At 38.1% G+C, this 137067-nt stretch overlaps 2 protein-coding genes and 1 long non-coding RNA gene across 5 annotated transcripts; 2 read left to right on the forward strand and 1 right to left on the reverse strand.

Annotated features, from left to right (window-relative positions):
* Positions 1 to 16785: 16785 nt before the first annotated feature.
* LOC105356431 (uncharacterized) lies at positions 16786 to 17145 on the forward strand. Its single transcript, XR_910585.4, has 2 exons — positions 16786 to 16922; positions 17003 to 17145. It is a non-coding gene; the product is annotated as an uncharacterized LOC105356431 (long non-coding RNA).
* A 1270-nt stretch (positions 17146 to 18415) lies between these two features.
* Positions 18416 to 21863, forward strand: txnb (thioredoxin b). Its single transcript, XM_004079841.4, has 5 exons — positions 18416 to 18641; positions 19840 to 19944; positions 20615 to 20680; positions 20883 to 20948; positions 21500 to 21863. Exons 1-5 carry the CDS (start codon positions 18618 to 18620, stop codon positions 21560 to 21562), a joined length of 324 nt encoding a protein of 107 aa, XP_004079889.1. The 5' UTR covers positions 18416 to 18617; the 3' UTR covers positions 21563 to 21863.
* A 9-nt stretch (positions 21864 to 21872) lies between these two features.
* svep1 (sushi, von Willebrand factor type A, EGF and pentraxin domain containing 1) lies at positions 21873 to 112409 on the reverse strand. Of its 3 annotated transcripts, XM_023948970.2 has the most exons (49): positions 111702 to 112409; positions 84300 to 84555; positions 80614 to 80790; positions 65889 to 66047; positions 65276 to 65455; positions 62909 to 63088; positions 60208 to 60402; positions 56908 to 57026; positions 56658 to 56787; positions 55632 to 55739; positions 52147 to 52278; positions 51797 to 51988; positions 51533 to 51654; positions 51346 to 51451; positions 51026 to 51241; positions 49586 to 49819; positions 49236 to 49397; positions 48956 to 49117; positions 48065 to 48226; positions 47421 to 47509; positions 45352 to 45448; positions 45089 to 45202; positions 44795 to 44908; positions 44510 to 44711; positions 44201 to 44358; positions 43752 to 43950; positions 43497 to 43672; positions 43210 to 43334; positions 42824 to 42953; positions 41893 to 42063; positions 41282 to 41455; positions 41061 to 41180; positions 40769 to 40945; positions 38919 to 39003; positions 38623 to 38814; positions 38251 to 38418; positions 37089 to 37761; positions 34286 to 36990; positions 33316 to 33550; positions 33044 to 33199; positions 32288 to 32351; positions 31737 to 31919; positions 31480 to 31656; positions 30223 to 30408; positions 27333 to 27503; positions 25399 to 25494; positions 24880 to 24975; positions 22912 to 23005; positions 21873 to 22184 (listed from the first exon to the last, which is right to left on the reverse strand). In XM_023948970.2, the coding sequence occupies exons 1-49, from the start codon at positions 112230 to 112232 to the stop codon at positions 22154 to 22156; spliced, it is 10881 nt and encodes a 3626-aa protein (XP_023804738.1). In that variant the 5' UTR covers positions 112233 to 112409; the 3' UTR covers positions 21873 to 22153. The 3 variants fall into 3 exon arrangements, with proteins under 3 accessions (XP_023804738.1, XP_023804739.1, XP_023804740.1); XM_023948971.2 differs by lacking the exon at positions 27333 to 27503; XM_023948972.2 differs by lacking the exon at positions 60208 to 60402 and having other exon boundaries at positions 111702 to 112369.
* Positions 112410 to 137067: the final 24658 nt, after the last annotated feature.

Raw genomic sequence — 137067 nt, forward strand, 5'->3', positions numbered from 1 at the left:
TTCATTCATATGCTGCATTGTTGTGAGTCTCTGCCACAACTCAGGCATCAATCTTATGTTTCTGATGTGAACTGAGGAGAATGGTTAAAATGTGCGCTCACACGATACGGCGGGATATTAACAATAGGGACAATTATAAAGATGTTGTAAATTATTAATTGCTTTGTGTTGTTTTGTTTTATTTTACAGTTCCTTTCTACTCAGTATTTAACAGCCTTTTTTCCCCACATACGTTTGTTTGGCACTGATGTTCTGACCTCACTACTTCTGACTTCTAAAAGTTTTGTGAATCAATTATTGTGTCTTAATGTGACCTTTTACACAGAAAAGAAAAATGGGGTCCCATTTTTAAGTTACATGGTCAAATATTAGCAGATTTTTGTTTTTTGTTTAGCCTTTTTTAGGAGAAAAAACAAGTTTCATTTTTCAAATGCATATTTTCACATTTTATTTCATGTATTTATAAATAATAAGTTAATATAATAGTTTTTTTTAGCAAAAATTATATTTATTTATCAATAAATATTTAGTTTTGTAAAAAATAAACATTTAGTTTGCAAATTATCTATTTAGATCTGACCTATATATATATTTCTTTCCAAACAGATATTAAGATTAGAGTTAAATATTTTGCTCTAACTAAATTGAGTTAAAAAGCCAAATATTTAACTTTAACATAAATATTTAGTTTGCTAACTAAATATTTACTTATTAAATGTAACATTCATATATACGTGGATTAAAAGGTAAAAATGTACATTTGACAAACGTAACCTGATTTTTTTTACTCTTGTAACAGGCTAAATACACAAATATATTGCTGTTAATATTTGACTGTATAGCTTTACAATTGGCACCCCATAGGTCCACTTGCTTCCTCTATCAAGCCCTTTGTCAGAAACTTTGGGGTGACTCTCGACCCGGTTTTAACCTTTGACTCTCATGTCGGGTCACTTGTTCGTTCTTGTTTTTATCATCTTAAAAACATTGCAAAACTGAATCCTAATGTGTCGCGTTCTGAGATGGAGATGCTCATCCACGCTTTTATATCTTCTCGTCTTGATTACTGCAACTCCATCTTCACATGTGTAAGCAAAAAATCTTTAGAACGGCTCCAGGTTGTCCAGAACGCTGCTGCAAGGCTTTTAGCTAATTCATCCAAGTTTTCACACGTCACCCCATTGTTAATCCAGCTGCACTGGCTCCCCATCCGTTCTATTGTAAAATCCTGGTTTTAATGTACAGATCTCTTAAAAACCAAGCACCAGTCTATATAAAAGACCCTTTGCACAGCTGTACACTCCCAGCAGGTCCCTGAGATCATGTGACCAGGGTCCGCTGGTTGTTAAGAGAACCTGGTTGAAGACTAAAGGTGACAGAGCCTTTGCAGTCGTGGCTCCATCGCTCTGGAACTCCCTTCCACTCAGCTCAGATCTGCAGACTCAGTGTTTACTTTTCTCAAAGTTGTGTTATGATCTTGTGTTAGGATTATAGTTTTTTTTTATTTTGATTTGAATTGGTTTATTTCAAGCAATGAAATAGGAATGACACACAAAAACAATACAATCATCAGTTATACATTCATACAACAACTAATCAAATTTAGGATTATTAGACATATTAATAAAAATTGCTTGAAAGGGAGTGGAATGAATCGAATTTATATAATCCCACCCGTGTTCTACCATAACCATTTTATTACATGATTTATCATTATCCGGTTCCTAGCTGTTATCAGACAGAATTAAGAATCCTGAAATATCAATAAAGCACATGACAAAGATGAATTACTTAAATGATTTTGTAAAAAAGAATAACTTTTTAGAAATCAACATGGCAAATGAAGATCATTTATCCAAAATATATGCAGATTATGTTACTTATAAAAGTCATTGATATGATTAAAAAATAACACTATATATTATTGTTAAACAAACAACAGAGGGCACCCAGCAGCAAAGAAAATAGTAGATGTAGCTACAGACCATGCCAGAAGTGGAAGTTGGTCTAATCCAAAATGAAAGTCATTCTTTTTTGAGGTGCAGGAAAAAGTGTTAATACAACGGTACACTATTTAGCGGCAGAGGAGATGGTGTAGAGGTGGCGGTCCAAGAGTAGGACGTAAGGTGTGTTCCCATTATTTTTTCCGAACAGTTTTAAATGTTTTTTAGAGCAGAAAAGAAGGAAAAACAGCTGTGAAGTTTTTCTTAAAAGATTTTGGTCCCCTTTGTGCTACTTAATGGCAAAAGCAGCACACAAAAGATCAAATACTGGCAGTGATCTGGGATGCTAATCAGCTAGCATTGACTATGACGGAATGGCGGTCGATAACCTCCAGGTAGAGGATGAAGAGGAATTCCCATCACTCCCGGTCACTCCTTCCAAGCCTCAGATAGCTAAAAAACAGTTTCTTTCTAACTTCTGGCGCCAAAATTCCTTAATTGTCCGATGACTAGTCTACAATGCTTGTTGATATGATTAACACACGTTGCACTGGAGAAAAAGGTGCAAGATGTTTAAAAATAAATTGTGGATATCAATGGGCTGCATGGAGAGAAGTGTCCTCATTAATGAAAAAAACATCGCCATGTGTCTGAGCCATGTGAGGGAGATTGAATGCTACAGTTGGAGATGGAGCTTGAAGCTTAACGGAGTCCCTAAATCAGATAGAAAATATTGCTGAATGGAAAAAAATTGTGTTACCACACCGTGTTGGACAGAAACACAGTGGTTATTCCAGGCCCAGAGCAATAATTATTCGTTTAACAGCAAGAAAAAGTAAAAAAATAACCCTTAAGCTGGAGGAGATCTTTAAAATAGGATGGGGTCATACCATTTAGAGCCTTATAGGTTAGAAAGGGGATTTTGAACTTGATTCTTGATTCAACTGGGAGCCAGTGAAGCAAACACAGGAGTGATGTGTTCTCTTCTGCCAGGTCCAGCTAACAATCTTGCTGCAGCATTTTGAATAAACTGAAGAATAAAAAATAAAAAAAACCTTTTAGGGCACGCTGCTATCAAAGAGTTACAGTAATCCAGCCAATTTGTAACAAATGAATGGATGAGTTTTTCGCGCATCACTCTTAGATAATATATTTCTGATCTTAGCTATATTGCGTAGCTGAAAAAAGTGCAGTTTTACAAGCCTGTGATATTTGAGCCTTAAATGATAAATCCTGGTAAAATAAAACCCCTAAGTTTCTAACTGTGGAATTGGAGGCTATTTTTACGCCATCCAGGGAGACTATCTGATCAGACAGAGCATTTCTCAGAATTTTAGGACCTGATATAATGGCCTACGTTTTTTTCTGGGTTTAGGAGGAGGTAATTAATTGACATCCAGGTCTTGATGTCTCTGATGCAGGGATTTAGTATCTCTATATGGTGATTCTGGTCAGGTTTAAGGGATAAATAAAACTGTGTATCATCCACATAACAGCGAAAATTATTGCTGTGTTTCTTGATTATGTTTCCTAAGGGCAGCATGTAAAGCACAAACAGGATTGGTCCTAGAAATGAGACCTGTGAGACATTTAGTTGCTAACTAAATGAAAGGTCTCTCCATTTACAGTACATTAACAAACTGGTACCTATTAGATTCATCATTTAGTTCCCTCTGTTTGGTGGAGTGCGATTCATGTACTGTCCTTCTTTTCCCACTCCCCTCCGGGTAAGTGGGAGTGGGAGTGCTACTAGATTCTCTGGCTCGTCTCTACTACTGCTCCTACACCTGGCTGTGGATCCTGCCTCTGGCTCGTCTCTGCTCTGTACCTGGCCGTGTACCTCGTCTCTACTACTGCTCCTATACCTGGCTATGGATCCTGTCTCCGGCTCGACTCGCGCTCCTGACTGTATGCACTGAGGTCTAACAGGACCAGAATAGACAGTTGTCCCTTTTCTGAGGCCAATAACAAGTCATTAGAGACTCTAACCAGTGCAGTTTCAGTACTATGGTGTTGTCTGAACCCACAGTGGCTATTTTCCTGTAGGTGGCGGTAAAGCTGCTTAACTGTAACTCTTTATAAGATTTTTGAAATAAAAGGGAGATTTGATATTGGTTTATACATTACAGTGGCCGAGAGGCGCAAGATATGTTTACATTTAAGATACAACATCAAATCCCAGTACAAATGAACAAATACTGAGACTCAACAGCAAATCACGGAAAAAATTACAGTCAAGAAACACAACTTTAAATAACAAAACACAACAGCAAATCTATGTGCAAATTCCCAAATACCGAATCACAAAAAGCAATCCCACTACAAATGACCAAATCCAGAAACACAACGAAAGCGGAGACATGGCATCTATCAAAAAAGGCCATAGTATAAAACTAATTGTGTAGGATTTTTTAAAGTTACTGTTTTCTTTATGTGGACATTATATATACCCTAACCGTATTTTCACGACCATAGGGCGTACTGAGTTATAGGGCGCAGTTTCAGTTATGGGTGGTTTTTACTCTGATTAGTTTGAATAATATTCCTTTGTCTTGAGCTTAACTCAAATATTTAAATCCGTCTAGAAGCCCTAACATCCATCCTGCAGTAACAGACTGCAAGTTTTTGGTTTGCTAACATCAAATCTCATATTTTCAACTCTTACTTTTAAAAACGTTTTTTGTCTTTCAGGTGGATGAGGTTTTTGGGGAAACTAACGATTTAAGGACAGTGCTTTGGAAGACAATTGAAGAATTAATATAAATAGAAGTCAGACTGACCAGAGAAGAAACCTTATATTATATGTACGGTAACCTATGTTACCTCTGTATGGATTTAACAAATGAATCAAACCCCAATCTGCCTGGATGCAAAAGTCTTTTTTTAACCGAAGCAATTCCAATAACACTTAGTGCTTTAATAGAAGAATAGTCTACAAACAAACACTAAAATGGTCACATCAATAGTTTCTTTTCCACATCATACAAGTATATATTGGCCCCTCCCTCCTTGTTGCTGATTAGCTCTGCCCCCCCTTTCTTCAGACATTATACATTAGGGTCCCTTGGTGGTGATGGTGGGACTCTTGGACGTCACTGCCAACAAGTGAGACGTGTCTGCACAGTGATCTACAAACCAACTGTAATTTCATCTTTTATACAAATACTTCCCAAATCAAGACTCCATTACTCCATACCAGTGGAGGAGAGGCTTGAGTCTTCGTGTGAAGAACAAGAATTGAAAGAGGTTAACAAAAACACAATCAACTCAGGTAATTACTTAAACTTAGCTAACTTTACAGACCAAACAATAGAACAAAACTGACCTCATTAGAAAACACATATAGGAAACATGCATGGGGGGAGGGGGGTGACAAAGATGAAATGGAATGTAAAGATAAAGGAAGGTTGTTGCAGTCAGAAATAGCTTTAGCACAAAAAGCCATTTTCCCGGATTGTTTTTTATGTCTCAGAATAAAGAAGAATACCTGTTTCTAATGGTGTAAGTTATGATGTGAACTAAAAGGCACTTAATACTGTTTCAAATAAATAAATTATTGTATTGTCAGCATAAAGATGGAAAAAGTTGACCAGGAGTTTAGAAGATCATTGGTCAAAATGAAGAAACCTTGAAAAGGCATAGTTATGCCATGCCTAGACATAAACAACTAACTTATGGTGCAACAAACATCAACAAATTCACACTTTAACTCCCAAAATTCATTCTACTATTTCCAGGAAATTTTTTTACAAAATAGTTAGTAGCTGCCAAACTGACGTAAACTAGCTGGGAGACAATGAACACATTTCCACAATGTTCTCCAGTAGCTGATTTTTAAATAAAATTTTGCATTTCTTTATTTTTCCCAAAGTGCTCAGTTGTTTACAGTAAGTTCCTGTAAATCACAGGATTTTTCCTTTTTTGCTATCCCCATTGTGTGTAATTAACAGTATGGCACCATACAATATGCAAAAAGAACACATTACAATACTGTTAATATTGTTGAAATTTCACTGTAATTTTACATCAAGGATTTACATTGTAAACCTTAATTTTTCTTGACGCAACAGGATCCCTAAAGTCAACAGACTGCATTGTGTGCATTAATACCCCATACTGTTGAGACTGGGTCAAAAGAATTTAGACTATCGCTGCCATCTTGAAAAATGGCATTGAAATGTCATTTCCTTGTGGTAAACGTGCTTTCTTTTAAGAGAGGGGATCCCTACAATCTTGGCAAATTTAATGCTCGCGACATAAAATGCACAATTTGTCTGAAAGACAAACCTAACCGTCTCCACTTGTATTTGCATGATGGCATCCACAACAAAGTCAACTTCCCAAAACCGCCTCCAGCATGTGCAGTACTGTGGGTTCCCCTGAGGAGCTGTGTACAGTTAAAAATAAGCCGTCACATACTGTGTACCATAAAATGTATCTTCGGAAGCTGCTCTGCCTGTTCCAATACAGGAAAGGTGAGCTTTTTGGTGCTCAAATGTTCACTTCTTACAAGAGAGTGTCAGTACTTTTCCTCTGGACATCCATGAACTTTGTTATTGTAGAGGAGCAGAGCTGCAGGTTGCTGAAGAATGTGAAATACTTATTCAACAGAATCTTCCTTCTGCAGCTGGCTTTTGTGATAACTGAGAGAAAATGTGGGTATTTCTGCTATGAAGATTGTAGCCAGGGTTAACTTTGGTCAAACATGTTGGGGAAAAAAGTGAGTAAAAAGTTCAACAATTCCAGTGCAAAGTTTAGTTCTGTAATTCAACTTGGATCAAAACAGATAAAGAGAGACGAGGAAAATAAAGAGCTGCCACTTGTACAAATAATTTCTTTATTGCCAAGCTGACCCAAAACGTTTTTTTTTCTAATCGTTGTTTGGAAATCGTTTACTAAAATCCTTTTTTTTATGATAATCTGTGGCAACAACTTTATATCAAAGTGGGCAGGCAGAAAAAAAAGTGGCACAGCTGATGCCATCCAGGAGGTACAGAGATACCTGGCAGAGCGCAATGTTGCCAAGTCCCAGGTTCCCATGAAATACTGGTAGAAACAAAAGACCGTCTACCCAACCTTCCAATAGAATTTATTTGTACTCCAATTTATTTGTACTGTGCAGTGTGAAAGGGTGTTTTTGTCATCTGAAAGTAACGTAATAGACTGTTGGCTTTTGGGTCAACTGAGAGAAAATATTGGTATTTCTGCTATGAAGATTGCACCCAGGGTTAACTTTGATCAAACATATTAGGAAAAGAAGTGAGTTGAAAAGTACAACAATTTCATTAATGCAAACTTTTACTTTTTTTCCCCTTATTTCTTTGGAGCTTTTAGGAATGAATTGCTTCCTCATGTTCCACTTCAACAAGTGGGGATTAGAAGGTGAGTGACATGTTAAAGTGTTTTCCTACTGGACGTCAACCAGACCTGTAGTGCTCTGCTTGCTCTTGCAGTTGAGAAAAACTTTATTTTTTACAATAATTGCAAGTAACCTTCATTTGATTCTAGAAAAAACACATTGGATCCTTAAAAATGTTCCAGTTCTGCAAAGTTTAGTTCTGTAATTCAGTTTAGATCAAAGCAGATAAAGAGTAAGGGCGGAAGAGATGCCACTTGTTTGAACAATTTCTTTATTTCCTAAACTCACACAGTGTTGGTCTTTTTTTTTTTTTTTTTTTTGCAGAAACTACACCCCCCAAAATATGCATGAGGATGCTGTCTGTCTACCTTCACTGGATCATGTATTCTTTATGGACATTTGATGTTTTGTTTTTTCAGTAATGTCTATGTGACGCCAGATGTTCTTTGTATTCAAGGCAGACCCACATAGGATGTCCACTTGACTGCACACAATTGAACAAACTAGTGGGGGATCAGCTGAAGCTTTTCAACTGTTCACCTCTTCACTGGATTGGCTTGGAGAAAAAGAGAAGCAGAGATAGAATAACGTTGTTCTCTTTTTTTATATAGGTGTTGTATTGTATTGTCTGTTCATACCATGGTCATTCTGTCATGACGGCGATGACGAGGCAGACCCAGATGCTGGAACCCGGAAGTAAACTCAGGCTAGGAGATCAATCGAAAAGGTTTAATGGATTTACAATCCCAGAGTTCAGGAGAATAGCGTGAACCAGAGGTGAGTATGTGGCGTGGAAACCAGAGCGTCGTGAGACGTCGTGAACGTCTTGGAGAAGGACTTCGTGGCCTGAGCGGAGGAGACGAGGAGAGAACAGGATATCAGCTGCACCCGTGGTGAAGAGGACCGGAGAATGTATAACGGACTGGCGTCGAATGCTGGGATGGATCTCCTTATTAAGGACAGCAGGTGATGAGATGATGTGAGGCAGCTGGTTCCAATGAGCAGAGTTGGGAGGGGGGAGGTAACCAACCGAGGCACCGTGACACTTCTATATTTATTATGGGATGCATTTTTAATTCCACCTCCTCAATGCTGAGGAATTATAGGGCCAGGCATCATAATGAAGTCCCAGATACTTTCACAAAACAGGGAAACAACCAAAAATTGTTCTTACATTTTTTTCTACTTCAGTCTCATCTATTCTGTGTGAGTGGGTGTTTTTAACAGATTGAAACTATTAATCAAAAAAACACGATAGACTGAATATCAAAATGTTGGATAAACTTATCTTTTTGAGTAGAAAAATTGAAAAAATAAAATCCAAGTCTACAAGCATCCCCATTAACACCACATTTAATTAGATTTTCACATTATTTATTGTTAACGAATCGCAAAAGATCCAAAAATCTTTTGTCAGATTTGTTCGGTTGACAGATGCACATCTAAGCGTCAATTGGAAACTGGTCCTGTATTGGTCATGTGACTTTCTCAAATTGATTCATGCACAGACATGGGGTTTTGCTTCATGAGCTTGATGTATGTGCCAACGTTTTGATATTGCAAGACACATCCCCACAGGTGTGCAAGCGTGCTTGCATATAGAGACTGCTGATGGACTGAGACATAAAGGGGAAAGAAAATTCAGGCAGGTGTTCAGACCTGTCCTGCAACCTGCCACGCTGCTTTGTCACAAGCCCTGACAAGCTGATAATATCGGCCAGCATTAACTGCCACCTGGATCACATGCTCCTGAAGACTCATTTGGAAGGCATTCCGTCTCATCGTAACACAACTTTCTGTTGTTGCTTGTGGGCAGTACAACGTTTTTTGGGTGTGGAGTGTGTGGGAAGTTTGTGGACAGGTAAGACCTGGTGCATTCCACAAAGTGTAACTTTCGTTTGTGTATCTTTACAAACACATACTCATACGCTCAATGGCCACTTTATTAGGTACACCTGTCCAACTGCTCATTAACACAAATATTTATTCAGCCTTCATATGGCAGCAACTCAGTACATTTAGGCATGTAGAAATGGTCAAAATGATCTGCTGTAGTTCAAACCGAGCATCAGAATGGGGGAAAAAGGGGATTTAAGGATTTAATATCCTGTGAGTGGTGGTTCTATGAGCAGAAATGTCTTGTTGATGCCAGAGGTCAAAGGAGAATGGCCAGACTGCTCCAGCTGATAGAAAGGCAACAGTAAATCAAAGAACCACTGGTTACAACCAAGGTCTGTAGAAGAGCATTTCTGAACACACAACACGTCCAGCCTTGAAGCAGATGGGCTATAGCAACAGAAGACCACACCAGGTGTCACTCCTTTCAGCTAAGAACGGGAAACTGGGGCTACAATTCACACAGACTCACCAAAATTGGGCTAAAAAGATAAAAACTAATTTAACATGCATCTCAACATAAATATAAAATGACAGTGGTCTTAAATAAAACAAAACCACATACAATACCAAGAAAAAGCAGAAAGTTAGTTTATACTTCTGTTGCTTTGTCTTCTCAGCTGATGGTTTGGACCACTGGATGGTGAGCAGTCAACATGCCCCAGCAGATTCTCCTCTAGTATGTCTCTAGTATGCCTTGTTTGCATCCAAAATCAAGTATTTAGTGATGATGCACGCCCCTGCGTATGCTAGAGAAGATTTTGGCATTTGAGCGCACGTTGACTTTCAATAGATGCCAACCTGCACTGGCAGAGTCGGTTAGCTTGATATTTCCAACAAATTGTGCATTTTATGGTAAAAGCAGCAACTTTGCTTTTAATCTAAGGATGCTAAGGATGTCAGTATTTCAGCCGTTCAGATTGCAGTCATGACTTGATTTCGTTATGGAAATAACTGCTGCCCTCAAATTCCAGTTCTTCAAAGACTGTAAGTGACAGAGAGTGTAGTGTCTTCCTGTTGGAACATGTAATTATACCTCTAGTGCTCTGCTTGTTTATTCAGTTTCTTTTTTTGTACACTAGTAGAAACAAACTGTCATTAGATTCTAGAAAAAACAAACTGGATCCGTTAAAACTTTTCCAATTCTGCACAGTTTAGTCCTGTAATTAAACTTGGATCAAAACAGATAAAGAGAGACGGGGAATTTTTTTTTTAGTACAAATGGCGTTGTTGACACATTGCAATTCTTAAACCGCAAATCTAGAAGCTAATCTTTTTTTTCCCCTGTCCAAAATTTACCAAGTTCATTCCAGATATTAATCCAATTTGTGATCAATGTAAACAATCAATGGCCACTACCTCACTTATGTTTGGTCCTGTGTAAAATTAAGTTGCTTCAATATTTAGAGTATTTTCAGATGTTTTACAAAGGCCTATAAAACCTTCTGTAATCTCTGCAATATTTGGTGTAATCCAGGATCTTAATCTCAAGCACAAAGCACAATTATCTTTGGGACTTTGATTGCTAGGACACTTATTCTTCTTAAATGGAAGGATCAATTTCCCCCAACTTTAAAGATGTTGATAAATGATCTCTTACATTATTTGGTTTTGGAGAAAATTCACTTCTCTGCTAGAGGTTATACACAAGATTTTTATACCACTTGGAATTCTTAAATTATATGAAGAACTTAGATGACACTGCTGTTAGAATATTTAATGATTAACTCTTTATTTTGGAAATGTGCAATTGAGATGATTATTTTCTTTTAAAAATGTATATTTTACAAAATATTTGCAGTTTGAAAGAGTGGTGCAGTAAGGAGAGGGAGGGTGTGTGGGGATATGTAATCAGTTTTGTATACTTTTTTAAACTTGAATCCTTGTACCCTCTGTTTAAATTTGAAATACCAATAAAAAGACTTGGTGTAGAAAAGATAAACATAGCGATGAAGTTTGACCCATGGATTGGTTGCTTTTTGGCTCCAAACTTTCAAATTGCTAAGTTTTTTTAACTGCAAAAAACAACTAACTAGATGTTTACAAGAGTTAGGGCAGCACGATATGAGGAAAACTCGCGATATGCGATATTGGTAATTAATATTGCGATAACGATATAAATTGCGGTATATAAACAAATAGCAAAAAAAACAAAAACATCATTTCCATTTCACTGCAACAGTTTAAAAATTATACTCCAAATGACCCTTGTCGACGTAGGAGGCAAACATCAAACATAAAAGGGCTCATCTGATTGATCAAAAACGTAAACGGCTCCTTCTAATTGGTTAAATGCATAAAGGGATTTATTTCATTTGTTCAATATTTCAAGCTGCCATGAGTTTGTTTTAGCACATTTAAGGTAATCATTTATTGCGATTTTTGCCGTCTTTTGCGGTATGCATATTGCACAGCTTGATTTCGCGATAACGATAAATTTGCGGTATTTTGTGCAGGCCTAACAAGAGTCATCAAAACTGATACAGACTTTTTTGCAAGCAACTTCAATAAGCAGAAATGGTTTGCTTGACGTCTGGCCCCTTGAAAGTGGCACCATTGTATGACATCACAAAAAGTAACCACAACTAAAGTTAACCCGTCATAGGGAGTGCTCTTTAGAGCCATTTGAATTTTTTGTGCCAAAACTTAGACCTGCTGTTTAAATAAAATGTCGGCCCCATTAGTTGTCACACACCTGACCAGTCTGAACAAACCCAACAAAAGTCTATTAACTGGACTTTGTTGTATCTATACCTCTAGTACCATTTCATATGCACATAATTTGGCTCCTTTAAGGACACTGTAATCTAAACTTTCCTGCAAAGAAAGGATGAACAACGTCTTGGGCCTTTCCCACCAATTTGCAGTGGAGCAGAACAGGTCACATGTCTGTTGGCCAGTCAAGTGTGCCAGCAATTTGTTTGAATGCATTGAAAGATTAGTCAACTTCAGACTTTCTAAATACTTGTACTAGAGCGATACTTTTACTAACGTCCAAATCCTACTTTGGAAAAACAACACCTGTTTTTTTTTAGATGCTGAGGGTTGACTATACCTGGAAGAAAGTTTCATGGCTTCAAGTTCAATCTGTCGAAGCCTAATTTATTTTTTGCCTTCTTTCGGGATCTAAAATTTCTTCACCTGGAATCATACTCTGAGTTCATACTCTGCTTTCCTCACCTTCTCCTTCTCTTCTGCTTTCAACTGGAGTCAAGTAGCCCTACCTTAAGTCTGGCACCTGTACCAGAAACCTGAGGAGAAGAAGCATCATAGTGGGACAAAGTAACCTGCAGCGCATGAACACCCTATGGTGGATGAACAGCAGTGGCATATGGTCCCTCTTATCTGAAAGAGAAAGTCCAGGACAAGTAGCCTCCCCCTCAACTGCATGATCAGCATGCATAGGGAAACAGCAGAAGGTGATCTAAATGTGCCTTTATTATTGTTATGATTATTACTAAGTGCCTGGTCGCTCATAATTTTTTTAATCTGTGCGGCCAGTGCTTTATTCTTGGCCTCACGGACCCATAGTTAGGGTTATGATCAGGCTAATAAGTGATAACAGCATTTAGCTTTGGATGCACTTAAAATCCATGCGTTTAATGCCGCAATGTGCATCTCGGCTGCATGTAAATATGTGGGAATAAGATCAGCCTTTATTTTGTCTGGACACGACTGGTAACACAAATTCATTCTGACTTCTGCCTTCCCCGACCCTTGCCTGGATTTTGATCAACCTGTCTCTCCTCTGATGATCTCATGTCATGTCTAATAAAAACAAGCATTTTACTATGGCTATTTGTAAATTCACTGTGTCCCGAAGACGAAAATTTTGATTGTTAATTTAAAAAATACATTTAAACACTTTTTGGCTAAAATTGTTCAAACGCAATGCATTTTGGTCTACATTCGTCAGTCTAGTGACCATCGATGCACCATTTACTGTATACTATATAAATGAACAAATACCATTTGATATCACCTTTGATGTCACCTATGGCTTCTGGTTCCAACCAACCAAAGTCAATTCAATCGCCATTTTTCCATAATATGTCCATCTCCATGTTGGAACTAGTTGTCCTCAGCCATGATTGGTCCGTCCACATTTCTATGGCAACCACTCTCTCCAATCAGGAGTGAGAGTGTTAGAAGGCCACACCTCTTCAACTGAAAGGCGGTTCAAGAGAATCTGTCAATTAAGGCCGCCCACTTTTATTGAAGCATCTGATCAGTCAGTTTATTACTTGTGCAACAGCAAAAACATCATGAAACAAAAAATAGGATTAGTAAGAACATGTTAATAAAAAATTCCAAGGGAAAATTGTGTCCCATTTAGTAAACAAACAGAAATTAAATAATTGATTTCAGAAATGGAGACATCTGAGAAATTTGATTCCCCAGCCAGAAAATGGGAATACCTTAAGTACAGAATTCATAAACTCTTGATCTCATTTAGTAAAAAGTTAAAATCAAATCTGTAAAAAAATGAGCTGGACACATTAAAACAGCTGAATAATTACTCTGGTAAACCTAACCTGTCTGAGAGTGATAGCCAATAGATATTGAACATACAATCAAAATTAGATGAGCTTTATACTGAGAGAGACCGAGGAGCATATATCAGATCCAGAGGGAGATGGATAGAAGAGGTGGGGGGAAAAATTAAGCATATCTTTGCAGCCTGGAAAAGAGACGACAAAAAAGGAACAGCCTAAAGTCTCTTCTTGTTAATGATATAGAAATTACAGACAAAAAAGCCATGTCCTCAGAAATGTTTAGATTTTATAGCCAACTCTAAAGCTCTAAAGTGTCACGAACAGACGGTGACAATCTTATAAAATAGATTGCACAACACATCCTTAAAATAGACGACAATTTTAAACAAACAAGCAATAAGAAACTTTTAATCTCTGAGCTTGATGCTACGATTAGTCGAATCTCTCTTAATAAATCTCCTGATGGGCTCACATGGGACTTCTCTTGACAGTTTTGGGAGGATATCAGAAATTTACTGTATCAAATTCTCCTGGAAGTTTTTGAGACCTGCACAGCGCACACTCCCAACAACAATGAAACATCGGATTATAGTTTCCATCCCAAAACCTAACAAAGATCCTAGACTTATAGAAAACAGAAGACCCATCATCACCTTAAGAAATTCAGACTACAAATTATTAACATACATCTTTCCCTCTCGCCTCCAGATGGAACTCTCAGGACTTATTGCTGAATCACAATCTGGCTTTTTAAAGAGCCATTCAACTCATAATAATAAAAGACTGGTTATGGACATTATTGAATACTGACATCTTATAGAAGACAATGGTTTTATTTTATTTTTGGATTTTTACAAGGCCTTTGACTAGGTGGAACATCCGTTCATAAAGGCAGTACTGGAGAATTTTGGTTTTGGCACTAAATTTAATAACCTTGTCTATGGTACATATCAGAATATCAATAGTTGTGTTATCCTTCCTAATGGCACCACCCCAAGTTTCAAAGTTGATGTAGGAATCCCTCAAGTTTGTCCCATCTCCCCATATCTGTTCTTATTAGCTACTGAGATGTTGGCCATTTATATTGATGTAATTGTAATGAGATAAAAAAGTCAAATGTCTTGGGCACAGAGATCATTATTAGCCAGCTAGCAGATGACACAACACTGTTTTTCAAAGAGGAGCATCAAATTACAGCAGCTATTGAAAAAATAAAACACTTTTCCAAAGCATCAGGGTTAAACTTAAACTTAAAGAACTGTGAACTACAGTATTGGCTATTCATGACACACCTGTAAAAGAAATCAATCATATGTCCATTAAATCAGAAATTAAATACCTGTGCATCTACATCAACAAAGACCAAAAAATAAGCTAATCAAGCAATGTGGGGGAAAAACTTGATGAATGTAAGATGAGGTTGAATATGTGGCTCCAAAGAGACCTATCGATGCAGGGCCGGATCTATCTGACAAAGATGGAGTGTTTGTCAAGATGTATTCACCCATCTTACTCTAATGCCATCCCAAACAAAATGATAAAATCCATCTGCCAAATGACTTTAAACTTTATTTGGAGAAACAAGCATCATCACATGAAAAATAACTATATGGTCAAAGAATTTAAAGATGGTGGTCTCAAAGTTATGAATTTTGACTGCCGTAACGGAATCCTATAGATAAAATCGTGGATCAAACACAACCAATCCTTCTGGTTTTTTGTCCCAAATTATTTATTTAACAAATCAGGCAGCTTAAAGTGTGTGCTTATTAGTGATTTTGATGTTAATAAGCTCCCTATAGCATTATCAGAATTCCATGAACAAATTCTGCTATACTGGAAAATATTGTATGTGCATCACCAAACTTAAGTACTATTTGGAACAATGAATACATGCTCCATAGAAACAAGTCCTTGTTTTGTGCTGAATGGTTTGGGCAAAGTGTTTGGTCGGTGACTGATCTGATATACACGAAGGGCAATTTTTTAGATTATGAGCAATTGTGTTTAAGACATAACTTCAATCCTCCTATCTCAGGATTCTTAAAAGTACGTAATGCTCTTTCTCGAGAATTAGTATTTCTAACAAGGAACACAATGACACATGTAATGATAAAACCACAATTAGCCACATTATCAACTGAAGCATGCCCTCTTATGGAAAAAAATGTAATAACTCTTTTATCAGAAATTGGTTAATTGAAAGATTATTTCCTGGACGATAGAACAAAAATAATATATTACAGAAATGTGAACAAAATGTTGTTTCTAAATTCAGAACCAAATTCATGAAACTTCCTATTCTCCCAAAAGTTAAAGAAACACACTTCAAAATTATGAATAATATTCATCCCTCCAAAGAATTACTTAGATTACGTTTCAACATTGATGACAACAGCTGTTCCTTCTGCCAAACTGCTGTTGAAGACACCGACCACATATTTTTCCTGTGTAGCATTGTACACATTTTTTGGTTAGATGTTTACAAATAGTTGAAAAATAAATTCCCATTCATTGTGAACCTTTTTTTAAAAAGAAGTCATAATTTTCGGCATATCACTACACAAAAATGTATTTATTTATGTATCAATACCATTTTATGAATAGTCAAGTTTTTTATACACAAAAACAATTACAGAAATGTCACCCCAACATTACCTTCTTTAATGCAGAAGTCAATTTATACTTAAAACCCCTAAGATTAATCAATTTACCAAAAGCATAACAGTTTATGATATTCTGAGCGATACTATCTGAGACGGTTTATTTAGTCATTGTTGTACCAACCAGCATTTGGTGTCACTATTAAACTCTGAAATTGTTGTTTTCTTGTGTCTTGTGTATTTGCACGTATATGTATGCATATTGATAAGTACTCTATTTTATTTTGTTTGTGCTTCCTTTTCAATTGCTATATTCTTTCTACTAGTATCCACCATATTTTGGGATGTTTTTGGTTTGTGTTCGATAAAGTTCTTTAAAAAAAAAAAAAAAAACTCTGATTCAGCATTTTATGTACTCTTCCTGTTTCAGAAATGTTATAAACTGTGTACTTATTTTGCAATAACCTTCGATCCCACTAGAGAGCCCTATTGCATTGCAGATGAGCCAGAGACTGTACTTCTTCTGACTATTGTATTTGTGTTTTGTTAGGGCTGTACCAACTGAAGATGGTGGACACACAAGCATCCTGAAAGCCTCAAGAGGCTGATGGCGTGGTTCAAACAGGTAATGTGGAGCATCAATCAGGAATGAAAAGATTTCTGTGTCACTGCTATTAATTGTATACACACATGACGCCTCTGCAGGGAAAACTGCAATGTCGGGAGCACGTCACCAAAGGCTTTGAAAACATGCCAGCTGCTTTTAAGGGGATGCTGAAAGGAGACAACACTGGCAAAGCCGTTGTTGCTGTCTGATGGATGACCAATAAAGGTCTTTACACAATTAATGAAGGAGGATTTTACATATACTGCACTGAAAAATAACTACAAGATATGTATTGTCTTTTCAGTGTTTAGTGAATTAATTTTATTTTTAAAATACATATGTGTGAGATATGTCTGTATTTCTCAATAGAATGTAGTTTTATTTAAATTGTTTAGTATTTTTCTCTTTTTTTCCCGGACAAACGTAAATAAAAAGATTGTTTTCTTACAGCTGTGACACGGCTTCTACCTGAACGGGGAAAAAAATCCAAAAGTGACATTTGCTTGTTTTACAGCGACATAGATAAAACTGTAACCAGATATTGTTGTTTATTCTATAATAAAGGTTGTTTTTGGTCTTTATTGATGTATGCTGGTATTGCATGCATTGCCTAACTGATTTGAACTTGCATCATATTTTAAAGAATGGAATTATGCAAAGATACTTTTAAAAAATGTTTTAAGGTCTAAATTAGGCAATTCTTAGGCTTCAAATGAAGTTTCCTTATTTTTACGATAGAACCTGTTGGAACATTCACATATGTAGTCTAAATACTCAAATTCTTTATTCAAATATGTAAATGGAAAAACAAGTCTTTGTGTACCATCTTTTAGAATTAATCTTCTGATTAAATCACTTCCCTAAACTTATTCCAACCATGATCAAACTGCAATAATTTGTCTAAATATTGCAATTTTTTGTTATAGTATGGACTTTTCTGTTTATTGTTTACCCCTTACTTTAGTTGTAAAAGAATAAACAAATAAAGTCTTTTTAAGCTATTACGTAATAAGACTAGTGCAGGGGTGTGGCCTCATGGGCGTTGACCAGAGTTTGTACAAGGAAATATGGTCTGCAGTGACCATGTTTACGGTAGTACAGAAATTTGCCAAGTCATTGTGATTCGACTGTCTGATCAAGCGTTGACGGAATTAAAAACAAAAAAAGTATTTCAACTTACTATCGATATAATTCTCTAAAAGGACGCGTTATTGTTAGTAGATTAGTTTTGCAAGTTATTTTAAGCCGCAACGAAACAACAACGAAGCACTAACGGGCCTCAGATATATATAGCCTGACATCACCGATTCTGTAGTTTTTATTCTCAGTAAAGAGCTAAAATATTTGCAAGAATCCAGGAAAGGAAACCATTCTGTTTATAACTTTCAAAATAAAAGTATTTTTCGTGAAGCTTTACCAGTAATAACACAACTGCTGATACAACATGAAATCAAGTACGGTTACAACACATTTCATGCACAATCATAGTGGCAATGACGTATACACACGGCGTTCTTTTAATATAAATGATTCGCTTAAACATAAAAGACTGGCTTTTATTTTGTTAGTCAACCCATCAGCTCTTCCGCTGCGACGTGTTAGTCTGACGCCGTTATAAATAGGGCAGGTCATCCTCTTTGACTGAAAGTGTGGTCTTTGCGAAGCCGCTGTCTTTTAGATTCAGCGAGAGTTTGCCTTTTCAAAACAGCAAACATGGTCCGTGAAGTGGCTGATCTTGTAAGTAGTTCTATAAATACAATTAATCATGTCTTTATTTATTTCGCTGTACTACTACATACATTCAGGACAGCACAGTTGACGTTAGGTAGCCGCGCGGTTATTTTCTCAGCAAGCTTCTATCTACTTACCTTTTTTGCAAGAAAAAAAAACCCTGTTAAAGCATTTATTCGCTTAGAGTTAGCATGTTTATTGTCGTTGATGGAATAAATTACTCCGACAGAATAACTCTGGAGGCTGTATTGCTAATGTTTAGTTGTTTTTTCTTTTTTTCCATTTTCTACCCATGATGCACGAGGGCGGACTTTGCTATCTTGTTGCCGCGCGAACACGTTGCCAGGGTTACAAGTTTTCGGAAAGGTTTTACCGTTAACTAGATAAAAAATCTTTTAGTAATACACCAAAAAAACGTTCCTATCATGGCTCAGATGAGCAGAAAGCTACAATAAAGTACTAGTTTGAGTAAAAGTCAACTCCTATTTGCGACACTTGGACCATTCCGCTAGGCCTCGGGCCGCCTCTGTCCGTGTGTACACATGCCTGGATGTCAAAACTGCTGAAATCATTCAGACTTCTGGGTGTCACTGGTTGCGTCCGAATTCCTTCACTAATCACTACAAAGTGCACTGTGCGTTCGCCATTTTGTAGTGCTGTCCGATTCTACAATTCCAAAATCGAGTGCCCTGCAAATTTCCCAGAAATCTCCGCAAAAAAACAGTGTGCATCAATGCTCACTAGATCTGTGAATATAGATCACAATGCATGGCATCAAATCTATTTTTGCTTAAAAATGTATTTAAATGTACTTTCTGAACAACCTGTCAAGTGTTTTTATCTTCAGAAGACTGATAAATGATCCTCGCAAAATGCTCCTATCAATTAGATTTTAACTTCGTGAAATCGATGACGTCATATCCGCCGTAAATTAAAAAAAAAAGTAGTGGGCATGGTGTCCAAATTGCTTTTAAGTCGGTGCACTCTATAGTTTTTTTTAGAAGTTGGGGGTTAGGGTGGGAATTCAGATACAGCGACTGCTTTTGATCTGGGGCTGTTCTGCTAATCATTAGCCAAACCTTTGATAACCACTTATCGTTACACTATGGGAAAGCCTGCTGACAAAATGAAGTAATTTATTTAAACGAATTCTTTACCTTTATGCTTATTTAAAATAAATGATGGAAACATGCTTTTTTTGTAGGCAGAATTCAAGAAAATTCTGGAAGACGCTGGAGACAAGCTGGTGGTTGTGGACTTTACTGCATCATGGTGTGGGCCCTGCAAACAGATTGCCCCCTTGTACAAGGTAGATAACTGGAGCTTAAAGACTTGATCCGATGAAAATGTTTTTAACATGTTTTTGTGCCCATTTTCTGATAAAGGAGAACATGTATAAAGAAATTTAAGCTTAAAAATGCATTTCTGAGTACTTCTTTTTCTTATTGTGAATCAGTCACAGGCAAGAAAGGACAGTTTTGACAGAGCTTGTAGTTGTAATGTAGAAGCTACAATCTGCAGGCCACAAGCTCCCTGCTCCACTCCATACTGATGCCTCTACTTGCAGACAAATGGATCCATGTACGTCTTTGTTTTCCTCGTCTGAGCTGTCATCCGGCTCAAAACTGTATGCCTGATAGCTCCGATATTGCTCACCATTTTTGTTTCACCTGTAGTGTTAGGTTGGGGGTTTGATGGGCTTTAAGCTAGTCGGAGAGCTCGGAAGTTACAACCCCTCTCTGTCAACCGTCCCAACCAGCGAATAGAAACAGGGGGACCAATTGAAAACGGTGTTTAAATGTAGATGCATTGTTACTATGGCAACCCTATAAGGTTTACCTCCCCACTTCAAGGAGAGGAAGTGCTTGTTCACAGGAAATGGTCCAACACACACCCAGTATGATTTTTCAGTAAAAGTGCTCTGTTTCTGTAGAGTTGAGTCTAATGTACTGTTGTTGTATGTACTTGTTGTCTTGCAGCAAATGTCGGAAAGCGATGACAACAAGAATGTGGTTTTCCTGAAGGTGGATGTGGACGAGGCTGATGTGAGTGTGCACGTTCTCCTCCTTGGCCAGTACAAACTAGCTTTGTTTTAATGGGCAAAACCAGCTTTTGTTTTTAGTCTCTCTACTTTATGAAAGCGTTAGGTTGCAATTGGGGGCCAGCAACAATAATTACTTAATAATTGTATTTTTATTTTTTTTAATTTTGATTCATAAAAAAAAACTGTTGCTTTTTCTCTTTCAGGATATCAGCAGTTTCTGTGAAATTAAATGCATGCCTACATTCCACTTCTACAAGGGGGGCAAAAAGGTAAGTAACTGAGTGCAGTAGTTGAAAAGTTTATAACTTTTTACAGAGGTTCTGATGACTTCCTTTAAAAAAAGAGACCCTGTGTCACATGGGATCATTAAGAGAGTCTTACTGTATTTTTCAAACCATAAGGTTATCTTAAAATCCTTGTATTTGTAAAATACTATTTATAAATTGAGTGTACTTACTGCCCTCAAATTGATTTCCTTTGGTACATGGGGCCCAAAAATCTGCCAAAATGTTTTAGTTTGACTTGTGATGCGTCCCGTCTGTCAAATGTTGTGGAATGAGTTGAATGAAGTTTAAGTTTACTTTGTCTTTTTTGCTATTTAAAAGGAAAACCTCTTTGTCTTTCTTTAACCAGAGAGCCATGTGTGCCCTGGTTTAAGTGATCCCTGTTTAAGCCCTGTGTAAGCTTGACTTAAACAATTAAACCAGCCTGGAAGCCCTAATGTCCATCCTGCAGTAGCAGAAACGGCTAGTTTTTGTTTGCAAATATTAGATCTCACCTTTTCAACTTCTGTCATTTTTTTATGTTTTTATTTTTCCAGGTGGATGAGTTCTCTGGTGCCAACGTTGCAACCCTGGAGGAAAAGCTGAAAGCACTGAGATAGGAGTAGAAGTCAGACTGACCAGAGCAGAAAATAAAACGCATAACTGATAAAGTCTTCACCTCATAACACACCCAAAGAAAGAATTGCAGCTAAGCGTCATGTTTAACTGCTATCAAGTTTTGTTTTTTTCCCCAATGTTGGCACTAACTTGTCATCTATCCTGAGTTGAACAGTTTGTGTACTGCATTTACTTCAGTCCAGGTTTTATTTTTTTATTTTTTTTTTCTACTCTAACCATTTATGAAGTTTGAGTAATCCATGTTACCTCTGTATGGATTTAATAAATGAATCAAACCCTAAACTGCCCGACTACAAAGAGCTTCTAATAGCATTTAATGCTTTAATAGAAATGTGACAATAGTTTACACATAAACACTGGAACGGTCACATCAATCTTTTTTTACACATCATACAAGTATATATAGCAGCGCATGTTTAATACTGTTAAGTCTTTATATGAAAAAATACAGCTTTAAATTTACAAACTGGTTCTTTTTTTGACTTTGAAGAGAAATGAAAAGTTGGCAAGAGTCCAGAAACTATACAGGAAATCCCTTCATTAGATGATTCACATGGAGGTGACTGGAACCTTTAGAAATGGTAGTAAACAGATTTCCTCTTCCTGCAGGGAAGAAGAAAAAAAAAGGTTTTAGCACAAATAGCTTAACATCTGCGTTCAAGCAGAATTTGAAAAAGTTTGAATAAAAAGTGATTTTTTTTTTTCCTATGGAATAAATGCAAATATTATTTTACTTAATTGTGAATCTTAAGGTGCCACTGAAGGTATTAAAGCACGTTTTTAAAAAAATACTTTCAATGTTTGAACTTTTAAGTACAAAAACGAACTCAGAAAAGGGGTTTTTACATGAAAAGCCCTCAGGACCCTTTAGGTCCTCTGGCACGGGCCTCTAGATTCCCAGAGTTGGAACCAAAACATACGGCGAGTTAGTTTTTATGGACCTCGCCTGTGGAACAGCTTCCCAGAGAACCTCAGGATCACAAATGTGCCTTATAAAGGAAGGTTCAAGACCTAGCTTTTTATTCTGGCTTTTAGTTGAAATGTAGGGAAACACTTATTAAATATTTATATTGTTTTATTCATCCATACTTTTCTACTAATTTTGATATTTTTTGTGTGATGGTCGTTGTTTTGCATTTTAAATTGAAATTTACAATGTAAAGGACTTCATTTTATACTTGTGTAAAAAGTGCTTTACAAATGAAGTTAGACTTGATTTGATCCTGAGGAGCTAACAAGAGCTCTGATGCCTGCAGCTGAGTTATAGACAACATGATTCAGAGAGTTGGAAGACTTCCTGTTTCCTGGTGTTTAGGTGTGTCTTGAGCACCTGGAGCAGTCATGCCCAATCCAGCCTGGACTGCAGCTGCACCTGTTGGGCCGGACACACCTGCCTCCATTCAGACACGGTGATGAACACACAGCTGTGAACACAAAGACGACAACCCTGCAGTACTGATGAACTGATGGCGTCATCATGACAAACTGCAGACAACACATTTAACCCTTGTGCTATCTTAGATGACCCCACCATTACACTGACGTGTTCTCCCTACCATGACAAAGGTGAAAAGATTTCATGTAATCCAATAACAGTGGAGATCACAAATCATTGAAGAAAAAAGGTTCAGCGCACTGTCTAGTGGGTCTAGATGACCCAACTCCCAATGTCAAAGTGCCTAGGATAGCACAAGGGTTAATAGTAAGGAATAATCTGGGCACAGCAATAGGTGCTGTCGTAATAAAAAAAATCATCATGCTCCAAAATGGCGTTTCATGGCTCCCATTCATTGAGCGAGCCTAAAGACAACTGAGCGAGTGTATTCAAGAACTGAGTGAGCAAACCTCACATTTGCACAAGCGCCATGCTAACTGAGCGACACCACATTTTACAGCACGGTTGCAATAGTGTAAGCGCTATATAAGTATACGCCATTTACCATTTTTGTTTACCATTTAACTTAGCCTTTTTTCATATTTTCTATGTAACATACTTTCACGACCATAAGGCGCACTTAAAAGTCGTACATCTTCTCCAAAATGCAGGATGCGCCCTATGGCGTGGCCCTAATGTGTTGTGTGACTTCGGTAAAGACGACGTAGAAGAGGACAGCATGCACGGTAAGGAGGGAAGTGAGGAAATGAAAGGAGACCCCCCCCCCCCCCTCCAAAGAGGAAAAACGTGCAGGTATGTGCGTAATGTAGAACAAGATTCTCTTTAATCCTGTGCTGTTGTATCGTAAGGAGAGGAGTGTGTTATTGGAAATGATATGGCTTTAATTGTGTGTTTGACTGTGTTTCTAGGCAGGTTAGTTCGCGGTGTGGTTCTTTGACTATCAGAGTCAAAGTTTCTGGTCTTTGTGTCAAACTTTTTTTGCCACCCCTACTTTAGAGGCTTTAATAGCAGAAAAACGCCGGATGGAACGTGGATTAAAAGGTTTTTTTTAGCTGTAAGTTTTTCTCATGTGAAAATCACTGAATTCGTGTATTTGTTAATGTTTTAATCCTTGTTCCATCCACCATTTTTTTCTTTTAAAGCCTCTAAAAAAATTAAAGTCCCGCTCCGATGCCTCGCCGGATTTGGCATGCACATTTTGACCAATCAGATCAACCAGAAAGGTTACCGCCCCCAAGTGACAAAAACATCCACTTAACACTGCGCGCAAACCAAGCGAGCGCGCAAGATCGCCACTCAGTTAAGATTGCAACCGTGCAGCTGAAGTGGGGAACATTAAAAACTATCTCAGATGAAAATCCAGTTTTTGGTGTTTTTAATATGTTTTTGTCACATGTTTCTCATGATGGAGGAAAAGTAAGCTCAATTTGAATTTTAGAGTATTTCTTCAAATTGTTGTGAATCTGGAGCAGATAAATAATGCAGTTTGAAAAAATTGTAGTTGTGATGTAGAAGCTACATTGGCGGGACACAATTTTGATGCTCCGCTCCAATATGGTGCATTCACTTGTAGACGTCTAGATTCACGTATGTCGTTTTCCTTGTCTGAGCTGTGAGAGGGACTATAAGCTAATGGCAGAGAGTGTAAACAGATGGATGATGGGAAGTGGGGGCAGGCTTATATTGCACAGTCCCGGCCACAACTCAGAGATGAATTTCTAATGACCCACTGCGGCTCTGCAGAAACTATATCCTAGAAAATGACACAAGTTTTAAAAAAACAGCATAATCATGATTAAAAGACCACTGGTAAGCGCTACTACAATAGATCAAAAGATTAGATTAGAGTTGAACTTTAAAAACAACAATCTTGTGTACACAAAAACTGTCACAGAAACTTACCTGTTTGACAGCGTGTGCCCGTCCACCCAGCTGGACACTCACACTTGTATGGAGCCACACAGCGGCCTCCGTTCAGGCAAGGCAAGATGCAGATAGCTGTTAGAGAACAGACAGGAGGTGTTTAACCAAAACTTCTATAGATTAACACCTTTCTAGCCAATACATCTGAAAGTCAGTATAGTCAAGACCACATTCCAGGAGAAAATACAGCAAATTTTGAGCCATTATCAAAACACAATGCATCATATAGTCTTAAAACACTCTGACTTGCTGTTTTAGGTTTAGAACTAAACTCAACCCATAAAAAGGTCCAAAGAGACAGAATTTATATGAATCTGGATTTCTCCAATAAACCCACTATTCAGCATTTGAAACAAATGCTCTTACTTCTATGTCATAGTTTATAAAACATCAATTATGCATGCACAGCATACAGCAGCAGTTTTTGTTCATTCGCTCTGTCTCTGGCCGGCATCTGCACCATCCACTCAATCTGCTGCGTCTTTGAGAAACACTTACGCTCCTCACATAGCCGACCCATCCAGCCCTCTTGGCAGGCGCAGGCGTTGGGTCGCTGGCAGACCCCTCCGTTCTGACATGGCATCCAGCACACGGCTGTGGGAGGGGGAAATAAAACGGCAGGGATGGGGTTATACTCTACTGACTCTACATTCAGTATTTACAGAAAGATGGCTGAAATTGGTTACATCTGGACTCTCAACCAAACAAAAGCAGAACAAACATGCAGCATCATTTTCTTCAGTTAATAACAGAGCTTTAAAGAGAAAGAACACTCCCCACCAAATGTTAAGCAGACTCACTTTGACCCAGCCTTATTCTGACATGAATAATTCACAACTGGGTGTTTGGATTTCCCTTTTCTTTGTGACAGACTAATGCATCCTTTTCATAACCACAAAGCAGTTTCTGTGCTTTGCGGTCCAGGACTGTCCAATAAAAAAAGATAATGATCATTAAACACACATTAAACATCTCTAATTTAGTGTCTTTTTTTAGATCAAGGAGATACATTTTTGCTAAAAAGACGTTTTAATATATTATTGTTTAAATGAAATCTACAAATGCTTTTTATTGGCTTTGTCTGAATTCTGTCCCTACTCCCTAACTACTAAAAAAACTATAAAGTGTGGGACTATCTAGTGTCCTGGATTTCATATGCAATTAGGACACCTTGGTCACTACTTTTTTTAGTGGCAAATATTATGTCACAGATTTCCTAAAGTAAAAATCTAATATATATGACCATTTTAAGAAGACAATATGAATCCACTGAGTTCCAATGATGGAAACTAACTATAAAAAATAATTTAAATACATTTTTTCACATGAAATATCATTCAAACACAATGCATCTTGGTCTATAATCACCAATCTAGTGAGAATTAATGAACAGTGTTTTTTTTACCGAGACTTCTGGAAAATTTCTATTGGACTCGATTTCGAAATTATAGATTCAGAAACCCCCAAAACACTATAAAGTGCACTAAGTAGTAGTAAGGGAATCTGGAGAAAACCAATGAGAAATTTCCAACATGAATGGCCATGGTGTAGAGGTAGAGCGGTCGACCTCTGATAGGAAAATCGCAGGTTTGGCTCTGTGTGTTAAAGTGTCCCTGGGTAAGACACTGAACCCCACATTACTCCTGATGGTTACAGGTAAGAGCCAGTTTTAGGCAGCAGAGTTTGGAGTGAATGTTTCTGCGCATGGATGAATTGAACTGTGAATGTAAAACGCTTTGGGTCTTAGAGACCCACCCCGATGAAAATAGTGTATATCACATGTTCTTGTGGCATTTTATGATAATGGAGAACATTAAAAAATAAATTAGGGGCTGTAAGCTAGTGGTACAGAGAGTAAAAAAATGGTTGATGGGAAATGGAGGCAGGCTTACTCGAGGCCAACGGGAGACTTGATTACATACAGGTGAATTCTATTTAGAGTTTGCTGCACTGAAAGTAAAGGGGCTGAAAAATTTTGCACGCCAATATTTCAGGTTTTTATTTGTTAAACAAGTTTCAAATATCCAATATATTTTCGTTCCACTTTATGATTGTGTCCCACTTGTTGTTGATTCTTCACAAAGAATTAATATTGTATATATTTATGTTGGAAGCCTGAAAGGTGGCAAAAGATTGAAAAGTTCAATGGGGCAGAATACTTTCGCAAGGCACCGCATGTCATAGAAAAAGACAGGTTTTTAGAATTGGGCTTAACACAGCATAGTCATCATTAAAAGACCAATGGCCACGCTTTTACAATAGATCAAAAGATGATCAGAGTGGGACTTTAAAGCAGGGCAGAAATTAAGCGCTAGATATAGGAAAAAGGAGTTGAGAGTTAAAAGGCTGCATGCCGTTGTTGATGCAGAGACGGTCAGCAAAAGCAGGAAGAGTCCACAGACAGGCAGGAGTCTCTTCTCTGTTCTGTCTACCTCTGCACGTGGGGGGCGGCGTCCAGGTGCCGTTTTCCTGACACCTGCTCCTTCCAACACCCTCCATGGTGTAGCCGGCATAACACGAATACACCGCCACATCCCCGAACTGGAACACAGCCCCTCGCACAACCCCATTGGCCACATGGAGAGGGGGGCCGCAGGGCACCCCTATATGCAACAGCCCAGATGGAACGACCCAAAAGTTACTCACCGAGTCATATTTTGTCCTTATTGAAATTAACCTGTGAAATATCTAGAAAGTCTGACGCCATGATTTAAATACATGCAATTCAAGTTAAGTATTTATGGATTTTGTTTTAAGAGATGTTTCTTTATTTTGTCAAACTCTTTCAATTTTTCTGTGCTTTTGGGAGTCATTAGTTATTCTTTAATTTTTTTTATCAATTCAGCTATTGCTATTGCTAACTATTGCTCAAGACTCAATCTGATTAAAAATCAGTTATACAGTGATGAAAAAAACATTCTTTTAATGAAAGGGTATTTTTCTTTATATAGCATTTTCCTAGAGAACTGTGATTTTTCATTCAACATATCCATGTCAAAGATTGATATGAAGCTGCAGGAAACTTATTAACATGCATGTAACATCATGTAAATCTAGGCAGTGAGTCGTGGTGTTTCATGTTTAGCGCTGCTGCACCTGAAACAGATAAAAGTGTATTAAACAAAGGTTGCCATAGAAGCTGCAGAGATGCCCAGTATTAGCACATCATGCAGGAGACACACACTGTGTTTGATGTAGCTTCATTTGTCGGGATTAAAGACTGCAGACAGTCGAGAGAAGAAAAAAAAACAGTGATTGAGCAAACAGGCAGATTAAGAGGCAGACCGAGAGCTGTGCAAGAGTGTGAAGCAACCGGCCATGAGAGGAAAGAGCTCGCATAGGTTATTCTATTTTCACAACCTTTGAAAGGAGAAGAGTTAACCAACAGGTGAAAGGTTACGACAGAAATGACGTAAACAGTTGCCTTTAAGAACTTGGTTCTTACAAGCAATTAAAAAAAACACATATGGATGAGTATTACTGCCAAACTACCAAATTAATTTATTCCCATGCTTATGATTTGATTTAATATCAATTTATTTTTAACATTTTCATTTAGTCCATATGAACCCAGACCGATTTTCTTTGCACTGATGTCACCATGGGATTGTACAGGTTCAACCAGTTTTGTTTGGTTATAAAAAACTCTGTTTTATATAAGAAGCAAACAAAAGTGGCAAATTTCTTATTAAAAATCCTGAATTTTTATAATAATAGCTAACTAACAGTGTTTTTTTGACTGAAAAAGTAAAATATATGACTTCAAGGGAAAAAAATCATATTTAATGAATCCATATTCCATTTTCTAAGTAAGATTTGATTTGATATCAAGGAATTCTTTATTGTAAACCCAAAACCAACATTAGAACAAACTTGCATAAATCAAATCATGTTTACAAGGAATAAAAATTGATTTTTGGTTGAGCCAAATGTACAGAAAAGAATAAATTCTACTGAATTTCTACACTAAACTATTTTTACATAACGAAGTATCCTAATTTGACATACTATTTTTGTTTCCTTTTGGCTTTTCCCTTCAGGAGTCACCTTGAGAATTACCTTCCTCCATCTAACCCTGTCTTCTGCATCCTCTTTTCTAACCCCAGCTACCTTCATGTCTTTGTTCACTGCATCAATCTTTGGTCTTCCTCTAGACATCTTGCCTGGCAGCTCTAGACTCAGCATCCTTCTACCAATATATCCACTGTCTTTCCTCTGGAACCATCAGTCAGGCCTCTCTGACTTCATCTCCAAAACCTAATATTTGCTGTCCCTCTGATGCACTCATTTGTGATCCAGTCACTCCCAAATAGAACCTCAGTATCTTCATCCTCTGCTACCTCCAGCTCTGCTTCATGTCTTTTCATCAGTACCACTTTCTAGGCCGAACAACACGGTTTGTCTCACCACAATTTTCTACACCTTTCCTTTTATTTGAGCTGAAACTCTTTTATCCACTCATTCCAACCTGCCTACACTTGCTTCTTCCCTTCTTTACCACACTCTCCATTACTCTTGACACATAGTATGTCTACCTTTCTCCTCTGCGTCATGTCAACTAACTTTACCTTTTCCTGTCCCTACTGTCAGTCCAAAACTCATGACTATCTTCCTCTCCTCCTTTTCCGACCAACAGTAGTCCAATTTCCAATGGCACCCTGTCGGTGAACACCACCGACGGCGGTCGGCGGACGCTTTAACTGATCCAGTGTGGATATCATAGGTCTGATTCGCATATTTGGCTTGGCAAAGATTTTATGGCGGTTGTCCGTCCTGACACAACCCTCTGTATTTATCCAGGCTTGGGACCGGCACGATGAGACCCTGGCTCGAGCCCCCTCATGGCTACGTTCATTTGGCATACTTAAAATTTAAAATTTACAGTAGAATCTTTTTTTTAAAACACTTCTATTTGACTTGAAAGATTGTTTTGTTAAGATAAATATAACTATTTAAAATTTGCAGTTTATTTACATTTTCCGTTTGTACAAGACAACAAAGATAAAATATATATATAAATAACAACACAGCAGTTATCCCTTTATAGGATCCCAATGAATCGAAAAGTTAAAAATATTTTTTAACATATTTATTATAGCATCCTATTTTTTTCCAGTTCTAATTTTAAGTCCTGTGGGTTAGGGGTTTAAACAGTTACTGTCCATAACTGTTCTCTTCGGTTGTTAGCTTTATTTGTCAAAATTTTCTCATTGCATTTTTTATTCAACTTTTACTTAAAACTCTAATTCAAATGCTAAACATTTCAATTTTACTGAAAACACTAGATACATGAGTTGATTAAAAAAACAAACTTGGACTCACTTTCACACACTGAACTCACAGAGGTCCAGGTCTGGTCTGGCCTGCAAGTGATGGAGCCACTGCCTTTCACTTTCTGACCTTTGGGGCAGGAAACAGGAACAGACTGTCCAACATAAAACTCCTGATGTGATCCAACGCTCCTGCTGCTGTTTCCCCTCCAGCCCGGAGGAGGTGGACATGACTTTGCTGTGAGAAAAAAGCCCCAGAATTTATTTATTCTATACAACACAGCGGCACAGCTGAAACATTATCCCTTGTGCTATCCTATGGCATCAAGATGACCATTGACGTGTTCTCCCTACCATGATGGTGGTGGATAAAGGTGGAGAGGATTTCATGTAAACCATGGAAACCAGTGAAGATCACAAATCATTAAAGAAAAAAGTTCAGCGTACTGTCTAGTGGGGTCCAGATGACCCAACTCCCAATCTCAAAGTGCCTACGATAGCACAAGGGTTAAATATGGGGAGGCTTTAAAAGGGTGCTGTTGCTTTGGTTATTCTTGCACTGTTTAAAGATGCTTGTGTTGATGATTTCTAAATCTTTGTCAATAATTTTCATATTGACTCAGAAAGTGGGGCATGTGTATGTGGGTGCCCTTGTCAACACATAGCATCATTTTAAAAATTAAAATAGTCGAATTAAAATGTATACAACCCATTACAATAACATGAAAAGGATATTTGGTTCCCCCCAAGCTTCACCTTCAAACAGAAGACACAACTCTTGATCTGTGCATTAATTCATGTATGAGGCTGAGAATATTATTTCTTCTTTACAGCATTTTTGTAAAAACAATTACAATTTTTATTGATCTTTCCAGATTCTTTTGTTATTAAACACAGAACAACTTTTTTTTAACAGTTAGAAACTTGAGGTTTGGATTTATGTGTTGATGTATTTCTATATAAAATATCAAATCATTTTTCAAATCATTTGTTCTAGAATTGAATAGAAAATTATCCAGTAGAATGAGTTCCACCTTTTTCCTGTATTGTATTTTGATAATTTTTTACATAATACTCATTCTTTATTTACTCATACTATAATCTTAGGATGAGAGAAGATCTTAGCACACAATAAAGCATAACCACTCATAAAAATATATCAAATGGATGTGTTTTCCTGCTTGTTGTAGATATGTGATGGAAATCTAAAGAATTTGCAAGACAACTGTTGCCTTTGTCTTGCCAGCTTTAAAGACAAGCAAATGAGACAGAACGAAGTAAAAAAAAGTGAGATCCAAAAATATCTCACGTTGGCATGTAGGAAAAGCAGAACTCCACGTGTTGCCTCCTAAACACACCACGAGATGGTCTCCCACCAGGGAGAAACCTTTATCACACTGGAACTCCAGAGCCCGTTCACTGTTCAGGATGTGATCCTGCACTCGACCATGCACCAGCTGTACGGGACCGTCACAGCCTCTGGCCACTAAAAACAATAGATTTTATTAGAAGGACAAACAGTGGAGAGGTAGAACCATGACGACATTCTCAGTCCTGCCTCTGTACCTTCACATGTAGGTGCCGGTAGGCTCCAGGTGCCATCAGCCAGACAGGTGAGGGTTTCTGGCCCCACAAGCTGCATTCCAGCATTACACAGGTAGCTAACATTAAGCAAGTGACTCTCTGCTGTTATCCTGAATTGGGCATGGCTGACAGTAGGAGGCGGCCCGCAGGCATACTCTGAAGAGGCTTCAGACACATAAACATGGCAAAAAATTTTCATGTAAACAGTCGCTGCTACAAGGAATCTCAACATTCTGGAAACTGTTCTTCATAACTACTTTTTTTTCTAAATAGAACAAAAAAAAAGTAACAATACAGAGCTGAGACCTTGACTGAGGGCCACACCTGTCTACTACATTCAAAACAAAAGAAATTCCTGACTTGAAGCTGCAGCTACATGTTAGCTGTGGAGCATGAAAGTCGGAGCTATATTGATTTAAAGTCACAGATTGCTGAATCCCTTATAACACCTTATCATTTTCCTATCTTCTGTGAGGGCTTTTTATTTATCCTTTTATCAGTTTGGAAAGAAACTTCCTTGTACAGAAACTTACCAACACACACAGGCTGTGTGCCGTTCCATTTTCTGTCTGCTTGACATGTCTGGACAGCCTCTCCCTGAAAAGAAACGCAGACCAGGGTGCAAAGAGAACATCTGATGAGCTAAGCATTGTAACACACCCACATACTTTATTGATCTGCACTGCAGCATGAAACAGGAAGCTATAAAGTGAATAATATTGATTAAGCTATGATGTTATTTTAAGTAGTTTTTCTTCCAGCAAAGCATTCTTAGTGTTGCTAAGGTCCACAGTTCACACCTTGATCTTTCTTTGTTCTCAAAGCACTGAAAGGGTTCATTGTAGTGAATATTCCAACAGTGCAAGCTTTGTGGGGATCAGCACATCAGGAACAGAGTGACTCAGCACTTCCCGTCATGCTAGTACTTCATATGCTATTGTTGCTGAGGTGGAATCACATGACTTTCTGTAACCGGATCACAACTATTTGCCAAGTGAGTTAGTGAATTGTTAGAAGTCAGGATAGGATCTTTGTAAAAAACCTTTTTAAACCGTAATAAGTACAAAATGTAATCTTGATAAATGTTCTTTTAAAAAAAGGCTTGTATTCTTTATGAATATATATATATATATATATATATATATATATATATATATATATATATATATATATATATATATATATATATATATATATATATATATATTTTTTTTTTATTTATATTTTATTTATTTTAGCTAACTTTATTCTTTGTGCCCAGTTCCAAAATATTCAACCTAGAAACGTACCTTCATGTCAAACCCAGGTAAGCAGGAGTACAGAACCAGGTCTCCATAGTTGTAGCTGTCGCCCTTAATGACACCGTGAAGTAGAGGAGGAGGTTTCTCACACACAACCATCTTGCAGAAAACTGTTGAGATGCTTGGAGCCCAGATTCCGCCCACCTAATTAAATGTGAATAATATCAAGATATTTAGCTGTTTTTCATTTGACTGAAGTGACATACTCAGGTATACAGGTACCCATTAGAGAAGTGAAAAGACAGATATTTGTTTCCTACCTGACACTCTGCCAGAGCTGAACCCTGCAAGTAAAATCCAGGTGGGCAAGAGAAAGTGATGGTGTCTCCGACTGGAGTGAGCTTCCTCCCACTGACTACCAGATGGGGATCAGAAAGGTTGCTGGGTAGCAAACATGGGGTAGGGTGGCACTTGATGTTGCGCTTGGACCAGGTGCCATCACTCTGGCAGGAGAGAGAAGCTGCCAGTGTGGCTAGTTCGTAACCATCATCACACCTGAAAAACAGGAGAGACTTAAGGCATCCTCAGGTTGACATACCAAAAATTCAAACTGAGTCAGAAAAGTACACATTTATTAAATGTTAACAGAAATACCGTATTTCTCAGAGAATAAGTCTCTTTTTTTTGCTAAGTTTGGCAGGGGTGCGACTTAAATGTGAATTTAAGAATGAATAAATAGCAACAACCACTAGAGGGCAGTGTATGTAAGTGTGTCATTATTTGCTGCCGACACCAATGCAAAAGAAGTGCTGTTTCGTCTTACACCAGTCTTGGCAGAACTGTTCCAAAGCGACACAGAGGATGAAGAATTCAACAGATTAAGTGACTTAAAGTGATATAAAGAGTTTGGTCAACTTGTTAGCATGTTCTTTATGCTATGCTTATCTGAAAAGTTGTTCATGTTCCACTAATACACTCCAATGTATCCTGAAGGTAAACAAGCCTCATTGCATTATGGTAGTGAACTGTGCAGATATTCAGTCTATTATTGTTATCTATTTCGTTATTATAATTTGCCTTTCAAGATAAAACCTCTGTTCATGTTCCCGTACTTTGGTTTCTAAATTTCTCCCAAAAGGGCAACTTACACCATAGTGCGACCTATATATGATTTTTTTTCTTTTTTGTTATGCCTTTTTTGGCTGCTGCGACTTATACTCCAGTGCAACTTATAGTCCAAAAAATACAGTACTTTCATTGATCTTTTTGACATACAAACATAAAATTTACCTGTAAGTGATCTTGTTTGGAAAGGTGAAATTGTCCTCCAACACTTGGGCATGGAGAATTGCTGGTGGCTTTCCACAGTTCACTGCCTCACAGCGGATTCTGGGTTCCCCCCACTGGCCATCCCTTCCACAGGAGACAAAGAGGGGCCCTTTTCGCTGGTACCCAGGCCGACACTTATATATGGCAGTGTCTAACAAGGTGACAGTGTCACCTTGCAAAACAGCATTAGGAACCACAGGTGGTGGGGAGCTGCACCTCCCACGACTGCACATTGGCACCCCAGGGCTCCAAACCCCTCCTTTTTCACATGTTGCTTGAGAAGGACCCAGCAGTTTGTAGCCCTTGTCGCACTGAAACTGCAGACGATCCCCACAGGCATGGCCACTGCTGAGAACTTTGCCAAATTTTACTCCAGGTAGAGCACAGACACAGGGCTGGCACTCCGGCACTGAACCCAACCAAAGGCCTTCATAGGAACATCGCAAGACCGGGTCTCCAACTATCTCATATCCATCGAAGCAGACGTACTCCACCACATCGTTGTAGTTAAAGCTGGAGCCGTTCAGGAAACCATGACTGATGTCCTCAGGGGGGTCGCAGCTAATTATGTCACACCGTGGCACTGGTTTGTCCCAAAGTCCATCTGATTTACAAACAAGTGTCGGATCCCCACTGAGCTTATATCCCCGATCACATTCATACTTCACCTTGCTGTTGTAGCCAAACTCTGAGCCCATGTAATGCCCATGAGGTATTGGGGAAGGTTTGCTGCAGCGGGCTGGTATGCAGGTAGGAGACTCGTGGCTCCAGGTACCATCAGCTTGGCAAACGTGTACAGACATCCCTTTTAAAACAAAACCAGGTGGACAGCTCAGTTCAATCCTGCTGTTATATGTGTATTCTTTGCCTTCAACTGTAACATCACTGGGGACAATTGGAGGACCGCATAAGACCGGCTCACAGAGTGGTTTCTGTCCATTCCACTTTCCATCAGCCAGGCACGCTATAGTGTCACTGCCTCTAAGGACAAACCCTGGATCACACTCAAAATGCATAACTTCAAGATAAACAAAATCAACCCCATGAGTTGTCCCATTATCAATAGGCCCTGGATTGTCACAGGAAATGGGGTGACATGTTGGGGCATCGCTTGTCCAAAGATGGCCTGATATGCACTGCCTCACAGACTCCCCCTTCAGCTCATATCCTCTCTCACAAGAGTATGTGACGATGCTGCCAACCGAGGCATCCGTCACATTCACCCAGCCATGTTCTGGATTAGGTGGTGTTTCACACTCAGCTGGGATACACGACGGGGCTGTCCCGTTCCAACCCCCATTCTCCTGACACATCAGCCTTGTGTGAAAGGTGATTTCGTAGCCCTTGTGACAACGGTACTCAATCAGTGTCCCATGAAGGAAGTTCAAATCTAGTGGGGCAGCTGTTAAAGCGTCAATGGAGGTAGAGTCTGTTACCCTGACATAGTCTCCAAAGTCAATGTGAGGAGGCAGACCACAATCTGAGGGCACACATACAGGGACCGAACTGGACCAGCCAACTTCCTCACAGGTTAGATGGTCTTGACCTACAAGCTGGAAGCCTGGAAAGCAGCTGTAAAAAATAGTTACACCAAAACTGTGATCTTGGCCTTCAACAAAACCATTTTCAATTGCCTTAGGTGGGGTGCAAGAAATTTGAACACAATTGGGTGGTTCTAAGTCCCAATTCCCATTGGCTAAGCACTTCACCATTTCAGGGCCTTCGAGGCGAAAGCCACGGTGACAGGAGTAGGTGGCACTATGACCAAACTGAAGTTTTCTGTAAGCCACTTTCCCATTGGCCACCTGCTTCGGGATGGGGCATTCAATCGGACGGCAAGATGGCACCCCTCCAATCCAGATACCCCTTTCTCCACAGAGGACTGTGGAATTTCCCACTAAATTATATCCACTCTTACAGGTATAAAGTGCTTTGCTGAGGTACATCAGACCCTGGACATCAACAATTCCATTGGAAATCTCCACAGGCTGAGGACATTCAACTGGGATGCATTCTGGGTAAGGAGTACTCCACTGCCCACTAACCAGACAGGATACAAAGTCTTCTTTTTTAAAACTAAAGCCATCCATACATGTGTATGTCACCACAGAGCTAAAGGAGAATGGGGGAGAAGACGAAGGAGCACCAAATGATATTTCGGGTGGGGGTCCGCAAAACACTTGCTTACATACAGGAAAAGTATCATTCCACTCCTGAGATGGGGTACAGCGGATAATCTGAGCCCCCTCCAGAACATAGCCAATCTCACAAGATAACTCCACTATTCCAGATTCATAATCAAGTCTTTTCAGGACCATATGGTTCTCCTCAAGCAAAGGCTCTGGGCACTTGACTGGAGAGCAGCGTGGGGGCTTCATTTTATCCCATGTTCCGTTCTTGTCACAGGTCCAGATGGCATCTCCTGATAGCTCATAGCCTTCATTGCAGACATATTGTACTTTGTGACCCACTTGAAAATCAGAGCCCTTGTAGACTCCATGAGGGATGATGGGGGGAGGTTTGCAGGTCAAGAGAACGCAGGTTGGGGTTTCCTGACTGGACCACTTTCGGTTGGCTTGACAAACTCGTTCTGGTCGACCATCCAGCCTGTAGCCTTCTCTGCAGGCATAAGTCACCTTGCTTTTGAAAGTGAGTCCACTTCTGGTCTAGAAAATGATTAAAAATATGTGCATTTAATATGATTTAATATAAATTAAATTATAAATTATAATATTATAGTGTACATTTTCTTTCAACTGCTGACCTTGATGTATCCATTCCGGAGCAATGGAGGACTAGAACAGGTCACTGGCATACAGACTGGCAGAGCTCCTCCCCACTCTCCATTAGCTTGGCAGGTCCTTCGCTTCTCCCCTCGGATCATGAAGCCAGGGTCACAGCTGTACGCCACCACAGCCCCAAAACTGTAGTTGGTTTCTGCTACGTAGCCGTGCTCAATACTTTCAGGCTTGGAGCACCTCACTGGAATACAACTAATTTCAAATGGTGATGGCTCCCATATTCCTCCCATCAGGCATCTGAGCGAGGCTGTTGTGTTGGGCATGAACCCCTCCTCACATTTGTAGATTACTTCAGTGTTGGTAGGATATTTAGGTTTACTGACAGCATCCAAAATTGCATGAGGCAGATCGAGTGGGCGGGGGCAGAAATTTGCAATGCAACGAGGGACCTCCAAGCCATCAGGAGGAGCCCACACACCCTGAGCATTACACACCATTTTGGAGTTGTTGCTGGCAGTGTACCCGTCAATACAGTAATAGTTGGCAGTGTCTCCATATAACTGGTGGCTCTCATAGGGCTCGGCATGGTCAATGGCAGGAGGTGGGCCACAGGAGCGAGGGACACACTGAGCGGAACTTTCACTCCACTGGCCAGTTAAAAGACACTCTCTGCTCTCTGGGCCAATCAGAGTGTAGCTGCATGTAACGAGAACCAAATGCAGAAAAGTATGTTAATTACTGCGAGCAGATGTAATATTTAAAATCCATACAAGCCACATATTTAGAGAAGGCAGAATTGTACAGTTTGCCTAATGACCATCAGAATCAATGCATACATTTTTTAGTATTTTTTTTGTTTTTTAAATCAAAGATACATAAAAACTGAATTACCCATTTAACGCAAGAGACTTTGCTGGCAACGTCTAAATTACACACTCTTCATTCACACAATCAAGGCGAAATAGCTTCAGTCATGGAGAAAAGCTGTGTTTCATATCGACTATGCAACACATTACTAACGTAATATCAGAAACATATCAGCACAAAGCTGCTTCTCTCAGCTTCAAAATTAGCTGGAATTAAGTTACTGGTCGAAGAGTTACGATAGTCGATAAAATGTCAACACTTGAGCTAAAGCTCCTCTGGTGTAAAGAGGTAAAGAAAGTTAAATGAACATTCTTTTACCCTTCTTTGCAGACGTAGTGCACCTTGTTTCCCATTTCAAAGTTCTCTCCAACAGTTATGGCATCTTTAAGGGCTGGTGGTTGGCTGCATTTGATGCTCACACACCGAGGAACAGGCCGGCTCCATTCCCCATTCTCTTCACAAACTACTTTCATTGAGCCCTGTGGTCTTTGCAACAACACAATTCTTTAGTGACAACTGTCATTACAACAATTGCATCAACACAGAAAAAAGGAAAAAGCCAAATTTTACAACACTTAAAAAATAACTTTTGTTGCAGAGCAAAAAAAAAATCTTGCAAATAGTGAATCTATCTAATTCACAGTATGGAAAAATTGGCATAATTCCTTCAAAACAGATGATGGTTTATACCTGTATCCATTAGAACAATTATATGTGACAACAGACAGGAAGGTGTTGGTGGTAAAGATGGCGTCTGCATGTTCCACAGCAGGCGGTCTCCCACAGGTAACAGGATAACATACAGGTGGTTTTCCACTCCATCTCAGGCTAACAAGACAGTGAAACCCGTAGGGAATCTGAGGCAGGAAGCCTTTCTTGCATCTAAGGGTCCAAAAAAATTATGAACAGCTATCTTACACGTGTACACTCATTATTTAAACTTTTACTGTATTTTGTTACATCCATTTGATCACAGTGAGGGATACCTGAAAGTCACCTTGCTTCCATAGGTGAAGTTGCTTCCCTCCATGATGGAGTTCTCTGGAACATCCGGTGTTGGGCAGGAGAGCGCTGAGGTTCAACAAAAACAAGATGAAACACATTTCTTTGATGTCACTTAACACTTTACTTCGATGCACAAATGAAAAGCCTGCAGAGCCAAATATCTCTAGAGGAAACCTTTTTATTTAAGTATAAGTTTCTTCAGAGTGCCAGGAGTTCATTAGAAATTTGCCTCTGAGTTGTGGGCAGGACTGTTGGTGTGGAGAAACCCCGCCCCTCCTTTCCGTAACCCATAATTGAGAGTTTTCAGTCTACACGCCTTCCCGCAAGTTTACAGCCCCTCACAACCCCAATAAGTTGAATAAAGAAATACTCAGAAATACAAATTTAAGCTTAATATTTTGTGTATTTGTCCTGCATTAGGAACAAATTAAAACCAAAAAAAAACAGGATTTTCATCAGAGTAATTTTCATCAATCCTGTTTTTGAAAGAAATCACTTGTAAGTTCCAAAATATATTGTGTATTTCACTAAGAGTTTTTTCATTAGCTATAAATCATCCCATTTTCCATGGCAAGTTAAATGAAACACACAGCTAAAGTGGACACTTGCTGAGTCAGTCAGCTGCACTTCCTCTGTGAGGAAGAATGTGGCTTCAAGCCTAGATCGAGGCTCCACAGTCAGACATTTTAACTCACTGCAGAGAAGAAAACAAAAAGACTAACAGCTCATGTTTCATGCCTGTTACAGAACTAGTTTGGAGATACATCGAAGTAATGAAAACTAGATCTGTTGTAATTGTGAAGAAAAAGTCTTTACGTTTAATGATTCAAATTTGAGCAACATTTCTGGGTGTCACGAACGAAACCTAAATAATTGACAAACTCTGATGTCAAAGACTTAAAACGTTATGTTGAAATGCATCCTCTATTCTGTGGCCTTGGGTGAAACCAAAAATGTGAAGGGCTAGGCATTCTTGAATATTTTTGCAAAGCAGGAAAAAAAGAAAGCAAGAAATTTAAACATGTAAAATGATAACCTTCCAGACTTCGTAGTAAAGAGAATAAGTATTGTCCTCCACATCTTTTGTTTTTAACAATTGGCAGTTAATTGAGAGGTTTTAAGAAGAAACAAAACTGTATATGAGAATTTTTGATTAATGTAGTGGTAGTTTTGCAGTTACTAGATGTGCTCACTAAGAACAGAAGGATGCAGTCAAAAAATTATGGATAAGCAACAACTCTTTTTTTCAAGGGGATTTTTTGTTTTTGTTCCCTCGCTTTATCACAGTTCACCTCCAGCGATCTTGCAACGTTTTTTAGAGTGTAGTTCCTGCTTTTTTCTTTTCTTCTTTTTTTTTTAAACAGCACATCATGTTCTGTATTCTGATTGGCTGTAGAACATCCTCTGTGCTGTATCTCCTGTACAGAATGAGTTTATTTTGACAAATGTATATCAATCTTTGATTATTTGCAGATCTTTGTTTTCATTTTATAATACTGCACTTATTTTCTGTGAAGGTTTAAACTTTGAAGGTTTAAACATAAAACTGTGAAAATGTTCATGCTTGTCTAAAGGGTAGAAGGTGTGTAGTGAGGGGGTTTACAGCTCTAAAACATCTATAATAACTTGAACAAATAAAGATGACTACTCATCGCAGGTTATTTAGTAACTCCCGCTATAAACGAGGGACTACTGTGTAACCTAACAACTGAAAATATTTCATGAGGGAAAAAAACACACAAAGTTTAACTGACACACTGATCTGGAAAACATATTTTGAAGATTTAGAGTGCTTGTAGTGAATGCCAGGTTGGAAGACTTGAAGATTTACCTCTGCAATACGGAACTGGGTCGTCCCAAACTCCTGACTCCAGGCAACGAAGTTTTGATGAACCATAGAGCTTATAACCTTCATCACAGCTAAACACAACCTGACTGCCCATCAGAAAGTTGCTACCAACTCTGTGACCAAATTCTGGAGACCCAGGGTTCTGGCATTTCACTGGTTCTAAAGACAGAACCACAAAGAAGAAAGACCTTAAATGTAATTACAATCCACAAAAGAAATATTTTGCAGATTAAAGCAAGTTTAGCTCAAAGAATTCTCCGTGTGGACTTTATACCTGTGCAGTTTTTACCATCTCCTGTATACGGGTGAATGCAGGTGCAGATGTAGGAGCCGTCGGTGTTCTTGCAGCTGGCGTGTGTATCGCAGTCGGAACCCAGAGCACACTCATCCACATCTGAACACAAATACAATGCTGATTTCTGGGAATTTTCAAGCCTTACAGCCAAAATATTATTGTCATATGAGATGCGCCATGTTTTCTTGAAATTTATCTACCCAGACAGGCGGGTGGATGTCCTCCCCATTTGCCGTTGTTACTGCAATACACCCTGGCATCTCCTAGCAGGTAGAAGCCAGCATTACACTGATAAACCACAGAGCTGCCTGCATGGAAGTCTGCGCCCTGAAACAAGCCGTTCTCCAGGGGATGAGGACGTCCGCAGGACACTCCTGTAACATCAACAGGAGGTGAGTAATACATTATCGCTTTTACTATGGGCATTTAAAAGGAAAAAACATTTAAAAATATATATTTTATGAAATTACACATATGCACCTAAATTAAAATGGATCTTATAAATATAAATGTTTAGTCTATTCTGCTGCAGATGTTAATAAAGGGCTGCCGATGTCTTGATGATCAAACCTCAACATAAATTGGTTTAGGGTTAGGTAGGTATGTTTTGTGCTGAACCTATGTAGGTAATATATGGAGAATTTGGAAAGCCTTTTAAAGGACGTTTTTCCGTGTCCATTTATGACATGAAGGTTTACTTTAGATTCTCTGGAGGGTTCTAAAACAAATGAGTGGAAAATTATTTGCATAAAGGTTGCTGCTTTATAGCCTCAAGTCTTTTGTAATGCAAATATTTGTGTCTGGGCCTTACGTTCACAGCTGGGCAGAGGATGATTCCACTCCCCCTTGTTTTGACATTGCAACACTGGCTCCCCCACCAGGTAAAAACCGGGATCACAGGAAAGGTGGACCTGTGCGCCTGGGCTTACCTCCACTGTGGAGGCATGCAAGTGAGGCACAGCGTTCTCAAGCTTAGGGCAGTCTGAGGAAAAAAAGATAACGAGCTGCAGTGACATATCCACAATAAAGCATTTCAAAATAAAAAATTCTAGTAGTACTTAAAGACCCACTCCAATATAAATCATGTTTTGGGTGTTTTTAACATGCCTTTGTGGCATTTTTCTGATGGAGGACATATATTACTAAAATTAGGCTTAAATTGCATTTTTGAGTATTTTTTTGATCAAATCGTCGTGAATCAGGAGCAGACCAAAAAAAAGGACATTTGAAAAAAATATGCAGGACGGGCCACAAGCTTCCTGCTTTGCTCCTTTCTGATGCATTCACCAGTAGACAACTACATCCATGTATGTCTTTGTTTTACTCATCTGAGCTGGTATCTGGCTCAAAACTGTGCGGCTGGATATCTCCAAAATTGCAAGCTAATTTTTTGCACCGGTAATATTAGCTTGGGGGTGTGGGGGACTGTAAGGTAGTGGAAAATCATATAAACGAATAGCTCCCAGTTATGGGTGACGGGAAGGGGGTCAGAGTTACTGTGTGCTAACGGTCCCGTCCACAACTCAGAGGTGAATTTCTAATTAACTTCTGCCTCTTGGCAGAAAGTATGTCCGAGAAAACAACGCAGGCTTTTCGATTTTGGCTAAAAACGGCATCATCATAATTGACAGTCCATTAGGGAACATTTTAAAATAGAACAAAATATGATGGGAGTGGGACTTTAATAGGTTGAGCTTATTTGTTAAATAGTCAAATCAAGTGTCATATACATATTGTCTTACCAGCACAGAAAATACTGTTCAGGTTTACTTTGACTCGACCCACTATGCCATTTAGAAAGTCAGGCCAGGCGAGGACGTTTCCTCTGTGAGTCACATGAAAGGCTGGACAGCTGCTAGCCAGGACCTTAATCTACATTAGGACCAGAAACAGTTGGACTCATTTGGGTTAATACAGAGGACAAAATTATATATTCACATTAACACTTGTAGAAATAGCAGTGAAAAAAGTTCACAGCTTTTCATTATATCTAAAATTTAAAAGTACTCCCAAGTCAAAGAGATAGGTTACTTTATTGACAAAATGCTTCTTTAATTTTGAGCCATTGAAAGTTCCCCAAATCCGCAACACAAAACGTGATCCTTAAAATAAATCTTTTCCTGTTTACCTGCTGCGGTGTGAGGACCCGGTCCCATATATTCAGTTGGCTGATGGAACCGACAAAAGATTCAACAGGGTTGAAGCCCTCGCCCTTCTGATCCTGGTCCTGACCTAAAACTAAAGCTCCTCCACCTGCAGTACATGTAGCATTGAGGTAAGCTACCTCTCAGGAAGACAACACAACTCAGTTTCTGTAAACCCAAAAGAGAACTTTTCCAATCACTTTTAATTATCAGTTTTATAGGAAGTAAGTTTTCTTTATAAATTGAGACGAGGCTGAGGATAGCACTACACCTGGGATAGTGGTACCAACTGACAGGCCTTTCCCTCCGTCTGACGGTTTGCCATTAATGTAGATCCTCCAGTCTCCATCCCAGCTTCTCCACGATACACCAATGTGGTACCACTGACCCGTGTTCACTGCAGGGCAGTCAGTGATCCGTTGCTTACCGTTCACATACAAAACCCACCTGTAGGTAGGAAAGACAAAGAGAAAATAATTTGGTAGAAATTAAACAGGGATTGGAGGTTTATTGTTATGTCACTGACCCATTGTAGTCTATGAGAAGGAAGGCGTTGTCGCTGCCCTCCACAGCATAGGAGACAGGTGTGCCGTAGTTATTGGTGTCCGAAGACCTCATCCAGAAGGTGCAGGTAATTTCTGTGAGTGCCGGCATCATTCCGTCCATTATCACATAACCGTGGATACCAGATACTTCAAAGTCCAGGTTAAAAGCAGATGACATCTCTAAGAAAAAAATTCAGGAGAATTATTTGACAAAACTGCTAATCCCAGTAAAAGTCGGTTAGTTTGTAATCTCTTTATTTTTTCAGATTTACTATCCCCCCCAAAAAAACTGTTTACTGTTTATTTGTTTTTATTGTAATTTTTTACAGCCACAAATGCATTTGACTGATACAAAAGCCTTCCCTTAATCATCTGTTGTATTTCTCTAAAGTTTCTATGGTGACATGTTTTTTATTCTTTACAGTAGTACCTGTCTCACACCTGGTTCCGTTGAACCCAGGGAGGCAACGGCAGGTGTAGGACCCGAGACCATCCAAGCAGCTGGCGCCGTTCACACAGGGATTTGGATCACACTCGTCTACGTCCACTTCACACAGCCAACCTCTGTAGCCCTCCACACACTGACATCTGTGCAGAAGAAGATCAGAAGGATGTTTGGAATAGATTTTGTCCGGTGCAATCTAAACACATGAACAAGTAAACTGCACCTGCATGGCAAAATTACTGCTCAGAGACAACAGTACAAACTAATTTATGTTTGAGATTGTGCAAGTTTTACCTGAAACTGTTAACAGCATCCAGGCATGAGCCTCCATTTAGACAGGGAGAGCTGTAACATTCATTAATGTTGATCTCACAGCGATCCCCTGAAAATCCAACAGAGCAGCTGCAGCTGAAGCCACCCGTCAAGTCTTCACACACTCCTCCATTCAAGCAGGGGTTGGACAGACACTCGTTGATTTCCAGTTCACATCGAGGCCCTGCAGAAACATGACAGTGAGGTCACAGATATTTGTTTATTTGTTAAAATATTTGCTCTAGTTTCTGGTAAGTTGGGTTTAACCTGTAAAGCCGTCAGAACAACTGCAGGTGAATTTGTTGACTTCATCCATGCATACGCCCTCATTCAAACATGGGGAGGAGATGCATTCATTTACCTCAGCCTCACACAAAGAACCTGAATCAAGCAGACAGAAAAAATAGCATTACCATAGGCTGGTATTATCAATAACTGTGTATCCATTTCGTTTTGTTTTTTACAAAACTGACAACATTTTTTAATGGAAATGGGCAAATTTGAAATCACACAAAACTTGAAAAAACGTCTTAAATGTTTAATTCTTTATGGTTCTCTTACCTAAGAATCCAGGTTTGCACTCACATCTGAATTCTTCTATGCCGTCTTTGCACAGACCCCCATTCTGACACGGAGCAGAGTCACACTCATTTATGTCAATCTCACACTTTGCACCTGAGTAAAAAAGAACCCCAATACAACTCAAAGTCACGCCATCAAAAGGAAAAGGCACAAAAAAACTAAATCGTATTTTTTCCTGACAGCTGTACATGAAAAGCAAACGTTTCTTCTCTGTAACTGTTAATAACTGAACTGGGTTTTACCTGTGAACCCGGGCATGCAGCTACAGACATATCCTGCTCCAACCTCTTCACATGTTCCTTTATTCTGACACGGATTCAGGAAACACTCATGGAAAACCTTTAGGGATAGCAAATAAAAAAATACTATCACATTTAAATAAAGACAAATGTTTATGTGCCCTTTGAAAAATGTATTAAATTAAAAAAAATGTGATTATACACTTTAAACTTTGAAGTTGTTAAAGTCCCACTCCGATCACCTTTTGATCTTTTTTCAAAGTGTTCCCAGTGGTCTTTTAATTATGATTATGCCGTTGTTAGCCAAAATAAAAAACAGTGTCGTTTTCTAGGATCTATTTTTCTGCAGAGCAGCAGGAGCTCATAAAAATTCACCTCTGAGTTGTGGGCGGGACCATTGGTAAGAAGCAAACCCCGCCCGCATTCCCATCATCGATAGCAATATTGAAGCTATCCAGCCAGTGGCGGTTCTACACCAACTTACTCCCTGGGCGAGTTACTATGGTACCCCCCCCCACACACACATAATTTGACAACATCCTTTTGTGTTCCCTATCTTTCTTTAGCCATTTTACACAAAAAATGCATGAATTTTATAAACTCGTATTACAGCGGTGTCAAACTCAGTTGCATAGGTGGCATAAATCTTGCAGGTCGAACAAGATAAAACTTTTAAACCTTTAAAACGTAACTTTTTTAACATAAAAATGAACAAAAACAGACAAAAATATTAATCCAGGATAAATCAACTTAAACTGAAAATAACGTAAAATATTTTTTAATATTTCTTTTTAAATGCCTGTTATTGTGAATATATTTTTTAGGCCTTATTAAACATAAAAAAAAATTAATCATACAACTCATCAGTTGGATTACTCCAAAAATATTTGGCATTTTCCTAATTTTGTGCAACACCAACAGTAAAAATCCTCCAAAATACCTCAAAACATTCATAAACAAATGATCTATTGTTTGTTTATGATCTCAAAAAGCACAGCTGTTCTATTGCCTGTATTACCTGCTGTCAAATATGTTACTAACACCAACTAAACAACAGGCATAGGTAAAAACTACATTTTATATGGAAAGATATGTGATAAAAATGTCTACAATAATTGATAAAGAATGGATTTATTAGCATGAGCTAAGTAATCTAAAGGCACGCAATAATCCAGGTATTGTGTAATTGAGGCTGCGCTTTGTGGTCACCTCCCTGCCTGCTCCCTCCCCCCTCCCCTCTTCCATCACACACATTTGTGGCACCTTCCCAAAGACAGGAGCGCTTGCTGCTGCAGGGGGTGCCAATTCGCAGGTTTCAGGCCGTTATAAACTCTGTGATATAACAGATCATAAAAAAAACGATAGCACTGAGCCGCCGCCTCTTTTAAATATGCGCCCTGGGCAATTGCCTGTATGGCCTGTGCCTAAAACCGCTACTGTATCCAGCCGTAGAGTTTTGAGTCAAATACCAGCTCAGACGAGGAAAAACAAAGACGTACATAGATCTTTTATCCACAAGTGGATGGATCAAAATGGAGCAGAGCAGCTTGCCTAGTAACTTCTACATCACAGACATCTACTTGCCTCTTTCAATGGTATTTTTGTCTGCTCCTGATTCACAACTATTTGAAGAAAAAATACTTAGAAATGTAATTTTAAGCTCAATTTTCCCTATGTTTGTCCTTAAATGCAACAAGAAGATGTTAAAAAACCAAAAACAAAATTTAATTGGGGTAGGTCTTTAAGGTATATCAACAAAAATTGTTCTTATTTACTTTATTTTGTATTTTAAAGCAAAATATAGTAAAATCAAAGTATTTTGTGTTTTGTCTGTTCAGAGATTATCTGATCATCTTTGCTTTTAATGTCCCAACTTGTACAGGTTAACATAAGTTAATATTCAATGGAGTTAAAGAGAAAACTTCAAATCTTCCCATCTGTACCTTTTTCCAATAAACTAGAGTTAATGCAAATGTCAGAATGACTGCAATGTTTCCGTCCATTTCAATATGTCAATTTTTCAATTCTGAGGAAATACATGTAATTTAAGTTTTGAAGTTACAAAGGCTTACCTGACTGCTGGCTTGGTAGTCCTCACTGACCTCCACCTCTGGAGCAGATGTTACACTTTCCTCCTTTGGAAGAAAGCTGGAGCCAAAACCTGAAAGTGACACCCAGAGAAAATACAGACTATGTAAGCAGAGACAGTTTGGAAATAAACAAGGATCACTGCCTTTTTCTGTCAGACTGGCAGACAAATGAAATCCAGCTGTAGGAAAGCCTGCGTTTCTTATATAAAACTGGGCATGAGTTCTTGCCTTGGCTCAAATCTACACTGCAGGCGCACTGGACTTTTTATTCCTATTTTATTTCAGTGCCATAAAAAACAATATTACTTCCATGTCACCCCCAAGTCAGAAGTACTGCTTCCAATTGTAGTGAGATCTTAAAATGTAGACGAGGGAATTAACAAGTGGGATGACATTTTTTACACAGACAGTGCATGGATTGTCACAAAGCATAACTGTGCTTGCTGCTTTTGAATGCATGTTAATGAATTAGAGACATTTCCCTTCATTCACCAACCAATTTAGCTCAGGCCTGAAAAAAAAATTGAATTTTACTTTTAGATCATCATAAAACTCTAATGCTAAAAAAGTATTTAACTAAAACTTCCTTATAGAGTTGTAAAGTTTCTTGTGTGATAAACACCTACTTGAGCAGAGCTGTATAGTTGTTGCCCCGGTCACAGTCGTGGTTCCATAAAACGGACATGCGAGGCAGTAAGATCGTCCATGATCGGGTTGGTAGTAATCTCTGGGACACGGGTAACAAGGGACCAAACCGGTGCGGGAAAAATGACCTGCTGTGCAGGGAACTGCACAGGACAGACCAAAGGAAAAGAAAAGAGCAAAGCAACAGATGAAGGGATTTTAATGGAAAATAATAATAAGCAAGCATTTAAGATGGATTTACTTTGCTAGTTATTAAAAAGTTACATTGCAAGGCTTTCTGCAAAGTTTTTTTTAAAATATTTTGCAGTTCAGAGTTAAGAATGTAAAAAACTAAAAAAAAGAACAAAATGCAAAAGCCAAACCTGCCTAATACACAGAAAAGTAGAAGGGAATGTACAACATTTTGAACCAGCAAAGTAAACGTTTCCATATAGTTTAGTTACCAACTACTTAACTCACTGTTTTTCTTTCACAAAAATATATTCCTTCTATGCCAAAGTTGTTTTCATTTAACTACAAAACATGATCAGGAGAAGGACTTGTTTCATGCTGAGAAAAGCAAAAAAGAAACATTCCAGGTGTCGGAAGATCAATAAACTAGGGCAGAGATTTGTATTACCTGGATTAAGGGCCAAATTGTTTTAATCTGATATCATGCCTGTTATGAGTCTTTTTGTATGTGTGGATAGTGAAGGAATGGGCACCAGGTTTAACTCTCACACATGAATCAAATTTGTGTAAGAATTTGAAAACAACAAAACTATTGCTGGAGTGACAACCAACTCCCTCAAAGTTTAGTGAAGTATTTCATCTGTATTCTAGTTCAATGTGATCAGTTTTCCTCTTTTACTCTGATGTTAATGTTGTTTCACCTCCACACTCCTTCTGGTCCACGGCTCCTCTGGTGACTGTGGAGGTCTCATCAGGGCAAACCAGACACTCTCTGGCCCCAAAAGAAGGCTGGAAGTGACCCACAGGGCACGATTCACAAATCTCCAACCCGTTCAGAGAATGACTACCAGGTTTACACTGTCCTGCAAACACCCAGCAATGGCAGAAGCATTACACAGCAAAGTAAACATTTACAAAACACAGTCCTAGAGTGACATGTTTATTATGAAGAAGCAGAGACAGAAGGGTGTATGTGCACACCTTTACACTCATTGATGCTGCGGGAGTGCAGGTAGGCTGTGGAGGTTCCCTCTGGGCAGGACTTACACTCCAGCTGACCTTCCTGGTCTTGGTAGGAACCCAGCCAACAGCTCTCACACTCATTATGTTCCAGGGAATAATATGTTCCCACTGGACACAGCACTGCAAGGTCACATGACAAAGTGTTCTTATAGAAAAGGAATTAAACCTTTAAAAAAATCTAAATGAATACATAAAATAGATTCGTTTTTTGCTCTAGGAATCAAAAGGAAAAAATGTCATTACATTCATGTAAAGAGTGAATTATGTGTTTTTATGCGTAATTTCTACTTCAACCTCCTAAAACGTACCACACATTCTGCCTTTGAGCACCGAGCCTGGTCTGCAGTACAGAGAGGCCTTCCTGCTCTCCAGAGATCGTGGATCAGCAACGATCATCTCTGAGGAAACGTGGAAACTGGACAGCGGCTGCTTGGCCAGCGTTCTTTTCAGACGATTGGTCAGCTGCTCTAGGGTTCTCAAAAGCCTCTTCTGGTTGAGCACTTCTATTGAGTCGTTCCTCGACATAGGCAGAGGGATGCTTGCTGGAAGAACCGCAAAAGTTTAAAAGACGGAAGAACATCAGAACATAAAATAGTTGCAAAAAGTGAAAAAACAACACTTAGAATTTTTGGGAAACATACAGGTAAATATAAACTATATTACAACAATTAATTATTAAGCTATACAAATAATTGAATGAAACAAATCCATCTCCACAGGTGTTCAAAAACCAGCTCCTAAACATGCAGATTTTTTTTTAATAACATCAGTAAATTAAAGACTGCTCAGGAGGTCAGTGAGTTTCAGTGTGGAGCTGTGACAGGATGACGATCCTCTGCAACAAGTTTAGATGTAAAGATCTCACACTGCTAAACGTTAGAGAGTCACCTTTTAGGGATATTATGGCAAAGTAGAAATGCTTTGAAACAGTCACAACTCAGACACAGAGTGGCCATTCAAATAAACTGACATATTAGTCACCAGTCACTACTATCAATCACTACTGACCTTTCAAACTTTATGTGGCCTCAGATTAGGACCGGTTCAACTGAGTGTAGACAGCTTTGTGGAATGGGTTTTCATGGAAGAGAAGAACTGGTCTACTTTTAAAGTTCAGGGGAAAACTGACCCGGTCTTTTGTGCAACATCAGTTTCTGACCTCCCAAATGTGCTTCCGAAAGAATAATCAAACATTCCCATAAAATGCTTTTAAAACAGTTGAAGCTGTTATAGCTACAAAAGATTACCGGACTTTAAATGAAACCCTATGGACTTTTAATGAGTTTAAATGAGTGTATAAGTAGACGAGTGTATGCTTTTGAAAAATTAGTGCATTGAAGCACTAATATACCATTACAGCTGTGTTTTCAGTAAAAAAATCCATCTACCCATCTATCCATCTTCTAAACCCTTTTAATCTCTTTTGGGGTCACGGGGTTACTGGAGTCTATCCCAGGTACTGTTGGGGGAAGGTGGGGCTCACTGTGGGCGGGTCGCCAGCATGTTGCAGAGCTACACTCTCACACACACATCCACACCTAGGGACTATTTAGAGTCATCAATGAACCAATGAAGCATGTTTTGGGACACAAAAATGTCTCAGCTGGGATTTGAACCACGACCTTCTCACTGTGAGGCGAGCTCTTTGGTAAAATGTTGATCTTTTTATGTTAAGACTTAAATAAAATGAACTTATCTGACACCATCATGCACCCTCATCGCTTTTTAAAAATTCAGTTTCTTTCTACCTGTGATATTAAAATAGATCTGGATCTTCTGGTCTCTGGTGGGGCCTTTGATTTTTCGGTGCCTCTTAGCTCGCCTCTTGGTGCGATGCCGAGCTGGTACGCTGCTTCCTTGCTGTTGATTGGGAAGCTGCCGGGAGCCCGTGGCATATCCTGACTCAAAGTAGGCGTAGTCCTGCGCACCTTGAGAATCCCAGTTGTTGCTCCAACCGCCTGGAGCTGAAGAGTGTTGGGCAAATACAGGTGACAATAATAAACAAAAGATGATTACTTTTTATTTAATATTGTAGTGAAAGATAGTTTTCAGCATGAACAAATCCTACTAATAGAGAATCCGTTGTCATAGTCATAGTTGTACTCCAGACAGTGACCCTGAGACATCACCTCGAGTTTACAGGTGACGTCATCGCTGCTACAAATATTTGGGAGCTGCAGGGGAAGAACAGAGGAGGAAATGGTTGAGCTTTTCTCCTGATGAACAAGAAATTTGTTAAAAGACAGATGGCCCACCATGCCTCCCAGTTTGGCGTTGAAATCTCCAGCAAATGATTTGAGCATGTCGGTATCCTCACATCGAGATGCTTTAAACAGCATCTCAAAGGGCTTAAATCCATTATTAGCAACACGATTAACTAAGAAAAAAAACAGAGGAATTCACCATTTAGTACTTTAACATAAATTAAGTTTATGCAGTCTTAAACTAATAAAAAACATGCCAAAGAACACAAAAACAGGTTTTTATTTCTAGAATGGGGTAATAGGTGTTGTACTGACCTGAGCAGTCAGGTCTGTCAGGAGAGTAGGGTGGATCCCAGACACCATTGAAGCGGCAGAAGTAGCTGTGCACGGCATTCTGGGTAAAACTGTAGCCCTCTTTACAGTGAAGGGTGCAGTTAACTCCCTCCTCTTCCTCAGAACAGATGAATTCTCCATTCACAGGGACGTATGGTTGGTCACAAGTTGTCCCTGTGCAACAAACAAGAAAGCATTTTAAAAGTAACATTTATTATACCTGTCTCATGACAACACAATAAAGGGATGTCATTACACAACCAGACAGTATCCACTCTGATATTTACCTGTAAAAAAATCAAATCACCATTTAGTCAATTTGTATCAGTTACCTTGCACTGTAACTGTGAGGTTGCATGTGCGGCTGTTCCCTGCAGCATCTGTTGCAGTGTACTGGACCAGAGTCTCTCCCACTGGGAATAGTGATCCTGGAGTGTGGGTGCTGGTTACTGTGAGCCGGCCTCCTTCAGGGAGAACAAGAAAAACGTTTTTTTCTTTCATTTATCAACATCAGATATAAATGTCAAATAAACATTTAGTGGGAAAAAATGTCAACAAAAAATGAAACTAAATTATGTGATAATCAAGAGCTAAATACATGTTTATTTGTTCCACTGACAATCCCTAAATTAATACATGAAAATAAAAAACTTCTTAAATCTTCAAAATTAAAAGTAACACAATGATATTCCTGTAGAAGGCACTTTTGACCTTACTTTGCCACAAAACTAATTCCCTTATGTGAAAAGTATTTTTGAAAAAACAAAACAAAGTAACATTTAACTCAACACTGTTAAAAAAAATGTTAAATTGATTAAAACAGAAAAGGAGCAGGCGCCAGTGAAGAAAAGAGTGTGTTTGGTAGTGTGACAGATTCTCTGGGTTTTGCCTTGACGTCAACTTTTATATAGAATTCAAAAGAAATTAAAGTGTGAATTGAATTTTGATGTCAAACTCCAATCTACATCCTAAATTACCAGGAGTAATTTTTCCCCAAAAGACCTGACACACGTCTGGCCGCGATGTGGTCCAGTTTTTAAATTTAGTCTAAGAGTTAGTGATTGTATGTGTGACCCTAACAAGTCTCGACTAAATTTAGAGCTGGCATCAGGGTGTGGACCTGGAAAAACAAAACACTGACGCTGAAGCTTTGCTGGCCTGACGTCATGTGGGCCTGAAGTGGCCACGGCAGCCTGTTATTACAGTGCATGGGTTTGTGTGAGCGTGGGTATACTGCCTTTGATGGCGGGGCTGCTCGAAAAGCAGGTGAGAAACAAAGTTTGGGGCCCATGCCTGACTGTTTAATTTCATACAGTTAGGTAGCACTGTTAGTGTTATTTTAATTATTTAAAGTAGATGATGAATTTTCATCTAACTGTTTCTCCTAAAATAATGCAGTACAGATGTGTGGAGAACATTTCTAAAACCACTTTTACTGCTGTATTTCCACAACAAAGAAAGAAGTATTTGATTTATTGCAGCTCTACAAAAATGATCTTTTACCTTCAAGATCCAGATGCGTATAATCTGTTTAGATTTATGAATTGTGGGGAAAAAAAAGTAGCCTATTCTTTTAGTCTGTATTATTGTAAAAACAACTTTAGCTTAAGCTTAATACATCTCTAACTGTATCACAGATGTTTTGGCTTCAAAGAGACATTTCCTCTAATAAACACAACCATTGCAGAAAAACCCAAAGTAAATCTTTTTAATCATGAAACCAGAGACCTTTATTCAATGCTATGGGATCATAAAAGTAAAAACAATTTTAAAAAAAGTGCATCATGATTTGGCAGCAACAGGAAAGGTAACAGGTAAAAAGGTCCATAGCACCGTAAACAGGATCCAAACAGATTTAGTGTGCAGATTCTTTGTTTCTACAATTGTGCAAGTTAAAAACTGCACATTTCAGTGCAAATCATCCAAACAATGGATTGTTTCTAATGTCCCCATATTTTATTAGGAAAAAAGGAGACATTGAGTTTGCTTGATGTTTTAGGTATCAAACCTTATCTGGTTCACTCATAAGAATACTTAAAGAACCACTCCAATAAAAATTGTGTTTTGGTGTGTTTAACATGTTCTTGTGACCTTTTTCTGAGGATGGAAGACATACAAGACAATAAGGGCCAAAATTCTTAGCAATTATTTATTCAAATCAATGTGAATCAGATTGCTGTTTGCAAAAGATCATATTTGTGATGTAGAAAATATACGGACATGCCACAAGCTTCCTGCTCTGTTCCATTCTGATGCATCCACTTGCAGACAAATAGATCCATGTAAATCAGGGGTGTCCAATTCCAGGCCTCAATGGCTGGTGTCCTATATGTTTTCCAATCAACCTGGCGTTGAAGCTCCTTATTGGCTAAACACACCTGATGCAGGTAATCAGCAGCAGATGAGGCATGGTTTCTGGAAAACCAGCGGGTTGCCGGCCCTTGAGGCCTGGACTTGGATACCCCTGATGTACGTTTTTGTTTTCCTCGCCTGCACTGGCATCTGGCTCAAAACTGGACAGTTGGATGGCTCCAATATTGCTCGCCATTTTTGTTTAACTGCTAGGGGCTGTAGGCTAGTGGGAGAAATTGTAAAATATAGAACTCTCAGCAAAGGAGAGGGGAAGGGTGTTGCCTCTGTTATTGGGAATTTTATTAATTGGAACTCCAATTTATGTAAAAACAAATAAATAGATACATAAAACTCTGAACTTTAATCTATCTTCTATGAAAGTTTAATTTTTAGAACGAAATTATGGAAATTAATACACTTTCCCATGATTTTTAATTTTTTGGAGAGGGTCTGTTTATTTATGTAAATGGTAAATGGCTAACTTATATAGCGCCTTTCTTCCTACAAGGACAAAGCGCTTTACAGTCACAGACCCATTCACCCAGTCACACACACATTCACACACTGGTGGCGGCTCCGCTGCCAAACACAGGCGCCTGCCTACCACCAGAGGCAAGGTGGGGTTCAGTGTCTTGCCCAAGGACACTTTGACTCATGGGCGTGCAAGGCGGGAATCGAACCTGCAATATTACGATCATGGGTCGACCGCCCTACCGCTGCACCACGGCCGCCCGTCACTCTGAAGAAAAAAATCTTTTGAACCCAACTTATTTAGGGGTGATCAGTAAGTTTGTAATGGGTTTTAAAAACTAGAATACACTTCTGCAACTCACATTTTTTGTCTCTTTAACAATGTCAACTTTTGTATAACTTTCAAATGACATTTTGCACTCAGTGCTGTTGGCAGTGTGATTAAATTCAATATCTACATTTTCTCATTTAACCGTCCCGTACTGTAAAATAACTTATTTTTCACAGGAATAAGTCAGCTTCTCTCAGACATTGATAAATGGTCTTTTTCACTGAAAAATAGATTAAGAAAGCAAACATTCAAGAAGTGTGTCAAAAGCACTTTGAACTGAGTATGCAGAGTCCAGTGTATGCTCACATTCTAATACAAATGACTTTTGGGAAATATGGATGGAATGAGTGCAGTTTCCCACAAAGGAACATTTTCATAGCAATAACACCTGTGTCTCTGTCTGTTTTAACATTAATGACATTTACAGATGCCATACAGCTTCTTCTGTCCTCTGGCTCTTTTCTTTTTCCTTCTTTCTCATGAACACACAAATGTGCATTGTCTCCCTCTCACACTCAGAAACACACTCCACTTAAATCCCATTTTTCCAAACATTAGAGGGAAATGATCCTATTTGACCGACGTCGCTACAGACGGAGGGTGGAGCAGGGCAGGGCTGAGCCGCCAAAGAATAAAGCATCTGTAGTCGACAGCCAGACATACCTGAGTTGTCGGAAAACTGTGGTACTTCCCAAACGACGGCTGTCTCCGTGTTTGTGGCCTGGAGTGGCGGAGGCGATCTGCACCTATCAATGACTGGAGGTGCCGTATCTGCAAAATAAGGGCAAATAAAAAAATGGACTCTTTGTTTTTGAAAAAATAAGAATTTATTTTGTAAAATTTGCAGAAAAAAACAAAAGTCAGTAGCCACATTTGTAAGTGTGACCTGACTTTCTCAAATCAAGGGGCAGAACTAAAACACATGTTTTTAATTTAAAAAAAAACTTCACTGCTATAGTAGCACATGGAAATGTTTATGACTACCATGCCTGAGGGCTTTTTACCCAAACTTCAGCTGAGACTGAGCTGCTGAAACAAATCTCTGTGATTCTCTGTCTCTGCAGCGGCAACTTTACACCTGTAGGTGTAAGCAGATGCTCTTCTTTAACACACTTTCTGATACTCTTCTTTACTGTTTAGTGTTTTTTTTGTTTGTCTTTTGCTGTAAAAATGTAAAAGGTAACACCTGTTACTGAAGAAATTCACTGCTGGCTTTGCACCTCACAACTGAAATAGGTATTTACAGGCAAAAAATAAAAACTCTTTCTTTTAGTTTGTACAGTGAATTTGTGGAATAAAAATGCACAACGGGTCTAAAACAACATTTTACTGGTTTATCTATAAAACACATATCTAAAAACATTTTAGGAGAAAAAGATAAAAAGCTGGATGTAATTTTTTAAAGATAAAGAATTGAGACAAATGGAATTTAATTGTGTAAATGAAAATTGCTCAGTTTAAATAACTTTTGGTTTTGTTCACTTCTTTTCCCAAATCAATGACATGGACTTTTGTAAATGCCAATATTATTGTAAGTTTTCAGTGTTAGAAAAATTAAATAATAAACCCCCCCAAAAAAACCCTGACATGAATAGTTAATGAAGAGTTAATAGATTTGTTCATGGAGACTGTCACTGAGAAATGTCCCATCGTCTCATTGACACATGGATGCAGTCTGCAGGGTCTCACCAATGACAGTAACAGTAAAAGAGCAGTTGGCCTGGTTTCCGGAGCGATCTGTTGCAATGTAGGTGATGGTTTCTTTTCCAATGGGGATTAACTGAGGAGGACTGTAGACTGGCTTCACCTGAACCACCACCTACAAGGGGGGAAATGGGGGGAGTTGTTAAAAAAATAGAGCAATAGAATATAATTATGAATAAAACAAAATATATTTTTCAAAAGTTTTGAAATAATCTTTTTTTGTATTTTTGCCAACCTCTTCTCTTGAGTTGTCCGTAGCAACAGGGATGTTCCAGCTGACATTAGAGGTAACTCTTCGCTCGTCTGTTTCTGCAACAATATCTGCAGGACACTGGAGCCATGGTGGCTCTGTATCTAATAACAAAATGAAAAGTGGTTAGACTTCAGTAAAAAAAATTCTTGACACCAGATCCAGTGTTTACAGAAGTTCACACCATCACATCCAACACACAATGAACAAGCTTGACCCTTGTTTTCACCCTGGAAGAGGCTGCGTAATCTCATCTGACTAACACCCTCACCTATACGCAAAAACTATTTCGGTTCACACTCACTGCAAAGCTCTGATCCTGTTTTTGTAGAATGGTGCTCAACATTAAGTCGCAACAGTAAAACAAATAATTGAAGGAAAAATGTGCAAGACAAAGTTGTATGTAACCATCAAAATAAAGAAAACAACTTCTAGCTGATCTTTAAATAAACGTTATTAACTTTCTCAAATAGCAATCATTTTCAAAAGTCATTCAAAAACATTACAATTAGGTTTTAAATATTCAAGGTTTTTGAATACTTTTTGGTACCACGTGGTTCATGAATTCCCTAATTTGCAGTGTTTCTTTTTAGTAAAAATGTATCCCGTAGCAAAAATGTATTTATACCTAATAGAACACAAAAATGTGTTCTATTAGTACTGAAATTAGGTAAAGATTCTTGCTAATTCATTCTTTGATTATCTATTTTAAAGATCAAATCAGATGTGGAGAAAGATTTTAAACATTAAAATATTAAAGATGCAGCTTTTATGCTTCTTTCTGCCTAAAATAACAGGACTGTTAAGAAACATCATTAGCTGACTGCTCAAGTTGTCCTAAAAAGCAGTTTTTATTCAAGACCATCACACAAGTTTAAAGCTTGAACTTAGCTTAATTTGGAACCTCACCACTTTGTTTTAAACCAGGCTCTTTAGAGGACAACTTCAGAAATATTTCTGGAAAAATAAATACTAATTTTTGATCAGATAATAGAAATACGAAGCTCAGGCAGATGTGCTTACTCAATAGACTCAGCATTACTTTAAAGGATGTAAGTTTTGGCTACCTGTCACCACTTATGACCATTTTGTGTTTCATTCACCAACACAAAACAAAGCTGCAATAGAGAATGAGGAGAATGAAGTAATACTGCAAAAAAGTGGGTTCTATCTATGATTTATAAAAACGACCTAGATCTTATTTTTTAAAATTACTCAAATGAAATGAATATGTGTCTGTTTTGATGTAAAGACTGGTGCAGAAAAATTGTAAACATTTGTCTGCAGTATGAAACATTGTATAAGAGAGCTGGACTGAGTGACCCCTCCCCTCCAGTGTTCCAAGAAGAAAGTACACACTGGCTCCAAGAAGCAAAAATCCCATAGACTGCTTTTGAGAAATAAACAGCTATTACTGAGTCATTCTATTTGTCAGAATAAGCATTCTTACCATGGTACATTTTTAAAACATGGTCTTGTTAATCCAAATTTCAAACGTCCGAAATGTTTGATTAACAGATTCTCCTAGGTCTGCTTTCAGTAGAAGGGGTGTGTCCCTCCAACAAGCTCCCTCCTGATTGGTGAGAGTGATTGCCATAGAAATGCTGATTCAGACAAATCACTGCTTACTGATGTCGTCTGGCTCCAACATGGCGACTGAATTAGCTCGGAGCTTGAAGTAGCAATTTTTAATGTGTGACATCACACTCCAGTTCTCATATACAGTCAATGGGGTGAAAGAAGCAAAGATTTCCAAAAAAGAGTCACACTGGACAATGAATATATATAGACTATGCAGTGGTAGTTTATCCATAGTAATGGAGTCACTAGTCATCTGAAAGAAATAAGGTTTATGGACCTCCAACTTCACCTAGATGGCTGTTGATGTCAAAAAAGGAGCAGATCACTGAGGTTTCGGTTACCACTCTTTGATTTCTTAGCTTCTTTTATTTTATTTTATTTTTTGCCTTTATTAGTAATTACATGACACATATTTTCTTTAATTAAAATGCAAATAAACAATGTTAAAAGTTCAAAGGGTTGATTAAGTCAAATAACCCAAATCTAGGAGTGACCAGGAAAAGTTGGAGCTTAGTTAGAGAACAGCCCCCATATGGATCAAATGACCCTTGTTCTAAAGCATCCATCTCTGCCCGTCATTGCACACACATCTAACAGGCTCTGTGTGTTGTTACAGGAAAAGTTCAATCAACTTTGGCTCTCAGCTATTTACAGAAGGGAAGAAAGCACCAAAACCTTAGAGAATGTTGTTGGTTTCTTATCTTTAATTTGACTCCATGCTCCATTTGTGCCTTCATTAAGGTTCCTAACTGATTTGCTAAACATTTTCTTTTTATTTAACTTTATTTTTATTTTTCCTTTTACTCGTTTTACCTGATTTTTGTTTGTAAGGATCAGAAACCACTTTTCTTCTCTGCCTATTAAAAAAAATCTACAGGTGACTCATCCAACTTTCTCACCTTCTAAGTGTGCCAAATTCTCCTGTTCGTTTTCACATTTATGGCACCTCTCCCTCTGCCTAATAACTGCAGTTCCTTCATTAGCAATGCTCCAGGAGGAAATAAGAAGACTGGGGACATTTACAAGGATGCAGGCAGAGCTGCTCCGCACCACCTGTTTCACCTGCGAGGCATCTGGAGTCTGCAGCACAGTCATCCATTATAATGATCTCGAGAGCCCAGTTGGGGCTTGGACATGGTGTGGTTTGAGTTAGGGACCTGAGGACTGCCTTTAAACGGGGGGAAAAAAACCACCATTCACAAAGCAAAGAAGAATGCAGAGGAAAGAAAATGTACACAGAAAAATGGATTCCTCCAAGATTCCTGCTGTTTGCTTTCTATATCTACCCCTTTCTTCAACTGTTCCATTTCTTTTTCTTTTAACCTCCTCTTCAATAAATCCACGTTATTAGGAGGGTCACTCATACTAACTCTGTAAAACCCAACATCTGGTCTGTAAACTGGATAAAGAAAGTCCACATATCTTGGGTTCCTAAGGCCAATAACAAGAATTTCCAATCAAGTTTCTGACATGTGAAATATTGCTTAAAGGAAATGTTCTGAAACCTATTGAAATAATAACAAAAAATGGGCTTTAAATGTTATTATTTTTTCAGAAACTTCAGTATAAAACTTCTACCTGCTTGGCCTCAGCACCTTCCCCTTCATTGGAACAACCCGTTTACAACTCAAACAGTGATGACCTCCGACCTTAGCACACCAGTAGGGAAAGGCTCAGTTTCCTTCTTAGGGCACAGTGCATTACCTGCACACACAGCTTTATGGACATTAGCAGTCCAGTTTCCAGAGCTCTGGCAAACCGCCTTTCTGTTTCCGTGGAGAGTGTAACCTTTTCGACACGAGAGAATGCAAGTAAAGCCTGCCAACACTGCCTTTTTCCCGCAGGCAGGGGGCGACAGCAAGAAGTTCTTTTGGTTCACGATGGGCGAACAACGCACCTCTGAGGAGAAAGAACGAGAGACAGAGGTAACTGATAAAATAACTTTGCAGATTACAAGTGTCCCCACCACTTTGTAAAAAGAAGTGAGAAACATCTCAGCTTAGAAGGATGAAGCGGCTGAAATGTAGATGAACATGGAAGAAAAAGAGCAGAAAAGCTGCTTGTCAGATAGCAGACATGCTTCCCGTGGGATAAAATCATGCTTTGTGGTGGCTTTGCGACAAACTCAGGTTTTTCATCAGCTTCAGTGGTTCAACAAACAGCCAGTCCCAAACCTACCTAAAGCAGCTGTGGCCAGAGAATTTAAACACAAGGCTTTTTCTGTCGCTTTTAAGTTAAGACTTCAATGAGATGAAAATGTCGCAACATCTCCGAGGGTAAATGAGGAGTTTCTGCTTCACCGCAGTGCAAACAAAACGCAAAAAAACAAAGCATTCAGCGGCAACCAGAGCCCCACAAAGTCAACTTAATCTGTTAAAGAAGTAATGATAGATGGCCAAACAAGCAAGCTCCAGTTCAGCTGGTGCAGAGAAGCCGAGATGGTATACAGAGATAAGAGGAGAGTTTTCCGGGAACAGTCAGCTTTAGCTTTTTAAAATAGCACGTCAAGGCAGTCGGTTGGCAGTGAGTAAGTGCAGGCCAGAGCAATGAGGCTGGAGGCTTGTGGCTATCCACCGTTACACACTCTTAGCCTGTGTGCGTGTTCATGACTTGAATACTTTAGTGGTGGGCATAAGTATGCACAACTATTTTAACTTCACCATCAGTTCTGAAAAGCGTGAGTCATTGTGTGTGTCTGAGCTGTGTGGCTGTGTATTTGCGTGTGTGGTTGTTTAAAAATTTGCTTTAGATAGATGTAATTTTTTCGAGAATCATGGTCCAATCAGTAAAAAGGAGTACCGGTACACAGACCCACTACATTAAAAAGGCACAGTGTCAAGAGAGTGCTTTAAGACAGTGGATGCATCTTTCACTGGATGGCAGTACAAATATCCACCGTTTGTGAAACCACCGGGCATGTGTGTTTACATATGTGTGAAAAACCACAGGATTATAGCACAAACACACTGTTTATGTTATTTCAGTTGTCTGTTTGATAGATTTTTGTAAGCTTTTACTTTCTCAAGGAGTTAAAAAAAAAAAACTAACATGAAATAGCACACTGACAAGTAAGAGCTGTTAAAAATTAAAGTGAAAATATAATCTAAATTCCCTTAAAATACACAAGAGCACAAAAGCAAAACTATTTTAAAACAGGAGATAAAGTATGGTTCCTTAAGTGTAAGACAAAAGAATAAAATCTGAATCGTATGAACACTTGACAGCTAAATTCAAATCAAGTAAATAAAGATATAATAGCTCATTCATTAGCAAAGTATTCATGGTAACCCTTTCTTATATAGTAATGTTGATATGTTGAGCTATTTGGTATTTTTACACTCTTTTGGAGTATTTTTTTAAACCTGCGGGGAAGATCAGTCCACTTTTTTTTAACATATTTAAATATTTTTAAAACTGTGAATAAATCTCGATCCAAACCTGCAGAAAGATGCTGCCATCCCCATGTTTGGTTGCTTCTTCACATGCACTAGTTTTTACAACATTGTCTTTTTCTTCTTATTTTACTTCTCCTACTGCACTACTAGCGCATATCCGCCACCTAAAGTTTGAAGAGGCCTTGTTGAAGTGGTGCAAATCTCATGAATCTTTGTCCAGTTCTATTCAGATATATGAAAGACTTGGTGTCATATATTTCCGGCGGGGCACAAACTCCAATGATCAATTTCTCTTCCACAATCAATTTTCAAACAGCTGGCACTTCTGTGACTTAAGGGACGCTTTCTAAATGTCAACACCAAATCCAAGTCCCTGACTGATCAAAGTTTGACCTGGTTTAACATTCTATGGCCGCGCGTTTTGAACATAGAGCCCAAAAACTGTCTTAAAAATGCACATTGTTATGCGTAAATGTGAGAGTTTTGAATGCAGAAGCACCATTACACACAATTACATTGAATTTTCATTGAAAGTCCCCGCTTGAATGCACGTTGCTGAGGGCGGTGTGAGCGTAGCACAACTGTAGCCGTTTGTTTGCGTGATGCCCTGAACTTCCTGGTATACTTGACCCTTTAAAAAAAATCAGGTTTAAAAGGTTTCAGATTTAAAATGTTATTCTCTGAGAAACTGCAGTCATTTCCCTCATTTGTTATCTGATTGGGTTTATATAGATTCAAAACAGTATTATTCTAAATTGGATAGCATTTATGTAATGTACAAAGCTACTTATTGCACTGTGAAATAATTTAATAATAATAATTTTCCAAACAAATGCTTAAATAATTTTGACCCTAAGCCATATAGAAAAGGGCTAGAAGATTATTTTTTTTCAACTAACATGTTTCTGTAAGCACTTTTGCCCTTAGACCTGAGCTAAGAAAGGCTGTTTACTGATTGATAAGAGATGCGGAAAACATAACGGTTGCTTAATGCCGAAGGGTTGGCTTACCCACACACCGAGGTTGGGGCTCACTCCACTCAGAGTTGGCCTGACAGGTAAGGGTAGAGTTTCCCTCTAATCTGTAGCCTCGCGCACAGCCCACCTGGCACTCGGCCCCATAAGCAGTGCCTCCATCGCCGCACTTCAGGAAACCGTGGTGCGGCCGAGACAGAGGAGGGCAGGAGCGCACTGAAACAGACATAAGACAATAAACTCAAGAATCCAAACCTACAACAGCTGTTATATTTATTGTTATACCTAACTGGATCCATTTCCTTGTTTATTTCCTTTTGTTAACTATTTTTAATTCAGACCAAGAGTGAAAAAGCATTTGAAATACAACTATGGAGGATTTCAAAATAGCTTCAGGAATTAAATTTCATGACAAACTCAGTGCTTTACAAAAAGGTTACCTCTACTCCAAGGTATTGTACTTCAAAGATGAGAAAACAATAATTAGCCGTAGCAGAACAGCAATGAATCACACCTAACTCTAACACATCATTTATCCTTGGGTGAAAGTCCTTATTAAACAAAATAAAAAATCTTGTGTGTGCATTTGTGTCTTTGCGTCTGCTCTGAGTTATGTTGAGGTCTAGGCAAGGGTGTGTGTTGTGCTATTTCTCATCACCAGCCGGAGACAGACAGGCAGTTCAGAGGAGACCCCCTCCCTCAGGGCCTAACTAACTGGGAGGTCCTACAGTATGTGGCAAAGACTAGAGTAATACATACAAGCATACATGTGCACAAACACTTAGGAAATATATACTCAAAGCCACATACTATAAATCTTCAACAGACCCTTAAATATTCAGTGTCCTGGTATTTCTGAGTCACATTGCTGCTCTTTTTCTGCTAAAACGAGCATTTTCCTCATTAATTTCTTGACCTCTTCAGCTCCCAGTTCTTTTCTTTTTCCATGTAGCTTTCTTTACTTTGTGATGCCCTTCCCACAATCCTACCCCCCCCCCCCCTCATGTTGATCTCTTCACTCTGAACCCTTTATCTACTTAACTAAATCCTCTCAACCTTTCCTCCTCTCAACATCTGGCTTGTCTGAAAGCAAAAGTCTCCACATGAGTACATTTCACCTTCCTACTCACTAATCAATTACAAGAACCGTTGGCAGATTCTGGCCCCCACACATTTAGACTTGAGGGAAACTTTCAGCAAATTAGCAGATCGATTCTTTTTCTTTATGTTAACAAGTCAAGCCTTATTCACAACAGGCCTTAAGGGTGGAAACGGGCTGTCTGCGGGCAAAAAACATGGCTTTAGACTGCTTGGTGAGCCAAAAATGATTATGCACATTTTTTGTGCATCTTGGCTGTTAGAAATAAAAAGATTACGGTAGATAAACAGAGCGTAGTTTGTGTGGGCATTCTACAAACACTTGGGTATCACCTGCACACACCGTGTGTGCAGCATTTGCACAAGGTCAGTAAGAAACCTATAAACGCACCTTATTAATGACTGGAGTATGACGTAAGGACACCAAACAACAGCATCACCTGTACGTCATAAGTGTGTGGAACTTCCATTATCCTTAGAAATACTTCATGAAACAATTACCACACGCACCACAATGGTACGTTCCATTGTCATGACGTCATTTAAGGTGGTCACATGAGCTTTAAGGGAACTGCAAGACACACCAGCTCTCGACCTAAGATGCAGCTGCTCCTGTCTACGACCCTCCAGAGGCCCGAACAATCCAAAAACCTGCATGTGTCTAAGGCTTTAGCGATGCATAGGCTGTTTGCTGACATTGTAATAACAAATAACAAGTTTATAAAGGAGGTCGTGTTAATGAAGTTCTATAAAGATTGTGGTGAGAAAGAACTTCTCTCTTTCAAAAATGCAAGCATTATTTTACCTTACATTACAGAGAACATGAAAAAGCTCGACAATGTGGTCATTTTTATATTGGAAATTTAGTTTCATTGTTTTTCAGGTCCACCAATCTGCTTCCCTTTTTTAGAAACGTTACGTCCTTTACAGACTTAACCACATAAAAGGGCCTTTTATTTAGCATTGAATTAGCTTTAAGGTTATCAGTGAAAAAACGTTTAGAGAATTTTTGCTAACACCCTTTTAAAGAGTGTTCACCAAAAGTCATGGCCTTCAGTTTTAACCAGAACCTTCTTCTTGAACAGAACACAAAATAAAAAATAAAGTTTTGGATTTAATTTGGTTAAACAAGTAGTCATATTTTCTTTATTTTATCTGCACATGAAATTGTTTAAACAGTAAAAGAACAGGTGAGAGATAAAAAAAAAAAAAAACTAAGGGTCTTTTTTCTTTATATGGCTAAAAACTGCATAAGAATGATCCAAATAGAGTAGAATTCTTTCAGAAACAGGATGTGCTCCTCACCTCTGCAGCTGGCAGGCGTCCCTGACCAGGTGCCATCAGCCTGACACAGTCTTATGCCAGTTCCTTGAAGCTCAAAACCCGGCTGGCATCGAACACCACAGGCGGCGTCAAAATGGTTATTACACACGTTCTGGACAAAAAAGCCGTTTTCTGGCGGCGATAATGCTGGACAGTAAACCACTGTGAGGAGAAAAAGAGACACAAATAGTGACTGGAATGTTGATGAAAAAATGTCTCTTTGCCTGCATGCCAGACTTGAATGCAAGTTTAACAGTTTTCTTCAAAAGTGGAAAAAAACAATTGCAGGATGTGAATGATGTGAAAGTTAAGACATAATTTCATGCTGTCTGAGGTTCAACAAATGTTAAAGTGGACACAACTGGCTCGCAAACTACAATGAAAAATCTGAACTAGCAGCCCAATAACTCAGAATGCAATGTGTTTATTGTTAATTGACATTTGAAATATAATAATATAAAGAAAAAACATATATACCCTTGAGTACTGAACACTATATATTAGATTTTCAGTGGGTAAAATAGAAAAATCTATAAAATGTATTCTGAAGAAGTTATCAGTGTTTTTCAAACGCCATGCACAATGATTTTCTCACCCTGGCAGGTCATGCCCACTGACTGATAGCCCGGCTTACAGACGCAGTCCTGGACAGACGTGCTGCCAGGCTGAGACGTGTGCTGTGCGTCAGGACATGGCAGACACGTGCTCAGACCTCCAGGCTTTCCTTCTGGTTTGTATGTGCCCTGTGGACATGCTGGGTAATCAGAAAGCAAAGAGGAGAAACCGTGGTCGTAAAAAAATTCTAGAAAATGACATTTCTGTTTATAGAGTTATAAATGAGAAATTAGCTGACAAACAGAAGGATGTGTAAAGTAAATGTAGCCAAAGGGAGAATGAGCACACAGAGCTGTAAAATGACATACATCTTTACACATTTATAGGCAGACTTTGATTATGTCCATGTCTGGACATGCCTGTGGGGAAAATGTGGCAACATGACCTCACTGCCCTGTGTAAAAACATCTTAATTAATCCAAGAGCTCCCAATGCTTTTGGAAGGCCTAGAAGCCATAAGTTTAGTGTTAAAGAAAATCTAAAACTGCCTTTTTTTGCCTCACACTTCTTTGAGTTAATACAGTCAACTAATAAATCACCTGAGTCACACATGCAAAATAGGCCCCAAGGTTATGATGACAACGTCTTGATGGAAAAGGTCTTATCAAGGCTAAAATATCGCTTTCACATGAGTTTATTCATAGTTTACAGATAGCCTGATAAGTGATGTCATTCACTGTAATCTTTTCAGTGGCGTCATTTGCCTCTTGTTAGCTGAGATTTAAAGATCTTTAAGACATCCAGTCTAGACCATCTACAAAATCAAATTAAATGTATCATCAAATAGCTAAAAAGAAAAAGAGATAATGAGTTTATTTAACTATAAACGTATATTATTTCACGCTACTTACTGAAAATAAACTTTTTTTTGTTCTCTCAAACTCCATTTTTCTATTTTTTGTTTTTGTCTTGTTTGTTTGTTGTCTCCAAACAACGCACTTGTGAGTCTAGCCCTCAGCCACCCCATTACCCTGAGGTTGGTGTGGAAAACAAACACATGGAGACTGAATCCATCAGATTTATGACTATAACTAAGCTTATTTTCTAAATTTGCATGACTCACGCAAATTATTTAAGCATAACATCATCAATCATGATACTGAAAACTTGGAGGCATCACTTCAGAACAGCTTTTTTAATGGTGGTTATAACTTATTTAACAGTAATTATGATTAATAGTTATAATTTTCGCACTATTTCTACATGTTGTCACAAGCTTTTCTGACTTAAGCTTAATCTCTTCCTAATGTTTGACTTATTTCAGATGTCACAGCTGCTGGAGATTTGAGCTTCAAAGAGATTTGGGAGAAAAAACGAAAATGAATTTAATAATATAAAGAAGATGTCCACTTTACAAAAAAAGCAAAACTAATTACTACTGTTTTTTACAAATGAAACAGGATTATGACAAAATCACCTTTTATACAATTTAATTGGAAAAGGTGCATTTAAAACAAAATAAAATCAAAAGTCTTGATCAACTGCAAATTAATTATTTTTATTATACACAGAAATCTAAAAAACATATTTTTAGAAGAGTCAGCAAAAAGCACTGCAGCAACTATGTGGCTTAGAGCCATTTGAGGTCAAAATAACCTCAAATGACGGCATCACACACATTCAGGCTTCACATTTAAGCTGCAACAAATGAGCAACAGAGAATTAACAGTACTAATATTCTTTACAACTCATTTAATGTTCTTTAAGACATAAGCCAGGTGTGAATTTCCCCTGCTGAGCCCTGCCAGCTTGGCCAGTCTCCTCCCTCAGCAGCAGAAAACAGCCAGGAGGTATTAATTCACTCTAAAGTAGGCAGTGGCTGCCGGCAGTGAAATGGACCCAGTAACCCACATCAAATGCTAAGAAAAAAGGGGAAAAAAGAACTGTGTCGACTACCTGGTTTGGTGCAGTTTGTGTCTAGATCTGCCGTTTCTACTTATGTTGAAAGCACATGTTGCAAATTCTACATCCTATGAACTCACAGGAAGAGGAATCTTACATAAGGCAGAAGAACGGAACGTTCTTCCCTTTGAGATGTTCTTTTTTTTTTACAGCTTTATTTAAGGAATCGTTTTCATTTTTAATGTGAGTAATAACTCAGACAAACATTTCAAATATTGAATCCGAAATACATAAAAGTGTCTGGCAGCTTTGTGCAGGGAGATATGAATGTACAGACAAAAACAAACACACACAATGAAAATAAAGGGGATGATCTGACCTCTAATCAGAATTGAAATAATCATGGGACTGGGGTTATCGCAGCTATTGAAGAAAACAACAATAAAAAAACTGAAGTTTCATCAGTCCTTTTCTTCATCCTTGCCTGTGTTTGCTTTAAATTAAGCTGCGGCCAAACGTCTCATTTTGGATCTGATTGTTGCCTATGGCTTTGACATCCACACTTTTGGACTGTATCGTTCATTTAAAGAGGAAGTGAACCATCAACAGCAAGGTGACCATAAAACAGAGGGATCCTGCTGTGTTTGGACTGACTGAAGCCATATGCAGGAGGAGCAGACTCTGCACAATGGAGGGAAGGGAAACACCGTTTATACAAAAAAAACACATAAAAAGCCACATAAGTGAATGATAAGCTTAAATATGAATAAAATCATTCAATATTTATATTTAAGGTAATATAATTTATGCTTCGGCTGCTTTTTTATGTCTGTTTTAAAAGTTAAAAAGCAGTCTTCATTGTGGTAAAATTATTACTCTAATAAAAAGGAATCACATTTAATTAAAAAAGTGAGAATGAAGAAAAATTATTTTCAAAATATAAAGTACTGGCAATTTGTGATATGTTGTCTTTGCCTACCTAAATTTATTACTGTGAAAATAATTTAAATAAGTTTGAGCCTTCAAACTTCAATAGAGCATCAAAAGTATAATAATGTGAGAAAAGAGCCTCCCTGAGTCGCATCACAGACATATGTTTCCTTTATGGATCACTGCTCTTCTAACCCTCATTACTCAAGCTGAATTGATTACCAACCTTAACTCTGAACACTAAGACTAACGGCTCGTGTGAGGATTAGCTGTCTTGCTTAATCACTAATATTTGTAACAGGAAAAAATATGGACAACATGACAGTAAAAAGAAAGAAAAAAGACAGAACCAAGCACAGGTCAGTTTCTCTGTTAAACTCCCTTTTTTTCCTTCACAAATATTAAGCAACTCTTGGAACTGGCAGACATGTCGGATTTAAGGGCCAAAGTTACTATCACACGAGAATTTCTTGTGTTTTTTTGGAGGGGGGGGCAGACTGGGTTCGATTAGCCGGGCCTAAAAACAGACCGGGACGGAAACGATGAAAGGAGATCCAGAGGGAGAGCAAAAACATCTGCCTCCTCTGCCATAAACAGGCAGGAAGAGAGGGGAGAGCAGCACACATTCTGCTTAGTCTGACCAAATCCACAAACATGTGTTTGGAAACACACATACAGTATGAACACACTCACCACTTCCCACATGCTATTTCCAACATAAATCATTGATGTTTTATAGTACAGAGAGATAACTTAAAAATCTGACAATTCAGACTGTTTTTTTACAATCTGAATCTGAATCTGAAAGTGTTTAACTTGTGACTTTTTCAACCTTTGTGTTTCCCACAAACTTTGTGGTGTTGATTGAAATATCCTAACTCCTGACACAGTTTTGATGTGTTAGACCAGGGGTCGGGAACCTATGGCTCGCGAGCCATATATGGCTCTTTTGATGGTCACATGTGGCTCGCAGACAAATCTTTAATTATAGTTTTTTTTTTCATTAGACCAGTCCTTCTCGGGCGCGATGCGATGCCAGAGGCGCGCAGTAGTAGCGGTGCTTAGAGAGAGAAATCTGCGCCAGCGCTATCAGTTACTATTATCTATTATTTCACAGAGTTTGTACCAGCTGGAAACCTGTGAATTGACGTGCCTAAAACTACGCGCTCCCGTCTCTGAGAAAGAGCGCGCAGATGCGGGGACGGGATGTGTGAGGGAGAAAGCAGGGGGGGGGGCTGAGGTGTTGTGGGGACAGGCAGCAGGTGAATCGCGCAGGGATTGTAAAAACGTAAAACCCGCTTCCCGTCACTCACTGCAGCGTGTGAGTGTGTGTTTGACTCCCCGTCTGCATGTGAGCAGTCTGCCTCACATCTAAAGAACATTCAGACCTACGATCACGTTTAAAGTCTCAACGCCTGCATGAAGCAGAAACTCACCACGTATCAATCAGACTAGACCATCAGCAAAACTACCACGAGAAATACTCATCATTTATTAGCAACAGAATAACAATGTTATTAAAAAAGAATCCACAGACTTATTGTACTTTAAAAATGTGGAAATTAAATCAAATGCACACATTCATTTGTATATTTAGTTTTAAACAAATTGTCGCGGACTGAGTTGGATGGCTGTTGGGCCGCGTTAAAAGTTCTGGAGTTCATTGAACGCGTCAAGCAGAGATCTGATTGGCCCTCAGTTCTGTCGCTCAGCCTGTTGTTAGGTAGTTTGGACCAATGGGGTGCAGCTATGGGCCGAATAAGGGAAATGGGAGGGCTGCAGCGGGAGCAGGGGAATATAAAGTTGGGAGAAGCGCTCTCGTCTCAGCGGGAGAGATTCAGGAGTTGCTGAATTAATTGAACGGCGTTTGTTGCGGTCTGCAGTAATCGGAATAAAGAACTTTAAAAGAGGTTAAGTCTCCGTGCCTCAGTGTGGGGAAGGGACACTACATCAGTGGCGGTTCTACCCTGAATTACTCCCCGGGCGAGACCCTCCCCAGGCGCCCCCCCCCCCCCCCCCCCCCCCCCCCCCCATAGTCACAACAGAACTTTGTTTGTCTTTGTCAACTGACATGTTATATTGTCATTGAAATTAAGAAGTGGATACAAAAGATGTCAGAATTCTGAACAGCATTATAATAGTTATCAGAACACAAAAAATAAAAGACCATAAGCATGGCAAAAATACAGTTAGCTAAGAAATATTAAATCAATATTAAATAAATAATATAAAATAAATATTTTAAAAACATTTATGAATTGGAAATTTAAATTGTCATGTTCTATATCGATCTCTACTTCAGAGAAGAAAAATTAGCTCATGTTTTCCGTCTTCAATCCTTTGATTTGAAAATTTTCAGTTATGACCTGTTGAATTATGTTTTGTCCCCATAGATTTGCAGTAAATTGTAAATATTCATTTTTAAAACTACCTACAGATTTATGGAAATTCTATTGGCTAAAAATATAACCCCACATTTGTAAAACAAATAAAAAATAAACTTCATATGCAGGCTCAAAATTAACCCCTAAATCCCCAGTTAAATGTCAAAAAAACATTGGGAAAACGTTTAGGCTGCCACAAACGATTATTAAATTTAAGACCAATCTCAAATTATTTGCCCCATTAGCATCTTATGGCAGCAGCAGCATACTGTGTAACCATCACAGCTTTTTTAACATTATGAACTAGTATACAACAGCAAAACCCAACAAAACCTTTGTGTTACAGCAGAGCAGACAGACACACGAATCATAACTAATGTTACAAGTTAAGGCAGAGCAAATTTTTAAGAATAAAATCCAAAAAAAAAAAAAAAAAAAGACGCTATTTGCAACATTTGGGCCTACTTCAGTGTTGGTCATCGACCAAAATAAAGTTTTCATCGGCAACGTTGTTGTAGGGCAGGTAGCATTAGAATTTAGAAAGAACATGCATCAAGCTGTGAGGACTTCCCCTTTTCTTTATCTCTTTTCTCCTCTTCTTCTTTTCTTTTCTTTCTAAATTGGGCACCAGATGGCTTTGACCTTTTTTTCTCCATATTTTAGATGTTTTTGGCGTTTGTTTGGCATAAATGTCCTCACGTCACGAAGAAGACATCAAGTCCGTCGACTGAACCAACTGTCACCTTAGTGACAGCATTGTTTTGTGTTGCCATTTTTTCATTTGGGCATTTAACACAAAATTAACCCAAAAAAAGCAGAATATATTTTCTATACCTTTATTAAAGTGTAGGTTATAGAATGTCACCTTATGACTGACTTATAAAAAGGTTTTATGAAGTAGATTCAAACCCCCGCCCTTGTCCCCACCTAGCCACTTAATTTGGAAGCGTCCCACAATTGAACTGATTCCCCGCAGCCCCCCCCCCCCCCCCCCCCCCCTTTCTTCACACATTTCCAGCAGGAGCGCGTGCAGCTATAGCCAGGGGCGCTGATTCGCTACATGACGGCGCAGTCGCAGTTTTTACTTTTATTTTTTTCATCAAGCCCGCGACCGTCGCCTCCCCTGAAAGATGAGCCCGCCAGGTTTTGCGCATGCGCAAACGCGGTGGTGCTCCGTGCTCCCCCCGCGCCCCCTCCCTTCTTCTTCACACACATTTGTGTCTACTTCTCAAAGACAGGAGAGCGCAGCTGCGGGGCGAGGGCGGCGGCGCGGCCAGGTTCAGGCTGTTACAAACTCACAAACTGTGACATAAGTAAACCAATAGTGGTGCATATAATATTTTACAAGGGCTGAGCCGCCGGTGCCGCCCCCCTTCAGTTTTCCGCCCCAGGCCACCGCCCGGACGGCCCGTGCCTAGAACCGCTACTGCACTACATTATTGTATGGCTCTTTCGAAATTACATTTCAAAATATGTGGCATTTATGGCTCTCTTGGCCAAAAAGGTTCCCGACCCCTGTGTTAGACTAAACCTTTAAACTAAAAGATTTAATCCAAAAAGTGTTTTGGGAAAAACATTCCCGTTTTATTAGATTCAGAACAAAACTGTCCTATAAGTTTAAAGGCAAAACATGATGAACTTGAAACTTCTATAAAAAATTAAAATATCTCACTTGTATTTGTATGAGAATCTTTATATCTTGTCGACAAGGCAACAACAAGGATTTTGATTAAGCTGACTTTATTATGGCTGCTTTAAAAAATAAAAACAGAACAATGACTTTTACCAACACATTTTCTGTTTTCGAGGCACTTCTTCACGTACATTTGTAAAGAAAATCTAACTGGTATAAAGCAAAGTAGCTGACATTAAATGCATTTTAATGAAAGCCCACCATAAACAACCCCATCAAGATATTTATTGTACTGTACATGTTTTAACAAACAACAACTGTCCTCAACCTTTTTCAGGCCACGGGCCGCTTTAATGTTGACAATATTAACATGACAATATTAACGGACCAGCCTGTCCGAAGGCTGGCGAAGTGGGCGTCCAATTTATTTATTGAACTTTCAGTTCACTTAACTTTTGAGGGTAAAGTTTATTTTCATCTTCTGTAGACGGTCACTAAAATTGGTATTTCAACTGATAAATGTACAATCATAAACGCAAATCTACAGTTTGAGCAACTTAATTAGCAGCAACCTCATAATATTAGACAGCCGGTTGCTGAATATTATGCATTATTATGACGGTGTGTGGGAACAGCTGTCGCAATAAATCCCGATTTTGAGTTTGGGTTTTTGACTGTTAAATGTGGTCCTTTATTTTGAAGTCGAAGGCTCCTCTTCTGTTTCCTCACTGGCTACTTTTAGCAAAATACATTTGCATTTTGTAATTTACTTTGCTGGGATGGGGGTTTCAATTTTGTGGTTGGTGAAGCTGTTGTAAGAAAGTAGAAGATGTCACTTTGACAGGTTACCAAGTGACTTGACATACAGTGTACGTCAAGAACAAGTCGGATGTGGAGGGAAAAATCCTGTCGTTATTAATGATAAAACTTCCTTCACCATCAGTGTTTGGATACAGCAGAAAAAATTAAGGGTGTTTTTTTCAATAGCGGGGGGGGGGGTTGTGGACCACTGACATAAATTATATTTATTCATAGAATCAAAATGTTGGCACATTCTCACTTGAGAAAAGTTCGTGTGGAAATTAAATTAGACATCTTTCTCACTCGAAATAAACAAAAGTTAAGTTTTCATGCAAACAAAGTTCTCAATTGTATTTGAGAGTTTAACAACTAAAATGAAAGTAAAGGTAGAACATGTATAGTACTCAATAAAAGATTTTCCTTCACAGAACACTGGCAGGCATATGAAGGATTTGGAAAGGTGACACTTCAAATAAACAGTCTGTCTAAACATTGGTTCAGAACATTACGTTCAAATAAACCAAGTGAAGCTTTACATGTGGAGATCAACATGTGCAGATACTGATTATGATACAACTAAGATAAAAGCTTATAGTTTAAAAAATGTTGACGAGCAACAGTAAAAATCAAAGACCATACAGGCATTATTACTGCCCTATTGTAGCCTCAATTTCAACATTCATTACAGAGAGCAAAAATGGATCTAGAAAGTTCTCTTGTGACATAATTTAATAAACTAAACATCAATAAAAGTGAAACAACATGAAAACTATGAGGTAAAAAGTGCTGCTACTGTGTTTCTAGTTATACTAAAGCCCCTCAGCTCTAAAAAATAAATTCAAATAAAAAAGCTGTCTTTAAGTAATGCATACAAAAAATAAGAAAGGTTCTCCTAAACAGAGAATGCTTGTTATTTCAAGATTTTGCTCTAACAGGAGATGGACTATTATAATGTGGGAAAATGACAAAAACCAGGATTATGTATTTATAATATGCAAACCATAACGTTTTTTAACTTGAATGTAAACTGTAGATGTTGCGATCAAAACAGATGTGAGATTCTCATTCAGGTAAATTTCACAAGAAAATAAATGGAGACTCATAGAAGTCTGATTTGCAACCCAAGTAATTTTTTCTTCACAAATCAGAGAATTAAAGAAAAAACGGTCCGTGTAGATGTAAAGTCTTAACTGCAATAGTTTAGAAGCATGTCAGGGACTCAAAAATGTTCTTACAGGATAGTGATTACACAGCAATTGCTAAAACATATCTTACTGGTTCCCAGGGTCAGCAGGACTGTCCCAGCTTGCTTATTACAGGCTGTAGGAGCACTCGGTTTTATGGCAAGAAAAAAGCAAAACCGCTGAACAACTGTAAAAACACAGGCTGTTCCCTGGTCTGGGGTGCGTTATATATGCCAGTGTTCAGAAACATGCTGTGACTAAAGAGCAGAGAATCAACTATTTTATCTTTTTTGGTTGTTTTTTTACTGTGCTTGCTGACAATAAATGCTAAAAGACACGTTCTATGAAAGAAACATTGATGGAAGAAAACCTGCAGAGTATTGGGACTGTGTTTAAAATCTTGTTCCACAACAGATGTTTAGAGAGATTTTATGAATCTACAAAGGGTGTTATTACATAAGAACGAATGAGATAGATAGTATTTTTCACAAAGCTTCCGGCAGCTGACATCCTCCATCATCAGCCTTTAATCCTTGATTTTGCGTGGGTTCCTCTTCATCACATCCTCTGAACTGAGTCAACATAAAAGGCAGAAACATCTGCATGTACATCATGCAGTGCAAGAAAGTACTTGAAAACCAAAAGAGCACTAAAGAGGGTTGATAAACAAAACCAGGGATCACCACCAACCAACATGCTGGACTTGAAAAAGAAGAAAGGCCATAAAGCATACAATCATGTAACCACTGATTCCACTGGGAAAACTTTGCTTCCTTTTAGATAATGTGCAAGTGACAGAAACATGTTGCACAAAAGATGTAAAAGTGTCCTACTCTCTTTTTTTAAAGTGTCTAACAGAAACAAAAGTGAATTTTAGTGCCTTTGATGACATGCATTGAGAAAACAAATATGGCAATAAAAGTTAAACCTACCTTTTTTTTAAATGACCCTGAAGGTAATTGTTTTATAAGCTGGAGATGCTATGCTAACTTGTTGCGTACCCAAATTTAGACGCCATATTTGGAAAGGGCGAGATGCTGGCTCACTGGTGTCCTACATTTGCACAAACAGAGCTGGAAGAACAAGAATATGACTTTTCACAAGTAAATTATTACTGTCAGCTAATAAAGTAGAATTTATAGAAAACAATTTAAGAAGATCTGAGTGAGTTTACTCTCAATAAACATTTCATCTGATTTTGTAGTCTATTCAAAGTCAATGGTAGACTATTTCCACGTTTTCTGGCAGGTCCACCAATCTTTTTTTTTTTTTTTTTGGAGGATGACCCGCTGAATTGAAGCATGTTACTAAGCGGAGGAAAAAAAACTAACCAGGATTCCCTCTGTAGCGGAATCTAGTGGTCCTTTAATCATGATCATGCTTTTTTTAGCCAAAATTAAAATAAATAAATAAATCTGTCTCGTTTTCTAGGACATATTGGTTCATTAGAAATTTATTACATTTCATTAGAAACCTGAGTTGTGGGCAGGATTGTTGGCATGGAGTAAGCACGCCCCCTTCATATCATCCATCTGCTTACATGCTCTTCAGCTAGCTTACAGCCCCTCACAACCCAACTTATCATTATCGGTGCAACAAAAAAGGCAACCAAAATAGAATAGAGCTCGTGGCGTGCCAATTGTAGCACCTACGTCACAACTACAAGTTTTTTCAAATGGCGTTTTTCCGTCTGCTCCTGATTCCCAGTGATTTGAACAAAGACATACTCAGAGATGCAATTTTAAGCTTAATTTTCATAATAAATGTCCTCCAACATTAGAAGAATTCCACAAGAACACTTAAAAAAAAACAAATAACATAATTTTCATCGTAGTGGGTAGTTAGCCCTTTACCTGCCCGCTCAACCAAGTGGTAGAGCACATTCAAAATTCATGTTAAAAAAATTGATTGTTTGTATTAGCTCCCCAAGGCAAGCAGATTTTTTTGTGATTTTTAACTTGGTTGGATGGTCAAAGGGTAATAGGAATTTGTGGCCCATTTTAAGTGGGCAATCCTGGATGATGATAAATTACCAGCTATGTTTTTAAACCTAAATATATAACATTTCAGTGGGATTAACCATGCCTAAACTAAGCAGCTTTTGCAAATGTATTGACAATAACACAATATCAATATATATAAAGAAACATCAACTTTATACATAAGCACATGTTGAATCAGATCGCCAAACCAAAATAGCAAAGGTTTATTTAAGGTTAACATTTTCCAAATGACCTAGAGTAAACTTGCCTTTTTTTAAAGTAGAACCCACACAGTTAAGACAGACAGACAGACAGATAGACAGATAGATGGCCATCTGCCGACAATCATAAAACACACTAACATTAAAGACAATAAAGGTCAATAGTTTAAAAAATAATAGATTAAACAAAAATTAATCCTATATTTTGCTTTTTCAAGGCGTTATTTGTGGGGTGCTAGTTGTATGGAAAGGCTAAACATCTATGCTACAGTTGACTTTAGGTCATTACTGCAAGCCCTCACCTTCTATTGATGAAGCTTCTGGAACAGAAGCTGCTGGTTTAGACACATTAATAACATCATAGCTTCTTTTTTGTGCATTAAGTGGTATATTACCCTCTCTTGTAAGCATTCAAAGCTGCTTTTCATTGTGATAAGTTAGTTCCCGACAGTAATAAACAGAACCACAGCTATGGTGATATTTGACTTTAATATCCAAACATTGGTATTTTCTTTAAAAAAAAAAAAAGCACATTGAGCCTGGAAGAAATATGGTCTTCTTTCCTTTAAGTCTTTGCTTTGTTCCCTTAATTATGTCACACTTTCATCTCCTTCCCCTTCTCTATTCTCCATCTCCTCAGTTCATCAACAGCAGGGTTGTCCAGAGCGCGCAAAGCCTCTGCTGACACCACACTAACATAAACCAGAGCTCCTGTCATTCTTTAAGCTGCAGCAGAGGCTGATAAGCTAGAATGTGTGACAGGAAGAAAACATGTTACCCTTCTGCACCCCCTCTAATAGTTTTTTTTCTTTTCTGAATTCCTACGCTGATCCCCTGTGATACAGATACTGAGGCCTAATCAGACAGATAAAACAATGTCCAGTTGGGGTGGCTAAAATAAGCCAAACTATGCAGGAACTGGGGTCATCCTCCACCTCTATCTGCTGGGATTCCTGTCAGACTTTTGTGGAAGAGGCTGTTTCCCTTGGATGTCGACAGATTCATAAACAGCCCGGCTTTGCTCTCTAGGGACTTAGATCGTGTTTCCAATAGAGTTCTTCAGCCAAAGATAATAAGGATGCACTGACAAGCCCTACATTTTTGTTTTATTTTCAGATGTGTTGCACTAAAAGAGCAAAAGCAAAGCTCTAAGCTCCTGCAAATATTGTCTAGACACCAAACCCACCTGAGGCCACACTAACCAGGAAAAAAAGCCACAGAAATGTCAAACTCCAGCAGAAAATCTGTGGTTTTTCGTTGTGTCTACCACACAAGAGACTTGGCATGACTGATGCAGATGGTGTAACCATAAGTCATGCAACACCTTACGCTGAGCCAATTCTATTAGGTTCTATTAGGGTTAAAGCAACAAAAATTAAACAGAGACATTTGGATTTTTCTGACAATTGCCTCAGTTTAGACCTAATCACATACATACTCCTCCTCTTTGAAAATGTCATGTGTTTTAAAGTGCAGCCTTATTATAACATTTATAGACAGGTTTGAAAATACATGTGGGTGTTTATTGGTATTTAACACAACTAGATGAGACAATTAGTTTTAGAAAATCAAGTATGAACAACAAAAACAACCCAAATCCCTTCTAATAAATAAGAGAGAGAAGGGAAGCATTGCTGAGATGTGGTTATAGCCCTTCACTGTGTCTTTCCGTCCTTATTCTAGTTGAGCCAATTCTCTGCTATTAATTAAACAATTGAAGAAGACTAATAAGGAAAGCAGGGCTCCAGTCTCGACAGCATCTGATGAAGATTAGAGAGCTGTGTGTTTTGGCATAACGACCCTAATGACCTTTCCTTTGGCTTGCACTTGGAGAGTCACTTTCACTTGTTGCTCTGGTTATTAACTTTAATCCAGTGTTTATTATTCAACACATGTGTAAAATATGTCCTTTGCCCCATTTTTTGATTATTTCTATTCGATTCTGAAGGCTCAGAGAAGAGCTCAGAGCAGTGCCTCAAAGTCCCTATCTGGTCATCTTTTGATCTATTGTAAAAGCGTTACCAGTGGTCATTTAATCATAATGATGCTGTTTTTGGCTAAAATAAAAAAAAAAAAACTGTCTCGTTTTTTAGGACATAGTGTCAGCAGAAAGGCAGGAGTTCATTAGAAATTCCCCTCTGAGTTGTGGTCAGTACTGTTGGCATGGAGTAAGCCCGCCCCCTTCCCATCATCCATCTGTTTACATATTCTTCTGCTAGCTTACAACCCCTCACACCGCCACCCTAACATTATGGGTGCAAAAAAAATGGTGAGCACTATTAGAGCTATCCAGCCGTAGAGTTTTGAGTCAGATACCAGCTGAGACGAGGAAAATGAAGACGTACATGGATGCATCAGAATGGAGTGGAGCAGGGAGCTTGTGGCCTGTCAATTGTAGCGCCTACATCACAACTACAAGCTTTTTCAAAAGGCATTCTATCAGAAGACAGTTTCACAATTAATTTGACAGTTTTGGATTGGATGTAAATAATAAACTCCAGCAAAACAAAATAAAAACAACTCCATTTATCCCAGCTATTCAACTGTAAGATCAGATAAGAAAGCAAGGTTATTGGTCTAAAGTGTACATGATACCAGACTACACCTCCTTAATAAAGAAACTTGTTTTTAGAAGAATAGAAAATTAACTTCTTTTTAGACTGCAAGAGTTATTGTGAAAGAACCAACAAATTTGATGTCATAGATTCTTAAATGAAGAATCATTTTATCACTCTTTTTATCATGGTGTATGTATCGTGTGTGTGTGGGGGGGGGGGGGGGTGTCGGCATTGTTTGATTTGTCATTTTGTTTTTAAATTTTGATTATGTTCTATGCAAAGCACTTTGAGTGACATATGTTGGAAAAGCGCTATATAAAGATTGATTTGATTTGAAAAGTTTTTGTTTTTTTAACTTAAATTCTTACACCTTTTACACACTAGGTTAAGTTTGGGACAGGGGGTACACTTGTGTAATACATCATTTAAAGGCAGAGGGAGTGCAGTCTATCCTACTGGGAGTCAGGATTTTAAAATTGGGAGTAAATTGTATTGCATAACCAATTTTCCGTTTTTTATTTGTTAAAAAAGTTTGAAATATCCATTCAATTTTGTTCCACTTCATGATTGTGTCCCACTTGTTGTTGATTGTTCACAAAAAATTCCAGTTTTATGTCTTTATGTTTGCAGCCTGAAATGTGGCAAAAGGTTACAAATAGGTTCCGAATACTTTCGCACTGTATCAGGGACTCTCTTCTCCTCTTTTTTATTACATTTCTTAACATAGAGCTGTTGTGTGATCATTTGAAAGTGATATAAATAAACACAATGCTAATTTAACTCATGCCTTTAGTGAGATTAGAGTAGCAAATAGAAAAGCTGCAGACTGTAAAGTGGAGCACCTGGAAAAGTGGAAAAAATGGAGATGTTCATGTTTCAGTGAAGCAAGTCTGCAGGTGGAAGCTAATAAGCTGCTGTCCAGTTTTCAAAAGAAAGCTGAATCATGGCAAACTCTGACAAAATAAGGTATTAGGGATCATCAGTTTGCAACAGACTTTAAAGCAGTTTAAAACCTCCTTTTTGAACATTGATTATGATAAACCCTATTTTCAAATGATCTGAGTGTAATTCTGACGACAGGCAATTTTGAAAAACAAATTGATTCAGGGAAAGTCACTTTGCTAATGTTATGAATGGAGGATAGGCATTCATGCTAGGGATAGGCATTACCTGTACATTCATGCTGCAGACCTTTGCCGTAGTATCCTTTCTCACAGATGCAGTCATACTGTCCGGTGTGTGTGCCGCACTTACAGCTCGCCATCACATCGCAGCAGTCCTTACCCGCCTCACAAAGGGAGGAGCAGCGTGACTTTTCATCCTGGATGTAACTACCTGTTGGCAGATCTAAACACAGGAGACAGACACAGTTATACAAGGGGCAGGTAAGGCCAGTTCAGATATTACAGTTTGATGTTGCTCGTACATGGCACCGCTTTAGTGTTCTCAGCACATATTCCAAGGTTCAAAAACACCTGTGACTGACAGCATCATTCAGTGAGAAAAGAGGAAAAAAAAAACCTGTAACAACGATCAAGTTAAGGGCAAAGTGTCATTAGTCATTATAGTTCATGTTTTAAACATGAACATCTGCTTCAGAGCACTGACAGATGGTAAGCTGATAGTATGGGGGTGTAAACTTTCTTTTACCTCAACAGCTTTGTCCTTTCAGTGCTGCATGATTTCTACCGTTTCTACCGTGGAAAAGGATGTTTTTGCACAGTTGTAAATTATAGCTATTGTTTCTACAAAAACAGCATTTTACATGTGCGTTTTCAACTTCAAAGGGGAAAAATGATCTGCTTCTATTTAAGCAACAACTGGATTGTAACAGGATTAAAATGGCTGAGAATTTATGAGATATTGTTGTAGATCAATGGGACCAAAGTTACTTTAAAGACAGAAAAAGGCTAACGTTCCCTTTTTTTTTTTTAATTTCAACCTAGATCAATCATACAAAATGTGAATTTGGATTTGTGAAGAATCTAAAGGTTTTTTTTAAAAAAGCAGAGTTTTATTTTAATTTTCCTTGAATTGGAAAGCTGTGTGAGGAGCAGTCAACAATAATTTAGAAGGTAATAGAATCAATAGTCTTGTTCAAAACATGTACAAAAAATCTGTCAAAAAACAGCAAAGGAGTGTTTTAAAGAAAAACTTATACCCTCTAAAATTTAGTTTTAGAAATTCTCCCATATACTTTTTAAAGACTACTTTTTAAAACAGATGTGAAATGACTGTAGTTCCATGTGTTTGACCTGTGAAAATGTTTTATTACATTTAAAATTATTTATTATATTTAACAAAAATTTTTTTGAAATTATAGGCAATTCTAATTTGTTTTTTTGGTCCCAAAAGTGGATCAAATTAGTCAAATTATGTTTTACATGTGGATCAGGATGTGATTTTGTCATTTTGCCATTTAATAATCAAATTCAATTTAAAAACAAGTGTTATTATGATTGTAAAAACAAAGGTAGATGGCTGTTTGTCTACAGAGGCTTATCGTGGTTGGCAACTTTAATAATTGAGCCACATTTTAAAAGATGACCTGAGTGATTATGACAACACCCAGCCCTAATGTTTTAAACTGTATGACCACGTCAAATATGCTGGTATGTAATTATATGTGCACAGTGGATGAGAAAAAAAAACTCCTTTATTACTGAGCTTTACTCTACACTGCTCCTCTTTGGATCAGCTACACCAGGTCTAGAAAGAAAAGGCTGCAGGTTACTTTTAATGCCTTCAGGGTACTGCTAAAGTATCCCAGATGGGCAAGTGCAGTGTTTGTCACTCCTAATGTACTCATAATTTTAACCAGTTCTAAGGGATTTTGGGTGTAGTTTAATGACTTGCTTAACACTCTAAAAATTCTATTTTCATCATTTTGGCGAATCCACAAAAATGTTTTATTAGATTCTGTACAAAAACTAATGTATTTTTCAAAATTTTACATAACTCTTTTTGTGATTTTTCAAATTTTATAGACCTTTAAAGTCTGAAATTAAGCATATAGTATTATTGATTAGTTCCTATCTTTACAGGGTCACATGGCAGCTTGATGTCGTTTTTTGTAAAGGGGATCCCATCCCCTATAAGAGTAAGTGCCGTGGACTCACACTAATTAAGAAACAAGCGAACACTTTTGTACCTAGAAAACATCACTTCTGCTTCTTATGAGGAAGTCTTCAATTGATTTTTTTTATTTTTAATCAGTTTGTTAGAAACAAATGTAAATAGTTTCTTAAGAAAACATTTGTGAAAGAGACCCGATGTTGTTAGAGCAGTATTGTGATTGTGAATTTACTCGAATGCCAAGTCTCAAACACATTTACGAATTAGAAAGACCTTTTTTCAATGTATTGTTTGTTGACATTAAACGTTTCTTTTTGTCAGTGATGGTGCCTTGTTCTTGTATTTCTTTATGACTATCTTGTTATTGGTTCCAAAAATAGATTATTTTAAGAGATTGCTATAATGTAGGGCTCTCTACAGTCCAATTCCATCATCCAGAATGCTATAATATTGTGAGGTAACAGTGGTGTAAAAAAGCTCTGCTATCCAAACAGAGAAATGTAAAAACCTAACCAATAGTTCAAGTGTGTGAACATACACTGAAGAATCCATACATTCTTCAGTGATTCTCTCTATTTTTTTAAGTAAACATCAAAACAGTTATCACGACTCAATTCTGCAGAGATTTCATGTTCCGTATCTTCCTTATTCATTTCCTTTTTCATTGTGATGATAAGTTTACTTTTATTTATTTCATTTATTCATTTCAGATTGAAGAAGAGGTTTAATATTTATTATTCTCCTTAAATTAGTTGTGTACCTTTTTTAGCTGCTAGGAATATGTTTCCAGAAGACAAGAACATGCTTTAGTCGGTCTCTTCTGTCATTGATGTGACCGCATCCTGGAATCAATCCCCTGTGTCACACAGAACAGTGACAGAAGGAGACGGATCATGTTTGTTTTGGTCACAGAATAAAGAGACCCTTGGTGAAAGGCACAACTCGTGGGAATTTAACACCATTCTAAAATCAGTTTCAAGACACATCAAAGTGAGAATGATAACACGTGAGGTTCTGTTCTGACTTGGTCTCTGGAACTCTGGAAAAATTGGGTACTATGAAAAAATCAAAGCTCTGGAAACAAAATCAGACATTCTGTTCAAAAATACATAATATGTGTAATTATCTATATCAGTAACCCCAGTTTTTATCATGACTTGATCCAAAATTAGAATTTTTTGTCTATTTGCCCTTTGGCAGGGTGTCATAGCTCAGTAAGGACTTAGCCTTACACCATGACAGTCTAATTTTTAGACAGAAGTGGATTAAAGGGCTGCCAGAATGTCTCCAAATTCAGCATTTTACTGAAGTGTGGCTGCTTTTCTTGTGCTTAAAAACACATTCCTCTTACAAAATATCTGTCATTCTTTTTCTTTTTTAAATTATTCACAGTTTAGTTTTGTTGACTACTAAATGCTGCTAAGTTTTATGACTGCTGACTACTAAATTTTCCTGTTTCAGCATCATAGGATATATCTTGTTTCTTAACTCATTAATCTAGATATGACTGTGACAGGAAAGGCAGAATTAGGTTGCTTGGAGACGCTGAAAAACAGAAGGGTACTCACAGATTTATTACGTCAAAGCTTAAGGTTATTTTGGAAGTTCTGGGACTCTTTCCCAATTACTTTGCTTTGATGGCAGATACAGGTCATCCAAAAGTCTCCTGTGGAGACTTTTTATCATCATGGATGGCTAAAATTCTGATTTTAGAAGTTACAATACACAAATACTATATGTAGAAACAAAACAACTAATTAAGGGATTTTTTTTATTCTCACCTTCATGCAGAGCGTGACGAGCCAGGGCTTCAAACTCAGCAAAGTTGTGCACCAGGTAGCAATGCTGGTCCTTGGGTTGTGAAGCCATGTCATGAAGCTCTTTAATGTTTCCCTGCCAGATGCCCAAAGTGAAGATCTCCACACCTCGTTCTCTCAGAGCAGCTGCCACCGGCCGTGGGTCTCCTCCATTAGAGTAACCGTCTGTGATGAGGAAAATCGCCTTGGTGGCATTCCGACGGGAGTGACGAAGAATTTGCTGTTAGAGAAACAGAGCATTTATTGTACTCAGTCTAAGTTTAGATTTATTACATCAGAAATATCAGTAAATTGAGCTTTTGTCACTTTTCTTCATAGTAGTGTGTAGGAGCCATAATGGTGAAGTGCTGCGTCATCAGCCAGGTTGTGGGTGTGTCACTGTGGGCGTGTGTGGCACAAATTTTGAAAGGTGCTCACTGACTCACTGGTGACGCACAAGGAATGGATGAGAAGTGGGGTGAGCCCGCGGTGATCATATAATTTGTTGACCGCGTTTGGAAGTCTGTCACTGCTGGAGTATTTAATTTATCAATCTTTTGGACAGCATGGATTGAAAACCTGCAGAAGAAGTAAAAATAAATACTTCGCAGCGAGGCAGAAGTTTGGACTTGTATTGGAACGCGCGTCTGACAAAGAAGCTGAAGCTTAGCCCACGGCAGCCCTCAACGCTGTTTAGCCGCAACGTAGTGGAAGTTCTTTAGCAGTGGAGTGATACTCATCGTGATACTCTCTAAAATTATTTTTGGGATGTTTCTTTCTTTTTGTGTTCTAAGTTCTGGGAGGAAAAAATGTCAGTTAAAAAATCTTGTAGCTGTGACGTAAGCGCTACAATCGGCAGGCCTAAAGGTCCCTGCTCTGCTCCATTCTGATGCATCCACTTATAGTCAAACAGATCCATGTGCGTCTTTGTTTTCTTCACCTGAGCTGGTATCTGGCTCAGTACTTTATGACTGGATAGCTCCAATACTGTTTGCTATTTTTGTTACAGCCGTAATGTTATGTTAGGGTTGTAAGGGGCCGTAAGGTAGCAGAAGAACATGTAAACAGATGGATGATGGCAAATAGGGGCAGGTTTACTCCATGCCAACAGTCCCCCCCCCCCCCCCCCCCACAAATCATAATGGAAAACCTTTGAAAATTGATCAAAAGATGATCGGAGTGGGACATTAAATAAAACTGTCTTTACAAAGAGAGATAACGAATATTGAAACTGCAAAGAACTAGCAAAATTAAATTTAACAGAATACCAAACTTCTGCTTTAATTTTTGACATTTTTCTGCCACTATGTATATTTCTTAAAGTATTTTGATAATAAACTCTGGTCTGCATTACAAACATATTACATTTCTATTCTCAAGAGTAAAAGAAATGACAGAGAAGATTATGCAGAACCACTACAAATAACCCTCTGTTTTAGGGTTCCTCAAAACTTCACATGAGCAAGACAGAATAGTTCGAAAAAATGGACAAGAAAGGCAAACATTTTTACAATTTATAATTATTTTTTGTCAGACTATGCAGCTGCTTGCAAGTGACCTAAATCCAAAGAACACGAGGCACCCAGACCGAGCTGCTGTGTCTCCTTCAGACCATCTTCAGCTAAACTAAGTATTGCAATTCTCAAAGACAAAATAAGTCAGAAAATCATAACTTTACTGTTTTTTAGTTTTAAAAAAAGCCCTCAAAAGAAAAATTTGCTAGCTGGAAAGCAAAAGCCAAGTTGAAAAAGTTTGCTGTAACAATATTTTTTGATAGGATGACATTTTGAAGAAACGTTTAGAAGTAGATGGAGCTGACAAAAAACAAAATGAAAGACAGATCAACAAGTGGCTACGATTTCGTCTGCGAGACCAAAACGTTATAATGCATCATAAAGAATAAAGTAGAAACAGAGGTATTGCTTTTTATTTGGAGCCTTTCTTTAAATCCTAGTCCAAGTAGATCATCGTAGCTCAAATCTTTCAGAAGAGTAAGGAGACATGCAAGGGTGTGACTGAAAAAGGGAGACAAACACAAAGGCTCTGGGCTTTATTGTTTAATTGGCTCAACATCTAAAGCTTGTAAAAAAAAAAAACATTTGACTACAAAACTAATAAAGAAAAGAAGAGAGATAAGAAAAGAAAGATGGATAGAGAAAAGTTTTATATATTCGGGTTTTAGGGTGCCTGCTGTTGAGGTTTTCCGTTTGGGGAGGCTGGCTACACCCACTCCCAGCTGACAGAACACCAGTCAGGCTGCTTTCCTCCCCGGTCCTCCTTTTTAAATCTAAATACCAGCTGTTCAAATGGTTATCTGTGTGCGTTACACATTGAGGGTAAAACTCGCTTGTCCTGTTTTTTTCCCCTTCATTTACTGATATATAGAACTATATATTTAGTTAAGAATTTGCATAATGATGCTGGGGCACAGTTTTTGTTAGTCTTGAGTCGATGGACATGGCAAGGATGGCTTCAAACGAAGCATGTGCATGCATACCCACTAATAACAGCTTCCTGAATAGCCCTCTCATATTTTAGGTCACTGTATTAACATAAAGGGAACCACTGGAGCCAGTGTGTGGGAAGGCATTGCCCTCTTAGAGTAACTTCCAGCATGCTAATTAACACTGATGGCACACAAAAGGAACCAACATGATCTCAGGAGAGAAAACTGCAGCAGAGGAAATAAAGCTGAAGTTGGTTATGCACTTTTAAAAACAATCGTACCTCCAGGTGTTTCTGATCTGAAGAACAACAAGCCAATTAGGTTTTGACTTAATAAAAAGAAAATAGAAAGACCAAATAGAAAAGCAATCGCCAATGATTTATTGAGAAAATTGTAAATCCTACGACAACAGAAAAATTCATGGTGTTACCTCTTGAACTATAGTAAAACAATGGGTTAGATAATTTTTTCAAAGACAATAACTGAGACAAAGTCTGACAGCTCATCTTGAGGGTTTGATACAGGTAAGGGTAAGTAAACAAGTGTAGGTCAAAAGAGATCAGACAACACTCAAGACATGAAGTCTTGTATTTTATTAAATATGATATAATCAATAAAAAAACCGGAAATAAAGTAAATTCAAGTTTACATGAAATAGTGGTGGTATGTTTTTTTAAACCTTTGTGAAACAATTTATATATAATTTCTCTTTAGAATAAAGGGGTTTGCATACAAAGATTAGCAATATAGAACACAAATCAGTAAAATATTCAATGACTACAGAAGACAGGTTTAAAGTGTTTTTGTGCATCTGTTTTCCTTTGGTTTCTGTTGCAGTGTCAGGTTCTGTCTTTTTTTTTTCTTCCCCTCCTATAGTTGAGTGCAGATTGGATCCCAAAGTGTCTGGAGCACCTGATTTGTTTGTGCACGGGTTTAAATACTGCCACAATATCTATAGAACCCCACCCACCCCCCACACACACCTGGCAGCAGCAGAGCTTACTTTGATTGTTACTGTTAGAGACTTTGATCCTTGTATTTTGGTGCTTTTCGGGTAGTTTTGAGTTTTTTCCCTGTAAATAAATTCACAGCTTAATTTCAGCCAGGGTGTTCGTGAGAGTTTTTGAGTCGTTGGTGTATTTAATTTTTCCTTTTACCTTTATGTTACAGCCTTTTACAATCCTCTAGACAGGGTTGTAAAATTTAGCTTTCGTAATCTTTTGTTATACCATGGTCCGGGTGAATACTCGATTCTGATTGGCTGCTGGGTGTGCATTAAAAAGTGATAACGCACAGTGATAACCGTATGCCCCAAAAAGAAGTTCTGGTCACGTATCTTAAATCTTCTGTATCACTGCACCGGCTTCTTTAAAACAACCTTTAGCTTCATCATCTGGACAAAAATAAGTGGTAAGAGGTGAACTTTCTCTCTGATTTGTTGCTTTATTCAACCCATCGGGACGATAAGCATTTATATATCGCTTTATATCGACAAATCTTGACTGCAGCACCTTGTCAAGTTACCATTACAAGGTGCCGCATCACATATCAATTAGTGTCAAATAGTTTTATGAAAAAATCGATCCAAAAAAAAAAAAAAAATAAGAATTAAGGACTACAATCTAGTTAATATTTATTTCTTTTGAAAGTGACCATGGTAATAGCGGGTTAATGGCCTTCGAAGGATGCATTATCACTTTTTAACGCACTTCGTGGAAGCAACGTCGAACGGTTTAGGCTTCCACGGCGTGCGTTAATCAGTGATAATGCATATAGTCGTCCATAAGCCCTTACTTAAGATGTTCTGCACTTTCGAAAAAGGTCTTTTGCTATCAGTTTTAAAGGACATTTTTGTTTTTCCAAGAACCGACCTTCATTGACGGAGTAAGTTTGACAAAATGATTTTTTTAAAAGGTAAATCTTCAGGAACTTAAAGTTTGAATAAAATTCAGAGTACAACAATTACCTCTGGTAAAGCTTGTTTGTTTGTTTATTATTTTGTCTGTTTTTTTTTTTTTTGGGTTTGACAGACAGATCAACTCTAAGTCTGGGGAGTTCCTGCCACTTAAAGGCTGATGTCCACTTGAGTTCTGACAAAGATTGGGAATGTAGACTTTGTGACATGGTCCGGTCCAGTGTTTTGAATGTTTCCATTATAAAATGGACCCATTAAGCCAGACCAAACCGTACCATTGTTAGGCCCCTATTGGCTGTAGGTCCATAGAAAAATGGAACAGACCACTTAGGGCAGAGCTAATGTTGAAACCCCTTGATTGGCTGAAGGTCAATACGACGAAAGAAAGTGCCAAGAAAGCTGCTGTATTCCTCTTTGCCACCCACATTCAACTCTCAAACAACATTTAATGGATTGTTTATGTGAAGTACAAAAAGCCAAGCGGAAAAAAACTTGCTGCTGGAAGACCTCCATTGTTGTTAGCTTCAGTCCACACGAGCCATAACGGTTCAACTTTGAGTTGTAATTGCATGGAGCATTCTAAATCAAACCAGACTGGACCGTACCATGCCGCTCAGTGGAAACAAGGCTTTAGTGTGCTATATTAAAGGGCCTATACAATACAAAATCAATCAGCTTTTTTGAGCTTTTAAGTGTATTATATGATGTTCATTCCTCACAAAAAGAAATCTCAAAGTTGTATTTTGATCCATTCACGCATTTATGATTATTCCTCTAAAAAACTGCTCTCTGAGAACCAGACCCTCAATCCACGAAAACAAGCGGGTTTTCACATTGTGATGTGGACAAGTGAGAACAGTGCTGGCAGTCAGTGCTGCCAGCCCCAGGGCTAAAACACACACACACTTTCTCCACGGAGCTAGCGTTGATCAGCAAAAATGCTGTTTTTTTATATGCACAATATGAATATCCATCTGTCCAAAATCTTGGAAATTTTTTGTTTTTTTGGGCAACATGCAAACACGCTGCCGATACCAACTCGAAATGAGCGGCACCCACAAGGAGCAAAAGCCGGTGGCTCAGAGATCGAGTCGTCTTACTTCCAAGTAGGACTATAGGTCGCGAAAAGGACTCATATTTAATAAAAAAATCCTTCTTTTGTGTGCCAAAGGAAATATATTATAACATACACAGTAGGGCTGCACGATATGAGGAAAACTCGCGAAATGCGATATTGGTGATTAATATTGCAATAACAATATAATTTGCGGTAAATAAACAAATAGCAAAACAACCAAAAACATCATTTCCATTTCACTGTAACAGTTTAAAAATTATATTCCAAATGACCCTTGTCGACGTAGGAGGCAAACATCAAACATAAAAGGGCTCATCTGATTGATCAACAACGTAAACGGGTCCTTCCGATTGGTTAAATGCACAAAGGGATTTATTTCATTTGTTCAAGATTTCAAGCTGCCATGAGTTTGTTTTAGCACGTTTAAGGTAACCATTTATTGCTATTTTTGTCATCTTTTGCGGTATGGATATTGCACAGCTTGATGTTGCGATAACGATAAATTTGCGCTATATTGTGCAGGCCTAATACACAGATGTTGTTGACTATAAAAGGCCTGAGAATAGCATCATACAGGCCCTTTCTGTCAGAGAGGTGCATTTAATTTCTTAACAGCTTTCAAAGGTATTTTATAATTTATTTATAAAAGAGCTAATCAATAGTCTGGATATAGTTTAAAAGTCAAAGTCAATCTTCCTAAATTTAAACAAAACAGAGTTATATATGGTAAATGTATCAGTGCAGTATTCTAATGTTTGTTTTTATATCAGTGGATACTGTTTCATCTGTGTTTGTTAGAATCCAGTGCATAAAGTCTAATAAAAAAAGTCGGCTCCTTCCTAGGACCAACTCCAAACAGATGTTTGTATCATAAGAACTTGAAAAGACTGCATCTCATTGAGTTTGGCAAAAGAAAGTAGATTCTTTCCACACACCTTGATGAGCTCATAATTACACCAGGTGTTCCAGCTGTTAATCAAATGTTTCTCCATGCATGGCAACTATCCTGCAGGCTGAGTGTGGACCACACATCATCTGAAGTCCTATCAGCTGTTCCTGTAACTTTGATCTCAGCAAAACTCCATATGTCTTTGAAAAAATCTTGTCTATGATATGTTTATGTTTTTATCTACAAAACTCCAATAATAAAGAAATAGAAAAAAGCCCATCTGTAAATTAAGATTTGTCTCCAAACCTGTTTAAACTGCATCTTCTGGTGTCTAAAACAGACGTTCTGTGGAAAATCAAGTCTGTGTTTTATACTCGTGAACGTCCTTTTAGCTCTTTGATATCCACTTAGCAAAAACAAAAGCTTTATTTACAGGCATTCCACAGGAATAAAAAAAAAAGCAATCCAACTGCATCCGTTTGGAAAGCTCAGTCCCCATCGGTCGGAAGTTCGACCGCTTGTTTTGACAGGCTATCTGCTCTTGGCTTGGGTGGTAAAAAAAACAACAATTCTGTAGGGGCCCAGCAGAACACACACATACACACACGCTGTGGACACATGACTAAGCTTTTGTGGTATTGAGCAAAGTTTTGGGGACACATTCTTTAAATATTTAAGATAATCACGGTCTCTTTCAAGGGTCATTTGCTTCCTGGATGACTTGCCACATTTCATTCCAAGAAAAAGTTCTTTACTTTTTTTTCACGCTCGACTCAAACACACCAATTTTTTTAGATCTGATATGAGGCTTTAGAGCAAAAACACTCCACTTTTAACTATCTTTTTTGACAAATGAAGCATTAAAAGTGCATGCATTTACCTTTTATAAATTGTAAGAGTGAAAGTTATGCTTTGAGCCCTATATTGTGTTTCTTTGCATCCTGCTCCCTTGCCATATCAGTTCAATCACACTGAGTAAATTTAAGTGAATTACCTGCGTGATCCAAAAAAACTTCCCATGCTCTTACTTTGTTCAGCATGTATGGGACTAACATAGTGTTGGTAGGCAGGTTAGTTTCCACATTGAAGGCCTCCCTGCTGGTAGAAGTCATGCAGGTGACTTAAAATGTTTCCATTTCTATCTTGAATTTAGATTTACTCTTCACCACACACATTTATAGGCTCTTTCACAAGGTCTAGACATCAATTCTTTGTGTTAACCAATTAAAAAAAATGTGTAGGAGTAAAAAGTTGCTCTTAAATATCATTGGTCCAGCAGTTCACTTATGCTACAGTCACAAATGCAACTGCCACCACGCAACAGAAAGGCATCAGCAAAATCTATAAGATTTCATGTCACCGGCAGATTATTTTGAAAATCAATGCCGTGGACACGGAGGTAGATGGCAGTCGCCAGGCATCAGTCAGTCAAGCGGGGATGACACTATTACGAGTTAGGTCAACAGCTGGGAGACTACAGGGCAGTGGCAGCAAGATCGTCGCCGGCAGCAGCTCTGACTTGACGAGGTGTAAATTTCTCTGGGCAGCGGCCATCCATATCAAGTGCCACCAGCCGGTATCCGGGGAGTATATAAAAAGAAGGCCATTCTGCACCACTGGTCATTCGCAACTCAGATTTTAAACACCGATTATAATCTTGTCAATTTAAAAATTTACACATTTTAAGACAACTTGCCAGCCAAGAAACCCAGCAAGGGCAAAGTCTCAGCGCCAATGAAAACAAAGGTCAAAGCGGTCCAACCACACCAGGAGTCTTTATCGAATGAAGAGCATCAATGCTGCAGCAATGCCGTCTCCCCATATATATGCAGGAGCCATGGTGGCCAAGATCACCAGATTGACGTCTGGTCATCACCGGGCCCTGGCTAATGTCAACGGCCCTCATCGAGTGCTCCTACGAGCTGCTACTGTAAACTCATGGGACTGCCAATAGCTGGGTTGACTCCAGCAGCCCCATGATCCAAATAGGGATTCAGAGGGTTCTGAAAAATCAATAGAAGCTGTGAAAAGGCGTAAATCAGTTTTGTTGTTTTTGTTATGGGGTTTAAAAATAAATCACCCATTTATGATTTTTCAATTTACTTATTTATTATAGGCATGTGGAAAAAAAACTTATTTTCAATATTTTCTTGTTTTTGAGGGTAAACAGAAAATTGGCTGTTCATAATGTACATGGAGTAAATGTCCATTACTTTTTGATGAATCAAAAATGGCTTGTGTGCTATAAAATAGATAATACTTACTGTAGTAGAAAACTAATAATAAAAGTTTGGTACCTACGCAGTTCTGAATGCATTTGCTATTGATTTGATCCAAAAACACCTCCGCAAATTTTTTTCAGATCTGTTTCTGAGAAACAACGATTAATAAAAAATTGACTGATTTACAGTCAAATGGTTTTCTACTTTGTGTCCAAACTACACCTTCAGGCAGTTTGGAATTAGTTTAAAAAATAACAACAATAAAAGAACATACGTCATGGGATGTACAAAAAAAACTTTTGGAGCACCAAAAAATAGTTAATATCAAGTTAGCTTAAGAAATTGTTGCTCATCAATCATCTTGCCTAAAATGAAGATTCCCCAAACCACAGGAGATTACACTGAAGTCATTAAAGCAACAAGTTAATCTGCCTGTGGTGTTTGGTCCAATATTGGTAATAGAAAACTCTTTTTAGAAAAAAATAAGCCAATGAAGTAGCTTTCCAATTTGGAAACCTATAAAATACCAACTGCTGCCCAAAAGGTTAATAAAGTTTTCCAAGATTCACTTGTGCAATATGTTTTTAATAAAAACCATAAAGCTAAATCCTCTACAACGCTTAGGAGCATAGAGTGTAGACAGCCAATTAGCTGCAAAAACAGGGCTGGACAGCTGTGTGTGTTACACCTTGACTGCTTCTGTCACAACACTATTAATCACATTCAACAACTCAACAAGGAGCAGCAAGACAGGCAGAAACACAAAGAGAAAGAGATAAGCAAATTCCACTATGTGATGCCAAGGCTAAAGGCTATCTTAGCTGGCAAATGAGAAGCTTATTCAATTCTCTTGTGAGTATCCCATCCCTTTAGTGGCAAACAGAGGTGCTCAGATAAAGCTGTGACTGTGAACTTCTCACACTTACCCATGTGGGGAATTGGATAAGGACAAAAGTCATGAAAGCAGTTAGCCGTTTGACAGCTAAAAGTGGAAGAAGTGAATAAATTAACAGTTTAACTTACCTAATGAATCAGTGCTTTATAGTACGTTTAGGTTTTTGTTTTGTTTTTATTCATATTAATGTTATTTCATCAGGATAGACGAAAATATGCATTAGATGTTTGTTTTTATCGTCTTTGTTGATATTATTTTCATTCTGTTGATTTTTATATTATTTTGAAGAGTTTCTACATCTCGTCACCGTTTCACCTACAGTTGAAACCAGAAGTTTACATACACCACATAAAAACACACATCTGCTTTTTTTCTCAATGTCAGACATGAATTAAAATGGAACTTTTCTTGTTTTAGGTCAATTACAATGAAAAAAAATGATTTTTACTTGCTAAATGTCAGAATATAGGGGCAAGGGTTTTTTTAGACTATTTTTTTATTACTTTTATCAAAGTCAAAAGTTTACATCTGCTAAGATCACTATGCCTTTAAACAACTTGGGAAACCCCATTACGTTAGGGTAAACTATATTTTCTTGACACCATTTTAGCAAATACAACTTTATGAGTGGGAAAAAACCCGAGTTACATCAATTGAAAGCATGAGATCAGTGCTTCACTACTTGAGTACAGATACCACATCATCACTAAGACAAAAGTTTGATTTTGAAGTAAACCAAAGCAGAAATGTGGTGAAGCATGACGCTCTTCTCAACTCCAGTCTGGCATAGTGAAAGTGCTTATGTAGAAGGAATAATTTGATGGACAGTTACTGGCTCGAAGCATCCATGAAATATGTCTAAATTCCTAGTTAGCTCAGACCACATGGTGCAGACATATGCAGCACTTGCCTGTCTTATGTTGACCATGGTTTATAGCTGCTTTATTCCTCATATTATTTTCTACTTTAATTCCTTTTTTTCCCTTATGTGTGTGTTTGGTGCTGCTGGGAGTATTTATCTTGGCATGGACAGTAGTTGGGGATTTCTTCTTAATTGTAAGCAAAGTTTAGACAAGACTGGATGAAGCGCCTGTTTATGGAGGGGTTTCGAATTATTGATTCTCTTGTTTGTTCTGGACCCAGCTCTTGCTGGTGCAATAAATTACACTCTGGCACATACATTAACAAGTAAGCACAGGCTGGAAGGTCTGTTGGGTAGGTAAACTTTGTGTGGGTGTTCCTGCAATGGTATCGTATAAATTTTACGATAAGTTGACAGGGATTTGTACAATGGAAACACTTACTAGGCTGCTGAAAAAAATGTGGTTTTATAGTGCCTGAGAAATTAACTCTGATTACTATGTCAAATTTCCTGGCACACACACTATAGACTATGAACTGGATAGAACTGAAACTAACTAACCATTTCTGTATGTGCTGAAGTCCCTAAACTTTCACTAAATTTGTGGAAAAAAAACTTATTGGAGTGGAGTTTGGATGAGTTGTTGCAAATAAACCAAGGGTTTACTCCCAGTTTTCACATAAACACAGACAGACAGACACACAAACACATGCTTGTTCACCCAAAAAAAACAACCAAATGGAATCTGGCACTTTCAAACTCCAACCTCAACATAGCAAGTGGTTTACTAATAGACCTAAACGCCTTAGCTCATAAAAACCTTATTTAGTTTGCCACTACTGGGTGTCTGAAATAGTTTTGGTTTTTTCAGGTGCCAATTTATGATGCTTTCCATGGGTTTGAAATGTCAAGATGCCAAAGTAAATCCCTGTGCTTGAAGAATTTTGATGATACTTATACACATAACCATGGCAGACAGAAAAAACAACACAAAAATCACATCAAAGATGAAAGCTTGATATGTGGAAAGAGAACAACAGATGTCCAAAAACTCAGCAAGAAATGTATCAAAAATGCTGTTCTCAAACCAGCTACAAGATACAACTTTTCCTGAGTCTTACCTAACTTCATCATCATCACCAAAAAAAACAATTCTGGTTAAGGTAAAAATTCTGTGAACTTTACATCCTCGTGTTTCGGTTTCTGTCAAAACGTACTTAAGGGCAGAATTGCTGGCAAAGTACATTTATTTCCAGTAATAAAACCATGCTCTCTTACTTATTATTTAAGGACAAGACTAAAAGGATATTGATCAATTCAGTCAAACAGAACAAATCTTGATTGTAGGCCTTTTTCAAGGGGAGTAAGGACATGACAACATGTCGAACTCAAGAAAAAGGTTCTGTTCTGTAAACAAAATAATTCTAACTTCCATGTGATATTTGTAGACCAGGGATGGACTTTTTTGTCTAGAGCCAAACAATTTTTCCTAAAAACTTTACATGTCACACAACTTCTAAAGTAATAATTTAATTATCCGTATTTGCTTGTTTGAATCAAAAATGTGCTTTTGTGCGTTTTAATCCTTTGCAAAACTACATAAGCATTGTTTTCTTTTAAAGTGTTTTTTGAATTAAACTTAAGTGCGTAGTAATCTGAGAAAAGGCTTGATAGAAATGAACAATCGTAACTTAGTTTGGTGCCTAAGATTAAAAAAAATAGTCCCCCTCCGATGAAAATCATGTTTTTTGAGTTTTCGACACGTTTTGAGTTTGAGTTGTTGACATTTTTTCAATGAAAGAGAACATATGTAACAACAAATGGCCCAGTATTGCATGTGCATTACACAAGCTCCCTGATCTGCCCCCTCCAGCGCGCATATCAGCTCATTTGCGACACATTACTGCAGTCCCCGCACACATTTTAAGCGCATCCAAGGCTGGATTTTGTTGTTATTATTATTGTTGTTATCATTTAAAATTAAAGTTAAAGTCCCATTAGCTGTCACGCACATGTGTTTTCCACGGTTGGGTTCTCTCTCTGACTAATTTTGAAAGCTTGCTGTCTTGCATTAACCATGGGGGGGGCAAGAATCAATTCAGGGGACCTTTTTTATTATTAAGAAATAATATATGAATGAATAAGAGAAATTGTTCAGGAGGCCCGAGGAGGCTGGCTCCCCATCCCGCAGCGGGTTTCTGTCTGGCCGCCATGGGTCCTGCGTCAGACTGTCCAGGGTGAACTAGCCTTCACTCAGCAGTAGCCAGGACGGGTACTGTTGGCCGATTTGGTTTATATGCCAGACCTTTGCACCCGACGCTCAAAAAGCGTCTGTACCATTGACGTAACATTAAATCTGGCCGCCTCTGCCGCGCTAATTGCATTTGGTGTAAATGCAGTTTAACCCAAACCCATAATCCTAAACTTAAGCCTTCCTTTGGGTTCGTGCACCCAAGAATAAAGTTCAGCACTGGAAAATTATGTGCAAATAGTCATTTTCTTTATGGTATTTCATTTTATTTGCTGTGCAAGTGAATTCAACAACCTGCATGTACTAGCATCAAATCATATATGAGCCACAGCCAGTGCTGCTTGATGTGGCAATGTAGCCTAAACTCCAATGTAATTCAAAGCATATTTCATGGGTTTATAAAAGTTCTTTTTTATGTGTAACTTTATTAAATGTCAGGGGCTGGGACACACATTCGTTTTGTCATTCCACACATTGTTCAAAAAGTGACGATTTGGAACAAAAATATGTCACTTTTCACCGTTTCTTTTTCGTTAAAATAAAGTTTTGAAATAGAGACCGTCAGTCTGTGCCCCCCCTCTCCCCAGATTTTCACTCATGCAAGAGACAGCTTGCAGAAAGGGAGATAGAGGAGATATTGGAAACAGAGGCTTCAGATAAACATGAAATATGGCTTATGAAGATATTTAGGTTGTGGGATTTGGGTGAAAACTTTATAATCATAATTAAAACACCACTGGGAAGGCTTTTATAAAAATAAAACAAATGCCAATTGGGGACTTTGATAAAGTTTGGAGCAATTTCAAACCAAAAGTCCCACTCCAATCATCTTTTGTAAAAGCATTCCCAGTGGTCTTTTAATTATGGCAATGCCGTTTTTAGTCAAAATCAAAAAACCTGTGTCGTCACAGTTTCTGCAGGGTGGCAAGAGTTCATCAAAATTTCACTGCTAAATTGTGGGCAGATCTGTTGGCATGGAGTAATTTCCTATCATCCCTTTGTTTACACTTTCTCCTGTTTGCTTACAGCCCCTCACAACCCCAAACTAACATTAACGGTGCAACAAAAATGACAACCAATATTGGAGCTCTCAGGTTGTACAGTTTTGAGCCAGATAGCAGCTCAGATGAGCATAATGAAGATGTACATTGATCTATTTCTCTGCAAGTGGATGCGTCGGAGTGGAACGGAGCAGGGCGCTTGTAGCCTGTTATTTGTAGTTTATACTTAACAACAACAAGCTTTTTCAAATGACATTTGAAACACTGAACCCTGGTGTCTGGTGTCTTTTAACCTCCTGCATGAGCCTGGGCCCTTCATCACCCAGTAATGCTTTTAGGCATGGGCAATACGGGCAATGGCCCAGGGCGGAAAATGAAGTAGGGCGGCGCCGCAGAAAAATATATCCACTATTGCTTTACTTATGTCACAGAGTTTGTAACAGCCTGAAACCTGGCGGTGCCCCCGCCCCGCCGCTGCGCGCTCTCCTGTTTTTGAGAAAAAGACGCAAATGTGTATGAACAAGGAGAAAGGGAGGGGGGGCGGGGTGAAGGGTGCACGGATCACCGCCGCGATTGGACATGCGCAAAACCTGGCTGGATCATCTTCAAGGGGGGCGACGGCTCAGTGCTTGATGAAAAAATAAGAATAAAAACTGTGACTGGGCCTTCGTGTAGTGAATTGGCGCCCCTCGCTGCAGCTGCACGCGCTCCTGCTGGAAATGTGTGAATAAATACTGTGAATAAAGTGACCCTGGGGGGGGGGGGGGGGGGGGGGGGGGGGGCTGGGGAGGGTAGAACGGCCACTGTCACCACCACTGAAACAACATTCTACATTATGGCTCATAAGATGTGTTCAACAGCTGAGATTGGACCACCAACACCTCCACCTCAAACCACAATCCAGCACACATGTCAGTAAGACGCTGTAGTTGGCTTCCGATTCACAGCTTCCGATTCGCAAGGGCACTAAAGGAACATTCTGCTGCAGATCACCTAGAACCAGGTCCTGTTCAAAAACGACTGGGCCTGGACTGCTTAAACCTGGATTAAATTATGATTTAGATAGTAAATACATTAAACACAGTTTCCCATTCGTGAAACCTTTTTCTGATTTGTGAAAATGTGAAAAAGGATTTGTTTAATGTATTCTTTAGTAACTAATGCATAATATAAACTAGGTTTGAGCAGTCCAGGTTGTGTGGTTTTTCAATAGGACGTGGTCTGAGGTGGACTCAGCGCATAAAATCCGATCAAAATCATTCTATTTAACATTTTCACAAATCAGAGAAAGGTTTCACAAAACAGAAATGTATTAATGTATACTTTACTATCTAAATTATAATTTAATCCAGGTTTGAGCAGTCCAGGCCCTGTGGTTTTTGAACAGGGTTCTAGATGATCTAAGTGTGAAAAATGCAATGGAATGTTTCTTTAGTGCCCTCGCGAATCCGAAGCTATGAAACGAAGCCAACATCAGCGTCGTCATGTCAGTGGGCTTGGTGATGTTATGGTCTCAAAATCTTGCAGTGCGCCTTAAAGGATTTAAGACAAGGGTGGTACCAACTTTTATTTAATGTGCGCAATCAGCTCAATTAAAAGAACCTCAACTAGAGATTTCACCCCAAGGCTCGCCTTCGAGGTTAAGTCGAGGTATCACTGTTAAAACATTACTTTGTGGGTACCACTGTGTATGCTTCATATTAGTTGGAGCTGCTTTCACAACAGCTTGTCCCACTTTTGAGATAGTCACCAATCCTGCGGGAAAATCTGTGTCTAAAGGGATTATTAAATATTTAGGAAGTGCAGAACCTCTGTGGCATTTGGGAAAAACTCAACGATTAGCATTGTGCTACTCTGTTCTTTTATACTAGGTGAATAATTTGTATAACTATAAAACAATATTTCATACACATGGTTTACCTACAAATTTGAATTATTCCTTGCTATAAAAGGAAGCAAATGCCCCTATAAAATGGAGCCCTTCTCCAACCTACAAAATTAATGGCTTCTCATCCATGATGTTGTCTTTTGCGTTTGCAGTGGTTGTTCCCAAAATATTTAAAATCCTAAAGATTTTTCTCTACATTTTTTTTTTTTTATTTACTAAATATGTTGATGTGAAAACAGATCTTACTCCTTGTTTGTCAGTATAGATTATGTATAAACTGGCACTTTTGGGCTGGGTCTTGAGGAAAGAAGTGAACACAGGCACCACTTCTCAGCCAATGGGACTACTGTGACTCATAACAATAGTTTCTATGAAACCGTTTTTCTCTCTCTGCAGTTCTTCAGTGCAGTGGAACTATAAAAACAGTAGTTTATTTACAGCACAAAAAATACCTGCAATTACATCGATTTAAAAAAAAATCTATGATTTGTTTTAATTAAATAATGATAGGTCTGTTGAGTTTTGAGATCTACTGCGTTTTACTACACAGGACAGCCAACAACAGTAATCAGAGCTGTGAACACAGCAGCCTATGAACAGCTAGGCTGTTTACAAACATATGTAAATCAAAAGTGAAAACAAATACTGGGTTACTAAGTTTTGACCAAGAAGACTAAAATATCAACAAATTGTCTCACTCATAAGGTACAATCCATAACTGCATCAAATCCCTCCACAAGAGTTAATTCCTGAACTCATGCAGGCAAAAAAGTGATTTTCATTGCCACTTCGCGTGACCATCATTAGACCTGGTCAAGCTCAAAATTCCCTGATCAAAACATGTCATTTACAGGGTCAAAGAAAGCCCATAAGGAAGGTTTTTTTTCCCCAAACGACACTGCTAAGATACTTAAATTGGCAAGAAAAAAGTCTTTTGAGTCCAGTCACGCCAGAATTACTCGTCTTTTAACATACATTTAATCAATTTCCCACCCACATGCATGTTAAGTCTCATTAAGTTGTCAGCATATAGTTCTTATTACTCGCTATTTTTTCAGCAAAAATCGCCCTTATCAGAACTTGTTTACAACCAAACAACGCCAGGAAAATAGTATTTAAACATGATGAAATGGTTCCTTTCAGATATCCTACAAATGTATGCATTTCCCCCTAGTAAATCTTAAAAGGTGTATAGGTTAAGTTCAAGTAACAAAAAATTAAAAAAAACACTTGGATACCTGCCACTAAGTCTGATCAGAGCTGGTGTTACATCTTGGTAAAATAATAGCGTATAACAAGATAATAGAAAATAGACAAAATTATCATTGGTACAGAATCAAGGGATCTACACAGGAATTTCTTTTTTTAAAGATCTCCCCTTATTAAGAGTAGAAGTTTAACCAGATTGCTTACACGATCTGGTAAATTTGAATATATAATGTGAAATACAGATTATCTGACGTCATGTCAGCATTTAATAATTTGACTTTTTTTTTTACCTAAGATAAAGCCTCCAATGTCTTTTTTACACTTTATCTCAGAGCATCTTTACTAGGTCATGATGTTAATACAGCAATTTTGTTTATAACACTGTCAGTTTGTAACAATATAGACAAGGAGAAGACAAAGAAAATTGGATTCAAGCATCTAAAGCACGGGGCGACTGTGGTGCTAACAGAAAGATGAAGCACGTTGGGCCTTCAAGGAAGGTAGAAAAGCACTATACAAGTATACACCATTTACCATTTAAACCAGGCATGTCTCAGTGCGGCCCTCGATCAAATTTCCACTGGCCCGCAGATTCTTGTCATAGAATAATTCATTTGGAGCCCCCACCTCTTTTTAAAAACTGCAATTTCTACATTGTGACTGGCTAGATTTTAAGCAGTTATAAACCCGTGGCAACAACTTGTGCCAATAGACCTTCAGAGTTTTAAAGGCCAAACAGAGGAATAAAGTTTATTCGTTCCTGTGATCAAGACCACAGTGTTTTGTAATTCTAAATAGGGTAACTATTTGTTATTTTTCTGTTTATATGCTTTCAATTTTGAAGTTTACGGTTAGCTCTTTTTAATACTGAATAATAAGTAACATTCAGGTGGTTTTGCACCAAATATTTATGAATCTACTGTATTCTGAAGATGAAAATGAAACGCAACGCAATCTAGTGAGTATCGATGCACACTGGTTTTTCGCAGAAACTTCTGGGAGATTTTTAGGGCACTCGATTTTTGAATTGTAGATTTAGACAGCACTACGAAGTGGCGAACGCACAATATAGTGCACTATGTAGAGAGTAGTGAAGGAATTTGGACACAACCTAACTACTAAAATGGGAAATATGACATCACCGATTTCACGAAGTGAAAATCTAATTAATACAACATTTTATGAATCCACCGAGTTCTGAAGATAAAAGTTGATTGTTTATTTAAAAAAATACATTCAAAATTGTTCACCATTGGTTTTTATAGTCAATGCTCCTGGCCTAAAGTCATTGACTTTAAGATGTTTTTAAGATGAAACCTTTGTTGTAGCACAGAGCTGAACAAAACAAAAGGAAATTAGTGTGATGTAAATATATTCTAACCTGTCCCATTCTGTTGAAATATGTAAAATATGTAATATGTAAAAAAATTTAAATGCGCGTGACATTTCTACTGCTTCAAATGTCAAAAAAAGAATGAAACCATGTTAAATAAACACATTAGGGTTCTAATTAATTACTTGGGAGGTGCTGTGTAACGTGTCCACATACCTGAGCAGACTGTAGATTATAAATCAAGAACTAAACACGTTCTTTTCTGGCCTTTGTCTGTCAGGGATTTTCTGCCTCACAGGAACTTTTTGTCACATTCATCTTTCCAAAGACCCACTAAAGACTCACAGAAAGGATAAAAAGAAGGCGACAGACTGAGTGGGAGGAAATGGTTAAGAGAGTGATGGCGGGAAATGGTGGTTCCATAGACAGGAAAACCTCTTTTCTTATCATGTTATCATGGTTGGGTTCAGTCCGGGGAACCGGATCAAAGAGGTGCACCTTGCTTTCATTTGTTGCACTGGGTTCTTCTATTGTTGCATCAGCCCTGTTTAAAATGCTATGCTAAATGCTATGCTTTGCTTTAAGACTTTTTTTCTCTGTTCTCCTGGATAAATTCATTTGTGATTTATTTGAAAAGATTGGAATTCACTGAATAGCTTAACATTTGTAGTTTTGTTTCTTAGACAAGAGAAATACATCATTTTGTGCTTCAATGAGCAAATATGTTTCCTTAGAAATGAAAATTTCCCCAGAGCTCATCCATTATGTGACCTTTTTTTTCCAGGCTTGAGATGATGGATGATCTTCATTTCCCATATCAATTTGTTGCACGCTCCATCTAATATATAGTGAAAATGAAAAAAAAAAAAGCTCTTTATAGATTTCCACCAAGTGTGTGAGTGTGCTTACTAGTGTTTGTGTGCTTCTGAGTCTGCTGGGATTAAGAAAACCCCAAACATCATCTATACTAGCCAAATATTAGCATCTTGCACAGATAGGCTACTAAACAAAGCTTGAGAAAAATTACTTTATATTCTCCTGTAATGATTCCAAGCTAATTGTTATGAATTCCTCTGCAAAATGTGCTGCATTAAAAAGAAGAAAATAAAAAGAGACATAGAAATCAAATATATTGAACAATTAATTAGTAAGAAATGAAAGCTTCACAATTCAAGCCCAAAATGTTATCCTGTTATCTGATGGAGCAAAGTTTTACATGCGGGTTGAATGGCCAATGGTTTTTATCATAAAAACAAAACGTTTTTTTAGGACGGGGCGATAAAATTAATATCATTAACTGCATTAATGATAGTGTAATAAAACTAAGTTTATCAAAGATCTGTAGATGAATTGACTTGCTGTAACATGTCAGAGTGTGTTTTTTTCTTCTGGAAAGTAGGTTATGTCTCCATCAATTGTGAGAGTAAGTTGCTGGAACACAACGTAAAAATGGAAAAGTGAAATGAATGAAGTTAAACAGCAGCTGAGAAGAACCGAAGTACCATATGGTGAATCGAATTATAAAATGCAATATCAATAAATTGAGAATGGTCCTTTTTTTATACATAAGGCATTAAGACATTAAGCAAAACAAAACAGTCAAATCATGTGGTAGACTACACTACCCAGAAGCCCAAAAGGGGCTTAGAGGGAGAAACTGATTGGTCAGAAGGATCAATGGGAAGTTTTTTTAGTGAACTGCGTTGTTTTTCCTGTTTGTATTTAGAGCTGGGTGATATGGCCAAAAAATAAAATCTCATAAAATTCAATCCAAATTCAGTTTTCTATTGTAATTTTTCTCACTACTTTCACTTTCTTTAACAAAAATTACAACTGATGGCATATATAGTTGACAAAAACTATTTTATTTTAAAATCTCCTTTGGAAATGTTCCCAAACTCAAAGTGCAACTAAAATCCAGCTGTACAAATTTTTGTAGAACAATGTAGCAGATGTTTTGTTAGCTACCTCCAGCTTGAGCTCTCATAGAGAGAACTACTACACGCTCTTAGAAGAGCATTTTTGGCAGCCAAAGCCTTAAAACAGATTCTGCTGCGTGTGGTTTGATGCTTCTCGTTTAAAGTCACAACCCCAGTGATCAAAATCTAATGTTTGACTCACCAGTCAGGTTGGCTGGTTGATAAAAAAATCTACAGACCAAATTATCCTATTACTTTGCAAAAAAAAAAAAGCAACAACAACATAGGTGTTACTTTAAAAAATGATTTGATATTGAATGCAAATAGAGAGGAAGTCCCAACATAATGAAAACATCAGATAATAACATTTTTTTTTAAGTAACTTCTGTTTTGATTTCCAATCAATCTTTGCACTCTGCTTTTGGCTTTTTCAAACTGTCTATGAAATGTTTTATTTTCAATCACAAATGAGTTGTTTCTGTTTTCTTGCCATGAGAGGCGTTTCATTCAGTTACCTGTAGTCTGAACCAACTGTAAAGTCAAATTCAAACCAGCTGAGAAAACAAGGACAGATTTACTAAAGGGCAACAGATTGACAGAAAAAACAAATGTTTCCTAATTCTGCCTCCAGATTAGTCATTTTTATATAAAATCATAACAAACAGCCAAAAAACCTTATAATGTTTTGGATTCTTCCCGTGATTTCATTGACAGTAAAGATGCAGCGCTCTCACAATGGGTGACTTTTTTCAGCTCAACACCAGCTCTGTCATGCTACAAAGGCATTACTAATAAAGTTTTATACAAATTGAATTCGTGTCTGTTATTATGTTTATAAAATACAGCTCGTTAGCATGGCATTTAGCATCATAGCATAGTAGTCTCTAAATCAAGACTTTTTATTAAACATTTCTGCGGCTGCTGTCAGTCCAACATGTGTGTCCTCCAGTTCTTTCTGGATCCTGTTTAAAATCATCACATGTTCCTCTGCTTCATCAGTCCAAACTAAAGGCTACACAGGGACAATTAGAAAAGGTTACAAGGGTGGGGGGTACTCTAAAATCTTGATTTCCCCAAAAATAAATAATCTAAAACAACACATTTGAATTAATTGATAAAATCAATTAATCGCCCAGCCCTATTTGTCTTTTTTATCTGCATTAAGCAGCTTTTGCAGAGAGTACAACATGAGACACAAGTCTAAATGTATTTACAAAAATTCTTAACATTATTTAGTTGTAACACATAAAATACCAAACAATATACTCACTTCTTCAGTCCATTATGTTGAATCACAGTACATATATCTTTGCCAGGCTGAGTACAGTAGCTGTAATGGTTCAAAAAATATGGCAAATCTGAGTGTTGTTGGTTTAAGTCACGCTTTGTTAACCATGTGAGAAAGGATTGGATCATTCAAAGACATAAAAAAGCAGATTAGTAAACCTGTCAGTACCTGAGGCACAAAAGGAAACACGGAACAAGTTTGTTTACCCAAACCTGAAAAAGTTTTATTCTGGCACCCGCTTAATGTTAATGAAGGCTCATTTTTTCATGAATGACTATTAGTCAGCAAGGGTGGTCTACAGCAGTTGACTCAAACTGTGCTAGTCTTAGAATCAACAAACCAACACAGAAAAACTGAATAAAACAATGTTATTTAATAATCTAAGGGTCTAAATGATTATTTTTTTCAGAAAAGAGTATGCCTGCATATTAGTCTGTGCATCGCATAGATAAATCACAAGACATTCGTCTCAATCATGTGATACAACAGAATCACCCCTTTTTGTAAAGCAGTTTTCAGCAGCAACCAATAGAAAACTGCTGGAGGGGCCTCATTATCTCCTATTACCTCCAGATAATGCTACAAAAGTCAATTAATTTCACTGATTATGTATTGCAATTTTTTGTATTGCTTTTATTAAACTGGTTCAAAATTAAAGTCAACAGCGCTGGTCCAAAGTAGCGGCCTCCTTTCTTTAACAGCACCACCTACGGTAGATCTGCAGCCCCAATCCAAAAGCAACATGAACTATTATCGTCAGGAACAACCAATGGGCTACCAGCTTGCTCTGCAAAGTGTGCAGTGAAACATGTTTATCACCCATTTGATAAAAGTTTGTACGAAAGGTTCATATTTGGCATGTCGTTCAACTTATATAAAAATTGAAACACAGTTATGTAAATTTGCGTTTTAAATGTTCACATCATCTAACAGTTCAGAACTTAAATTAACTGATGATTTTAAGCTGCCTCCACTGATGTAAGTGCTTCTCATGAAAAAACTTTGCAAATGACGACCTCTCATCAATATTGTTTATAATAGGACTAGATAAATAGTATTAAACAGTTAAAAACCTTGTAATCCTTTTTCGAGAACAATCGCATAATAACAGGTAGTCATAACAACTTCTAAATCATATAAACCTGGTTGGGAGATCTTATAATACAACGAACAAGTCCAATGTTCCAAAACCAGGATAAAAGTTGCTTATTTTTTGATGATGCTTGAAAGTTGGCAGTGTTCTTTTCCAGAACAGACCTCTCAGTGTATCTTTGAAGCCACTCTGACAAGTGTGATCCACAGGAATGACATTGATGACAGTCCAACAACTTCCAGGAACTTAAGGAATTCAGGGTGACTCTCCTCAACCCTCAAGTGTGCTTCACCAGCACCTATGCAGTGTTTTCCCTGCCCTCCACTTGTTGACACGAGCATATACCATTTTCTTCCATGTTGTTACGTCCCTCTTCAGAGAGGAGGGAGAAATGTGTAACATAGAGAAAATTATGATAACCGGGCGGGGTTAAAGTTGGCCACGCAGCCGTTAATTCGGTGACAAATAACACTCATAGGGGACTAAAAGAGAAATAACCAACTCAACACCAAAGGTGCAACAAATAATGGGATAACTTAAATTCTCAGGCTTTATAGCAAGGCACTGAATTACTCAAAATGCAAACAAAAAGACTACAAGAGTAAATGTAACAAAAAGACAAAACCAGAATCAAAGCTAAGGGGGAAACCAGAAGCTTTCACAAGCTAAGGCCAGGCAGACAGCAGGGGCAGGCTGAAGAACGCATTCCCACTCAGGAATGCTGCCGCCACTGGAGCAGAGGATCCTCGTAGCTTTTAAGCTTCCCTCCCAACCAGGCGATAGGTAGCAGCCTCAATCAACTCTGCAGAGGGGCGGAGTCAGCAGCTGTGCAGGAGCTGGACTTCCACAGGAGCTGAGAACACATATGCATACACACACGCACACACAAGACAAGCAGACAACTACCAGGGTTCGTAACACATGTCCTTCTCTATTCTTAACAGTTTGAAGATATCAGAGTATCAAGGTTTCTGAACTTTTGAAATTCAGTTGAGCCCTTTATCAGGCATCAAATTAGCCTATGTGTTTAAAAGTCCCTTTCTTAATCTTTTTTGTTTTGTTTTTCAGTTCTACTCATCTAATAAAAGAAACATATATAACAAAGTATTGAGCTGAACTTTTGTTGTTGACCAACGATTCATTTTTCACCATAATTTACAAAAATCCTTTAATAAACAGACAATGTGATTTTCTGGATTTTTTTCTCATTTTATCTCTCCTAGTTGAGGTATACCTATGATGAATATTACAGGCCTCTCTCATCTTTTTAATTGGGTGAACTTACACAAGTGGTGGCTGACTAAATACTATTTCGCCCCACTGTACACTGTGTGACTCCTAAATGATCTTGAAGCTAAACTAAATGTTCATAGAATTACCGCCTTTTATTCGGGTAGATTACAGAATAGAGTAAACATTGGTCCCTCCATCTGTAGACTGCATTTAGAACCTGAGCCATGCATCACAGGGATCACATACATGAAACTTCAAAATGAACCCACACTCTTCCAAAAGTTCTAGGACATTCTGTGTCACCACAGCTAGTTTTAAAAACTAGACTGTCGAGGTCGAACACCAGATTAGTGCCTTTGACTGAATGGACACTGAAGGTACAGTCCACCTCATAATTTATTTGATTAATGCACAATGACAACCGTATCAAGACATGCAGCTCCCCCGTCAACTCCTCCGCCAATCTAATTTTGTGGGTAAACAGTGAGCATGAACTCGTGTCTTTATGGACACACTTAGGGTTCATAGAACTTTAATGAGGAAAAAACAGAAATTCTATCTCACTAAGATTTCTATCTTTAAACCAAACTGTTGTGTAAACACAGATATTTTTAGTAAGTGGTAAATATTGAGATCCAACTTCAGTTTTTAACCAGACTGAGACACTGTCACACCATTACATCTTACTTAAATTTAAACCAATAATTGATCCCCAGATCATAATCGAGTAGCCCTCTGAAAAGGTGAGCAGTTAGATTATCTGTAAATGAAAAAAAACAACCTAAATAACTGTAGTTTCCCCCTTTCAGAAGCTTCATGTGAGATCTGATCAAGAGAAGTTTCAGTGATAACGAGAAGGAATCAGGTCTGCATAGAAGATCCATGTTCATAAAGCAAGTGAAAAAAATTTTCATTAGAAACCTAAAGCTGATGTCAAACATTGTTGGTTCACTCTACCTCCATGATTGAATTGTTTGAAAAAGTTTTGAAACCTAATTTCTGGATATGTTTGTTTTTTGTTCAGTGAGAAATAAATGCACAAGGATTTGTAAATGTCTGCATTTTAACTCTCAGTCATGGTTCAAGTCACCACTTCAAATAGATCTTTTAAGTGTTCGTCTTACAGAAAAGTGTTAATATTCTAAATATGAATGAAGAAGTATGTTTTTATATTTTTGACATTATTTAATGTTAGATGAAAACTAAACATTAGAGGCCAAAATCAACAATGACTAGGGCTGCACGATATGAGGAAAACTTGTTATTTGCGATACAAATGATCACTTATGAGTTTCCTCCGCAGGGTGGCTGGGCGCTCCCTTAGAGATAGGGTGAGAAGCTCGGTCACCCGCGGAGAGCTCGAAGTAGAAGCGCTTCTTCTCCACATCGAAAGGAGCCAGCTGAGGTGGCTCGGGCATCTAGTCCGGATGCCTCCTGGACGCCTCCCTGGAGAGGTGTTCTGGGTATGTCCCACTGGGCGGAGGCCCTGGGGGAGACCCGGGACACGCTGGAGAGACTACGTCTCTCGGCTGGCCTGGGAACACCTCGCGTCTACAAAGGAGGCAGGCATCTTGCATAAAAGGGTTCCATCCGATTGGTCAATGATGTAAACTAATTTGTTGGATTCATTAGATACTTCAAGCTGCCATAAGATTGTTTTAGCACATTTATACCATTTATCGTAATTTTCGCTGACTTTTGCACAGCTTGATATCGTGATAACGATAAATGTGCGATTTATTGTGCAGGCCTAACAATGACTGTTTAGAACTTTTGAAAGTCTCAAAGGTTTTTTTGCTGCATTGATTTTTTTTAACTGTCTTTTTCCTACAAATTTGATAGAGTGCAATAGACAGTCTGTAGAGAGACAGACAGTAATGAAGAGTGCTGGAGGAAGGCTCTGTCTCTACATGCATGGCTTGTGGAAAAATGTGTCCTAATGGATCCCAGCTTTCTGCAGCACTTATGAGATGAGCCAAGGGAATAAAATATGGTATTATTCTTCTTATTATAGTGCAATTATCAACTATCTTTGCACTCATATTTTAACATTGTTTTTACACAATGTTCCATTGATTTATACAAGCAAATTTTCCATGAAATGGATACACGGTAGTCAGATGAAAGCATGTTTGGTCAATCCGGCAATTTCCTAATTCCAAATTTCCAATTCAGCAATGTTTTTACTGCTGCACTTCAGCTTAGTGGTTACATAATGACAAGCAGATATGCTCTTTGTTGATTAGCCTCGTAGGTCAGCTTGCGGAAAAGGAAAAAATTGTTGGTTTTTTTTGTAGTCAAAATCCTCAGAATACATGAACAAGTAGCACAGTAACTCAATTAAACAATCAGTAGTTTTTTTTTCCACACAAAAAAAGCTTAATCACTTAAAATCATGCAGTTAACGTCAAATTTGTTGATGGAAGGACTGAGGACTACTGGTGGATTTGAGACACGCAGGTCTGCTTGGTCCATCTGCTACTAGAAATAAATACCTCTGCTCTGTGTAGGAAGTATGGAGCTATCCTGTTATTCACATTCAGACAGTCAGCTTAGGCACCGCAGTGCAGAGATCCTCAACGTCATAAATTAGTCAATAATGAAAACATTTCAGTTCTTTTGTACACAAGAGACCCAGGTGCCAGTGGAGAATATGCCACACTCTACTGCATTAAACAAATCAATAAAAACATTGTGAGGGTTTTTGAACGATTTTAAAAAGCTAAAGCTAACTTAAAGGAGTTTTTCTAATGAAGACTTTAAGTAGCTGACATAAGACCAGTAGTCTGCTTATCAGCACTTAACAAATTACATTTCAATGAAACTTTGGCCTGAGGGCCAAGCTTTAGAAAGCTGAGGGATTTGGTTCCAGGCTGTAAAGTTTTTAAAAGAACAATGCTAACTTCAACTTTGGTTGAAACAAATGGAATAAAATCAAGAATCCTTTCAGGTTTTATAAGGTCATAGTTACATTTTTTTTTATTGTGTTAAGATATTTGAGTCAGTCTGTTTAAGACGTTTTTCTCATAAATTGCAGTGACTTTAAAAAAAAAAAACTAGTGTGTTTTCTGGATTTATTCTGAACTCCAAATCCACATGTGTCCTCTTAGTAAAAAAAGGAGTTGTCTGAATGGAGTAAGATCTAATGCATGAGCAGATGTGTTTAGTGTGTGTTTTTACAGGACCGGCCCCTATACCACCAGCACAGCTTTTACAGCTGGGCTGTTTGGACTTGACAAATGAACTGTGCCATCTGTCCAGCTCGCACAAGCATTCATGTGTGCTTCTGAGTGTCAGGCAGCTCCAATCAACACACTATAAACAAGCTAACATTTTGACCCTCTCTTACCCCAGATAACCCTGAACACTTAAATCTTGGACAGATTCAGCCATGCAGACTTGACTGACTTTGTGAGAAAGATCCAAAAAGTCAGACGTGGAACCCAAACTACATTGCTCACATTCAATATTTTCCCGTTTCTGAAAGTTGGAGCGCGTCTGTGTGCATCTCGGCACATGCTCCGGCTCGCTCTTTCTGGAATTTTCATCGCTGAACAATTACACAGCAAGCAGCTTCCCCTCACTGTCTGCTGCTGTGTAATTTGGAGGAAGCAGCAACAGCAGAGCCTTGCAAGGCCTCATTAACATCAACCTCTCTGAGCCACAACGACTCCCTGCGCACACTCACACAGCTGGCGAAGGAACAACACACACACACAAGCCGACTAGACGTGGAGCCAATATTTCAAGCATTTAAAGCACAAAATACTCAGTGAGTAATCTAAATATTAACTTATACTTCAAGCAGACAAAATGTGATTTATTTCTCTCTGATATTTACATTAAATCCAAAAGTCTTACTCACCGCTGCCCTCTGGAAAGCTCCTCTGGTGAAAGTTCCTCCTCCTCTGTAGTTAATGGCCGGGATCTCCTGGTTGAACAGCGAGCACTTGTGCTGGCGCGGCTTGGGCGCTGAGATGTGGTCCACCCTTGTCACCACATTGGTCTTGGATGAGAAAGTCACCAGTGCCACTCGCGTGTTCTCCGGTGCGACGGGGAAGTCAGACAGCATCTTGCGGATAAACCTCAGCTCACTCTGGAAGTTGTTGGCCCCGACGCTGGATGACTCGTCCACCAGGAAGACAAGGTCCAGACAGAGGCTTTTCTCACGCAGCTCCCGTACGTTCCGCTTGAACGCCAGGCCGAGGCGTTCCACTTTCCTCTCAGCACTTTCTGACAAGTTGCCAGCTGATGACAAAGGTGACATCTGCCTGAACCTTTGAGGCTTCAGCTGGGACTGTTGGCCTGCTGGCAAAGCTGAGGTCCATGCAGCCACAATGCACAGGGTTAGAAGAAAATTAGCCCATGATGCTATTAAATAGTGCCAAGAAAACATAGTGACAGTCAAGAAAAGCACCTCTGCTGAATAACTTCAATATTTAGAGCTAAAAGTAAAATGTAGATCCTTTTTTCGCAAGAATTTTAGCAAAAACTAATGTTCTCTAAGCTTTCATCACTGTCCTTATAGTAACTCAGTGCAGAGTTCCTCAAAAGCATTGCTAACTGAGGGGGAAGAATCCATTCAAAACTGTTCTGTTCAATGGAAAAATCATTGCATAATTATTTCAACTAAAAAAACTCAGCAAATGTTGCTTCCCTGCCAGACTTTAACAACAAAAATAAACTTTTCCAGTTCTCTGTAGCCTGCTATGGTACGCTTTTGAGGAGTCTGTAATGTAAAGCTCGGTATCTCCCCAGTCATTCAGTCTGAGTATCACATCCACAACGCCTTTTCAGTCCTCTTCAGTCCTCTTCAGTCCCAATGTGAAGCCCACAAGGCTGCTACACTCCTGCCTTTGCCGACAGCCAAGCTCCAAATGCTTCTTCCCTTCTTCTCCCCAAATCATTAAAAAACACATCCAGAGGAGGAGGAGGAGGAGGAGGAGGGAGGAAAAAAGTTGAGAGACAGAGAGAGGTTGAGGGAAAAAAGGGGGCAGTCCAGTCATGGCGTGAAGTCATTTTTTTTCTCCCCTTTAGCTCTCCTCCTCTTTTTTCTCACCCCCCCCCCCATCCCTATCTTTTTCTTCCCAGCCCCCTCCACCTATATCTCCTCTCATTGACCATCTCTCTCATCCAGACGTGGAGCTCCAAGCCAGTCTGGTCTTCCCCAGGAACGCTCATCTCCACATGACAACGGAGCTCAAGCAAAGTCACATCAAAATAAAGTTAAGCGTGTAAGATTAAATAAATGAAAACAAACGGACCCAGAATTGGGAATAAAAACTAACTATCAATACATTTTTAACAATAACCATCCATACAACAAAATTACCTACTTGAGAAAATAATAAACTGAGATCTAGCTCATCAAATTACTTATTAGTTCCTTTATCTTTCTTGTTCAGGATATGTAACTAAAACTAGCAAAAACCTTTATGAACTTGTGATTTTTTTTTACCAAAGCCACAAGGGTTTCTACATCTTTTTAAGCTCTCCCCCTCTCTCCTTCGTTCCACTGTTGTGTTTTCCTTTAGCGATTTTATCTGTAACCAAAACAAAGGCAGCCGGTGTTACAGAGGCGCACTGCGCCTATTAAAGCAAAAGCTTTAGACTTGGAGCAGAGAGCTGCCTACACATGGAGCTCGTGTGGAGGAAAGATGCCGGGTGGAGGCTGGACACGACAAAGAATAAAGGCAGCGAAAGTGGACTCAGAGGGCTTTAAGATAAAGAGAAAAAAGATCACGATTTAGATCAAATGTCTGTGGGATTTGAAGAATTTTCTCCTTTCAGAGCATTTCTATAAATTTGAAAGAAGTCTGAGAGCAGAGATCTAATCCTTTAATGTCGAGTTGATAAGAGAATATTTACAGTTATCTATAAATATTTTAGATGAACTAGTAAATTGTTTTTTGGTCCAGCTGTCTTTGCAGACATTTAAATTCCCACTCTGATCATCTTTTGATCTATTGTAAAAGCATTCCCAGTGGTCTTTTAACTATGATTTTTATGCTGTTTTTAGCCAAAACCAACAAACCTGGGTTGTTTTCTAGGACTTAATTTCTTCAGAGCGGCCGGAGGTCATTGGAAATTTGCCTACGTGCTGTTGGTGGGATTGTTTGTGCAGAGCAACCCTGCTCCCTTTCCCATCACCCATAACTGTGAACTGTTTACACTCTCTCCCGCTAGCTGGAAGCCCCTCACACCCTCACCCTAACCCTAACCCCTAACCCTAACCCCTAAGAGACACTTTCTGATTAAGAGGGACAATTAACAACTACCTTTCCCCAGGTACTACGGTAATCTGCAGCCGTGTCTTCTGGAAGATGGCGCTTAAACAGATGGTTATTTAAATATCAGTAATGATAAAAGAAATATTAAAAAAAAAAATCTGATGAACAACCTAGATTAATACAAATACTGCTGTATACCCATGAAATTCACATAAAAATAAATAATTATATATATATATATATATATATATATATATATATATATATATATATATATATATATATATATATATATATATATATATATATATACATATATATATGTGTATGCCATCATCAGAAAAATGCCACGAGACCATGTTAAAAACACCAAAAGCATTTTCATCAGACTGGTTATTTAAACTTACCAAAAAAACCAAAAGTCTTTTGTATTAGTGGTTATTCTGTGTAATATTTTATTCACAACATGTCCTAATTAAGTTAAAAACACAAGAACCTACAGCAACCCCAACAATAAAAAAAAACAACAGATAAATGAAAAGAATAAGTTTTTAAAAAAGCAATGAAGACAAGAAAGAAAAAAAAAAGTGCACTCAGAATGTGTGGCTCCACCAGAGCAGTTATGTGGAGTCAGTCCTGTAGTATTAACCACAATGACACACAGTTCAAGCCTACAGGGTGTTTATAAGGCTGTAGAAGCCAGACTTTAACTGCACTGGAAACTCCTGCTTTAAAGAAGTGGGAATAGAAAGTAGCGTCATCCCGCCAGATAAAGTGGATGGTAAAGAGACGGAGACACAAACATACAGAGACGAAAGCACACACCCTGACCTAAATCCACACACACACATGCGGAGACAGACACTAGCACACACACTTAGTCCCAAACATGCTGAAAGGGGGAAGACTGCAGCTGTGATTTCCTGCGTTTTGGCACTGGAGACCCTTCAGACTCTAGTGAGGGTCCCAGGAGAGAGTCGGGGGGGGGGGGGGGGGGGGGGTGAATGAAGGAGAAAATATCTAAGAGTAGGGGGGGGGGGGGGGGGCTTTATTTGGACATACTTAGGAATATATAGATCTCAAATTCAAACAAGTGTCTATGTACTTCTCAAATTTCATTGTGTAGCATTGTGTAGATATAAAAACTGTTTTTTAATATCCACTAAATTAAACCAAGCAAAAGTGAAACTTTCACACATAAAATTCGGAATCTAACACTGAAAATTAACTCAATTTTTTTACTCAGAAAGTGTACGAAATTTCCTCAGAGGTCCACCCTGATGAAAATCGTGTTTTTGCTTTTTTTTAACATGTAAAGGAAATTAAGCTTAAAATAGAATTTCTGAGTATTTCTTTATTTAATGTACAAATGTAGTTTAAACAAAAAAAAAAAAGATTGTATTTGTGAGGTACAAAATACTCTGGTGGGGCCTCAAGCTCCCTGTTTTCACTTATTCTGATGCATCCACTTGTAGAAAAAGAGACCCATTATATATTTTTTTTGGTTTGTTTTCCTCGTCTGAGCTGGGATCTGGCTCATAAATTGCTCCAATATTGCTCACCGTTTTGTTGCACCAGTAAAGTTAGGTTGGGGGTATGAGGGTATAAACCGATGGGTAATGGGAATGGGGGGGGGTTACTCTGCACCAACAGTCCCGTCTACAACTCAGAGGCAAATTTCTAATGAATTTCTGCCGCTCTGCAGAAACTATGTCCTAGAAAACAACAGGCTTTAGGATTTTGGCTATAAATGTCCTGATCCTAATTAAAGACCACTGGGAAAGCTTTTAGGATTGATCAAAAGACGTTTATAGTCTGTTTTCAAAGGGACAATACATTTTTGGATTTGATGAGTTGATGGTCCATTTCTAATTCAAACAAATTAATCAGTTTTCTATTTAGTCCTACGTAAAGATATCATGTTTTTTCAGTTATTCTAGCAAAGTTTCAAAGAATTGGAATGTTGTTTTTTGGGGGGTTTTCTGAGTTAAATTTAGAAAATCTTCTTTCTCAGGAGTAAATTTAACAAAAATACCAAACAACAAACTGGCATGATCATTTCCTTCACCACACATCCCATTTTAAGTTTACCCCTAGTTGAAATTTCAGACCATCTAGGAACTATTTTTGGGCTCCGGCTGGCAAAAACAGAACTGAAGACTTTTTGAGTATATATGTGGCAGGCATGTGAAGACGAGATGAGTGCAGCATTGCACGTGTTTACAAAAAGAAGCGAGATAACAGAACCGGAGCAGTTTTTCTCGTGGTGAGCGCTACAGGATACTGAGGCTGCCCTCAGTCACACAAACACATGCACACTAGGATAAAAATACACATAGTGGCAGAAAACGTGGCATAATATCCTTATAAGTCAAACAAAACTAAAGTAAGACTGCTAAAGGGACTTTTTTTAAATGCTTAGTCCAACATTTTCTTTACCAAAAAAAAAGATCTTTTTCCTTCAGACTGTTGGCCATGTCCCCGAGCTCCATGAAGCGTCAGATTCAGCAGCTAGGTCAGCACGCATCCCTGGAGCTCATATAGATTTTGTTTGTTTTTTAGCTGCAGGATGAAGCACAAACCTATGCAGGAATGCTTCTTTACCAGATCACTTCTTCGCTCCTCAGTTTGGTTTCACTAAAAGCAGCTCGGAAACTTTTGTATGCCAAGAAAGAAACACAACCTTTACTTTAGACATTCAAGGTACTTTACCAGGTTTCATGTTATTTTACCTTCTCTTTAACATCAAAGGTGTCCAAACGTTTTGCAAAGAGAACCAGATTTGGTGAGGTGAAAATGTGTGAGGGCCAACCAATGAACTATTTTATAGAATGTTGGTTGCCATGGGATACTTTTAATTTCTTCTCATAAACCAAAGAAACATCTAAATACATTTTTACCTAAATTACTGTGAATTTTATATGTATACACCATAAATAAATCAAGAAAATAAATAATCTTTCTGGGGGAAAAAACATTTGTTAAAACTTTACATTAAGATTCCTTAACAAGCTTTGTTAACGCATTAACAAGCATTATAATAGAATTCTTAGGGTGTTAGTAAGACATTTATTAGTACAATAAGTCTTCTAGGGTTAATTAAATTACTTAGTTAACACATTTACAAGCATTATTATTAGGATGTTTTTAAGATGCCTTCTCTACATCTTTCCAATCAGCAGTCAAGGTTTTTTATTTTTATTTTTCTCATTAAGAAATAAGGAAACTGTTATTAAATAAGTCAAAATCCTGTTGTTCAAGTATTCTGAACAATATAAAACTTGATTTAAGACTCAAAAAGCTCACTAATTTCACTAAAAGTCTTAGTTCAATGTAAAGGATGTTAAAAAGTTCAATAAATGTTGACAAGTTAGACTGGCAATCACTGGAAAGTAAAATCTAGATTCTTTACCACGAACAAGTGCTAATTTAAGCTTTTGTTAAAACTTTTACTAAAATTGTGTTCTCGTTTTATGTATTCATTTACTTATTAATTTCTCATTTTGTTCTTTTGTTCGTCCATCGTAATCGATGAGGACCATCTAAGATCATCTGGGTCAGGGGATGATCAGATGACATTGCGCGAAGAGTTTGATTTAAGTGAGGAAGAGTTGCGCGTCGTCGACCTCACTCTCTCGTCCGTATCCATCTGGGTCCAGTGGCAAGACGTAGTCAAGACAGCATTTTGTTCTAAAGTGAGTCATTTCCACTCTTTTCATTGGTTTTTTGTCATTGTAATCATAATGAACTAAAAAAAAAACTCTAAAAATACAAACCATTTGCTTAGAACTAGCACAAAATATGTATTGGGCTGTATAATGTTCAATTTAAAGTAATTTTAAGTGACAGGTAGCTCTTTTTAGATTATTTTTCCCTTTTTAAATGCTGGCGTTGAACTGCTTTCTAGATTTTGATATCTTGAAAGATTTCTGGTTAAGTCAAAATGACTTGCTGCATGGACAGATCAGTCTACTACTCTCTTGTGATTTTCTTCCTAAGGTTAGAGTTCTCTTCCTGTTTTCATTTCATGCAGTATAATACAGCTGTATCACTTTGATTGCACTGCGTACTAGAACTCTTGTAGAACAGAATAGAATAGAATTTTATTGATCCCACAAAGGGGGAATGATCTTTCTTTATATAACTCCAAGTGTAAAGTGGATTGAAACATTTTAAACCAATAGTTTATCAATAAACTATGTTTAATTAGAATGAAACATTCTAACTTTGTATGTATTTAAGCATATTTTGTAAATACCGGTAAATGAAACTTCTATAAACACCAGTCCTTCTGTGTTCAAAGTATTTTTCCTTTTCTCCACTGTGTTTAATTAATTGATTTTAAAAATCAATAAAGTCCCAATTTTTCCACTTTTACTAATGAAATGACATTAAAACAGAAGTAGTCGCTGTGACTGATGAGTACAAATGCTGGCACAACAACACTGGGCCTATGTGTTTATATTAGCTGCTTTGCTGTAACTCTTGGAGCCCGCGCGCGCTCGTAAAACTTTAGCAGCTTTTGAACCCTTTAATGTTGTCAAGAGGGAAATGCTTTTTGAACTATTTGAGCCTAATGTCATCTATTAGGAACGCTATAAAACTTGTTCAAACAACCAAAAGGAACCATCGCAGACTCTTTACAGCTAAAACCTTGACAATAAAACGAGCTAATTTTAGAAAATTAGCTCCTTCTATACCGCTAATTAGCTAATTAGCTGCTGTTGCCTGATGTAAGCCCCCACCGTTTTCACGCTGTCTGACACGTATAACTAGTTTTATATGAAAACTCACTGTGTTTTTGCTCTTGAACATGTGTAAACAAGGTTTTGGTAAAATTAAAAATGTTGAAGTACCTGCAGTTGACTGAAAGCCTACGGTAGATCGAGATAAACTTGTGTGACACTGCCTCCTGCTGGTGGCTGGAGCGCAGTGCAGGACAGAGAATGTAGTGTCCGCCTTTTGCCGCTAGAGGGAGCCGTTTGGTAGTATTATTTGATTAAGAGAACATACAAATGGAAAACATGAGCTATTTAGACCTCAACTAATAACACAAACATACCGTAGATCTGCCTTCACAGTTTGTTACATAACCTTAAACTTGTAAATTCAATTTCACAATTTATAAATGTTTGACTTTCAATGAAGACTTAAAAAAGCAAACTGTGCTGTTTAGTCAGGTATCCCACATCTGTAATACACATGATTTCAAATTGAGGATAGGCACAAATCCTCTTAAAATGAAACTTGACTAAAAGGGTCAAGGATCAATAATATCACTTCACTCACTTAAAGTCCTAAACAGAGGGGTTGGTGTATTCCAAAAGATATGGGTTCCATCCATTTTTGTCAAACCGCTATATCCCTTTCAGGGTCACGGGACTGCTGGACCATTTTAATTGGGTGAAGCTGAAGGCTGATATCTACCTTTACCTTAAGACTGAACGAAATAGTGAAAAGAGGTGTAACAGGAGAGAGGAAGTCATTATGGTGAGGCTAAGAATAGAGTACAATATCTTAAAGAAAACACTTGGATTACAATCGTCCACCTGGTTTTGGGTAACTTTGTGATCATAAAAAATAGGAGAACTTACAGGAGATCTTTGGCTGAAGGCTGAAAATATTGATTATATGGAAGAAAAAACATGGAGCTCAAATGTAAATTTATCAGTAGATTCATAATTTCCTCAGTTTCCTATTGGAATTAATAAAGAAAAAGACTGGCTGAAAAGGAGGACAGTTTCCATTAAGAATGCAATAGGATCACTTCAATCACATTTGATTGGGAAAGCAAAAACGATAAGAAAAAAGACAAGTTTTCACTACCATGTGCAATCATTTTAAATGTATCCTTCATTATCCCTCATGTTCCTGCATCCTGAATGACTTAAATCTGCGATCGTTAAAATCAATATATCTGTGTGATTAGAATGCGGAGGTAAAGGTGCAACTCTCTGGGTCTGATAGAAAGATGTGGAGCATGTTTGTCGCACTGACACTTGCTATCTAGTGGTGCTTATTTATAACCATAGTTACATTCTTACATGTTTATGAGACGCACAGCAAAAAATTAGTACACTTGAAGTTTTTTTTTTTCAGTATGTCTCAGTATAAAAGTACTATACTATATATGTGCAGCGTAGGAAGTATACTAATTGAATACTTCTTCAGACTAAATTAGAATGTTTTAATCTTACAATTTATAAATAATATATCAAAAGTAAACTTCAAAGATACTGCCTCACTTTTCAACCAAGAGCAACCATTTGTTTTTGTTTTTTATCGACATCTGCTGAATAATTTGCAAAAATCACAAAACACTTTGGCTTTGAAAAACATCAAATCATTTGCAATCAATCAGAAAATTAAGAGGTAGAATTAAAAAGGTCATTGTGATTTTTAAGTCAAATGATACGTTTTCTGCAAATATTTCTGTGCTGTGTGCGGCCTAACCGATTCTCATTTGAATTGGTTAGCTCAAAAGGGGCCCAAGTCCACAATTTTTCAAAATAGAGAAATTATATGTTCCATGGTCTTCAAGGGAAAAGCTATCTGATTATGTGCAAAAAAGTCCCAAGCCCGTTGTAATGTATTGACTATGCTTGACATTTAAAATGCATTAAGTGCAAAATTCCTGGACTTGGGCCTCTCTTGCATGGGTTTTGCTTTATCCCATAGATGAAAGCACTAGTTATCCAATATGGCAGCGCCCCTGTTTAAGTGCTCAAGTCCAGAGACTTCAGTTTGCTAGTCCTCTGAAATTATAAAAGTGAGGTGTTTCATATTATTGCATTTGTAAGCTATGAACTGGTGCTAAATCTGGGTAAAGTATTAATCATTTGGTGTAGCCTCCCTTTAAGCTATACAATTATAAACTCCTTTCCTGGGAAAAAAAAACTTTTGGACTTGGGCCCCTTTTGAACTAATCGATTCAAATGGGCTTTCAGTTGTTCTGATGTACGTTGACTGTTGCTGAATATATCCTCAGAGGACATTTGGAGTGAGGTATAAACCGTGCAGTATTTACAAATGTTCAAAACTGTCTTTTGGACACTAGTCCTTGTTCTGCTGCAACGTTTCCTACAGTTTTTGTTTTCATTCTCTTGCCTGATGTTTTCTTGTTATTCTGCGCTGTTGCTTTTGTGTCCTTTCAACTATTTCTTGCATTTTACATTTATTTAGGATTTTGTCCCGCATGCCAAGGGGCATTTTGGGGAGATTTCTAAATTGAAAATATATTCATTTCATAAGATTTTTGAACAGGAAAAAACACACAAGAAACAAATATTGCAACAGAGAACTTAGAAAAACCTTTTTAGTGCATGTGTTTTACCTAGACTGTGCACTCTAAAGGATTTATAGTATAAATGTAAACCATAAGTCATGATGTCAACCATCAACAACATCAGAGAAAGAAAAAGAAGTTGTGATAATAACAATCGCAAAAAACGTAGACTTCATATGAAACTCTTGCAAGATATTGCTTTCATTTAAAGTCAAGGCTGAAACTCTAAACATGTTAGGACATTTTTAAAAACTAGTCATTACCATTACTCTGGCTGAATCTTATTCCTGTTTCAACCAGACAAACAATATGCAAACCCCCCAAACAAACCAGTAAAATTTCAATTTCAAACAGAAACACTTTTTCAAAGAAACAAGAGAGCATAAAAAAATGCAACTATTCACTCTTAGCCTCCCATCAGAGAGGGTGATCTATGCTAAAACCACAAAAAAAATCATGGAGCAGAATTTAAAAAAAGAAGAAATGGCATCTACTTCGTGGGAAAGATCCACAAACACAAAGTGTTAGATTCTACACCTTCACCAGAGCAATAGATCATAAAGTCTGTACACACACTGACACAAGGATGCAGACATACAACACTGGCAAAACCGAGATCTTCTTGAGCTGTTTCTAGGATTTCAATAAACTCTGGACATCCTTTCTCAATTTCTTTTTCCACATTTTTTTGTATATTTTGTCAGTCTTTAATAATTCCTTATCAAACAATTATGAATATTTTTCTGAGGATAAAAAGCCTATTAACATTTCACTGCTTTCTTGCAGAACCAATCTTATGACCAAAAAAATTGTGACTGAAAATATTTCTTGCTGATTCCTATGATGAAAGAAGAATTGTTGGCTTACTTACTATAAAATTGTCCTAGAATCTAAAATCATTCAGCACAATGTAAAAAAAACAAACAGAAACACTGGCTTGCAGCAGGGCTTCACTACGGAGCCCGTGTCCTGACATTAAGATATAAAAATATATCTTGTTCCCACAGATTAATATCTTGTTCCAACAGGTTAATATGTCGTTCGCACGAAATACTATTCCGTTCCCACAAGATATTATTGCGTTCCCTCAAAATACTATTCCGTTCCCACGAAATACTATTCCGTTACCACAAGATATTATTGCGTTCCCTCAAAATACTATTCCGTTCCCACGAAATACTATTCCGTTACCACAAGATATTATTGCGTTCCCTCAAAATACTATTCCGTTCCCACGAAATACTATTCCGTTACCACAAGATATTATTGCGTTCCCTCAAAATACTATCCCGTTCCCTCGAAATGATTAACTCGTGCGAACGCAATAATTATGTCGTTCGAAAGCAATAATTCATCCGTTTGAACGCAATAATTATTCACGTCATAAGTCATTCACGCGGATATGCTCTCTGTACGCCGGCAAAAGTCGCTTTCAGCGGTAACTTCCGTGTCTCTGTGACCCATATTCGTTCAAAAAAGGAACATGAAAAACAAAAATGATCACTTTATTACTGTCTCAATGAATATAAGAAAAATATCGAAAGATTTATGATAACTAGGCTGCGTTGTCATACGATAGCTCTTGCTAGGCTACTACTAGCTCCCCCGCAGAGCTCTTTGATGTATGCCGGCATTTGGGCAACTGGCTGGTCGGTTGACAGACAGCTGATATTGTAGTTTAGGGTCGAATAGGAATAATAATATTCAGGAATTGCCTTTTATTAACTTTAGCAGTCAGTTGCTTTACATTCGAAGGCTATTAAATATTAGGCTACATGCTAACTGACTATCCGATCATTTCCTGTTATTAATTTACGTCATAGATTTACAGCAGATACCTTCACATTTCTGTCTGTGTGTCTCATTACATTGCATTGAAGACACGGAGGCTGTTTAGAGAACAGATTTATTTATTTTAAAAAGCACAAAAGCATCCATCGTATTCACGTTCATTCACATGATGATGATCTGGTACGCCCTCAGTCATCTTGCTGCAAAAGCCGCTGCCTGCCGCTACTTCCGTGTCTCTGTGAGCATTCAATAGGGGTAAAAAATAAAAGCAAGAATGGTCGATCTGTTATTGTCTCGATGAAAATCTGAAAAATATCATATTAAGCTGGCTGCTTCGCCTAAAGCACTTAGCTTTAGCTCGTAGCATAACAACAAAAGCAGTACGTCACGTTTCCCAGCATGCTTTGCAACAACAAGACCAATGATTGGCAGCAAAGCATGCTGGGAAACGTGACATGCTGGGAAACGTTGCAGCAAGATGACTGAGGGCGTACCAGATGATGATGTGAATGAACGTGAATACGATGGATGCTTTTGTGCTTTTTAAAATAAATAAATCTGTTCTCTAAACATCCTTCGTGCCTTCAATGCAATGTAATGAGACACACACAGACAGAAATGTGAAGGTATCTGCTGTAAATCTATGACGTAAATTAATAACAGGATAAATGATCGGCTAGTCAGTTAGCATGTAGCCTAATAGCCTTCGAATGTAAAGCGACTGACTGCTAAAGTTAATAAAAGACAAGTCCTGAATATTATTATTCCTATTCGACCCTAAACTACAATATCAGCTGTCTGTCAACCGACCAGCCAGTTGCCCAAATGCCGGCATACATCAAACAGATCTGCGGCGGAGCTAGTAGTAGCCTAGCAGGAGCTATCGTATGACAAAGCAGCCTAGTTATCATAAATCTTTTGATATTTTTCTTATATTCATTGAGACAGTAATAAAGTGATCATTTTTGTTTTTCATGTTCCTTTTTTGAACGAATATGGGTCACAGAGACACGGAAGTTACCGCTGAAAGCGGCTTTTGCCGGCGTACAGAGAGCATATCCGCGTGAATGACTTATGACGTGAATAATTATTGCGTTCAAACGGATGAATTATTGCTCTCGAACGACATAATTATTGCGTTCGCACGAGTTAATCATTTCGAGGGAACGGGATAGTATTTTGAGGGAACGCAATAGTATCTTGTGGGAACGCAATAGTATCTTGTGGGAACGGAATAGTATTTCGTGTGAACGACATAATAATCTGTGGGAACAAGATATTAATCTGTGGGAACTGTCAAGGTTGAGACGGGACACAAATGCAGGACAGCAAAAGAACTTCAAAAGCAAACAAGGTTTAATCACTATTAGTACTCGTAATTACTGAAGCGAACTTACAGAACGACCCAGTGACAAGAAACAAACAGACTAGGGTTTAAATACACAAAAGGAAATGACAAACAGGTGAGCAGACAGGTGCCGGTGATGACTGGTGAAGTTACCTAGTGAAACAAATGGGCGCTGAACGGAAGTAACAAAATAAAAGCCCGGAAGTGAGAAAACACCCACCAAACCCGCCCTGGCTCCGGCTCCTGACAAGAACAAGATATATTTTTATATCTTAATGTCAGGACACGGGCTCAGTACTTCACAGTTGTGTCCCAGTTACCATTGCTAAAAAATGGATGGATGGATGGATGGATGGATGGATGGATGGATGGATGGATGGATGGATGGATGGATGGATGGATGGATGGCAGATTTTATTGTTTCAATAGTTGAAACATTTCAAACAATAAACTTCTCTTTTGTCTCATCATCATGTTATTTTTGCGTATATTCTGTGGGGGGTTTTATGCGACCTAAATATAATTTGGCAGATGTTTTGGGTCTTTGACCTTCCCTAATATAATACATAATATATAATATAATACACACAGCTACTAAAGAAATGTTTGAATATTTTCATTTTTAATCTATTTTAGGTGTTCAAAGTGGTCTTTTAATTATGATTATCCTGCTTTTAGCCATAATTTAAAAAAAAAAAAATAATTTCTCTGCAATAGTAGTTCATCAGAATTTGACCTCTGAGTTTGTAGGCGATACTGTTGGCACGGAGCCCCCCCACCCCTCGTCACCCAAGATTACATGCTTTTGTACTTGCTAACACCCCGTCACACCCCCAACCTAACATTAGTGGTGCAACAAAAATGGCAAGAAATAGTGGAGCCATCCAGTAGGACAGTTTTGAGCGAGATTCCTGTTTGGACAAGGAAAACAATGACATACACGGATCTCGTCATCTACTTGTGGATTGAGGCAGAGCAGGGGGCTTATGGCCTGCTTGGCATGTCTTCTGGGTCACAAATACGACTTTACTTTTTTGGGCATCCGTGGTACAGTGATAAAGCGGCCGATCTCTGATCAGAAGATTGCAGGTTCAATTCCTGCCTTACCTGCTCATGTGTCAAAGTGTCCTTGGGCAAGACACTGCACCCCACCTTGCCTCTGGTGGAAGGTTGGCGCCAGTGTTTGGCTGCGAGCTGCCATCTGTGTGTGATTGGGTATGTGAATGGGTTATATACTGACCATAAAGCGCTTTGGGCCTTCAAGGAAGGTAGAAAAGTGCTAGATAAGTTGTTCACCATTTACTGTTTTTTTATACATCTTTTTTTTCACTGCTACTGATTCCCAAGGATTTGAATAAAGAAATACTCAGAAATGCTCATTTAAGCTTAATTTTCTTTATATACGTCCTTTATCATGAGAAAAATACCACAATTACATGTTAAAAATACTATTCTCATCAGAATGGGTCTTAAAAGTGTATACTTTGTTCTAAGATCCCATGTGCTTCTGCCCTTTATATAGTTCTTCCTTCTTAGTGACTTATGTTATCATTGGCATTTGAAGTTATTTGTTCTAAAAAAAAAAAATACAATTTCCAAAAAAAGTGAATGTTAAAGATTTCAAGTTTTTTCCCCGTCACAATGTCTTTAATTTTATATGTAGCAAATTATGAAGATCCAGCATCAGGGTGGAGTACATTGATTAGGTTTTAGCGTTTTACATTACAAAAATTTTTTGGGAATGTAAGTTACTTTTGGCAGATTTTTGCAAACATCACAATTTTAGCTTTTAACTTTTTTCAAATTTGTTTTGGAATAAAAAGTAGGAAGGTCAGGAGCAGAAACATCTGAGAGGAAAAAAAAAGAATGTATAAGCTGGTTAGAGAAGTGAGGAAAGGGGTTGAGTTTTGAGGCAGACTAAACTGGATCCAGCCAGACTTCCATAAAAACAGCCTCGTGCAGGCAGTGCTGACTATCTGGGAGGGGCTGCGGGGAAATTAATATGAGCACATAGACGGAAACCGAAGAAGAAGATACTCCTCCAGAGAAAAACAACCCAATTCAAGTTTTTTTAATCTCTGTAAGTCACTCTCTGACCCACACTCTGAAACAGGAAGTTGTTTCCAGAAAATTATTTCACATAATCTGCATGAATGAAACAGTTTGTTCTGTAGACCCAGCTGCTGAATCAATTGTTCAGAACCCCTGTACATTTCTGCTGTTGTTTTGGAAATCTGTGCCTTGTTTATTACACATTACTCCACAAATCTATCACAGGATCTGCTTAAAACACATGCAGGTGAAGCTGTTAGAATTTTTTGAAGAGGTAGGACTCTATTCAATTTCAATTCAATTCAATTTTATTTGTATAGCCCAAAATCACAACAACAGTCGTCTCGATGGGCTTCGAAGTAAAACATGAAATCAAAAGGATCACGAATACAAAGAGTTCAATAGAAAAATACTAAAATGAACTAACAAACTGACTAAGCTATACTGGCATCCCTGCCCTTAGACCCCCCTTCGCGGTAAGGAAAAACTCCCAAAAAACCGGATTCCGGAAAAAAAGAAGAAACCTCAGGGGTGCCCACATAAAGGAGGGATCCTCCCCCAGGACGGACAGGCGATTTACCAGAAATCTTAGAGAAGAATTAACTTATCTAAATCTACAACTACATATATAAAAGTCCAGCAGACGAGCTTCATCCAGCCGTGGTTGTGGGGACAGTAAAAGGCGCGAGTCGAGCCGGAGACAGGAACCACAGCCAGGTGTAGGAGCAGGAGCAGAGACGAGGTACTCGGTCAGGTACAGAGCAGAGACGATCCAGAGACGAGCCAGAGGCAGGATCCACAGTCAGGTGTAGGAGCGCGAGCAAAGGCGAGGTAAACGGTCAGGAACTGGAGCACGGATGAGCCAACTGGAGTCTGGAAGCACTCCCACTCCCCAGGAGGGGAGAGGAAAAGAGGGACAATACATGAATCGCACTGCACCAAACAGAGGCATGGAGAACTAAATGATAAATGATGATTAAAAATAGAGGAGAGGAAGGGTAGAAGTAAAAAAGGAAAGAGGACAGAGGACAGAACCCCAGTGCACCATAGTTACCCCAGCTTCAACTTCTAGCAGCCTTTTAAAAGAAATAGTTATTATTAAGTTTAATTTAAACAAATTAACATTAAGATAAATAATATCTGAATACTAACTAGTCTGACAATAAGCCTGTCCAAAGAGGAATGTTTTAAGTCTAACTTTGAATGTAGAAACTGAATCTATCATGATGGTAAGAGTTGCTAAGATGTATAACATTGATGCATGCATTTCTAAGACCCAAATCTCATTAGCAATATCAAAAAAAGTCCTTAAAAGCCCTTGTGTGTGTTTTATACAAAAATCCATGGTCCATGTTTTCTGCCCTGTAGTTCATCATCATTCCACCAGGGAGGAGAACAGCTTTCCCTGCTTCCATGAAATGGCAAAAATACTTTTGTTGGGAAAAGTTTTGCTAATTTTCAAAACTTTCTGTTAAGAAATAACTAATCTATTTTTATTCTTTTTTATAAATGACTACTTGCTGTATTGAAGGAATGTGAAATGTGTTAATAATCAATTAATTACAAAACACACCATGTTAAAAATGTGTGGATCAAATTTGAGACAGTAGATAAATAAGGTTCATTTTCCTGAATGCTCATGTCAGTATTTTTGCATTTTATATATACAAGAGCAAAAACTAACCCAACCACCAAACATAACATAATTGATAATATTTATATCTCGTAAAAATAGTATAGCATTTTGTGTGTGTGTATGTGTGCGTGTGTGCGTGGGTGTGTGTGTGTGTGTGGGTGTGCCTGCGTGTGTGTGTGTGTGTGTGTCATGAAAGCGTCAGTTTGAATCAGTGATAAATACTCTAAGCTCACAACATCCCAGGGTTTGCTAATTTACGTAAAGAGAAACTAAACAAGTTCAAGTTCTTTGAACATTTGAAGTTCATATTTTCTGGATATTAGTCACATTTTTTGTGTGACATTGAAGAAGCAAAACTCTTTTTATACCTGTGATTTGTAATCCTTACAAAGTGAACATTGAATTTGTATTGCTGATGTCCTTTTTAAACTTTTTCAATTCTTGTTTTTTTATCTCTAAATTGCGTAGTTTTTCAAACACAGAATATGCAAATATATATTTCAGTTCACATGTATTAACCCAGATTTGTTGCATTCAAATTGTGTAATTTGCTTACAAACAAAAATAACAGAAATATCTGACTCAGCAAGTTGCACTATATAAATTCTCATACAATGCGATTACAATGGATTCATTTTTCACATGCTGTCTAGAAGTTTATCTATAATCAACATTTCAGACTTCTTATCATTTTAGGTGGACAAACTTCAGAATCTGTGAGCGACAAATTGATTTTTGCCCCACTGCGCTTAGCAAAGCATCAACGCTTCTGAAATTGTTCAAGAATAAGATCAAATAATCTCCAAGAAGGAATTAAAGTGGAGGAAAAAAGGCTTTTGGGATTGTTTCCAGCAATTTGCATACATTTCTTCATTTTCTGCTGTTCTGGTGAATCATTGCCCTAGTACTTCATGGTTGGACCTGAATTTGATTAAAACAAAAATACTGTGAAAGCATTTCACCGTCCCTTCACCAGAGGTGCAAGCGAATACCCTGCATAATAATAATAATAAACTTTATTTGTATAGCACCTTTTGAGATAAAAATCACAAAGTGCTTCACAGTAAAACACAGTAAAACACAGAATATAAAAAAGAATTAAGAAAAATAGGTTTTTAGCTGCTTTTTAAAAGAAAACACTGAGTCTTCTGATCTGAGGCTGAGTGGAAGGGAGTTCCAAAGGGATGGAGCCACTGCTGCAAAGGTTCTGTCACCTTTCGTCTTTAACCGGGTTCTCTTAACAACCAGCAGACCCTGGTCACATGACCTCAGGGACTTGCTGGGAGTGTACAGCTGCATGTGTAATGTGTAATAATTTCTAATAGGCAATGTTTTTATTCCCAGAAGTGGAAGCCTTTCACCTTGAAACCAGTTTGTCAGATCTGTGGTTGTTGGCATCTGGTCTGGCAATGCCGTCGTCATTTTAGAAAAGTGAGGCTATTTTTAACCAGTTTGAGCCCAACTGCAATCTCAAATATTAAAATAAAATGGTAAGGTGCAAAAATACCAACCCTGAATGATTGTTATCAATGTCAAATGTTTTTCTTTTCTAACCATAGAAGTAAAACAGTCTTTGAACCAGGCTGTGAGCATGATAGTTTTGGCTCTAAAGTTAGGTCTTTTTCTCATTGGAATTACTAAGGATTGTGTACATTGTGTGTTCATGGGTACTTAGTAAAAAAGTTCTTCAGAAACAGTTTTTCAATCCTGCCCAAAGCAGGATGTTTGGTTTGAACATCACAGGTAATCTTGACTTTGTATTCTCTCTACAACTCTTCATTCAAGTTTGTAGTGTGTGTGTGGTTCAAACACCAGCTGAGCTCTGAGATCTGCAGGAAGCAATCAGCTGATAAAACGAGACCAGAACCAAAAAAGGTGAAGCTGCTCTCAGCTGTTTTACTGCTCACAGATGGAAGCAGCTTTCTGACAAGCTCAGATCTTTCCATATAAAGTCCAAAATGAAACATTTCTCTTTACTGGTCCCCTTTCAAAAATGCTGCTCTGTGTTTTCCTGTTTTTTGTTTTTTTTTGTTTTTTTAAGGCTGCAAAAGGTTTTTGTATTCCTACAACAGGTTTACTTTTCTTGCATGGCAGGTAGCACAAAAATAAAGATGCCTTGTATTAAATTCAGAGAAAGAATGGAATAACACAACAATTTCTCAGAAATTTGCAGACACTGTTTACAAATGTTTCAAATAATTTTAAACTGGAGTGTTCTTCCTTCTAACTAGACCTTGAATTTTCACAGTCCAAGGAAACGTGTTGTCCCATGTGACAAAAATCCTAATACCTCTGCAAAAAAAAGTAAAAGAATTTCTTTCAAGTTTAGAACTTTTTTAGGCTTAGGGTTATGAAAAAGGGGTTAAATTGTGTGAAAACTGACTTAGATAAATAAAGCTATATTTTTTTTGTCATGGTGCATTTTTGTATGGATGCAAATGGATCACATTATTATGAATTTGAAAAAATATATATGGAGTGTCTCTTTTCTGCTGTTTAGCTGTCAAATTAAAAAAGTAAAAAAAAGACCAAAACTCCAAGCAAGAAGCTTTCACATTAATGTAATCTCACTTCCTAGATTAATTTTAAACTGAAAAATATGACAAAGAATAACATCCACTTTTCCATGTTTACGTCTTCTCTTCTCAGAAGGAAACCAGACACCAAAGTGAATCTCTTTGTATTGTCAGCTCTCGATGTGCTTTTCGAACACGCTGTCCCAGTAACTCATGTGTTTCTGTGGATATGGTAAACACACGGCTCAAATTACCATCTTCCACTCCCATGTTCACACACCTCCTACCCCACCTCCTTACTCCTCCTTCTTTCCTTTACTTTGGCTGAACGCTCACACATTCCTCTTCTTCGTGCAGAAACCACCAAGCGTCTCTGCTTTCGAAGCATGTTTACCTCATCCTGACCTCCTCCTCAAATACACCTTCATGTATTTCTCAACCTTTCACTGCCATGTGATAAGTAAATCCATCTGACATTTTGTCATATACATTTGTGGGGGCGTGGCTGAGAAGAAGTCCTATGTCACATGACTACAGCACGTGTTTCTAAACCAGCATGTGCTCAGTCTCCGCCAGGGCTGGAACACCAGGTGGTTTCTTAGAAAACAGACAGCGAAGCCAGTCAATCAATCTGCTCCACTGCTGACCTCGAATGAAATGGAGAACAGGTCCAAAGCAGTTATTTTGTGTATAGTTTTAAGTTTAGCAGTGGCACAAAGAGTTGAATTAGAGACTTTTTTGTCTGTTTTGCTAAGTTCTTAGGGGTTTTTACAGCCAGCTGTTGTGATGTTGGGTCTTATCAACAGCATTACATTCTGTTCCTAGACTGTGAATAGTATTTGCCCCCTCCCCCCCCGTACTCATCTTTCTTGTTCTACCCTTTAGTGGAGGCAGTTCTTACTTCTGCCTCTGGCTGATGATGCCATCACAAAAGCCTCAATGCCTTCGATGACCTGCTATCACCTAAAAGTGTACGCGATTATTGTTCTGCAACGTGTTATGCAAATTCAAGAAGAACGGTGCAGTTGGAAAGTTAAAAATTTCTGGGGAAACCAGAGTCAGTAAACAACAGAACATGCAAACATGCAGGATGCAGCAGACTGACCCAGTTTAATAATCCAATTTCCTTAAAAGCATCATAATCTACCAAAAGCTCCAACTATTTCATGATGCTCATGCTGGTCCCTGATGATAAAACGGTTTGAAGATCCCATTGCACAGCAAGAGTTGCTTAGTGATGATTTTTATTTTGTGATTACAAAGTGACCAAACAGAAATCTCCTTCTGATTCGTTTAACCAAAATTGTATTAAAATATCTGGAAATGCAAAATTTTGCATTTAAACTTTGTTTATTTATGATTTAACCCCCTTGACTCCTGGGGGTGTTACAAAAAGCAGGTTATGCTAGTTACCACGGTAAGTTTGAGGCTGAGGAAGTGGATGACCTCAGCTTTCAGTTCCAAAAATGGAGGTATGTTTCAGGGTAATGTTAAGTTGCCATAGCAACTCATGCTCTGAACATAACCTGGAGCAAGTTTAGTTAAAGGTTAGTTTTCAGAGAGGTGAAGGAGCATGGTGTGTCGATTTGAAGATGATTTAGTGGATGAAGAAGCTCAGATAATACTTTTTTCACCATGAGAGGGTGATAAGACCACGTGTGGATATTGGAAAGATAAACCTTTTTACATTGATCTAACTTAATTATTTGCTTCAGTTAAGATAATTTTTTTTTTTTAGTTTATTCAACCTAAAAATAACACATAGTTATCAGACAGTTATTTTACTTTCATTCAAATTAATTCAATTAACTAGGTGTAACTTTGGTGCTGCTGTTAGATTGGCAGCGCAAGGAATTGTGGGATAACATTCCTTTTGCCTGTCTGGACGGATTTGTTTAATTCTTTCTGCACAATGAGTGAGAAGGAAGGAGAGGGTGATACATTTATTTAGCACCCCTTGTGCCACAAGAACTGAAGTCAGAATCAGAGTCATGATAACCAACTACATGTTATATATGGCAAATCCACACCTTGTCAATCATTTTAACGATATAAAAATGAGTTCATCTGCGGCCTCAAACTTAGACATAAAGAGTTCAAGACATACAATAAATTAAGATGGAAAAACATTTAATTGGAGTAAAATAACATTTAGTTAGAGAAATATTTAAATTTGAGTTGTATAAAAAATTATTGAGTTGGATAGACATAAGAAATTAGGTTGAATAAATTTAACTCAATTACTTGTTACCAATTGAATCAATTCATTAAAGTTTTATAAGTTGTGTGTATGTGTGTGTATATATATATATATATATATATATATATATATATATATATATTTATATATATAGAGAGAGAGAGTAATGTAATTGGAAATGAGATAGAAACTGTTTACTTTGTCCATTCTTTTTCTCCAAGCATAAACTCTTTTGCTGATGCAGCCGTATTACTTTTTTGATGGGTGTATTGTCATGATCACTAAGCGAAACAGACCCAGACGCTGGAACCCGAAAGGAAACACAGGAGAGTGATCAGGTAAGTTAAAGAGTTTATTTTCCTGTATGGAGATCCGATGGTGAGTATGGAGGCGGAGCTCTGGCGACGTGGTAAACGGGAGTCTTGGCTCGGAGTCGTGGCTTGACTGGAGGTTTTGGCGGGGCTAGGAGTCTCAGGTTGGTCGGCGAGGATGGGGCTGCTCTGGAGAAGTAACTCAGGTTAATCACTCGTGGTAAGAATTCCTGTTGATGAGGTGTAAGAGCAGAATTAGCGTGGAGCACGGATACATGGCCAAGAAGGTAAAACTAGTGACCAGACTATCAGGGGCAACGAACTGGCGATGAATGCTGGAGCTGGATCTCCTTAAGAAGGGCTGGTAGTTGATGAGGTGAGTGTTCATAGCTGGTACCCATCAGGAAGCAGAGCAGAGAGGGGAGGGGGGAAGAGATTGCCAGAGGCACCATGACACGTATAATCTTCATACGCCGTCATTAAAATCTCTGACTCCTTCTTACTGGAGTATAAAGCTCTATTTTGTTCTCCACGCGTTTCCATGGTGACTCCGGAAATCGGCGATCCATTGAGAATGTCTTTATGTACTTGCTGTGCACGTGCATTAAGCCAGGGTTACAAAGTCGAGCGTAATTACGCTAACTCATATCCGGTCTTTTGGAACCGACATACCCAGAGTAAGCAACTTCAGGCGGACTTCAGCCAGAGTTCAGGGTTAAAGTCAGCGTAGTTTAAACATGCTTTCTGGCTACCCCTGTGAAGTGCGCAACCCTCACAAATTCTGTGGTTTTATGTGCAGGTCATTTCAGTCAGCAGCTAATTCTAATAAAAATGTTCTGTGTGTTTGTTGACTTCTGCTTTTTCTTTCATTCAGAATTTAATTCTTCTAAATTAATCAATAATGATTGAGTTATACAAAACAAAAACGTAAACTGTTTTAAGTTTTGATGTGACAATGACGGGCAGAAAAGCAAACACTCAAATACACTGAAGGTAATTACCTGAAAACAGCTGTGGGGGATTATCAACTAGAACCAGGTGTGCTTGTAACACTGGCACAACTCAAAACAGAACATGATCAAAACCAACCTGAAGTGCGCAATTCTCACAAATTCTGTGGTTTTATGTTTAATTGATGGTTTGTTTTTCATTTAATTACCTTTTTTAGATACAAGTTGTTCCTTTAAATTTTAACTATTCATGGTGATATCACATTCTGACTTGGGATGTCAAAATACATGAAATATATGTACAAAATTTAAATAAAAAACAACCACTTCTAGTTGTTACCTTGGCCATTATTACTATTCTTTCAAATATATATATAATATATATGTGTGTGTGTGAGTGTGTGTGTATTTTTTCATGTGTGATTTTTTTAATGCAATGATTCCCACCTTCACATCTTAGAGGCTGTCTGAGATTACAGCGTTGGCAGCAATCCATTGCAGAAGGAATACATTATAATAACATGCCAGTTTTTGCTGTAACAGTGTGGTGTATGGCCTTAAGAATGAATTTTCAGCATTATATCAAGAATTACAATTCTGAGATTATTTATACATGACATAAGTAATCTGAAATGTATTGCAGTTTGGAGGTAATTTGCAAAGTGCTGGTGGTGCATAAAGAGGCATTCAACATCCAAACATGAAAATTAACCAAAAATCAAAAGAGCTCAGCTATAATTCAAGCATTAATCCAATTAAGCTTCAAACCTCTGGTGTAAATCCATGATCTAACCCAGCTCAACAAGTTGAAAAATCCAATGTGATTTTTCCTTGAAGCTTCCTCTGAATATATCCAGGGATGTCATTTTTTTAAATTAACCTGCCATAATCCAGCTCCTTTCATCTTTCTGATAATTGGCTTTTTCTACACCTGATTTGAGTGAGATTCTGACAATTCAGTTATGCTTAAATGTTTCTCACTTGACCTCAGTTCTCATGATCACATTGCAAAAAGTAAATTTGAGATCTGCTGGCAAACTTCCAAGTTACATCTGAAACTTTTATTCAATAAAGTGCTTTCAGGTATTATTGACTACTTTAGAAACGTTTGGGGATTGAATCCAAACAGTTGACTCTAGGATCTTCTTTATATTTATTATATTTCTTAAATATCTGTATGTTATATTTAATTAAGCTTTTGGGGTCTTGAAGCTACTAAACCTCTGCTTTTTTCTGTCTTGGGATCAAATCAACATCTCTGGGTCCTGGCTCTGCTCTTCACCATGACCATTATCCCCATGTGTGTGTTTTTGTTCCCGTTTTCCAGCTACTGAGCAGCAAATAACCAGAAACGGTGGGATTAATCATTGAAAGCTGGAGAATCTCTGCTTTATTCGGGTGCGTGATCTGTTGTTACCTGTCAGACCCTGAGGCTGAGTGTGTCCTCATAAAGGGATGCTTTGATGTGTCACACATTGTTGTGTCAGTCTTTGCAGCACAGGAAAAGGCAGACTGAGTGTGGATGACGATTAAGGGCCTTGGAGATCGATGATGACAGGGATTGTTGTGATAGAATCAGCCTCAATAACAAGCTTTAAAAATCAGATTTTCTCATTTGTTCAGAAAAACTGAAACCAGCAACTATTTTAGTTTATAGTAAAGAGAAAACGTGTTTTCTTATTTGTGCATGTTCTTCTTGGGGCTGTGCAGAAATGACTGATGCAATCTGAAAAAGGCCCACTGTCAGCTTTATGATAAACCCCCACTTGCAGCTGACTCAGGTCGTGCTGCTAAAGTTCAAACCCTGAAGCTTTTGACCACCATCATAACTTATATTAGGCATGTTGACTTTATATCCCCCAAAATATGTGGGTGTGTTTCTTCAACAAATTTCCTATTAGATAAGGTTTGGTTTGTTTCAGTAGAATCAAAATGTGTAACATTTTTGCAACCTTTTGAAATGAAAAAAACTAAAAACTGAGAAAACATGGATTTTATTAGGAAACTGTTTTTGTGTATCGTGATGTGACCTTGCAGACTCCAAAAGTTGCTAAAAACAATTTATTTTGCCCTCCATGTATTATAATCAGTTCTTGGAAATGTAATTTACAAAAAGTGAACAAAAAAGACTTTTTGGTTAGAAAAGACGATCATTTTTTTTATTTGCTTGGTCTGCATCCATAAACCAATGGGCTGTTTCAGCGCTTTCCTTCACACAATAGAAGAACAGAAAGAAAACCTGCTGTCTGAGCTCTAAAATTGCAAACACTGGACCCCAACATGATTCATGTTTTGTCTTTTGGTACTCTTCTTCTGTCCCCCCCCCCTCTTCTGTCCATCATGTTGCAACAGATGGCTCTTTTTACCCTTATCTTTTTGCTCAAATGGTTCAGTAAGCTAATCAAAAAGGCACACACATTTAAACCCCACATAAGCTATTCCCTGATAGGAATGTTAATGACTACAAAAGCTCTGAGTCATGACCATGTGAGTGTATGCCATGTGAAAGCAGACAGTTTTCTTTTTATTTAAAAACATAAATCCATTTTTTTTTCAGGGTCACAGGAGCCTGTATTGGCCTGGACAGGTCACTGGTATGTTGCGGCACACACATGTACTCCCACATACACACCAATCATATATATACCAGCAGGGTTTTGAAGCAGGGCATTTTCACTATGAGGCAAGAACGCTAACCACTGCACCACGGTCAAAGTCAGCACAGCAAGTAAATAAGTTGAATTTAAAGGGGGTAGATTAAAAGACAAGAAGATTTAACAGAAATTTAGCAAAATCCTCATTTGTTTTTGTCGTTTCAAAATTAACAAACATTTTAATTTGGCATTAAACATCTTTAAATGACTTTAAAATGATTACATTAATAATTAGATATGTACTGTATTGATGCTGAA

This window comes from Oryzias latipes, chromosome 18 (genome assembly GCF_053564925.1).
Source record: "Oryzias latipes strain Hd-rR chromosome 18, Olatipes_Hd-rR_3.1".
Classification (NCBI taxonomy): Eukaryota; Metazoa; Chordata; class Actinopteri; order Beloniformes; family Adrianichthyidae; genus Oryzias; species Oryzias latipes.

Coding starts and splice junctions, on each gene's coding strand:
- txnb (XM_004079841.4), top strand. CDS start 18,618: ATGGTCCGTGAAGTGGCTGATCTT. Junction 18,642..19,839: donor TCCGTGAAGTGGCTGATCTT/GTAAGTAGTTCT, acceptor CTTTTTTTGTAG/GCAGAATTCAAGAAAATTCT. Junction 19,945..20,614: donor AGATTGCCCCCTTGTACAAG/GTAGATAACTGG, acceptor GTTGTCTTGCAG/CAAATGTCGGAAAGCGATGA.
- svep1 (XM_023948970.2), bottom strand. CDS start 112,232: ATGTTTTCTTGGCACTATTTAATAGCATCATGGGCTAATTTTCTTCTA. Junction 66,048..80,613: donor TCTGCAGCATGAATGTACAG/GTAATGCCTATC, acceptor CTGATTACCCAG/CATGTCCACAGGGCACATAC. Junction 40,946..41,060: donor AGATGGTAAAAACTGCACAG/GTATAAAGTCCA, acceptor TTCTGTCTTTAG/AACCAGTGAAATGCCAGAAC.